General features: G+C 45.2%; 2 protein-coding genes and 1 long non-coding RNA gene across 4 annotated transcripts; all 3 read left to right on the top strand.

Annotated features, from left to right (window-relative positions):
• Nucleotides 1–31,177: 31,177 nt before the first annotated feature.
• On the top strand, nucleotides 31,178–41,000 carry LOC137421188 (protein GVQW3). The gene is made up of 2 exons (XM_068106987.2): nucleotides 31,178–31,364; nucleotides 39,166–41,000. Exons 1-2 carry the CDS (start codon nucleotides 31,305–31,307, stop codon nucleotides 39,592–39,594), a joined length of 489 nt encoding a protein of 162 aa, XP_067963088.1. The 5' UTR covers nucleotides 31,178–31,304; the 3' UTR covers nucleotides 39,595–41,000.
• Nucleotides 41,001–58,883: 17,883 nt separating this feature from the next.
• On the top strand, nucleotides 58,884–129,086 carry LOC137422268 (uncharacterized). Its single transcript, XM_078772643.1, has 8 exons — nucleotides 58,884–59,088; nucleotides 62,124–62,251; nucleotides 100,613–100,787; nucleotides 112,330–112,496; nucleotides 118,317–118,463; nucleotides 124,103–124,263; nucleotides 125,447–125,677; nucleotides 128,993–129,086. Exons 1-8 carry the CDS (start codon nucleotides 58,884–58,886, stop codon nucleotides 129,084–129,086), a joined length of 1,308 nt encoding a protein of 435 aa, XP_078628769.1.
• Nucleotides 129,087–129,098: 12 nt separating this feature from the next.
• On the top strand, nucleotides 129,099–138,261 carry LOC144890914 (uncharacterized). Of its 2 annotated transcripts, XR_013622578.1 has the most exons (4): nucleotides 129,099–129,250; nucleotides 133,804–133,929; nucleotides 137,254–137,959; nucleotides 138,113–138,261. It is a non-coding gene; the product is annotated as an uncharacterized LOC144890914 (long non-coding RNA). The 2 variants fall into 2 exon arrangements; XR_013622577.1 differs by having other exon boundaries at nucleotides 137,254–138,261.
• The last annotated feature ends 5,918 nt before the right edge of the window (nucleotides 138,262–144,179 follow it).

Raw genomic sequence — 144,179 nt, 5'->3', positions numbered from 1 at the left:
ATGTATTTCTTTGGTTTGCAGTGGAACAAAACAAATCAAGACCAAAAGTCTAACAGCGGCGCAGCCAGGCTTGTAAAATATTGTTACGTTTGTGAGGGTAGGGATACTTTAGTCCAGCTAGATTTGCATAGATAGGTGCTCCGAATGTCGTGTAGAAACCTTGATGTAATAAGTACTTGTGTGGACTGTGTGTTCAGATTAAGCTTGTATATTTGTCCCCATCGCGAGGGGGCGGGGAATGTTAACTAGCTTAGGGAATAAGGGTAAATTATCCCTTGTACGTCGTTCCCTCTGTGATTATGCCTTTGTCTCTTATGGCACCGCATTAGACACTAGTTAGACTCGCGCATTTAATGGCACTAATTAATAATAAAACTAACCGGAAACCCAGATGACGCACCTGGGATGATTACCCTGACTGGAAAGGACGCATAGGATGAAAGATCCGTGAAGACACGCCCCGTGGAGTCGCAGTTGGCCAGGGCTCTTGATAGACAGAAAAGGACGAGTAAGAAGGGACTCGCTAATTGGTGAAGGAAAGGATAAGCAAGAAGCAACTCGCCGATTGGCAAAGCACGACCAATGACGTCAGAGAGCGGGGGTGTAAAAATAGTTGGAGTGGCAGACATCTTCCTTCTCGTTTTTGGATGCCATCGCGAACGGTCGTGATTGCTCCTCTCGTCCCCCTTCTCGGTTTTGGGTCTGGTGATAACGGTTGTGCCAGCATCTTCTCCTCATTCCCCTGTTCGTCTGGCGTCTGGGCATTGAGAGCGAACATTCCCTCTTGCGCCTCTCGTACCAAAAGTGATAGTGCATGGGGAGGATCATCGCGAGCAGCCGCGTTCCGGCATCGGGCTGGTGGTCTTGAGGCGGAAGAGCCGGGGACAGAGAGCTGCGGTTTTTCCCCAAGCAAGAATGACCAGCTGTGTGACAACTCCTGTTTGTTTCGCGCAAGAGGCCCAGAGTGAAGGGACGCACCGTGAGGCCTGTTTCGCGCCAACGAGCACGTTTCGCACGCAAGGCCGCAAATGCCCCGGACGATTTTACGACCACTGATGAGACCCCACCAGCGATCAGAGTTAAGTGCACTCAATAACCACACATCTATTTTCATTTATCCTTCCCTTTCGACTGTTTTCAAGTCTGTTTGTGGGGACGTCCCAATTTAGGACATTATTTATTATCGCACGTTTTATTTTGTATTACCGGCATTCCGTTTAATAAAGCCGGCATTTTTGTACATTTTAATCTCGCCTCGGTTTGAGTTATTTACCGTAGGTTTGAGGACTGACGGAGGGATCCGTTCAGGTAAGCGCTCTTTAGCATCCTTCTCCTCCCCTGTGATGTTGGCCGGCACGGATTGGCAGAGAGAGAGAGAGAGAGAGAGAGAGCGAGAGAGAGAGAGATGACGTCACGAGTGGTTGATAAAAAGTGAAGAGAGACCGACATTTCCCTCTTGCGCTTGGACCTTCTGCTTGCCCTGGACTCTCTTCTCTTCTTGCCCTCCACCATTGCTCTCTGACCCTGGACTCTTGCATTTTGCCCTTCCTGCCTCTCGCTCACCCCTGGCCTTCAACACTCGTACTGAAAGCATCCATTGGCGTGCGAGGAGAACGGAGGCCTGATTTTGCGCGCGGGAGCGAACGAGGTGGATTGCGTCCTTCCTCCGGCCAACACCAGAGTGTGCGCTTGGAGCCTGACGATCCCTGACACAACAGCGAGTTGAGACAAGCCCACCCACACACGCACTACCCCTTTATTTTTGATATATATTCCCCTGTTTGTTTTAGACGTCTGGTGTGGGAGCGCTCCACTTTAAAACATTTATTAACCGGTGCGTTTCATTGTTCTCAGGTTCTGTTAATAAATCTATTATTTTTGTACATTTTACATCCGCCTCAGGTTGAGTTAATTTGCAGGGTGAAGACGCCTGCGCGGGGCCCGTACAGGTGAGTCGGTATTCTTCTTCCTCCTCGCGTATCATCCGCCATCAATTGAACTGAACACCTTCATTAACGCTCGTTTCCATCCGTGGCTTACTCTCGGTCTTAACTGAGAGCAGTCACAGGACAATAATATAATGTTAATGTTGTTACAATTGAATATAAATACTAATAATGTCCCCCCTCCCCAAAAGGTTTTTCCTCCTTGAACAAACGTCGTGTCAATGTTTATAAATAGCTTATCATGGGGTTTTCGTGGGAGCAACGTCCCAACGGCCTCCACCAGAGGTACAGTGCATTCAGAAAGTATTCAGACCCCTTCACTTTTTTCACATTTTGTTATGTTGCAGCCTTATGCTGAAATCGTTTAAATTCATTTTTTCCCGAATCAATCTACACTCAATACCCCATAATGACAGAGAAAACAGGATTTTAGAAAGGTTTGCAAATTTATTAAAAAGAAAAAACGGAAATATCACATTGACATAAGTATTCAGACCCTTTGCTATGATACTTGAAATTTAGCTCAGGTGTCTCCCATTTCTCTTGATCATCTTTGAGATGTTTCTACACCTTGATTGGAGTCCAACTGTGGTAAATTCAATTGATTGGACATGATTTGGACAGGCACACACCTGTCTATATAAGGTCTCACAACTGACAATGCATATCAGAGCAAAAACCAAGCCATGAGGTCGAAGGAACTGCCTGCAGAGCTCAGAGACAGGATTGTGTCGAGGCACAGATCTGGGGAACCCTACAAAAAAATCTCTGCTGCATTGAAGGTTTCCAAGAGCACAGTGGCCTCCATAATTCTTAAATGGAAGAAGTTTGGAACAACCAGGACTCTTCCTAGAGCTGTCCGCCCGGCCAAACTGAGCAATCGGGGGAGAAGAGCCTTGGTAAGAGAGGTGACCAAGAACCCGATGGTCACTCTGGCTGAGCTCGAGCGATCCTGTGTGGATATGGGAGAAACTTCCAGGAGGACAACCATCACTGCAACACTCCACCGATCTGGGCTTTATGGCAGAGTGGCCAGACGGAAGCCAAACAGTTCAATCTTGGTTTCATCAGACCACAGAATCTTGTTTCTCACAGTCTGAGAGTCCTTTAGGTGCTTTTTTGCAAACTCCAAGCGGGCTTTCATGTGTCTTTCATTGAGGAGAAGCTTCCGCTGCATTGAAGGTTTTTTCAGCATAAGGTTTTTTTCAGCATAAACGATTTCAGCATAAGGCTGCAACATAACAAAATGTGAAAAAAGTGAAGGGGTCTGAATACTTTCTGAATGCACTGTATAAATATTATAAACCACAAACACGTATGATTAGCTTTTTAAACAGTCGCTAATGCTGTTTATAACACTAAACAAAGAAATTTGGAGGAATCCCAACATCCGTGAGGTAGGTTTTACTTACAAAACTGAGCGAAGATCTACTGTACTGTATATACCCCGCAAGGGTTGGGTTAATAACGACCTTCCTGCCACTACCATGGCGTTTTTCGTGGTGGATTTTTGAAACTCGCTCCTGCTGTTTAACACGAAACTGAAAGGGAGGAACCCCGGATTGTGCTCATTTGCCAATCAGCTAGCTAGGGTTTGCCAAGCCAGCCGTTCCTTAACGGTTTTGAATGGAGTGCTTGCTCGAATGCTTAAACCACTTGGCGATCTCTCCACAAGAAACTTGTTAAATGAACACACACCCAATGTTTTTGAGACCCCTTCATCGATCTACTGTAATTTATATACACCAAGGAGGATTGACCCTTCCTGCCGCTTCCGTGAGCGGGTGTACCAGTAACGATAAAATCACATTTAGGATTATTTATAAAAGTGGTTAAAGGGCAAATCATAGTGACTGTACCACTGATGAACCATAAACATCTTCATGGAATCAAGGCCAAATAAAGAGAAAAAAGAAAAAGGTGACTTATCTTAAAGCTCTTCAGAATTTTACTCTGTAGTTTCACCTTCACCTCCCACCCACAGAACTGATGACATGTCAGCTTGGCCAGATGACGTGTCAGCTTGGCCCGACGACGTGTCAGCTTGGCCCGACGACGTGTCAGCTTGGCCCGACGACGTGTCAGCTTGGCCCGACGACGTGTCAGCTTGGCCCGACGACGTGTCAGCTTGGCCCGACGACGTGTCAGCTTGGCCCGACGACGTGTCAGCTTGGCCCGACGACGTGTCAGCTTGGCCCGACGACGTGTCAGCTTGGCCCGACGACGTGTCCGCTTGGCCCGACGACGTGTCCGCTTGGCCCGACGACGTGTCCGCTTGGCCCGACGACGTGTCCGCTTGGCCTGACGACGTGTCCGCTTGGCCTGACGACGTGTCCGCTTGGCCTGACGACGTGTCCGCTTGGCCTGACGACGTGTCCGCTTGGCCTGACGACGTGTCCGCTTTGTCTGACGACGTGCCCGCTTGGTCTGATGACGTGTCCGCTTGGTCTGATGACGTGTCCGCTTGGTCTGATGACGTGTCTGCTTGGTCTGATGACGTGTCTGCTTGGTCTGATGACGTGTCAGCTTGGTCTGGCTCAAATTATTTTCTTCCACCTTGTAGAGTTCAGGCTGTAGTTCATCAATGGTAATCCTTCGTTTCTGCCACAGCATTAGTAAAGTCATCAGTTATCAATCAACACTTTCAGCAACAAGGTGTTTGCTGCATGTTAAATCGAATAAACAGGGAAGTGCAAATGAAAAGTCAAAAGGCAAAACTTTAAATGTTTAGCCAATCAATTATCAGTTTGTGTACACCTGATTCTATCAGATATTTGAAGCTGAGCACAACCAAGACTCTTCAGTTCTTGAAGGGGCAGCATCCCTGGAAGGCAATTATGGGAAGCTGAGGGATGACAGGATACCTGGTAGCATTTTCACCAATAACCTACCTGTCTGATGATGGATATGTATCCCTGTTAACAGGATACCTGGTAGCATTTTCATCAATAAGACCTATATGTAATATGTAATAATATGTAATAATATGTGGACATATATGTAATATATGTAATAATAAGACCTATATGTAATAATAAGTGGACATATGTTGTGTGCAGGAGACGAGATGGAAGGGAAGTGGTGTGAGAATGGAGAAGGGTAGGCAGGGACAGAAATACAAGTTTGTGTGGCAAGGGTGCCTGGAGGGCGTGAATGGTGTTGGTGTCCTGTTTTCTGAGGAGTTTGTAGACAGTGTGGTGAGTGTGACTAGAGTGAATGATAGGTTGATGATGGTGAAAATGATGATTGGAAAGCTCTTGGTGAACGTCATCTCGGGATATGCTCCGCAGGTTGGTCGGAGCGATGAAGAGAAGGACAAGTTCTGGTGTGCTATAGAGAAACTGATGGAAAACGTGAAAGATGAGGAAGTTGTTGTGGTAGGAGGAGACCTAAATTGACATGTGGGAAGGAGTATGGACGGTTTTGAGAGAGTTCATGGGGGTTACGGATATGGTGTGAGAAATGGAGAAGGTGAAAGGATTTTGGAGTTTGCTGATGGAGCTGATTTGTTGATTTGTAATACTCAGTTCCAGAAAGAGGATAATAAGCTTGTTACATACACGTCAGGTGGGTCGACGACAACCGTTGACTACCTGCTGGTGCATAGGCGAGACAGGGGGCACCTCCGGGACACAAAGGTGATCCCGGGGGAGGAGGCTGTTTCACAGCACCACTTGGTTGTCTGCGACATAGGGTGAAAGGTGCGAGGAGAGCTCGGCGGGTGAAGTACCAACCGAGAATGAAGGTGTGGAGGTTGAAAGAGGTGACAGTAAGGGAGGCATTAAAAGAGAGGCTGAGTATGGTAGAGGATGATGTGGTTGAGCTTGAAAGTGGTTGGATGTCAATGAAAGATAGTCTGTTGGGAGCCGTTGGTGAGGTATGTGGATGGACAAAAGGACCACCGAGGCACTCGGAAACATGGTGGTGGGATGATGAAGTTGGAAAGAAGATTGACGAGAAGAGGAAGAAGTTCAAGGAGTGGCAGAAGGCAAAGGGTATGGGGGCAGAAAAGGCAGAGCATGAAAGTTATAAGGCAGCCAAGAAGGCTGCAAAGAAAGAGGTAGCAAAGGCACAGGATGCATGTAGGAAAATGTTCGGAGAACGCTTGGATTTGGAAGAGGGTCAGATAGCAGTATTCAGGATTGCAAAGCAGATAACGAAAGAGAGGTGTAATGTGATGGGGGTGAGTTGCTTGAAGGATGAAGTGGGACAAATCGTTGTGGACCCAGATGGAATTAAAGGAAGATGGAAAAGATATATGGAAATACTGTAGAATGCAGAGAATGAATGGGATGGCAACATAGAGAGTAACCCAGTTTTAGGACCGGCAGAGAAGATAACCGAGCAGGAAGTTGAGGAAGCGATAAAAGCAATGAAGAGTCGAAAAGCGGGAGGGCCGACGGGAGTTGTGGGAGATATGTTGAGGGCAGCGGGAAATTGGGGTGTGAAGAGAATGATAGAGATCTGCAATCTGGTGGTGAAAGAAGGCCGCATTCCAGTGGATTGGGAACTGAGTACCCTCGTCCCTCTATACAAGGGGAAAGGTGACCCTCTGGACTGTGGCTCGTACCGAGCGATAAAGTTATTGGAGCATGGAATGAAGGTATTGGAAAGGGTGTTGAAGAGGAGGATAAGGAAGAAAGTGAAGATTGACGAAATGCAGTTTGGATTTATGCCAGGAAGAGGAACGACAGACGTGCTTTTTATTGTGAGGCAGTTGCAGGAGAAGTATATGGAGAAGAGGAAGAAGTTGTTTCTTGGGTTTGTTGATGAAAGCATTCGATAGGGTTCCACGTGAAGTAGTGACATGGGCATTGAGGAAGTTAGGAGTGGAGGAATGGTTGATCAGAGTAGTGATGGCAATGTACAAAAGAGCGCGCACAGCCGTAAGGACGAAGGACGGGAACAGTGGTGAGTTTGAGGTGAAGGTGGGAGTGCATTACGGGTCGGTACTAAGTCCACTATTATTTGTAGCTGTGATGGAGGGATTGGCTCAGAACGTAAAGGAGGGTTTACCGTGGGAGTTGTTGTATGCAGATGATCTGGTGTTGATTGCAGAAAGTATGGATAGACTGAAGGAAAAGATGAACAAGTGGAAGGAATGTATGGAGACAAAAGGTCTGAAGGTGAATATCGGAAAAACGAAGGTGATGGCAAGTGGTAAAGCATGTGGTGAGGTAGAAAGAACTGGGAAGTGGCCGTGTGCTGTGTGCAGGAAGGGTGTCGGAGTGAACTCCATTCAATGTACAATGTGCGCTGAGTGGGTTCATCAAAATGTAGTGGTTTGAGAGGGTCATTAACCAGTGTGGCAGTGACATTCAAGTGTAAGGTGTGCACAGAGGGAGCTGCAGATGGAGGAAATGTTGAGTTGGATCTTGGAGATGGCGTGAAGCTGGAAGGTGTGAAAACATTTTGTTTCCTTGGAGACATGCTGAATGGAGAAGGTGGATCAGACACGGCAATGGTTGCTCGAGTGAGATGTGCATGGAAGAAGTTTCGGGAACTGAGTGGCGTGCTGACGAGAAGGGGAGTGTCATTGAACCTGAAGGGAAAGGTGTATGCTGCATGTGTGCGAAGTGTTATGATTTATGGGAGCGAGACATGAGTCATGAATGTAGAGCAGCAACGAAGGCTGGAAAGGGTGGAAATGCGAATGGTTCGGTGGATGTGCGGAGTATCGTTGAGAGAGAGGAAGACAAATGATGAATTGCGAAAGATGATGGGAATAGAGCCTGTGATTGATGCTGTGAAGAGAAACAGGTTGAGATGGTTTGGTCTTGTGTTGAGGAAGGATGAAAGTGACTGGTTGAGAAGAGTGATGGAAATGAATGTAGAAGGAAGTAGAGGACGGGGAAGACCGAGAAAGACTTGGCTAAAGATGGTGGAAGAAGAAATGCGGGCAAGGGGGTTAACAAGGAGAGATGCAGAAAATAGGGCAAATTGGAGAACATTGTCATGGGGACCGCAAGGCTAACCCCCACTCTTGCAGGGAAAATGGCCTTAAAATGCCTGTTGTTGTTGTTGTTGTATTTTCATCAATAACCTACCTGTCTGACCATGGATATGTATCCCAGTTAAGTTGAATACAACTGAAAGTGCAATCCTGGTGCAGTGTCATTTGAGTTGTTGCATGTAAGCAGATGGGGATGCAATTGGGAATGTAGATGGGGATGCAATGAAGTTTCTTCCATCTGTATCTATTTGAAGACTTCAAATAATTCAAAGTATCTTCACGAAAATGTAGTAGGCCATTGTGTGCTACATTTTAGTCAAATAATATGTCGAGAGATTAACAGTAATCAGGCAGCCTTTCCTCATTACATCATTCGGTAACTCAGGTACACATGAGGCTAAGCACAAAAAAATACAACTTTAACTATGATAATAAAATGACATTTGTTGGTTATAAATGTTCAAAATTATATATCCTGGTCAGCTCAAGCAATCTGCCTTAAATGGTAACATGCGGTAGGCACATGTAGTGGAGTAGTATACCTGAAACAGGCATTTGCATCATCCAAAACCATTGGAGGATATGCTGGCAAACCCTGCACCAGTTTAACCTCCTGGCTAAGGTAGCAGCCCCACCTGCCGGCAGGCCAGCTGAGGCCTGGATAGCCAGTCTTCGCTGAGAAACTAACCTGTCTCACTACTTGGAACACTCGCTCCACAAACTTTTCTGGAATTGCTTTGATTATGTCAACAGAATTGTCACATTTGTCAATATCTACTGCTGGTCCTTCTGAAGAATGCTGGACTGGAAGTGGCCCTCTCATGCTCATGTGTATGTGTATATGTTTGTGTACTCATGCTCATACAGTGTATGTGTGTATGTGTGTATGTTTGTGTACTCATGCTCATGTGTACATTTATATAACCTCAGGGAGAAACACCAATATTCACCAACAGGGTACTGCTATCACCATTGATCAGGAGATCGCAATAAGTCATATCATCAGATAATACTTACACCATGTCTGCAAGAACAGCATGCACATGAGGACAGGACCAAGGACATGGGTACACATACCTCCGCATAAGGACATGGGAACACAAACTTGCACACGAGTACACAAACTTGCACACGAGTACACAAACTTGCACACAAGGACATGGGGTACACAAACTTGCACATGAGGATGTGGGTATACAAACTTGCACATGAGGACGTGACCAAGGATATGGGTACACACCTGTGCATGAGAACATGGGTACACAAACTTACACACGATGACATGGGTACACAAACTTGCACATGAAGAAATGGGTACACAAACTTTCACATGAAGAAATGGGTACACAAACTTTCACATGAAGAAATGGGTACACAAACTTGCACATGAAGAAATGGGTACACAAATTTGGACATGAAGAAATGGGTACGCAAACTAGCACATGAAGAAATGGGTACGCAAACTAGCACATGAAGAAATGGGTACACAAACTTGCACATGAAGAAATAGGTACACAAACTTGCACATGAGGATGTGGGTTCACAAACTTACACAGGAGGAAGCGAGTTCACAAACTTGCACAGGAGGAAGTGGGTACACAAACTTGCACATGAGGACATGGGTACACAAACTTGCACAGGACATGGGTACACATAATTGAGCATGAGGACATGGGTACACAAACTTGCACATGAGTAGATGGGTACACAAACATGCACATGAGTAGATGGGTACACAAACTTGCACATGAGGACATGGGTACACAAACCTGCACATGAGGACATGGGTACACAAACTTGCACATGAGAACATGGGTACACAAACTTGCACATGAGGACAGGGGTACACAAACTTGCACATGAGGACATGGGTACACAAACTTGCACATGAGGACATGGGTACACCAACTTGCACACAAGGAAGTGGGTACACAAACCTGCACATGAGGAAATGTGTACACTAACTTGCACATGAAGAAATGGGGACACAAACTTCCACATGAGGACATGGGTGCACAAACTTGCACATGCAGACGTGGGTACAACATCTTGCACATGAGGACGTGGGTACACAAACTTGCACATGAGGACGTGGGTACACAATCTTGCACACAAGGACATGGGTTCACAAACTTGCATATGAGGACATGGGTACACAAACTTGAGCATGAGAACATGGGTACACAAAATTGAGCATGAGAACATGGGTACACAAACTTGCACATGAGGACATCGGTACACAAACTTGCACATGAGAACATGGGTACACAAACTTGCACATGAGGACATCGGTACACCAACTTGCACATGAGGACGTGGGTTCACAAACTTGCACATGAGGACGTGGGTTCACAAACTTGCACATGAGGACGTGGGTTCACAAACTTGCACATGAGGACGTGGGTACACAAACTTGCACATGCGGCCATGGGTACACAAACTTGCACACGCAGACATGGGTTCACATACTTGAGCATGAGGACATGGGTACACAAACATGCACACGAGAACATGGGTACACAAACTTGCACATGAGGACATCGGTACACAAACTTGCACATGAGGACATGGGTACACAAACTTGCACATGAGGACATGGGTACACAAACTTGCACACTTGCACATGAGTACACAAACTTGCACATGAGGACATCGGTACACAAACTTGCACATGAGGACATCGGTACACGAACTTGCACATGAGAACATGGGTACACAAACTTGCACATGAGGACATCGGTACACAAACTTGCACATGAGGACATGAGGACATGGGTACACAAACTTGCACATGAGAACGTGGGTACACAAACTTTCACATGAGGACATGGGTACACAAACTTGCACACAAGGAAGTGGGTACACAAACTTGCACACAAGGACATGGGTACACAAACTTGAGTATGAGGACATGGGTACACAAACTTGCAAAAAAGGAGGTGGGGACACAAACTTGCACATGAGGACATGGGTACACAGAATTGCACATGAAAGCATGTGACCAAGAATATGGGTACACAGAATTGCACATGAAGGCATGTGACCAAGGATGTGGGTACACAGAATTGCACATGAGGACATGGTCACATGAGCTTGCCAACTAGGAAGACACACAAATAGGGAAGGTGCACATACCTGGATTGGACACTCCAAGTGCTGGTGTTTGGCATTGAGTTTCTCTTCATTTTTGGAGGTGCTCTCGACGTTGCTCCTCAAACTCCTTGAAGAGTTTATTTCACATCACCACTCCGTATGAAAGCAAAGAGTGTTCCAGCTCGCGTATTTCATGTTTTAACTCCAACACTGCTCTGCGTATCGCCACCCACAAAGAAAATATTGTTATCCAGTTTAAGGTCAGAAAGTGTTTTCTCTAATGAACAAGTCATCTTCTATCTATAATTCCATTAATCTCTGTGTGTATGTGTGTATGTGTGTTTGTATGTGTGTATGTGTGTATGTTTGTCTGTGACCGCTGTTTCTCGACAACTACCGGTCCGATATACTTGAAACTTGCCAGGTATATTGCTGGGGACCCGAGGATGTGCCTTTTCAAGGTTTGAAATTAATCGGACAAGTAGTTACCGAGCTGTGGCGATTTCTTTACCAAACACCACAAGCCGTTCGCTTTGGACCAAACCATTTCATGTAAATAGAGGGGGGGGTTCTGTGGTCGTTGCGAATGGACCAAACCATTCATGTAAATAGAGGGGGGGGTTCTGTGGTCGTTACTGCCACGTGGTTTCAAAGTTTTTTTTTGTTGTTGTTGTTTGCACGCATGTTTTTTTGCACCCACGTACGGGCACGCCCTAGGATGTTTACACACACACACCCCTACACAAATTTTTTTTTTTTTTTTTTTTTGGCAAGGAACGGGCACCCACGTACGGGCACGTCCTAGCTTATATATAGTACGGGCATGCCCTAGTATCTATAATTCCACTAATCTCTGTGTGTATGTTTGTATGTATGTTTGTATGTATGTTTGTCTGTGACCGCTGTTTCTCGACAACTACCGGTCCGATATACTTGAAACTTGCCAGGTATATTGCTGGGGACCCGAGGATGTGCCTTTTCAAGGTTTGAAATTAATCGGACAAGTAGTTACCGAGCTATGGCGATTTAGCCGTTCGCCGTTCGCTTTGGCGTTGCGAATGGGCCAAACCATTTCATGTAAATAGAGGGGGGGGGTTCTGTGGTCGTTGCGAATGGACCAAACCATTTCATGTAAATAGAGGGGGGGGATTGTCACCGTACTCGCAAGCCGTTCGCCGTTCGCTTTGGCGTTGCGAATGGACCAAACCATTTCATGTAAATAGAGGGGGGGGGGATATAATTTTAGATATATATATAGTACGGGCATATATATAGTACGGGCATGCCCTAGTAATTTAAATTTCAGAAAACTCCATCTTTAACGGATGGATCATTTGGATCAATGACAACATTGAATGCTCGAGAGTTTATGAAACACATCACCCCCGCATTGTCTTGAGAAAGAAGGTCATTGGCGGGGTCTACGAGCGGCTAACTTGATTGGTCGAGATGACGTAAAATGCCGTTTGACCCGGCCGAAGCGCCCCCTGGCGATCGGCGGCGTCCGGGGTGCAGGGATGCCAGGTGGGATGCCCCTGGCTGCCCCTGGGATGGGTGCAGGACCGGGGGGCGGCGTGGCGGCGGGGCTGGGCGGTGCCGGGGGTCCGCCCGCAGGGGGGCGGCCCCGACGTGGGGGTCGGGCCACTGGCGGTGGATGGTCCACGTCGAGGTGGGCCGGCTTGAGGCGGTCTACCGAAACGCGGTCAGGAGTACCGCCGATGTCCAGGGTGAAGTGCTTCGCCCCAGTCTCCAGCACGCGGAAAGGCCCGTCGTACGGGGGCCGCAGTGGTGTCCGGTGGGCATCGTGGCGGACGAAGACGTACTCCGCCGTGCGAAGCTCCGGGGCGATGTGCGTCGGTGGGTGCCCGTGGCATGCCGTTGGGACCGGGGCGAACCTCTGGGCGGTCTCTTGCAGAGCGGAGCGCTGCTGTGCCGCGGACCATGGTGCCGTGGAGTCGGGGAGGAACTCGCCCGGCACCCGCAGCGGTTGCCCGAAGACCAACTCCGCCGCGGATGCGCGCAGGTCCTCCTTGGGCGCCGTCCGGAGGCCCAGCAGGACCCAGGGGAGCCTGTCGACCCTGCCGCCGTCGCGGAGGGTGGCCCGGAGCGCGGCCTTCAATGAGCGGTGAAATCGCTCACACAGGCCGTTAGCCTGGGGGTGGTAGGCCGTGGCTCGGTGCAGCCGGACCCCGAGCCCCTGCGCGACCGCCCCCCAGAGCTCCGAGGTGAACTGGGGGCCGCGGTCGGACGAGATGTCTGAGGGGGCGCCGAACCGGGCGACCCAGGTGGCGATGAAAGCCTGCGCAACATCGGCCGCCGTTGTCGACGCCAAGGGCACGGCCTCCGGCCACCGGGTGGTGCGGTCCACCATGGTGAGGACGTAGGTGAAACCCCGCGAGGGGGGCAGAGGTCCCACCAGGTCCACGTGGACGTGGTCAAACCGGCGTTCCGGCACCGTGACCGGGGCCAACGGGGCCTGGGTGTGCCGGTGCATCTTGGCGCGCTGGCACGTGAGGCACGTCCTGGCCCAGCCGCGGATGGCCTTCCGGAGGCCATGCCAGACGAACTTGTCGGCGATCAGCCTTTGGGAGGCCCTCGCGCCCGGGTGGGACAGGCCGTGGATGGCGTCAAACACCTGGCGCTGCCAGCCCGCGGGCACGATGGGGCGAGGACGCCCGAGGGAGACGTCGCACAAGAGGGCCGCGCCCGCGCTGTCGAACGCCACCTCGGTGACGCGGAGGCCCGTGACGGCGGTCCGCAAGGCCTGGACGTCGGGGTCAGCGGCCTGGTCCGCTGCCATCCGGGCATAGTCGATGCCGAGGTGGACTGCGTGGGCGACGGCCCGGGAAAGGCAATCCGCCACCGGGTTGTCCTTCCCCGCGATGTGCTGGATGTCCGTCGTGTACTCGGACACGGCCGAGAGGTGACGCTGCTGCCGGGCCGACCACGGCTCGGTGACCTTGCCCATCGCGAAGATCAGCGGCTTGTGGTCGACGAAGGCAGTGAACGCACGGCCCTCGAGCAGATGGCGGAAGTGCCTGACCGCCAAGTGAAGCCCGAGCAACTCGCGGTCGAAGGTACTGTAACGGCGTTCGGGCGGGCGAAGCTGCCGGCTAAAGAACGCCAGCGGTTGCCAAGCTCCACGCACCCATTGCTCGTGCACCGCGCCCACCGCGTAGTCCGAGGCATCGGTGGTGAGGGCGATCGGTGCATCGAGCGCCGGGTGCGCGAGCATGGTGGCGTTAGCCAAGGCGAGCTTCGCGCCCGTGAACGCCGTGTCCATCTGCTCGGTCCAGGTAACGTCGCCTTTGCCCGGCTTACCTCGGAGAGCTTCGTGCAGGGGGCGCAGGAACTGGGCGATACGGGGCAGGAACCGATGGTAAAAGTTCACCATGCCCAGGAACTCCTGCAGCCCTCTGATCGTGCGGGGGCGCGGAAACCCCTTCACCGCCTCCACCTTGGCCGGCAGGGGGACGGCTCCGTGCCTGGTGACACGGTGCCCCAGAAAATCGATTATGGTGGCACCGAACCGGCACTTTGCGGGGTTCACAATCAGGCCATGCTGGCCCAGGCGTTCGAAGAGCGTGCGGAGGTGGCGTAGGTGCTCTTCGCGGGACGCGCTGGTGACGAGGATATCGTCCAGGTAGACGTAGACAAAATCCAAGTCACGCAGGACGCTGTCCATCAGTCGCTGGAACGCCTGAGCCGCATTCTTCAGACCGAAGGGCATGCGCAGGAACTCGAAGAGTCCGAATGGCGTGATGACCGCCGTCTTCGGGACGTCCTCCGGCCTGACGGGGACCTGATGGTAGCCGCGTATGAGGTCCACCTTCGAGAAGAAGGACATGCCCACCAAACGGGCGGGAAAGTCCTGAATGTGGGGGACGGGGTAGCGGTCGGGAGTCGTGGCGTCATTGAGACGGCGATAGTCCCCGCACGGTCGCCATCCCCCGCCGGGCTTCGGCACGATGTGCAGCGGCGACGCCAAAGCGCTCTCTGAGAGCCGAACGATGCCGAGTCGCTCCAGGGTAGCGAACTCCGCTTTTGCCACCGCCAGCTTCGTCGGCTCGAGGCGGCGTGCCCGGGCGTAGACCGGTGGCCCGACGGTGGGGATGTGATGGGCCACCCCGTGCTTGACGGCCCCCGCCGAGAAGGTGGGCCGCGTGAGGGCCGGGAAGCCGGCGAGGAGGCGGGTGAATGCGTCCGCTGCCGGAAGCGTACAGACCAACGTGGCCGGAACCGAACCGTTCGGCAAGCCGCTTGGCAAGCCGCTCGTTGAGCTGGGCAACGCACAAGCGAGCGAGCTGAACGTCTCGGCCTGGACAAGACGTCTGCGCTTGACGTCGACCAGGAGCCCATTAGTGCACAGGAAGTCCGCGCCAAGCAGTGCCATGGGCACGTCGGCGGTGTCGAACGTCCATCAGAAAACTTGCCCTCCGAACCGCAGAGAGAGGCAGCGTTTTCCGTACGTACGGATGGGCGTCCCGTTCTCGGCAAGCAGCGCGGGGCCCCCACCCGCGGCGTGCTTGTCTGACGTGCCGGCGGGAACGACACTCACCTGCGCTCCCGTGTCGCACAGGTAACGGCGCCCGGAGAAGGTGTCCGTTATGAACAGCAGGCTGCTCGAACGGCCGGCACTCATCGCCACTATTGAGCGCCGGCCCAGGCGTTTCCCGACCTGTTGAAGGAGCATGGCGGATGACACTGCCGAGCTTCGTGGCCGAACTTGGCGTGGAACGAGCACCAGGTGGTGGAGCTGGAGGAGCGCGGCTGGCTCCGCCAGGCCGGTGGAGTTGGCGGTTTTCCCCGCGGTGGCGGTTTTCGCCGCGGCGGTGGGCGGGGCGTGGCGGCGGTCACGAGGTGCGTATCAGCATGCTGCGTATGCTGTATAAGCTGATGCTGTGGATCAGCAGCATCAGCAGCAGCATCAGCAGCATCAGCCACGAGGGCCGTGACGGCCACGCCGACTCTCGCCCGCGTGTCCGAAGCGGCGAAGTACTTGTCCGCCTCGGCTGCCAATGCTCGGGGTTCCGTTAGCCCGGTCCCGGCCAACGCGAGGCGAACCTGCGCTGGAAGTTGGCGACGGAAAAGCGTCCGGAATAGAGAACCGGGGGCTTCGTCGCCCAACAGTGACAGCATATGGTCCATTCGGACCGACGGGCGCGTGTCACCGAGCTCGGGGAGATCCAGGAGGCGGTCGGCCCATGCGTCGTCCGTGAGGCCGAACGTGGCTAGGAGTAGCCGCTTGAGTGCCTCGTACTTGTGGCCGTCCGGTGGGTGGCGAAGGACGGACACAACTCGAGCGGCCGTGCCGGGCCCGAGGGAGGCGACGACGTGGCAATAGCGCGTGTCATCGCCGGTGAGGCGCCGAAGCTGAAATTAGGCTTCGGCCTGGACGAACCAGACTTCGGCCTGAGCCTCCCAAAATTCGGGAAGTTTGATGAAGTTGGCCATGGCAATGGCGTCGCGTGTGGAAGGATCGCTCCGGCAGATCCAACGTCAAGGGGGTCACCAGTAAAGCGCGGCGTTACGCGCGCTGCTTGCGAGCAAGGAGGAAGCGGACAAGCGGTAACTTATAAGCGTCTTTATTTCAGGAGCTCACTGTAACACTGGCGCGCTCCGGGCTGCGCGCCCGGTGTATATCATGAGGCCACGCCTACCTCTCGGGCGTGGCCACCGCCCACTTGGTGCGCGGAATGATGTCACCACGCCAGTGGGCTTTTGTGTCCGCCACACCATAATATTTTGTCGAAGTCCTGCCAAACGAGTGGTTTTGAAAGTGTTCGAGTTCGTGTTCTACAGTGTTCAAGTTATATAATTCATTCGAAATAAAATGAAGATTTCAAAAGTCAAAGAAAAACAATTCCGGAACTTTACCGCCGTTGATGCAGCGTCTTTTACACCACCTTATTTAACACGTTACGTTAATTATTCGTGCTTGGTGTTTGTGTCCTTTATGACGTTCTTAAAACCAGTAAGTTTCCTGTTTGGAATGATTTTCAATTTTGTTTGATTGCCACACAGGTACACAGAGAAATTTTTTTTATCTCCCTCCGCTGCGCATGCGCGATCGGTACAAATTCAACACTGGAACTCGCCTCTCAACGAAGGAAACCGTGGGATTTTTTTTAACATCCACCAACTAATGATAGCAGACGGTGAGACGGCACATCCGGAAATATATGATTACAGCAGCACACCTGAATGCACACGCACAGGACCACAACTTACCTGTCACAGAAACTACCCCGAAGTCGGTTTACATCTCAAACGAATGACTTTATATTCCAATTTCTTTTTTCCTTCAGGCATCTCCAGTGAATCTACACATATTGAAACACTTCTCTGATCGATTGGTGTATCCAGTAGCACAGCAAGCATCCTGCCATTTTAAAAAGGACGATGAGCCATCACGTGCTCATTCATTCAATGAGCTGGCGATGGATACAAAATGGTGCCCATGACCCACGTGACCAGAAATTTCCGGGATACGTCATGTCGCAGGGGCTCTAACCCGACCAGCCCCATCCTCGGATAACATAATCATGTCCCGACGCTTTGGCCGAATTCCCTTCTCGAGTCGGGCGTTCCTGTGCGGTATTGGATTGGGACACAACACCTGCAGTCGACAGAAGCATTGACATATGGATATGGTGTATTCATGATGGTTGGAATCTCTGTTTTTGTCCTTGATTGTCAATCCCGAGTGATTGACTCGGAGTTATGTTACCCTCGAGTGTATTCAGGTCCACTGGTACATCCATCCTGTCCATTGTTATTTATCAGGCAACACTTCTTTTTGTATTTAATCTTTTTTTAACTATACATGGATGAGAGAGAGTGTGTGTGTGTGTGCGTGTGTGTTTTTGTGACGTTTTTATGGAGATGTACTGGAGTTTTCTGGTATGTGATACACTAAAATGATAGTTATGATCTTCTGAGTTGATTAGTTTAATTAACTACAAATAAACTGGAAGAATTCTCGTGTTTTAAACGCCCGCCATGTTAAGGTGTATCGCGCAGCTTAATAGGTCCTTCCACGGTGTGGTATAAGAAGGACTCCAACGTTAGCCCATCCAGTACACCGGAAGTCTGTTTCTTTTTCTGGGTCCCTCAGGACCACCAACAACAACAACAACCATGTAGTTGCTTCTGAATTGCAGGCCCTTCAAACATACATTACATCTTTCCCCTCAAGATGGAAAAGTGCAGTGACCAAGTTATTGTTACACGAGTAAATAGTAGGCTACAGATGCAAACCACTACAATGAAGCGCGGTGCTACGCGCGCTTGCTTGTACAACAAGAAGGAAGCGGACAACGCGGTGAGTTTAAGAGTCTTTATTAAACGAGCTCAACTGTAGCACTGGCGCGCTCCGGGCTGCGCGCCCGGTGTATATCCCGCGGCCACGCCTACCCCTCGGGCGTGGCCGCCGCCCACTTGGTGCGTGGAATGATGCCCTCACACCAGTGAGCTTTCGTGTCCGCCACACGTGCCCCCCCAGAATTCCCACGCACCTGGAGGGCCAGTTTGCGGGGCAAACGGATACCCCGGCCGAAGCGCCCTCTGGCGACAGGCGGCGTCCGGGGTGCAGGGATGCCAGCTGAGATGCCTCTGGCTGCACCCGGGATGGGTGCAGAACCGGGGGGTGGCGTGCCGGCAGGCCTGGGCGGTGCCGGGGGTCCGCCCGCAGGGGGGCGGCCCCGACGCGGGGGCCGAGCCACCGGCGGTGGGTGGTCCACGTCGAGGTGGGCCGGTTTGAGGCGATCCACCGAGACGCGGTCGGGAGTGCCACCGATGTCCAAGTTGAAGTGTTTCACCCCGGTCTCCAGCACGCGGAAAGGCCCGTCGTACGGGGGCCGCAGTGGTGTCCGGTGGGCGTCGTGCCGGACGAAGACGTACTCTGCGGTGCGAAGCTCCGGGGCGATGTGTGTAGGCGGGTGCCCATGGTGCGCCGTCGGCACCGGGGCGAACCTCCGGGCTGTCTCCTGCAGCGCGGAGCGCTCCTGCGCCGCGGACCATGGTGCCGTGGGGTCGGGGAGGAACTCGCCCGGCACCCGCAGCGGTTGTCCAAAGACCAACTCCGCCGCGGATGCGCGCAGGTCGTCCTTGGGCGCCGTCCGGAGGCCCAGCAGGACCCAGGGGAGCCTGTCGACCCAGCCGCCGTCGCGGAGGGTGGCCCGGAGCGCGGCCTTCAACGAGCGGTGGAACCGCACGCACAGGCCGTTGGCCTGGGGGTGGTAGGCCGTGGTTCGGTGCAGCTGGACCCCGAGCCCCTGCGTGACCGCCCCCCAGAGCTCCGAGGTGAACTGGGGGCCGCGGTCGGACGATATGTCCGAGGGGGCGCCGAACCGGGCGACCCAGGTTAGGGTGCATCAAACGCCCCTATGTCAAGAAAACAATCTGTCCCCAATTTTATTTTGTTCCAGTCATAAAATAAAGTTCCTATGCAAAATTTGGTAAGGTTTTGATATCATCTTCTGGGTCCACCTCAGCAAATTAGATTTTGAGTCGGTAGTATCAGAGTCAGAAATTTGACACGCAGCTGTTTTGAGGCCCATAAATAAAAATGAAAGGATTGACCGATTGCTACATACAATAGCTCTTTGGAAAGGTATTATTGTGCCCTGTAGCAATATATCATCATCATAGGGATAGGGATATAATTCACTTATACACAAATAGTCAAAATCATGATTTTATTGGTATAATCATATGTATTATAGATACCAGAATGATATAATTTTTATTACAGTAGAATCATATATACACAATCTTAGCATTTATCATCTTAATACGAGTACATCTGACTATGGATGAACATGAAAATAGAAACAAAACAAAGATACTGTAGTTTTCATGTATATTTCTGACAGTTTAGTCTTGAGCTGCTCGCTTTCGAAGATTCGGTTCTCCTTGCGGTTGTGCTCAACAACTTGTAGCACATTTTGGTAGTGGTCTTCACTTCTGGCTGCTGAAAGGAAGTCAGAGCTAAGCTTAACTCCCCTTTCTGCAGAGTCATTCACCACATTCAAGGCTTCAACATTAGTCCATGATGTCTGGTAGGCTGCAGAGTTCGTCCATTCTTGAACATCGGTAACTAGAAATGCCCAGTCAAGCTTCAGATGATGAAATAGGTACCATGAATCTGGTCCAACAAAATCAGCCAGAGTGGTCTTCTCAGTCAAGTCATCAGGAAATCTGGGCTTTCCAAACCCAGTACCAAACCGTCCTTGTGGGTTGGTTACTGGAAAATCTGGCTGAACCTCCAGAAGTCTGTCTGCCAGAGCACGGCGATGGTCATGAGGAACAACTGAGCTGAAGAGGGCAAGTGGAACCATCTCTTCTGTGAGGTACCAGAGATGTCGTTTGAAGGCTTTCAGGGCACTTCTTGAGATTCCAGCATTGACAGCTTCATACTGTTTCAGTTTGGAGATGAGCTGCAGGTCATTCCATGGAGCATCGGTGACAGAGGTACATGTCATCCACCAGGAGCTGTATACTAGAGTGACAAATGTGACAAATTCTCTGATCTTTGGCACTTGTTTTTCTGTGGTAATTGTACCTGCTGGAAGATCAGCGATTTGTTTTTCGAAGAGACATAATTTGATTGAGTAGAGGAGCTTCGCCATCCATCTGGCTTTATGCAGTGCACCAGGACGCTTGAAGGTTATTTGATGTTCAGCTACTTCACCATCAAGGAATACAGTACACAGATCAACAAATTCCAAATAATCATCACGTCTTAGAGATTGCTCGGTGTGACAAAGTCTGAGAACATTATTTTGCCAGTCACTTGTCAAACTTGTTGCTGCTTCATTTAGTTGAGATGGATCAAATCGTGAAAGTGGTTCATTGAATGTGTGTGGAAACATTTCAAAGTTCTTGCGAAACCTTGAGAAGAGGAAGATATCTGGTGACTTAGATGCTTCAACTTTAAGATCAGTAAAAATGTGCGTAAGAATGACTTCACCAATGTGGTGTCTGCAGCCTGACCACAGAAGAGCTTTGTTAAGCCGTTGTTGAATTGTTACACAAGCTGCACTGATGTGGCCGGTGTTAGATGCAGTTGTGTCAAATGTCAAGTTGACAACATTCTCTTGGCAGTTCCATGATTCAAGTAGGTTATTAGTCAGCTGAGCAATTATATCTCCAGATTTACGGTCTGTTCCAGGCTTGTAGGATGGAACACCCAGCAGCTTCATATCAGTTTGAGAACCCAAAAGCACAGCCAGGCGTTCTTCAAAAGTGTTTTGGTTAGTTAAGCATGGAAGCAGCTTTGAGTCCCAGTGCAACGTAGCAAGCTTCGGAGGTATCCATTTGTCCTTACAGGTAGTAGCAATATGCTGTCCAATTTTGCGTCTTGATTTATCTGCTGTAGCATATGATGTTGACACCTTCGCTACATCCCCTCCTGTTTCTTCAATAAGAGCTTCTGTGAAAGCAGCCTGTTGGGTTGGTGTCATCTTCATCCTTGTTGCCAGTGAAACAAGACTGGGCCTCTTCAGGATGTCATGTGGAATGAAAACTGATGTGCCAGGTCTAACTAAACGATGATGACTTCTTGAGGTTGTTGGTGTGCTTGTTGAAGGTCCAAGAGTTACTTCTTCATCACTGTCACTAATATTATACACAGTGGTTGTAGTATTTATGTTGAACTCCAGCTCCATACTTGCTCGCCTCTCTGATTCTTTTTCCTCGCGGTTCACTTTACACTGCATCTTATCTGCCAACAGTTTATCTTGGCAGCCAAATGTTGCACAGCGATCTGTCTTCATAGATTCCAGGAATGCTAAGTCTTCAGGATTCTTGATGTGAGAACTAGCATCATTGGGCCACAAGGGAAATGTCTCCATAAATTTCATCTCCATTTGATTCACCTTTGTGATGCTTGCTGGAGTTGTTCTTCGGTTGATAGGGATTGATCTAAGCTTGGAATTATCATCTGCGAGTTTGATAATTTTCTCAATAGCCTTGCGTTCAGAGATGATAGGAATATTAGCCTTGCCATAAAATGGTGTCACTTTCTGCAGTACAAGCTTTGCTGATTCCCACCGAGAGCGTCGTTCAAGTTTGCCATCTTCCGTGTGCCACATGAAACAACGTAGTACTTCTAAACAAGTTGGAAGTCTGGTGCCATTGATCTGGGAATCTTGTTCAGTTATGGCACTTCCAAGACCAAACACCTTGGTGGACTCTCTTGTTGCAACAGATGCTTTCTTTACTGCGCCATCCATTGTTTTATCTGAAAGAAAAAGGTAGTATTAGGAACAATAATGTCATTTCATAATTATGTACAACAAATAAATCAATTATCCAATTTTATTAGAGTATAGCCTAATAATTGTTTTAATCATCTTGTCTAGTTAAAAGATCTCTGTAAAGACAAGATGACTACAACATTCAGGATATTCTTTAATTTATATATTATATTTTTAAAATACTCCATTTAGCTTTATATCCATATTTTGAAAAAAATCATTATTTTGACTATTTGTATATAAATGAATTGTATCCCTATCCCTATGATGATGATATATTGCTACAGAGCACAATAATACCTTTACAAAGAGTTATTATATGTAGCAATCAGTCAATCCTTTCATTTTTATTTATGGGCCTCAAAACAGCTGCGTGTCAAATTTCCAACTCTGATATGAGTCTGATCCTGATATGATCAGATCTGATATGATCATAGACTGATCATATCCTGATATTATCAGTCTATGAGATCTGATATGATCCAACTCAAAATATGAAATGGTGAGGTGGACCCAGAAGATGATGTCCAAACCTTACCAAATTTTGCATAGCAACTTTATTTTATGATTGGAACAAAATAAAATTTGGGACAGATCAATCCAACATCTTTTTAAAAATAGTTGGGCGTTTGATGCACCCTAACCCAGGTGGCGATGAACACCTGTGCGACGTCCGCCGCCAAAGGCACGGCCTCCGGCCACCGGGTGGTGCGGTCCACCATTGTCAGGACATGGGTGAAACCCCGCGAGGGGGGCAGAGGTCCCACCAGGTCCACGTGGACGTGGTCGAACCTTCGTTCCGGCACTGTGAACGGGGCCAATGGGGCCTGGGTGTGCCGGTGCACCTTCGCGCGCTGGCACGCGAGGCATGTCCTGGTCCAGCCGCGGACGGCCTTCCGGAGGCCATGCCAGACAAACTTGTCGGCGACCAACCTCTGGGAGGCCTTCGTGCCCAGGTGGGACAGGCCGTGGATGTCGTCAAACACCTGGCGCTGCCAGCCCGCGGGCACGATGGGGCGAGGCCACCCGAGGGAGACGTCGCACAAGAGGGCCGCGCCGTCGAACGGCACCTCGGTGACGCGGAGGCCCGTGACGGCGGTCCGCAAGGCCTGGACGCCGGGGTCGGCGGTCTGGTCTGCCGCCATCCGGACATAGTCGATGCCAAGGTGGACTGCGTGGGCGACGGACCGGGAAAGGCAATCCGCCACCGGGTTGTCCTTCCCCGCGACGTGCCGGATGTCCGTCGTGTACTCGGACACGGCCGAGAGGTGACGCTGCTGCCGGGCCGACCACGGCTCGGCGACCTTGCCTATCGCGAAGACCAGTGGCTTGTGGTCGACGAAGGCCGTGAACGCACAGCCCTCGAGCAGATGGCGGAAGTGCCTGACCGCCAGGTGAAGCCCGAGCAACTCGCGGTCGAAGGTACTATAGCGGCGTTTGGGCGGGCGAAGCTGCCGGCTGAAGAACGCCATCGGTTGCCAAGCACCACGCACCCATTGCTCGTGCACCGAGCCCACCGCGTATTCCGAGGCATCGGTGGTGAGGGCGATCGGTGCATCGGGCGCCGGGTGCGCGAGCATGGTGGCGTCAGCCAAGGCGAGCTTCGCGCCTGCGAACGCCGCGTCCATCTGCTCAGTCCAGGTAACGTCACCTTTGCCCGGCTTCCCTCAGAGGGCCTCGTGCAAGGGGCGCAGGAGCTGGGCGATGCGGGGCAGGAACCGATGGTAAAAGTTTACCATGCCCAGGAACTCCTGGAGCCCCTTGATCGTGCGGGGGCGCGGAAACCCCTTCACCGCCTCCACCTTGGCCGGTAGGGGGACGGCCCCGTGCCTGGTGACGCGGTGCCCCAAAAAATCGATGTCGGCGACGCCGAACCGGCACTTGGCGGGGTTCACGATGAGGCCATGCTGGCCCAGACGTTCGAAGAGCGTGCGGAGATGGTGAAGGTGCTCTTCGTGGGACGCGCTGGCGACAAGGATGTCGTCCAGGTATACGTACACAAAATCCAAGTCGCGCAAGACGCTGTCCATGAGTCGCTGGAACGCCTGAGCCGCATTCTTCAAACCGAAGGGCATCCGAAGAAATTCGAACAGTCCGAACGGCGTGATGACCGCCGTCTTCGGGATGTCCTCCGGCCTGACGGGGACCTGATGGTAGCCGCGTATGAGGTCCACCTTCGAAAAGAAGGACATTCCTGCCAACTGGGCGGAGAAGTCCTGGATGTGGGGGACGGGGTAGCAGTCGGGGGTGGTGGCGTCGTTGAGGCGCCGGAAGTCCCCGCACGGTCGCCATCCCCCGCCGGGCTTTGGCACGATGTGAAGCGGCGACGCCCAAGCACTCTCGGAGCGCCGCACGATGCCGAGCCGCTCCAGCGTAGCGAACTCCGCTTTAGCCACCGCGAGCTTCGTCGGCTCGAGGCGGCGTGCCCGGGCATAGACCGGTGGCCCGGCGGTGGGGATGTGGTGTTCCACCCCATGCTTGACGGCCCCCGCCAAGAAGGTGGGCCGCGTAAGGGCCGGGAAGCTGGCGAGGAGGCGGGTGAAGTCGTCCGCTGCCGGAAGCGTACAAACTAACCTCGCCGCGACCAGAACCGCTCAGCAAGCCGCTTGGGGAGCCGCTCGGTGAGCCGCTCAGTGAGCCGCTCAACGAGCTGCTCAGCGCGCAAGCAAGCGAGCTGAACGTTTCAGCCTGGACGAGACGTCTGTTCTTCACATCTACCAACAACCCGTGTGCACAGAGGAAGTCCGCACCGAGTAGTGCCATGGGGACACTAGCGGTTACGAACGTCCACTCGAAGCGTTGCCTTCCGAACCGCAGGGAGAGGCAGCGCTTCCCGAATGTGCGTATGGGTGTTCCGTTCGCGGCAAGCAATGCAGGGCCCCGGCCCGCAGTGTGCTTGTCGGACGTAGAGGCAGGGATAACGCTCACCTGTGCCCCCGTATCGCATAGGAAACGGCGCCTGGACAAGGTGTCCATTATAAAAAGAAGGCTGCCGGAATGGCCGACGCTCAGGGCCGCTACCGAGCGCCGGCTTTGTAGTTTCCCGACTTGCCGAAGGAGCACGGCGGGCGTCAAGTCCTCGCCTTGTGGCCAAACCTGGCGTGGAAATGGCACCAGGGTTGCGGCGAAGGCGGAGGCCATGGTTTTCGCGGTGGTGGTGGGCGTGGCGTGGCGGCGGCCACGCGGCATGCGTCAGACTCGGGATCCCCGAGGTGTGGTGCATTAGCATCAGGGTCAGCCTCGGGATGCGCGGCGGCCGCGCCAAAACTCGCCTGCCGTCCAAAGCCGCGAAGAACCTATCGGCCTCGGCAACGAGAGCCCGGGGTTCCGTCGTCACAGAACCGGCCAACGCGAGGCGGACTCGTGCCGGCAGCTGGCGTCGAAATAACGCCCGGAAAAGAGCGTTCGGGGTTTAGTCGCCCATCAATGACAGCATATGGTCCATGCGGACCGACGGTCACGTGTCACCGAGCTCGGGGAGGTCCAGGAGGCGGTCGGCCCGTGCGTCCACCGTGAGGCCGAACGTGGCGAGGAGGAGACGCTTGATCGCCTCGTACCTGCCGTCGGCCGGTGGGTTCCTCAGGACCGACAGGACGCGGGCGGCCGTGCCGGGCCCGAGGGAAGCGACCACGTGGCAGTACATGGTCTCGTCCACCGTGATGCCTCGAAGTCGGAACTGGGCTTCTGCCTGCAGGAACCAGACTTCGGCTTGCGTCTCCCAGAACTCGGGGAGTTTCATTTGGACCGCGTTGTTTGCCATTGCGATGGCATATTCGGGTGGTCAGCGACGGCTGACCAGAACGTCGGAGGGTCACCAATGAAGCGCGGTGCTACGCGCGCTTGCTTGTACAACAAGAAGGAAGTGGACAACGCGGTGAGTTTAAGAGTCTTTATTAAACGAGCTCAACTGTAGCACTGGCGCGCTCCGGGCTGCGCGCCCGGTGTATATCCCGCGGCCACGCCTACCCCGTGGGCGTGGCCACCACCCACTTGGTGCGTGGAATTATGCCCTCACGCCAGTGAGCTTTCGTGTCTGCCACAACAGGAAGATAAGTAGTAGCATGCTAATCCTCGCAAAGTCCAACTTAATCCCAAACCATAAACAACAGATCAAACTCGTAAATGCACATTACATTGCAACAAATCAAATCCAACTCAGTGTTAGCAAACATCCATTATTATTGGTAAGGACAATATTTACAGTTCACTACAAATCGAGTCTGTCTGGTCGACGACTGATACGGCCACTTCATGTCTGAGTTACGCACGGGATCACTAAGCGAGATGTAGACACTGGCTGGGTGCTCTGCCTGCTGGGACTCTGCTCATCCAGATCTACAGAAGGTGCAGTATCACAAGCTGTGGACTTAAAGTCTGACAAACAGCTTGAGCCATCATGGACCGCGTTGGTAGAGTTATCAACGAAAGACCGATCGAGGGCAGCACACTCATTGGCTACATTGGTGCTTTTACGTAAATGTCGACGGTTACGGCAATAAGCATCACCCGTTTCTCTGGACCGAACAATGTACGAGCATGGCTCGGAATGCCGATTCACAATCACACCTGGTATCCACCGTTTGGAACCCGTAGGAGGCTCCATTAAAACTTCATCATCAGGATGTAATGGTGGAAGATCTTTGAGCATGTGACGATCATGGTAGAACTTCTGTTTCACTTTTTTCATGTCGACGTGTCTTTTCACAGCATCACGGTCGGTCGTAGGCCACAGGCACCAGAAGACCTCGGGCAATGGGATGGGTATTCCTCAGATGCCTTCCCATCAGCAGTTGAGCCGGCGATAGGTGAATGCCTTCCAATGGTGTTGTCGGATAAATCCAGCCAGGCCTGCTGCTTTGCTTTCGCCAGTCGTTTAACAGTTTGTACAACCCTCTCGACTTCTCCATTTGAACGTGGATATCTTGGACGAGACGTTCAAAGAATGATTTTGTGATCTTTGCAGAATTTTCTCACAAGTTGCGAGTTGAACATAGTCCCATTATCACTCCGTGGAGTCTCCAGTAGACCATGTCGACTGAACTGTGCTTTCAGTCACTCAATAGTTGTACTACAGTGTAAATCCTTCACTTCATCCACCTCAATGAATCTGGAGTAATAGTCAACCGATATCAGGTATATCTTAGCATCAAACTGGAACAGATCTCTCCCAATTTCACTCCAAGGTAGATCTGGTGTAGGAGTCGGTTTCAGGGGCTCAGCAGGCAGGCAATTTTGATAGTCTGCACACTTAGAACAGTTTTGAACAGTTTGCTCTATGTCCGCATTCATGGAGGGCCAGTATCGAACCTCCCTAGCTCGTTGCTTACACCTGACTATTCCGAGATGTGATTCGTGAATCCGGCTCAACATGCGGGGTCTCAGAGTAGGTGGGACGACAATTCGCATGCCTTTGTATAGGATGCCATCCGTAACTGAAAGTTCACTCCGGGAATCCCAGTATGGTCGAAGACACCTTGCCTGGTGTCTGGCCAACCGACAATAATCATGCACTGTAACTGAGTGATTTCTGACTGGGTAGCTTTTTGAAGATCCGCATACCTCTCGTCAGAGATAGATAGAAAGTCCCCCCCCTTTGGAATCTCCCGCGATGAAGCTGAGTTGTTAGGGTTAGGATTAGGCCCATCAAAAGGAGGGCCTTTCACTCACTCACTCACCGCAGGCAGGTTGGTGGTCTTTCTGTCTTCTACCGACTCCTCTCTGGCCTAGTCCCCCCAGCCCTGTCTGTGCAGTCCCCCAATTACTCCTACAGGTCGCACAAGATTTGCCTGCATCCCTCTTATGGTGAATGCCAAAATCTAGACTATCTGCTCACCTTCACTCTTTCATTCCTCTTTTCTCCCTCCTCTGGAACAAACTCCCTCACTCTATTCAATCCCACTCATCCCTCCAGGTCTTTAAAACAGCTGTTCACCACCATCTCTTATCTTCCCCCAACCAAAACCTTGATCTTTTCTACCCCTGTTAATTCACCCCAGATCCACTTTTTTGAAATACCGACTTCTTTCCTGGAAGTCTTAGAAGTGTCCATTTTTTTTTTTTTTTGCCTCTCCCACCCTCCACCCCCACCCCCCCTTCCCATGCCTCCTCCCCCCAAGCCCTCTCCCTCCCACAGATCTCCCGATGTCCCTACTCTCAAATGTTGTAATTGTGTGCTTCCCCTTCTCTCCCCATCTTGTCTCCCGCTCCCTTTATTTCGTCTTATGTGTCCATTTGTTTTTTTGTCATTAATGTTAGCTCTCACACGAGCCTCGATCTTGTATCCAAAAAAAAAAAAAAAGTCCAAACATTGAAATATGTTCCAAGTTGTCCAGTTCTGAACAATATCTGGCAGGTAGGCTCTAGAGAGGGTGTCTAGAAGCTGCATATCCTCCCCTCTTCTGTACCGTATGTTGAGATCACACCATTGCAATCGTAGTAGCATGCTCTGTAGTCTCATCGGAGCGGATAGCAATGGCTTCCTGGCGATCATATCCAGAGGCTTATGGTCATTGCAGACGGTGACCGTTTTCCCAAATGCATAACAGTGAAACTTCTTGCAGGCATGGACGATGGATAGCACCTCCTTCTATATTTGTGCAAAGAGAAGGATTATATCGTTCAAGACTTTATTCAAGACGATATAGAAGATTTGAAAAAGTAAGGGGAAAAAAACCATTCAACCCAGGTGGGATTTGAACCTACACTCCTCAGCTTCGGAGTCTGATGCTTTATCCATTAGATGACTAGGCCATTTGGACATCACATCAGATCTGTGTAATAATATTTTGAAGAGTTATAAAGTGTGCATATATATATATATATATATATATATACAAAGGTGGGCGGTCCGCTTCGAAAGTCCGCTTATCCGCTTATCCGCTGCAGCGGACTAACGTTTTCGAAGCGGATAAGCGAATCGGAACAACCCCCGGAAACCGAAGCGGATAAGCGTAAGCGGACTACCGAAAAATTAAAGCGCATCGCGATTCGCCAAATCAGCTGTTAGCCTGAGCCGTTACTCTAGAATTGTGAATATTTATTTAAGTGAATAATCTATCTATAATTCCAGTAATCTCTGTGTGTATGTGTGTGTGTCTGTGTGTGTGTGTTTGTCTGTGACCGCTGTTTCTCGACAACCACGGGTCCGATCTAATTGAAACTTGCCAGGTATATTGCTGGGGACCCGAGGATGTGCCTTTTCAAGGTTTGAAATTAATCGGACAAGTGGTTCCCAAGGTATGGTCACCGTACTCGCAAGCCGTTCGCTTTGGCTTTGCGAATGGACCAAACCATTTCATGTAAATAGAGGGGGGGGTTCTGTGGTCGTTACTGCCACGTGGTTTCAAAGTTTTTTTTTGTTGTTGTTGTTTGCACGCATGTTTTTTTGCACGCACGTACGGGCAAGCACGTACGGGCAAGCACGTACGTGCGGGCACGCCCTAGTAAGTGAAAACTGAATATTTTATTGGACGCTAGAGCGGCAATACGTCAAGATGGAGAGATTTCTGACTCTCCAGCCCAGCGGCAGTGCCAGGGACAGGCACACGAGCGACGCAAACCAGCAGTCCCAGCACAGCGACATCCACAACCCGGCGGTCAACATGATGGGGGACGTGGAGGACAGTCACGAGATCTGCGCCCTGACCCCTCAGCTCGCGCGCAGCAGAGTAGAGTAGAGTCGAGTGGAAAACTTTATTTCAATAAATTTTGAATAAATTTTATTTAAATAAAAATGTATATTTTTGATCTTAAAAGCTTTGTTTGTCTTTGTAGTAGTTAGAAATGGCTATTTAGGCTTAAAAAGCATTAAATTCCCTTTAGAAACGTCAAAAATCGCTTTAAAAACGTCGAAGCGCTTTTAAAAAATCGAAGCGGATAAGCGGTAAGCGGACTAAGATTTTCGGCCGCTGAAGCGGATAAGCGAATCGGACTACACGGGCTGGCGGAGCGGATAAGCGGTAAGCGGACTTAAAATTTTCCGAATCGCGCCCACCTATGTATATATATATATATATATATATATATATATATATATATATAATTTTAAAGCAAAACTATAGCACTTAGGTGGAATTTGTTTTGAAAGACATTAACTAGACCTATTGGCCGATGTATATTCCAAGTTTCAGCTAGTTTCAATGTATAGTCCTTGAGATATGAGCACCAACACATTTTGAACGGACGGACAGACGCCAACGTGATTTCGAGTTTTCTAAATAAAACTCAAGAATGCATCAACAGACGTTGCTGAAATTTGGAACATATTACCTCAACGTACAAAGCATTTACTTCTGAAATTTGCAGCAGATTTCGTCCAGTAGGAGCTGAGAAACGTATTTTCAGTCCCCATGTTCATGTAAAAGCTGCAAACAGAGAAACGATCCCTTTAATATAAAGGGAGGGGATTTGTTCCTCCCTTTGATTTGGTCAAATGGACTAACGGACCATTTGCACTGGTGACTGATTTTAAAAGAGAAAAGTTGGTATTTTGTGGTATTGGAAAAATCTACCTCTGATTTGAAGTAAAAGCTTACCGGGGGGCTTGCAGTACCCATGATGCAGTGGGCGGGCGCCATATTGGTTGGCAGGCTAAACAAGCGAGAAAAGGTGAACAAGACCAATTAATTAGTGTAACCTTCCATTGTCGTAAGTCTGAATAAACATTCTCAAGATTTTAGAACTACTGACGCTATCGTTTCCAGGCAAGTAAATACAACCAACATGGCGGCGCGCACGGAATTATGGGATAACTCTGATAACCTATTCTCACGTTTGTAAACTATCCATATTTTAACAATTCCTGAAACCAATGTGTAAAGTATGATTTCTCATATCTGTTTTTTGTCGGACCATAGACATCATATAATATAAAGTGAAAATAAATATATTTTTTAGGAAAACATAATATCGCGAGATGTGCTCTCACGGCGGCCATCTTTGTCGTCCTCTTCGGCAGCGTGGTCCTTTGAGACATCCTCTTCCTCAAAGCGGTTTATGTTTTCATGCTGAAATTTGTCGTTGTGCATTCCATTTCTTGTGAACACGGATGTCATGGCACCATGCGACAAGGCGGACGGGAAAGTGAACATCTTGTCTTTGCGACGTGGCAGGGTAAGGTTAATTTGAAAAAACACACGCACATTATTTGGGGGTTTTAGGGACTGAGCTTCATCCGCCTCGTAACAAAAACGTATGGCTGGTGGGATGTCCGGCATGTGTGCGGGTGAATAATTGTACATTCATTTGGGGACATAACGAGCGGGCGTAGTGACAGAGGGAGGGAGTGGGGGTGCTTTCCCCACCTTTTGATGAAGCTGCTTTTTGGGGTGGAGGGGCTTACCCCACCTTTTGATGAAGCTGATTTTTGGGATGGAGGGGGCTTTCTCCACCTTTTGATGAAGCTGATTATTGGGGTGGAGGGGGCTTTCCCCACCTTTTGATAAAGGTGATTATTGGGGTGGAGGGGGCTTTCTCCACCTTTTGATGAAGCTGATTATTGGGGTGGAGGGGGCTTTCCCCACCTTTTGATGAAGGTGATTATTGGGGTGGAGGGGGCTTACCTCACCTTTTGATGAAGGTGATTATTGGGGTGGAGGGGGCTTTTCCCACCTTTTGATGAAGGTGATTTTGCGGTGGAGGGGGCTTTTCCCACCTTTTGATGAAGGTGATGATTGGGGTTGAGGGAGTTTTCCCCACCCTTTGATGAACGTGATTTTGGGGTGGAGGTGGTTTCCCCACATTTGGATGAAGGTGATTATTAGAATGAAGGGGGCTTTCCTCACCTTTTGATGGTGATTATTGGGGTGGAGGGGGCTTTTCCCACCTTTTGATGGTGATTATTGGGGTTGAGGGGGCTTTTCCCACGTTTTGATGAAGGTGATTATTGGGGTGGAGGGGGCTTTTCCCACGTTTTGATGAAGGTGATTATTGGGGTGAAGGGGGCTTTTCCCACCTTTTGATGGTGATTATTGGGGTGGAGGGGGCTTTTCCCACGTTTTGATGAAGGTTATTATTGGGGTGGAGGGGGCTTTCCCCACCTTTTGATGAATGTGATTATTGGGGTTTAGGGGGCTTTCCCCACCTTTTGATGAATGTGATTATTGGGGTGGAGGGGGCTTTTCCCACGTTTTGATGAAGGTGATTATTGGGGTGGAGGGGGGCTTTTCCCACCTTTTGATGAAGGTGATTATTGGGGTGGAGGGGGCTTACCCCACCTTTTGATGAAGGTGATTATTGGGGTGGAGGGGTCTTTCCCCACCTTTTGATGAAGGTGATTATTGAGGTGGAGGGAGTTTTCCCACCTTTTGATGGTGATTATTGGGGTGGAGGGGGCATTCCCCACCTTTTGATGAAGGTGATTATTGGGGTGGAGGGAGATTTCCCCACGTTTTGATGAAGGTGATTATTGGGGTGGAGGGGGCTTACCCCTCCTTTTGATGAAGGTGATTATTGGGGTGGAGGGGGATTTCCCCACCTTTTGATGAAGGTGATTATTGGGGTGGAGGGGGCTTTCTCCACCTTTTGATGAAGCCGATTATTGGGGTGGAGGGGGCTTACCCCACCTTTTGATGAAGCTGATTATTGGGATGGAGGGGGCTTTCTCCACCTTTTGATGAAGCTGATTTTTGGGGTGGAGGGGGCTTTCCCCACCTTTTGATGAAGGTGATTATTGCGGTGGAGGGGGCTTTTCCCACCTTTTGATGAAGGTGATGATTGGGGTTGAGGGAGTTTTCCCCACCCTTTGATGAACGTGATTTTTGTGGTGGAGGTGGTTTCCCCACATTTTGATGAAGGTGATTATTGGGGTGGAGGGGGCTTTCCTCACCTTTTGATGGTGATTATTTGGGTGGAGGGGGCTTTCCCCACCTTTTGATGGTGATTATTGGGGTTGAGGGGGCTTTTCCCACGTTTTGATGAAGGTGATTATTGGGGTGGAGGGGGCTTTTCCCACGTTTTGATGAAGGTGATTATTGGGGTGGAGGGGGCTTTTCCCACCTTTTGATGGTGATTATTGGGGTGGAGGGGGCTTTTCCCACGTTTTGATGAAGGTTATTATTGGGGTGGAGGGGGATTTCCCCACCTTTTGATGAAGGTGATTATTGGGGTTTAGGGGGCTTTCCCCACCTTTTGATGAATGTGATTATTGGGGTGGAGGGGGATTTCCCCACATTTTGATGAAGGTGATTATTGGAATGAAGGGGCTTTCCCCACCTTTTGATGAATGTGATTATTGGGGTGGAGGGGGATTTCCCCACCTTTTGATGAAGCTGATTTTTGGGATGAATGGGGCTTTCCACACCTTTTGATGAAGCTGATTATTGGGGTGGAGGGGGCTTTCTCCACCTTTTGATGAATGTGATTATTGGGGTGGAGGGGGCTTTCCCCACCTTTTGATAAAGGTGATTATTGAGGTGGAGGGGGTTTTCCCACCTTTTGATGGTGATTATTGGGGTGGAGGGGGCTTTCCCCACCTTTTGATGAAGGTGATTATTGGGGTGGAGGGTGATTTCCCCACCTTTTGATGAAGGTGATTATTGGGGTGGAGGGGGCTTACCCCACCTTTTGATGAAGGTGATTATTGGGGTGGAGGGGGCTTACCCCTCCTTTTGATGAAGGTGATTATTGGGGTGGAGGGGGATTTCCCCACCTTTTGATGAAGGTGATTATTGGGGATGGAGGGGGCTTTCCCCACCTTTTGATGAAGCTGATTATTGGAGTGGAGGGGGCTTTCCCCAACCTTGGATGAAGGTGATTATTGGGGTGGTTGAGGATTTCCCCACCTTTTGATGAAGGTGATTATTGGGGTGGATGAGGATTTCCCCACCTTTTCACGAAGGTGATTATTGGGGTGGATGAGGATTTTCCCACCTGATGAAGGTGATTATTGGGGTGGATGAGGATTTTCCCATCTTTTGATGAAGGTGATTATTGGGGTGGATGAAGATTTCCCCACCTTTTGATGAAGGTGATTATTGGGGTGGAGGGGGATTTCACCACCTTTTGATGAAGGTGATTATGATTATTGGGGTGGATGAGGATTTCCCCACCTTTTGATGAAGGTGATTATTGGGGTGGATTGGATGAGGATTTCCCCACCTTTTCATGAAGGTGATTATTGGGGTGGAGGGGGAATTCCCTACCCTTTAATGAATGCAATTATTGGGGTGGAGGGGGAATTCTCCCCCCTTTAATGAATGCAATTATTTGGATGGAGGGGGAATTCCCTACCCTTTAATGAAGGCAATTATTGGGATGGAGGGGGGAGTTCTCTCCCCTGTAATGAATGCAATTATTGGGGTGGAGGGGGAATTCTCTACCCTTTGATGAAGGCAATTATTGGGGTGGAGGGGGAATTCTCTACCCTTTAACGAATGCAATTATTGGGGTGGAGGGGGAATTCTCTCCCCTTTAATGAATGCAATTATTGGGGTGGAGGGGGAATTCTCTACTCTTTAATGAATGCAATTATTGGGGTGGAGGGGGAATTCTCTTCCCTTTAATGAATGCAATTATTGGGGTGGAGGGGGAATTCTCTACCCTTTAATGAAGGCAATTATTGGGATGGAGGGGGAATTCTCTCCCTTTTAATGAATGCAATTATTGGGGTGGAGGGGGAATTCTCTCCCCTTTAATGAATGCAATTATTGGGGTGGAGGGGGAATTCTCGACCCTTTAATGAAGGCAATTATTGGGATGGAGGGGGAATTCTCTCCCCTTTAATGAATGCAATTATTGGGGTGGAGGGGGAATTCTCTCCCCTTTAATGAATGCAATTATTGGGGTGGAGGGGGAATTCTCAACCCTTTAATGAAGGCAATTATTGGGATGGAGGGGGAATTCTCTCTCCTTTAATGAAGGCAATTATTGGGGTGGAGGGGGAATTCTCTCTCCTTTAATGAATGCAATTATTGGGGTGGAGGGGGAATTCTCTTCCCTTTAATGAAGGCAATTATTGGAGTGGAGGGGGAATTCTCTTCCCTTTAATGAAGGAAATTATTGGCATGGAGAGGGAATTCTCTACCCTTTAATGAAGGCAATTATTGGGGTGGAGGGGGAATTCTCTACCCTTTAATGAAAGCAATTATTGGGGTGGTGTGTGAATTCTCTACCCTTTAATGAATGCAATTATTGGGGTGGAGGGGGAATTCTCTTCCCTTTAATGAATGCAATTATTGGGGTGGAGGGGGAATTCTCTACCCTTTAATGAATGCAGTTATTGGGGTGGAGGGGGAATTCTCTTCCCTTTAATGAAGCAATTATTGGGGTGGAGGGGGAATTCTCTACCCTTTAATGAATGCAGTTATTGGGGTGGAGGGGGAATTCTCTTCCCTTTAATGAAGGCAATTATTGGGGTGGAGGGGGAATTCTCTACCCTTTAATGAATGCAATTATTGGGGTGGAGGGGGAATTCTCTTCCCTTTAATGAAGGCAATTATTGGGGTGGAGGGGGGATTCTCTTCCCTTTAATGAAGGCAATTATTGGGGTGGAGGGGGAATTCTCTACCCTTTAATGAATGCAATTATTGGGGCGGAGGGGGAATTCGCTTCCCTTTAATGAATGGAATTATTGGGGTAGAGGGGGAATTCTCTTCCCTTTAATGAAGGCAATTATTGGGGTGGAGGGGGAATTCTCTACCCTTTAATGAATGCAATTATTGGGGTGGAGGGGGAATTCTCTTCCCTTTAATGAAGGCAATTATTGGGGTGGAGGGGGGATTCTCTTCCCTTTAATGAAGGCAATTATTGGGGTGGAGGGGGGATTCACTTCCCTTTAATGAAGGCAATTATTGGGGTGGAGGGGGAATTCTCTTCCCTTTAATGAATGCAATTATTGGGGTGGAGGGGGAATTCTCTCCCCTTTAATGAAGGCAATTATTAGGGTGGAGGGGGAATTCTCTTCCCTTTAATGAAGGCAATTATTGGGGTGGAGGGGGAATTCTCTTCCCTTTAATGAAGGCAATTATTGGGGTGGAGGGGGAATTCTCTTCCCTTTAATGAAGGCAATTATTGGGGTGGAGGGGGAATTCTCTACCCTTTAATGAAGGCAATTATTGGGTTGGAGGGGGAATTCTCTTCCCTTTAATGAAGGCAATTATTGGGGTGGAGGGGGAATTCTCTTCCCTTTAATGAAGGCAATTATTGGGGTGGAGGGGGAATTCTCTTCCCTTTAATGAAGGCAATTATTGGGGTGGAGGGGGAATTCTCTACCCTTTAATGAAGGCAATTATTGGGGTGGAGGGGGAATTCTCTTCCCTTTAATGAATGCAATTATTGGGGTGGAGGGGGAATTCTCTCCCCTTTAATGAAGGCAATTATTGGGGTGGAGGGGGGAATTCTCTACCCTTTAATGAAGGCAATTATTGGGGTGGAGGGGGGAATTCTCTACCCTTTAATGAATGCAATTATTGGGGTGGAGGGGGAATTCTCTCCCCTTTAATGAAGGCAATTATTGGGGTGGAGGGGGAATTCTCTCCCCTTTAATGAAGGCAATTATTGGGGTGGAGGGGGGAATTCTCTACCCTTTAATGAAGGCAATTATTGGGGTGGAGGGGGAATTCTCTACCCTTTAATGAATGCAATTATTGGGGTGGAGGGGGAATTCTCTTCCCTTTAATGAAGGCAATTATTGGGGTGGAGGGGAATTCTCTACCCTTTAATGAATGCAATTATTGGGGTGGAGGGGGAATTCTCTACCCTTAGTTAATGAAGGCAATTATTGGGGTGGAGGGGGAATTAATGCAATTATTGGGGTGGAGGGGGAATTCTCTACCCTTTAATGAATGCAATTATTGGGGTGGAGGGGGAATTCTCTTCCCTTTAATGAAGCAATTATTGGGGTGGAGGGGGAATTCTCTACCCTAAGTTAATGAAGGCAATTATTGGGGTGGAGGGGGAATTAATGCAATTATTGGGGTGGAAGGGGAATTCTCTCTCCTTTAATGAATGCAATTATTGGGGTGGAGGGGGAATTCTCTACCCTTTAATGAATGCAATTATTGGGGTGGAGGGGGAATTCTCTACCCTTTAATGAATGCAATTATTGGGGTGGAGGGGGAATTCTCTACCCTTTAATGAAGGCAATTATTGGGGTGGAGGTGGTGACGATGATTTATGCTTTCAAAAAGCATTTGGAAAGTTGCCTGTATGTGGATTTCCCTCTTCCACACATTTCCACTTGAATTTGTTTTGGACAACACTAAAGTTATTTTATTGTGAATTATCTCTGCCACCGAAGGAGCATGGAGGTTTATGTTTTCACACCTGTTTCTTTGTGAGCAGGATATCTCCAAAAGTTATGGATGGATTCGGATGAAACTTGGTGCACAGGTGGTGGGGAAGAGAAGTGGTGGGGATGGGGGAGGAAGGAGGATATGGTTGGAGGAGCAGGAGGATCGGGGAGGGGCAAGACGGGAGATAGGAGGGAAGGGGAGACAGGGAGGATGGGGAATAGGTGAAGGGAGGGCCCTCCTTGCGCCATTCACTCACTTCACATCCTCCTTACACCGTCGTTGAGTCACTCAGAACAACGAACGACCTTCTTTATAATGTTAACACATCACACCACTCGTATACCACTCGCTCACATGATTCACTCCACACTTTTCCTTGATCGCTCCCTCATATCATACCGTTTTAGTAAAAATCGAACAGATTACCATGTCCTCACCATGTCCACACAGCTATTATTTTTTCGCAAAAAGAGAAAACATTTTATTCACTCAATTTGAAACATTTTTGGAACGGTTAGGATCAGAGGCTGGGAGCAAATCCTACTTTCAACACACACACGCAGACGCACACAGAGACACGAACACACACACACACACACACACACACACACACACACACACACACACACACACACACACACACGCAGACACAGACACAGACACAGACACAGACACAGACACAGACACAGACACAGACACACACGCACAGACACACACGCACAGACACACACACACAGAGACACACACACACACAGAGACACACACACACACACAGAGACACACACACACACAGAGACACACACACACACAGAGACACACACACACACAGAGACACACACACACACACACACAGACACACACACACACACAGAGACACGCACACAGAGACACGCACACAGAGACACGCACACAGAGACACGCACACAGAGACACGCACACAGAGACACGCACACAGAGACACGCACACAGAGACACGCACACAGAGACACGCACACAGAGACACGCACACAGAGACACGCACAGAGACACGCACACAGAGACACGCACACAGAGACACGCACACAGAGACACGCACACAGAGACACGCACACAGAGACACACGGACACACACACACGCACGCGCACGGAGATGCGCGCGCACCGCAGAGGCGCGCACGCAGACACACACGCAGACACGTGCGCACGCAGACACGCACGCACGCACGCGCGCACACAGACGCACGCGCGCACACAGACGCACGCGCGCACACAGACGCACGCGCGCACACAGACGCACGCGCGCACACAGACGCACGCGCGTACACAGACGCACGCGCACACACACAGACGCACACGCACACACACAGACGTGCGCACATGCACACACACAGACAGACACGCATGCACTCACACACTAACCCTTTTATTATCATAGATAATCATTTTTACAGTCCGTCTCTCACCTCCTTCTCACCTCCCTCTCCCCTAAATTTACATTAACATTGCCACTTAACATTGCATGCTGTGATTATGCCACAAGTTTTGCAGAGCACATTCATTTCATTTCATTATTTTATTTCTGCATTATCCAATGGCTGACTTTGTTTATAAGCAAACCCTGTGCTTTAATTTGTTTGGCTTTTCCACGTCATTGTTCACCACGTGTTAATGGGTAATAACTTTCACCGGTGTATGTGTCCCAGGTGCAATGTGCGATGAATCTGGAGCATCTGGAGTACCGAGCAGTCATCAAGTTTTTGGTTAAGGAAGGCGTCACTGCGAAAGCGATATTTGAACGCATGATGGCGGTGTATGGCGGCACCGGCCCTGCGTTCAGCACGGTCAAGAAATGGACGTCCGAATTCAAGCACGGTCGTCACTCGATTGAAGATGAACCCCGGTGTGGCCGACCGTCACACATCGTCACTCCTGAAGCTATTGCCAAGGTTGAAGCGTTGCTCATGAAAGACAAGCATGTGAATGTCCGAGAAGTTGCTTTGCGGTGCGGAATGTCTTATGGAAGCGCGTACTCCATCATACGAGATGAATTGGCATTGACTAAAGTGTCTGATCGATGGGTTCCTCAAGATATAGATGACGATGACTACGATTCGATTCACGAGATCTTTTGACCAATCATTTTCTGGCGAGATTGATTGTAATGTTTTGCACAACTTGACAGGGTGGAGTGTAAACTGTTCAAAGCCTTTGTTTACCTTTTCTGCACAAATTTGGTAATATGTCTGTGTGGACTGAAATGTCCAACAAATATGGTCATATGGCTGTGTGGACTGAAATGTCCAACAAATCTGGTAATATGTCTGTGTGGACTGAAATGTCCAACAAATATGGTAATATGGCTGTGTGGACTGAAATGTCCAACAAATCTGGTAATATGTTTGTGTGGACTGAAATGTCCAACAAATATGGTAATATGGCTGTGTGGACTGAAATGTCCAACAAATTTGGTAATATGTCTGTGTGGACTGAAATGTCCAACCTGAATCTCGACATGTACTGTGATCTGATGCTTAACTTCCCGCAGGTAATGTCATGTTGAAGCATCGTTAAATAATCCCCAGTAATGATGCCAGCTCAATGCTGATCTATCTTATGGAGGTTCTTGCAGGCAGCTTGAGGTGATAATCACGTGACAGCATGTTGTAGTTTTTCCTCCAATGACCAATGGTATTTCCAATGGCATTGCCCCTATTTTTTTCTGATTTGGCCATGCTCCATGAGGTTGGTTGTGGGTCTATACAGCCCGTGGCTGCTTGTCCGTCATTTTTCTGTGGGCACAGGTGTGCCGCTGATGCAATACCTCCGATTGCCAGTCAGCTGGTACTCATTTTGCCGACCTCAGAAGGATGACGGGTTCAGTCCACGCACCTGGTGTTGATTCAACGGCATGACAGGGGCTCTAACTCAGGACCCTAATATCTCAAGCTAGCTACCTTAACCGTTAAATCGACACCTGTGTTTTACATGAGGTTGATTTGAGCTGAGGATTCCCATTGTATCAAGTTGGCCGTCCTGCTCGATTTATTGAACAATGTCCGACAGCCAATTAAGCTGTGCCAGGACTTCATTAAGCTTTAAAAAAAAAAAACTTCTTTTTTTTTTTTACACCAAAAGAGTAGTGCAGTTATTTACATAGTGAGACACAGAAACTTTGTAGCTGTAGAAATGTTTTATTTTGTATTTATTTTCCATAAGCGACGCAGTGTTGTATCAATCCTCATGAAGACCGGAAAATTTAAACTGCAGTCGAGCATGATCTTGAGTTTAGGTGTTGAAGATGATGTCCCTAAAACTGTGTCTCTCGGAGCAAATGTACAGGCCTGTGACCACTTTTGTAAACTGCAAAACACCACAGGTTTTTGACGATGAAGGAAGTTTTTAGTGAAGCACCTGGGCCTTTTTTTAGAGCCCCGTAAGCTGCTGTTCTGCTTGTTAACAAAACCACTTGGTGCAATGCTTGCCTCATCACAAATACTCTTCCACAATGTACTTGTTATCATATAAATATTTTCAAGTATTTGTTTGTACGTTGGTTGTCCTTTCATGGCCGAACCGTAGCACCTGGAGGACCCAGATTTGGGTGTAGGTACTTCTGAATCCGGGCAACCTTTTGTCTTTAAGCTAACATACGCACACCCACACACACCTCTGACAATGCCGTACTTCTGAATCCAGGCAACCTTTTGTCTTTGAGCGAACATACTCACACCCACACACACACCTCTGACAATGCCATACTTCTGAATCCAGGCAACCTTTTGTCTTTAAGCTAACATACGCACACCCACACACACCTCTGACAATGCCGTACTTCTGAATCTGGGCAACCGTTTGTCTTTAAGCTAACAAACGCACACCCACACACACACCTCGGACAATGCCATACTTCTGAATCCGGGCAACCGTTTGTCTTTAAGCTAACATACGCACACCCACACACACCTCTGACAATGCCATACTTCTGAATCCAGGCAACCGTTTGTCTTTTAGCTAACAAACGCACACCCACACACACCTCTGACAATGCCATACTTCTGAATCCGGGCAACCTTTTGTCTTTAAGCTGACATACGCACACCCACACACACCTCTGACAATGCCATACACTCTACACTGCCATACAATTCTGTCAGTATGTTTGTTGTAGGTCTAAAAATCAGAGAAAAAGAATGGCTGAGCCAATCTCTAAACTTTGTGAGCATGCTGTGGCTACCAATGGTCACGTCACATGTACAGACAAAAAAAAGCCCCCCCATTCCTACCCCTCCCCCTCTCCCCACCCCTCCGCAGGAAATTCTCCATATGTTCATATGTGTCTATCCAACATCGTAAAAATTTTTTAAAACCACTGGGCCAATCTCCACCAAATTTTGCATACTTGCTGTGGGTAAACGGTCAGGACATGAGGCAACCCACCCCCACAAAGCAATTATCTGTATGTATTTGTCTTTACATCTGGAAATCAAGAAACTGACCTCAAACAAGGAAATGAGGCCATTTGGGCCATCATTGCCATGGTACATTATTGGGGTAATTTTTGCTGCAGCTTTAAACATCAATCTTCTTGATGGTTTACTAAAGTCTAAATAACCTGACGTTGAACAGGTGACCCAGATTGGGTAAGGTACGTAGCGCTGCACGGGGAAAAACTATATAGGGGTTCCAGCACATGGTTTGCAATGAAAAGGTTGAAATCTTGTAAATATCCTCAAGTGTTTGCATGTTCATCTTTCACAGCTGAACCGTAGTATCTATAGGGTGTCGGTATTTCAATTTTTGGGTGTTGGTATGCCAGCATCTGTGCAAGGTTTTAGGCTACCACACGTTGGCCTTGACGTCCGTTTTAAGGCCTCTATAAAGTGTATATTGAGATTTGAGGTCAGGCAGTGCTGCCGCAGGTCAAAGGTCACCACCATGAGGCCAATAACTTCATGGCTTTTCAATGCCCAACATGTCCCGAAACCACCGCCCACCCAGCTGCGCAGCGCCAGGAACCCTCCCCCAGACGGCACTGGCTAGCCCTTGTCGTCCTTCATTCTGAAGCTTTTATGAGTAAAACTCAAGGTCCATTATGACTATTTTCTTACGTATTCCCTGTTCATGCAAAGTATGGATGAGAGTCAGAATACAGACCTACCGACGTTCCTCTACCATGACTGTGCATATTGTTGATTACTGCTGGTATTCAGAGTGTGTGGCCTACCACGTGATGCTGTGTCCTGATACCATACATGTACCCCCAGTTTTTGCACACAAAATCTGGGCTTGTGGTGGAACTAGGGTGGTGACAAGGTACAAAAGTGGCGCAATTGACAGTGTAGGTACACTTGGACAAGGGAGGGCGACAAATGAACAGGAAAAGATGTGAGGAAATGGTAACCTGCAAGTACAAAGGTTTTGTTAGTTTGGTTTCATGTTGGTAGAAATGATCGTGGATAGCTTCGGGGTCTTGGATGGCATGAGATGGTAGTGCACCTTTTTGAAGTGGAGGGAAGAGGGATTTCACAGTCAATTGAAGGTGGTTCCACAGACTGCAGAAACAAGGAACAAAAGTGGAGATGGGCTGTCAGCCAGGATGGTAGGTGTTTGATCAGGAGCGGGTTACTGGAAGAATGAATACATCTTGGAGTAAATGGGAAGGGTCAAATATATCAGAGGGAACTAGACCAGAGAGGCAGAACTGCTTGCAGTGACATCAATAGGCCCTGTGCATTGGCCTCATTGGGGGAGATGCCAATAAATGATGGAAACTTTAGTTTCCACAGAATGTAATTGTGATAGATTTCAATCACGAACTCTTCAAAGATAATGAGCTTATTGTAATCAATCCTCCACATCATCTACAAAAGAATAACATATTTAGAATGCGTTCATAGAATATGCCCTATGTAAAGCAAGCCATATGAAAGATGCGTCATTTTAACTTACCAGCTCAAATTCAGTCACAAGTCGAATGTAATCCCCTCGCTCTCAGGCCAACCTTCTTATAGACACATCTTACCGCTAGAGAGGGAACTACAACAGATCTTCACCTTCATTTCATCACATTCTCCCTCAAATTAGATTTCCAGCAAGCTCGCATTGGGAATAATACAAAACTATATTGAGTATAAAAAGCACCAAGAATCAAACGTTCACCAAGGATAAAGCAACCTACAATCCCAAACGAGCCGGCTTTCGACTCTCTCGGCCGGCATGGGTGCGATAACCGCCAGAATCGGTTTCAGAATCAGCAACGTTGGGCAATACCCAACTATGGGGATCTACTCCCAGCCCGGGCACCGGCGGTTCTGCACGAATCTGGATGCCATTGGGCAGCGTCGGACCCGAGGAAGAATAATCCGCAGCCGGTCCCAATGCGGACGGCTCAAGGGCTGTAAACTCATCCGACCCCGCCACATTGCCGTCACTCATGCCGGGACATGGACCCTCTCCACAAGGAGCTATATGTCGCACCAAAATGGTAGCCATGCGTCCGTTAGGCATCCGAACGTGGGCATAATTCCGGGTTAGCCTCCAACACGTGTACCCGATGGACTAACGGTTCATACTTATGTCAGACCATCCGTTTCAAGAAAGCCGGCCCGGGCTCGGATAGCCAGCCTGGCAAAGATTGACCACTAGCGCTGCATCTTTGATAACAAAACATTCGATTGTGCGGAGTTTCATTTGTAGCAGTGCTCAACAAAGTACGGATGACGTGTAATGCTTCGGGTAAAACCTTGAATTTCGGATGAGTCTGATGAGGTACTCCTACACAATCTCACATGTACTGGAGAAAAGCCTGACGACGGCCGACACGCTGGCGTGTGCACCAGTGAAAGACAGTGGAGCAAATCTGTCACAGAGCTTATGGAGGACACCGACATCTATATCGACACCGTCATGAAAAACTTACCTGCAAGTCCTATCTGACAGGTTTGAGAGAGCATCTTAAGGCAGACAGCGTGTACTCAACGGTGATGACACTGTGCATGGAAGGATGGCCTGATCGTAGCAGACTGGACGGGGTTCCTTCTGACCTGAGATAGCGGTGTTAACAGTGCACAATGGACTTCTGCTAAAAGGAACAAGATTAGCAATTCCCTCTGCAATGAGGACCAGTGTCCTCAAAAAGCTGCACGAGAGACATCAGGGAGTCGTCAAGTGCAGGGAACGTTCGTGCTGGACAAGCAGTGTGCCTGACAGAGCTGAGTTGTCAGCAAAATGAACTAGTTCTGAATTGCAGAAAATGCATTTAAGAAAGAAGAAATTACGTAGAGCCTTTAATGCTGACCCAGCTACCTGATAGACCTTGGCAGAGATTAGGGGCAGACATGTTTACACTGAACAACAGCACCTACTTACTTGTAGTAGATTATTTCTTACGATATGTGGAGATAGCGCAACTCGCTCCCACAATGTCTGCAGACGTAGTGGTCCATCTGAAGTCAATCTTCGCCCGACATGGCACTCCAGAAACGCTCTTTACAGATAACGGTTGCAGTTTTCAGGGAGAGACTTTCCAGCCTTTGCAGTGGACTATGGGTATATCCATGTGACCAGCAGTCCCAAGCACCCTCAGGGTAATGGGGAGGCTGAGCGACCTGTTCAGACAGCAAAAAAATCTCCTGAAGAAAGTGGCTGACCCATATAGAGCATTGATCGCATACAGAGCAACCCCCTCAGAACGGGTACAGCCCAACACAACTGTTGTTGGTTTATAGGCTACGCACCACTGTTCCCATCTTTCCAGCAATGTTGGATCCAGTTGTTCCAGACAAAAGATCAGTGGATCTCAAAGAAGTGGGTGAATGCTAAGTGCTTCGACAAGGGACACTGGGTAAGAAACCTGGGAGGAAAGTGTGGATCACAGACGCAAAAGTTCAAGGGACTGTGATGTCTGCACATTAGACTACTCGTGCGTACCTGATTGACGTGGCATATGGGACAGTCAGGAGGAACCTGCATAACCTGGTGCCCATGCAGGTGACGGAGAGTGACACTGAAGGATCCAGAGCGTCGGACCAGCCATTTGAGGCTGCACCAGCTTCACTGACACTGACTTCACCAGCAACTGCTCCTTCAAGTAAATGGGTCACACCTGCCATGATCAGAACAAGGTCTGGGAGAGAAATACTGAAGCCTCAGAGACTCCATCTGTGGGAGACTTGATCTGTGAGAGACTTCATTGCTGAGAGATTTTGATCTGTGAGAGATTTTGATCTGTGAGAGACTTGATCTGTGAGAGACTTGATCTGTGAGAGACCTGTTCTGTGAGAGACTTGATCTGTGAGAGACTTGAAATGTGAGAAACTTGATCTGTGAGAGACTTGATCTGTGAGAGACTTGATCTGTGACAGACTTGATCTGTGAGAGACTTGATCTGTGAGAGACTTGATCTGTGACAGACTTGAAATGTGAGAGACTTGATCTGTGAGACACTTCATCTGTGAGACACTTCATCTGTGAGAGACTTCATCTGTGAGAGACTTCGATCTGTGAGAGACCTGTTCTGTGAGAGACTTGATCTGTGAGAGACTTGATCTGTGAGACCTGATCTGTGAGAGACTTAAAATGTGAGAGACTTGATCTGTGACAGATTTGATCTGTGAGAGACTTGATCTGTGAGAGACTTGATCTGTGAGAGACTTGATCTGTGAGAGACTTGAAATGTGAGAGACTTGATCTGTGAGACACTTCATCTGTGAGACACTTCATCTGTGAGACACTTCATCTGTGAGAGACTTCATCTGTGAGAGACTTCATCTGTGAGAGACTTGAAATGTGAGACACTTGAAATGTGAGACACTTGAAATGTGAGACACTTGAAATGTGAGACACTTGAAATGTGAGACACTTGAAATGTGAGACACTTGAAATGTGAGACACTTGAAATGTGAGACACTTGAAATGTGAGAGACTTGAAATGTGAGACACTTTATCTGAGAGACTTGATCTGTGAGTGACTGATACTGAAAGTTTCTCAGTATTATAAATGCACAGAGCTATAATGCAAAGCCTGGGTTTTCCACCCTTTGCATTCAAAGAAAGGGAGATGTGTTCTTTTTTTTTTTTCTTTCTTTTTTTCTTTTTTTTGTATGCTGAATCGAGGCTCGTGAAAGAGCTAACATTTACTTCACAAACAAATCAAACAGACAAATAAAATATATAAAAAGAGGGAGTGGAAGACAAGATGGGGAGAGAAGGGGAAGCACACAAACACAACATTTGAGAGCAGGGAGATGTGTGGGAGGGAGAGGGCTTGGGGGGAGGAGGCGTGGGAAGGGGGGGGGGGGGGTGGGAGATGTATAAAACACAAGGACACCAAGGACTTCCAGGACAGAAGTTGGTATTTCAAAAAAGTGGATTTGGGGTGAAATTAGCGGGGGTAGAAAAGATCAAGGTTTTGGATGGGGGAAGATAAGAGATGGTGGTGAACAGCTGTTTTAAAGACCTGGAGGGTGGAGTGGGATTGAAGAGAGTGAGGGAGCTTGTTCCTGAGGCGGGAGAAAAGAGGAATGAAGGAGTGAAGGTGAGCAGAGAGTCTTGATTTTGGCAGTTTAACCATAAGAGGGTTGCAGGCAGATCTTGTGCGACCTGTAGGAATATTTGTGGGACAGAGCCCAGAGAGAGCTGGGGGAGCAAGGCCAGAGAGGAGTCGGTAGAAGACGGAAAGACCACCAACCTGCCTGTGGTGAGTGAGTGAGAGGCCCTTGGAGTTTTTTTTTTTTTTTTTTTTTTTTTTTTTTTTTTGTATACAATATCGAGGCTCGTGAAAGAGCGAACATTAATCACACAGAAAGACAAACCGACACATAAAACATATAACATAGGGAGCGGTAGACAAGATGGGGAGAGAGGGGGAAGGACACAAACACAACATTTGAGAGCAGGGACCGAGAGACATGTAGACATCGAGAGATCTGAGAGAGGGCGAGGGCTTTGGGGGGAGGGGGGGGCGTGGGAAGGGGGCAGTGGGAGAGGTATAAAACATATGGACACTGCCAGGACTTCCAGGAAAGAAGTTGGAATTTCAAACAAGGTGGATCTGGGGTGAATTAGCGGGGGTAGAAAAGATCAAGGTTTTGGATGGGGGAAGATAAGAGATGGTGGTGAACAGCTGTTTTAAAGACCTGGAGGGAGGAGTGGGATTGAAGGGAGTGAGGGAGTTTGTTCCAGAGGCGGGAGAAAAGAGGAATGAAAGAGTGAAGGTGAGCGGAGAGCCGAGATTTCGGCAGTTTAACCATCAGAGGGTTGCTGGCAGATCTTGTGCGACCTGTAGGAATATTTGGGGGACAGAGCACAGAGAGAGCTGGGGGTGCAAGGCCGGAGAGGAGTCGGTAGAAGACAGAAAGACCACCTACCTGCCTGCGGTGAGTGAGTGAAAGGCCCTCAGAGATAGCTTCATCGCGGGAGATTCCAATAATTCTGAAAGCTTTGGTTTCAACAGCGTGAAGCCGAGCTAGGTGTGAGGCAGGAGCACCGGCCCATAGGGGAGAACAGTATTCCATTGAGCTGCGGATGAAAGCCTTGTATGTGGTGAGGAGCTCAGGTGTGCCGAGGAAGGACTTCGCACGACGGAGGATGCCCAGTCGGCGACTGGCTTTGGAGGCCAGCTTGGAAATGTGGTTTTCCCAAGAAAGATCATGGCAGATAGTGAGACCCAAAATCTTGAGCGACAGAACTTCTTGGAGAGGATTGTTGAGAAAGTAGATGGGAGGGTTGTCCAGTCGATCTTTTCGGAGAGAAATTTTCGGAGAATTTTCTAATGCAAATATACAATGTATAAGGCAAGCATACTTGATGCATGGATACACGTCACGGGATGTGATGTAACACGGGGGGAGGAGTCCGGCTGGCGGAGCCGGGGGTGAAGGATGTGCTGTTGTGAGCTCGCGGGCACGGCCTTATTATCTGATACCCAAGTAGTGACTGATTTGCTTTATACTTTAATAAACAGTTGAAGTTTTGCTGTTGTGGAATCCTTGAAAGTTCCCAACGCGACACAGATCGCTGCAGCATTCAGTCCTGAAAATAATAAAAACATAACCAGATGTACATACATGGAGCAGAAACATGCGTACTGTTTATGTGCATAAATAATATCCTGGTTACATACCTGGGATCATTCCGATTGCTCTGGGCCATTCACAGGGACCACTGATCTAAATATAACTACTGGACCACTGGTTTGCTGAAAACACTGGTCACCATATTGGTACTCACCACAACATGAAAAAATCCCTATAAAATAAAAAACTGAGTTTGTTTGAAAACCTACTATTCTTTGATTTTTTTTCCCCCTTGTTTAGGATAGAACTTTTTTTTCGGTAGGGTGTTCCAATATGGTGTCCATGTGGCCTCATCAGCAAACACTCATCGCCCGGTAGTTCCTCCATATTGTCGAGCTCAGTGATGGATACCCAGGCCTGAGGCCTGCCTCCTGAGCGGCTTTAAAAAATGGCAGCGCATGATTATAATTGTGAGTGGAGTTAGGCCAATGGGTGTACGGCAGTCCTTTGATGGGCCGCCCACCGATTTAATAATACTTACGTTCATACATAGAGCGTCCAAACAGTTCAAAATCGCCAATTACGTATGATTCTTAACATGAAGTGGCATGACAAAGACACCAACTCAGAGGTGGTGAAAATGGTCAACATGCCAAATGCAGAAGAAGCCCTCATAATCACAGCTCAACTGTGCTGGATGGGCCATGTAGTCAGAATGGAAGATGGTTGGCTCCTAAAGATACCTCTGTGCAGAGAACTAGCACGTGGTAAACTAGCACATGGACAGAAACTCCGATTCAAAGATGTTTTGAAGAGTCACCGGCTTTGCTTATGTCAAATATCCCAATCGCTGATTGGGAGCAGGAAGCCCTAAATCACAAATCCTGGCGAGCCTTACTCTCTGCCATCCCAAAAATTGTGGACACCACGACAGAGAAAGAACCCAGGAGAGTTTGAGAAGGCAGTTTACGCTCCGGAACCTTGATGTACCCCTTATGCAGGAGGAAATTTGTAAAGGGCTGGTCTCGTTACTCATTCTCGCTTCAAACACAGGTCAAATGACCCCCAGTCTTCGTCGACCGCTCGACGGACAGCCGATGATGATGATGACATATGTCCATTAATTTATTATGCAATATTGAAATACACCGTTGACTTTTAACTCTAGACTGCCAAGACCCCTTCGACCTTTGAAGACCCTTTAACATCGCTGTGATCCCAAAGACTCCTAAAGACCCACAGGAGTATGGGCTATTGCTCTGGAGATCATAATTGACATACTCGGGAGGTTAATACATTCCCTAGATATGGGTCGCGCCGTTTAAGCAGTCAGATGTGACCGAGCGAAGTTATCAATCCAAATGCTGACACAACTTTAGACCCCCACTCACCGATACACAGTATGCAAATGTATGCCAATCCAGTAATGCAATGCAAATTCAAAATGAATGCAAATCTTCTCCTCAGGATAAACCAAAACACAGGATATACAGCCAAGCAATAAAAAAAAACCATAGGAAAATCCCGCAGACATGTGGGGGTAAAGAATAGGTAATTAAATAAAGACAGACCAGGCGCCAAGATATATATGGGCAAGACAATCAAATGCCCCAACAGATATCCCTATCTAATCCTAAGAGTAGGGGGGAGGGGTGGGGGTAAAGCAAGATAATAAAATAATATTTGCCATAGCATCAAGAAAAATAATAAGGAAACAGAGGAGGGGGGGGGGGGAGGAATTCAAGCCTGTTTCAGATGACTTCCAATGCCCAGTCTCAGTCGCAGGCCCCAAAGATGGTGCCTCACCACCTTTCTCACTCACTCTCACTCTCACTCAAACTCCACAAACCAATGGATCAGCGCAATTCTTTTCCACACCTGTCCCCTTCCACGCAGACGGTGCCTCAAACTGGCAGCGTTGTGGAGGGAGGGGGGGGGGGCGGGGGTTCAAATCGCTGAACTCTTCCACAAGCCTTCACAGGCTGAGTGACTCGCTGCAAAACCCAGCGCATTTCGTCCTTCCTTCTCGCCTCACTCTGTATCTCTGACGAGGCTGCCTTTCTCATTCTTGAGCCTGCTTTCCTGCTGTCGCTTCTTCCTTTTCTCTTCATTTCCTTCGCAGGCCACACACTCAGTTCTCACCTATGAAATTATGTCGAGGCCTCGAAGGGGTGAAGAAGGTAGGTAAGGAAGGTCTTTTAACAGAAGAATGAAAATAAAATTGCAAGAAAATAAATGAAAAGGAACTATTCTGGTTCCACAGCTGACTCGGCATTCCACCTGAGATACACCTTAATGGCCACAGCTGCCCATCATTAATAAGCAATCAGTTAAAAGTGTACCTTCATTATTGAACAATATTATTGAACACAATAAACCCCATTGAGCATAACACCATCAATACATCTCCAACTCAGTTAAGATGGCGTCTCCTCCCACAATTCCACTTCCTCTTACATCCTCATGTCCCTTCCCAGCAATCCCTCAACATCCAGCAATTCACTAACAACAACATAATCGGAAATCATATCGCACAGAAGAAATAACAACACTGGGATGCTACAAGGAGGTGAAGACCAAGGAAAGTTTGGTCCAATGGGTCTCCTAGTATTGGTAAAGCTTCAATGATCACAAAAAAATGCATTCACATGAATGACTGGTGAGATTGCAAGATTGAACTAGAACGACACTCAGTGGAGAGCATATGTCCGCCTGGTTGGCCATATCACTCAATGGTGAAGAATCACTTTAAAATGCTACCAGTTGGATCTGGATATTCACCAAAATTGAATCGATTCTTCCTGGTCACACACCCAACCTGTCCAGCAAGTTTCGTCCAATTCCATCCATAACTTTTTGAGATATCTTGCTATGTATCGTGTTTGGCCTTATCTCTCAATGGTGAAGAATCACTTAAATAATTATCATATCCGAATCCATATTCAGATCTTCACCAAAATTGAATCGATTCTTCCTTGTCACACACACAACCGGTGCACCAAGTTTCGTCCAAATCCGTCCACAACATTTTGAGATGTCCTGCTGTGTATCGTTTTGGCCCCGTCTCCCAATGGTGAAGAATCACTAAAAAAAATTTTTATAGTAGCCGGATCCGAATCCGGATCTCCACCAAAATCTAATCATTTCGTCCTTGTCACATATGCTACATCTCTGACAAATTTCATCTGAATCCGTCCACAACCTTCTGAGATATTTTGTTCACAAACAGACAGACTGGGGTTCAATCAGAACCTCCATCTACCTTTGATGGTGGAGGTAACAAGAAACCATTAACCATAAACTTATTAGAATATCTCAAAGAAACGCAAAGGAAGAGTTTTTAAAAGACTCTTCCCATGTCCTTTTTATGAAGACTGCATGGGATATCTTCTGGGTGCTGCACTGTGGTGACCACCACTGGCATGTCGTGTCGTGTTTAAGGAACCCCTTTTCATGATTCTATGGTCGTGTTTGGTATCTTTTTGCTGTTATTTTCATTTAATTTTTGAAAGTATTTAAATTGAAAATGATTAAATTTTCATTTAAAAACTGAAAGAGTTTCATGTTGATAATCGCATTTAAATTTTTTTTTTTTTAATTAAATTTACCAAATTCAATTCACATGTTTTAATAACACGAGTGTGGGAAAGATGGGATGCAATGCCCCCCCCCCCACCCAACCCCCACTCTCACCCATTTCTTTGAATTGTATTGAACTGATCTCTCTTTGTCTTTGAATTGCCAGTGGAAGGAAAATTTCCATGTTTTTTACGTGGACCACAATAAAGAATATGAATGAATATGAAGATAAGGTGTTCTCGGAACTCTTGAATTTCTATTGTGACGTCACAGAGGAGACAAAATAAGCATTTAAAGCGTGTTATGTCTGCACACTGTGACATGTTACGTCAGTGCTGTGAATTAATGTTTACTTTACGACGATGATGTTTTACGGCACCCACCATGTTGGGCTGGGGTTGACCGACGTTAGGTTATTGATTAAAGGAGTCTGTTGGAAACTCATCGATGCGGTCGTGTCCCTTCTTCAACACAACAAAACGTGTGGATGATTTGTGGAAGAAAAGGATGTTTGTGAAATTATTTTTGGTTCTTTTTCGGTAAACATCTTCGTATTTTTGTCGTGTACGGAGCCCTTTTAATAACGTGTGGAATTTGAATCGGACAAAGATCAATAAATGTTTGCGAATCAAAATCAATAGTAATGAGAAAATGTAAGCAGGTAAAATCCCATTCTCGTCTCCAATTATGTCCACAGACTCAGTAATCAGCACAAAGTACAAAAAAAACCATAGGGGCAATACACCTGGCGCTCACCTGGTAGAAGAAACAATATACTGCACTGACTAAAGGTATTTTAAACCAATTTCAATGGTTTATAGAAGACAGGACAGCATGTGGAATCATACTAACATAATCATAAGACTTTAAATAAACAAACATAAAAATACCTATTTTGGGGGGCCACCCCCCCCAGGAGACCCCTCACTGCCCGATGTTTTTTTTAATGCAGTGAACAAACATTGGCACACCACAGGTGGTGAAGGTTGTGGTGACGTTTCATCGAAATAGTTTGTGTAGTTTCAGAGAAAAAAATCAAATTCCTATTTTTGGGGGTCAAACCTGGATGCACCTGGTCCCCCGGTAAACCCCTTTAGACCCCGATTTTTTTAATGCCGTGAACAAACTTTAGTCACAACACAACAAATATAATTTGTACCAAATTTGAGCACAATCGCATCAGCAGTTTCTGAGAAGTTTCAAGTGTTTACGGACTGACTGATGGATGGACTGACTGACTGATGGATGGACTGGCAGACTGACTGACTGACTGATGGATGGACTGGTGGACTGACTGATGGATGGACTGGCAGACTGACTGACTGACTGATGGATGGACTGGTGGACTGACTGACTGATGGATGGACTGGTGGACTGACTGACTGACTGATAGATGGACTGGTGGACTGACTGACTGATGGATGGACTGGTGGACTGACTGATGGATGGACTGGCAGACTGACTGACTGACTGATGGATGGACTGGTGGACTGACTGACTGACTGATAGATGGACTGGTGGACTGACTGACTGATGGATGGACTGGCGGACTGACTGACTGATGGATGGACTGGTGGACTGACTGATGGATTGACTGGCGGACTGACTGACTGACTGATGGGTGGACTGACTGACTGATGGGTGGACTGACTGACTGACGGATGGACTGATGGACAGACTGACTGATGGATGGACTGACTGATGAATGGACTGACTGATGGATGGACTGACTGACGGATGGACTGACTGACTGACTGACTGACTGATGGATGGACTGACAGACAGACGGACTGACTGATGGATGGACTGGTGGACTGACTGACTGACGGACGGACTGACTGATTGACTGATAGATGGACTGACTGATAGATGGACTGACTGATAGATGGACTGACTGATAGATGGATGGACTGAGTGATGGATGGACTGACGGACTGACTTTCTGACGGATGGACTGACAGATGGACGGACTGATTGACAGACTGTCTGATGCATGGACTGACTGACAGAATGACGGATGGACTGACTGATTTACGGACGACGCATCATCGCATCAGCTCCCCTAACTTAGTTCCAGGTGAGCTAACAAGTGCGTTCATTCGCGCCATGCTCGGCTCTCCACTGCTGCGCTTGCGCTCCGCATCCAACACGTCATCAACATCCAACACGTCATCAACTTCGGTGCAAAGCAGATCACGTGGTAGTAAATAACAGACACGGCAAAAACGATCTGTTGGTTAATACCGGGGGAAGTTCTCTTCTTTTTTTTTTTTTTTTTTTTTTTTGTATACAAGATCGAGGCTCGTGAAAGAGCAAACATTAATCACACAAAAAGACAAACCGACACACAAAACACAAAAAACAAGGGGAGCGGCAGACAAGATGGGGAGAGAGGGGGGAGGACACAAAAGAGAGGGGGAAGAAGGGGAAGGACACAAACACAACATTTGAGAGCAGGGACATCGGGAGGACTTGGGGGGAGGTGGGAGAGGATTAAAACATATGAACACTGCAAGGACTCTGCGGTGAATTACCGGGGGTAGAAAAGATCAAGGTTTTCGATGGGGGAAGATAAGAGATGGTGGTGAACAGCTGTCTTAAAGACCTGGAGGGAGGAGTGGGATTGAAGGGAGTGGGGGAGTTTGTTCCAGAGGCAGGAGAAAAGGGGAATGAAAGAGTGAAGGTGAGCAGAGAGCCTAGACTTTGGCAGTTTAACCATAAGAGGGTTGCAGGCAGATCTTGTGCGACCTGAAGGAATATTGGGGGGACAGAGCACAGAGAGAGCTGGGGGAGCAAGGCCGGAGAGGAGTCGGTAGAAGACAGAAAGACCACCAACCTGCCTGCGGTGATTGAGTGAAAGGCCCTCGGCGTTGACTACATCGCAGGAGATTCCAATGATTCTGAAAGCTTTGGCCTCAACAGCGTGAAGCCGAGCAAGGTGTGAGGCAGGAGCACCAGCCCAGAGGGGGGAACAGTATTCCATTGAGCTGCGGATGAAAGCCTTGTATGTGGTGAGGAGCTCAGGTGTGCCAAGGAAGGACTTCGCACGACGGAGGATGCCCAGTCGGCGACTGGCTTTGGAGGCCAGCTTGGAAATGTGGTTTTCCCAAGAAAGATCATGGTAGATAGTGAGACCCAAAAGCTTGAGCGACAGAACTTCTTGGAGAGGATTGTTGAGAAAGTAGATGGGAGGGTTGTCCAGTCGGTCCTTTCGGAGAGACATTGTAAGAGTGTGAGATTTGTCAGGATTAAAAGACATGTTCCACTTGTTTGACCAGTCTGTGATTTTGTCCAGGTCTGCAGAGAGTGAGGAGGCTGCAGACTGCCGATCTGAGGGATGAGGAATGGAGCGACAGAGAGTAGAGTCATCAACAAAGAGATAGAGAGGATTTTCAAGAGAGTCAGAGAGATCATTGATGAAGACCAGAAAAAGCACAGGGCCCAGAACACTACCTTGGGGAACTCCAGCCTGAACAGGAAGAGGAGATGAGAGAAACCCATTCAGGGCCACACGTTGACTACGACCAGAGAGGAAGTCCGCCAGCCATGCGTGGAGATTTCCATGGATACCAAAGGAGGAGAGTTTGGAGAGCAGAGCAGGGTGCCAGACCGTATCGAAGGCACGTGAAATGTCAAGGGAGACAGCTCTAATTTCCTGTTTGGTGTTGAGGACCTCCATCCATTGTTGAGAAAGCAGAAGCAGCATGTCCAGAGTAGAGTGACCAGGTCTGAAACCAAATTGATGATCAGAGATCAAGCCATTGGAGAAGAGGAAAGATTTAATATCTGAAGCAATGATGGATTCCATGACTTTGCTGATAATTGGGAGAAGGCTGATTGGTCTGTAGTTGCTGGGATCTGTTTTTGCACCTTTTTTGTGCAAAGCGGTGATGTTGGCTGATTTCCAAGCAGATGGCAGATGACCTTGAGCAAAAGAGAGGGTGAAGAGAACAGAAAGAGGGAGTGAAAGAGCAGAAGAACATGATTTTAGGACCCGTGGGCTGATGCCGTCAGGACCAGTTGCAGAATCAGAGTCGAGGGTTGACAGAAACTTTTCCACCTTGTCAGGAGGAAAGGACACAGAGTCCAGGAGCAGCTGGGTACGACTGGGTACGGTGGGTACAGAGAGGGATGGGTTTGGGACACAAGATTTAGAGGCAAACACAGAGTTGAGGCATTCAGCTTTTTCACGTGCGGAGTCAGCCGTTGAGCCGTTTGAGGTGAGGGAGGGGATGGAGGGGGAACAAACACCAGAAACAGATTTGACCAGACGCCACCAGGATTTGGAAGAGGGAGACAGATAAGAGAGTTCGGTCTTGAGAATGGTGAGATATTGTTTCCTGGCTCTCCTGAGGGTGGACACACACTTGTTTCGGGCTTTGTGAAAGGAAATGAGATTTCCTTCCGTTGGATTTGCTTTCCAGGAGACGAAAGCAAGTTGTTTCAGGGCAACAGCCTCACCACAAGATTCCGTGTACCATGGACGGGAGGAAGGGTATGACAACTGAAGACGAGATGGGATAAATCTGTGCATGAGAGAGAGCAATTTACTTTGAAAGAATTCCCAGGATGAGTTGATGTCAGAGGCGGTAGAGATGGGAGACCAGTCCAGATGATTGATGGCTGCTTGAAGACCGTGCCAGTTGGCCTGAGTGAAATGCCAGACTCGTCGACGCTGAGGAGGCTCTCTGAGAATGGTCAGAGAGATGTCCACTTTGACAAGCACATGATCAGATGAGCCGATTGGAGCAGAAGAAGAGCAGCAGACATTTTCAGGGAAGTTTGTCATAACCAAATCCAGAAGAGAAGATGCTCCGTTGACTGAGATCCGGGTCGGGAAATTGACAGATTGTGTCAGTCCCAGTGAGTCGCAGAAGTCCTTTGCTGAAGAGCCATGGCTGGTGAGAGAGGTACCCACACCCAGCCAACTGGCATGGTGACAATTGAAATCACCACATATGAGGAAGAGAGAGTTGGGATGGGTAGATAGAAGTTGGTCCATATTATCAGACAGTGAGATGTAGATGGAGTCATCGCTGATTGGTGGACGGTACAACATACATATGAACAAAAGGTGGGAGCGAAGGGGAAGCCGTAGCCAAAGGTATTCTTGGGGGTGAGGTGGAGAGAGGGCAGTGGAGGGCGAGTGAGGAAGAGAGTTTTTTATAAAGATAGCAACCCCACCTCCAGGACGAGGCTCAGGTCTATCATACCGGAGGAGGGAGTAACCTGGGAGAGATACCAAGGCATCAGAGACATCATGAAGGAGGAAAGTTTCTGTTAAGCAGATCACATCTGGTTTGTCAGAAGCAACCTGTATGGAGAGGTCAGTCAAGTTTGAGCGAAGGCCCCGGATGTTTGAGGTCCATACCGTTAATGAAGAAGAAGGGGGAGCATCGGGTCCAGAACAGGGGGGGGGAGGGGTATGGTAAGATGTGGAAGAGGAGGAAGAGGTAGGGAGAGCTGTTGAAGGTGTGTCAGAGATTTCAGAATAGCTTGGAGAAAGGGAAGAATGGGGCAGACAAAAGGTTTGATGGAGATTGGGTGAGGCACAGTGAGGTGTTATTTGAGGAGGGGGAAGAGCAAGGCAGGAGGTTTGGGGAGATGAAGGTGAAAGTTGGAAGGAGGAAGAAGCAGGGAGGATGCTTTGAGGAGGAGGGGTGAGAGGGGAGTCTAGGAGGGGAGGGGTGTGGGGGGAGTTTAGGAGGGAGGGGAGGGAAGGGGCAAGGGGGGAGATTTGAAAGGGATGGGTGATGGGGAGGATTTGGAGGGGAGGGGTGAGATTGGATTTTGAAAAGTGTACGATTCATGGGAAACGAACATTTTTTGCAAAATGAGTTTGAGACCTTCGAGTCAAAAATACGTTTGAGGACACTGGAGGAGGGATGGAGTTCTGGATAGTTTATGGAATGTAGAAAGGAGGAACTGTAAGAGATGGTATTATATATATTTTTTGGAATGAATAGATTTGGTGAGCAAGACGAAAGCATCCTTTTGTAGGAAAAGAAGAAAAGGGTGTTATAATATATGAGAGAAAATAGTTGTTCAGGGGAGAGATTATACATTTCTAACCGCGTGATCGCGAACGAAGAACGAACGAACAGAAAGAACAACAAATAAACGACTAAGACCTGGGAAGGAAGTTTTTTTTTTTTTTTTTTTTTTTGAGTACAGATAATAATAATATGTTTGCATTTGTATGTACTAGGGCATGCCCGTACTATATATATATCTAAAATTATATCCCCCCCCCCCTCTATTTACATGAAATGGTTTGGTCCATTCGCAAAGCCAAAGCGAACGGCTTGCGAGTACGGTAGAACCCCCCCCCCCTCTATTTACATGAAATGGTTTGGTCCATTCGCAAAGCCAAAGCGAACGGCGAACGGCTAAATCGCCATAGCTCGGTAGCTCGCTGCTCTCTGATTGGTCGAATCGTTTTTTGGACATAGCTCGGTAACTACTTGTCCGATTAATATGAAACCTTGAAAAGGCACATCCTCGGGTCCCCAGCAATATACCTGGCAAGTTTCAAGTATATCGGACCGGTAGTTGTCGAGAAACAGCGGTCGCATACACACAGAGATTACTGGAATTATAGATAGATGCTCTTATGTATGTATACAATAATATGTATGCTCTTAAATAATAATATGCATTTGATTAAAATAACTTATTTGGAGAAGTTTGTTTGTTGTTAAATATTGATTGTGACATAAGTTTGTTTATTCCGGTTTTCCGTTGTCACCATGACAACAGAACGGTATACCTTCTGAAGGTGTTTCTGTGCGTCGAGCGCCTCAGTGTGATTTTGGAGCTGAAGCACAATGAGCGATTTCAGTGATCGACAGTTGGCGTCGTCCGAGGTGATGCAGGTGAGCAGTCTCGAGGCGTCTGAAGCCGATATCCAGAAGTGGTTGAAGGATATTCCAACCGAGGAGTTCAACAAGATCGGGATGAAAATGGGTTCGTCCCACAGACTCGGACGGATGAAGAGACCCTCGGAAGGAGGGACAACGGAGCATGTACATGGTACGAAAGGGCGGCCGCGAGGGGGGGGGTGGGGGAGGCCTGGGTGCGCACCCCGTGGCTCGAACCTAATACTAACAGTAATAGCAGCCATAATTTATTTTATGCTTCATATAATGATTGTTTGTGACGATAAAACACGGGAAAGATTTATTTTGTGTCTCCCTCCAAGGTACTTACCCTAGCTTGAGAACCATTCACCGGAATACCATGGGGAGCGACAATGGTCATGTGGAGTAGTATAGTAGTTGATACCCTCCCTCGTGAAATAAACCAATGTGGGAACAATTTACATCATGATAATCACGGAGATGATGAAACCGGGAATGTTTGCCAAACCACATCCGGATGGAAAGGGTTAATAAACGAATCTGTATCTGTACTAGTACCGACTGCAAAGCCGCAATGAGCCGGCGCGGCCAAAGCCTCTTGCCATTATTTTACCCATCACTATGGCATCAGTAGGTTAGGTAGTTGGGAGTAGGTACCGTACCTCGTTCAAAATGACCATTTGCATTCTGGATGAGATTAAAATATATAAAATTTACTTCTTGATTAATTCGGTGAATTCCGTCTCAACTTCGGATATTTCCGGCCGTGAAAAACGATCCCCGACGGACGCGAGATTTCTAAAAAATAAATTATTCGTCAATTGTAGAATATTTGACGCTGTTTTCAGCCTCCGAAACGGTAATAAGCTTTTTAAAAATATTTTTGAAATGCTCGAATCTCATTGGTTCCGGTGTTTGGTGACGATTTCCGTTGAAGATAACCAGGCCCGTGCAGGCCGAGGTTGGTCTTCAAGTATTTTAATTATAAATTAGAGGTGCATAAGATTGTGAATCAAACAAAGACGGGTGAAAGAAACTCCTATTGAACGTTTTTCAATTTGTGATGCATACTTCCGGATCCGCAAGATGGCGGCCTCCATTGAGCTTCGGAATTCTCAAGCCAAGGGATACAGCATAATCTGGTTTTCCACATAATACGTACGCGTTTATTGACAACACCGGCTTCGCCGGCTAAAAGGTGTGTGTGTGTGTGTGTGTGTGCGTGTGTGTGCGCGTGTATGTGTCCTGTCTGTCTGTGTGTTGTGAGTGTGTGTGTGTGATATATTAAATATAAATTTCCCTTATTGGGTGCAGGTCGGGGAGTGTTTTAGGCATATACAAAAAAAAGAAAAAACCAAATTTATTTCTTCAAAATACCAACAGGTAGAACATCACTGGGCAACGCCGGGTACTCCTGCTAGAACAGGAAGAAATGAATAACACCTCAATTTCCCTTAACCATGGCATGTGTTTGTTGTGACGAAGATGCAGAAACCTCGGTAGTTACAGGTTGCAAAAATAGGGCCCGAGACCTAATATTGCCCTCGGGGCCCATTCTTCCCTGGGTACGACACTTTGAGCTTGATTTGCGGAGTGTCAGTCTTGGCATGGCCTAGTCAATGTATTGTAAATATAGAGATGTCCAGTGAGGGGTTTCCTGCCTCTCCTGAGGGTGGACACACACTTGTTTCGGGCTTTGTGAAAGGAACTGAGATTTCCTTCCGTTGGATTTGCTTTCCAGGAGGCGAAGGCAAGTTGTTTCTGGGCAACTGCCTCACCACAAGATTCCGTGTACCATGGACGGGACGAAGGGTAAGACAACTGAAGACGAGATGGGATAAATCTGTGCATGAGAGAGAGCAGTTTGCTTTGGAAGAATTCCCAGGATGAGTTGATGTCAGAGGTGGTAGAGATGGGAGACCAATCCAGACGATTGATGGCTGCTTGCAGACCGTGCCAGTCGGCCTGAGTGAAATGCCAGACTCGTCCACGCTGAGGAGGCTCTCTGAGAATGGCCAGAGAGATGTCCACTTTAACAAGCACATGATCAGAAGAACCGATTGGAGCAGAAGAAGAGCAGCAGACATTTGCAGGGAAGTTTGTCATTACCAAGTCCAGAAGAGAAGATACTCCATCGACTGAGAGCCGGGTCGGGAAATTGACACATTGTGTCAGTCCCAATGAGTCACAGAAGTCCTTTGCTGAGGTGCCATGCCTGGTGAGAGAGGCACCCACACCCAGCCAGCTGGCATGATGACAGTTGAAGTTGCCATATATGAGGAAGAGAGAGAGTTGGGATGAGTAGTATTTTTGACTCAAAGGTCACAAGAAACTCATTTTGCAATAAATGTTCATTTCCCATTAATCGTGCAACATTTTCTAGAATCCAAACTCACCCCTCCCCTCCAAATCTTCCCCATCACCCATCCCTTTCAAATCCCCCCCCCCTTGCCCCTTCCCTCCTAAACTCCCCTCTAACCCCTACCCTCATAAACTCCCCCCTCGCCCCTCCCCTTCAAATCTCCCCCCTTGCCCCTTCCCTCCTAAACTCCCCCTGCACCCCTCCCCTCCTAAGCTCCCCCCTCACCCCTCCCCTCCAAATCTCCCCACCCTCATTTTTTCCATTTCCCCCCTCTCACCCCTCCTCCTCAAACCGTCCTCCCCGCTTCTTCCCCCTTCCAACTCTCAAAAGGGGGAAAGTCCCCGTTTTGTTTGTCGACAATGTCCCGTTTTAATCCCATTCGTTTAAACCTAAAACATGGTGTGTGCTTCACGTTCCTTCCGTGGAGTGATGCACCGGGTACACGGAGTGGGAAATTTTACCCACGAACAACAGGAATTTGAACAACAGGAATCAATTTGATTTTGCTGAAGATCCACATCCGGATCCGGCTCGTAGAATGTTTCAAGTGATTCTTCACCATTGAGTGATCGGGCTAAAACCGATATTTAGCAGCATGTCTCAAAAAGTTATGGACGGATTTGGACGAAACTTGGTGGACGGTTGGATGTCTGACAAGGACGAATTGATTCTATCCAAATCTTTCCCATGAAACATTGTCCCGACATTCGCGGCATTTTGCAGGAACGTATCCACTGTGAATGTGGGGGCTTACTGTTCGTATCACTGTTGATCTATGTTAATCCACTAGCTCAGACTAAAGGCCATGAATTATTCTATTTTTATTGATTGTTGTTTTTTTGCAGTTCCTGTTTATATAACAGCCCAAAGGGATGGCGATGTTGGGGAGTTTGGATTTATTACGGAAACTCGCCGTAGAATGAACCAGTTGATATATGACAAACTGGACATGAGGTTGCAGCACAAGATGCAGGTATGGTGGATTGTTGTGGTTCATGAGCCACATATTGGATAAAGAAAATCGATCTCACGAGTTAACTAACCGTTAACAAACCCTAACCGTAGGTCGACTGAATAATGAATGAATGATCGTTTTAAAGCCATTTTCCCCGCTAGAGCAGGGGTTAGCCTTGCGAGGGGGCCCCATGCCAATCATGGTTCCCTATTTGAGGTAATGTTTTTATGGGCAGATGCCCTTCCTGACGCCAACCCTTGGTCACGCTCTTACTATGCGCAGGGATACAGTGTACCTATTCTTAAACCAGGGTACACACCTGGATCATTCATCCCAGCAAGCTGGTACTCAATTTGCCGACCTCAGAAGGATGACAGGCTGAGTCAACCTTCCTGGCGTTAATTCAGCGATCGACCGGGATTCGAACCCAGGATCCTAGGATCCCAAGCCGGCACCCTAACCACTAAGCCAACACCAGGCTTAACCAACAAACTTTATGTTCGTCTTCATGAACGCTCCTCCGGAGAAAGTTGCAAGGGTGTATATATATATTGTTGCGGATATGAGATTGGCCTCCATCCATATCCGCTTGTAAATATTCCCCTATTTCCCCAATAATTCCCAACTATCCCCAATCCCCCATTCCCTAGTCCCATTTTCTGTAAACAACACTCTGTAGACCCGACCTCCCCCTTTTTCCCCCATTAAATGTCGCATCCAGGTCCACCGCATCTCACGTAGACAACTATAGGACATCTTGCTAGTTATTCTTAGTCTATGTCAGTTAAGGACTCGTTTCCATTAATTCCGACTCTTCGTTGCACCAGAATGTGATTGTATGGCACCGTTAGAAAGTTTAGGACCTCCCAATACCTCCCCGCAGCTCTTCCTCATGGTACAACAACAACAACAACAACAGCGGCGGCGGCGCGGGGAGTGTGCGTCCTCACTCCGGCTTGGTTAGCCGCCATTGAACATGTGCTCCGACGGGGTTACCACACAGGGGCTCGCTGTCAGCTCCTCGTCAAGGGCGGAGCCCGGTAACCCCCCCGCGCCCAATAGAAGCGGCGGACCGATTCCATCTGGGGCGGAGCTAACGAGCCGAGGGCGTGTCACTCCCCGCTGGACATGCGCAGGAAGAGGGAGGTGACGTGAGATGCGCCCACACCACGGAGAGAGAAGACGCCACCTCCAAGCGCTGAATACCTCCCCGCATCTCTGGACCGGACCGCGTTTGATTCTGCCCCTGAGCCAAGGTGCACCTTGTGCTATCGACTGCCTGCCCTTCCTTGCCATCAATCCCTGTGTAAGTCAGTCTTGTCCCGTTTGTCTGTGGTCTGTCGGGGATAAGATAAGACTGTGTCTAAGTGCCCATCTTTCTGTGCTTTACCTCTTACCGTGTAATCTACCCGTTTCTGCATCACCAATATTATATCCTCCTCCGGAGGTCTTGAGAACTGTACCCCTTGTGTCGTTGCATTTATCCCAGCCGTTGTGTCCTTTCCTTCATTGATTTAGCATAGCGTGACTTGGTCAACGTCGAGTGGAATCGGGCGGGATAGGGTTCTAATCGGGGAGTAACTGTGCGGACGCGGTAATACCAAACCGCTCGGTAAACTAACATCTAAAACCGCGTCTGTAACAATTGGTTGTCAGGAGTTGGATTCGGACCTGGGACTAAATTTGTTAGGCCCAAATTTTGGAACACCAATTGTACTATTAGAGTAACAATTGGTGTCGAGGAGTGAGATCGGACCCGAAGCGCGCTTTACGCGCTCGAAATTATTAACGGCGAAATTTGATTTTGTTTTACAAAAAAATAAAAACCCGAATTTTGAAAGTCGCGCTATGGCGGATCAAGACGGCTGGGTTCCGGTAGAGGAGAGTGAGGCAGGGTCGATCCAGGACCAAATTGAGGGACATGAGGAGAGCGAAGCAGTGAGGGTGGCAGGGTCGCAAAATCGCGTCCTCGCGCACGAGGTTACGGGCGCGCAAAATGGCGCCTCGCACATGGCCACGGCGACCACGCCCGCGACCGTAGTAGCGCCGCTGGTAGATTTGGACCTTTTTTTAATACAAATGAAGGCCCTTATGGCCCAGAATAGTGAGCAAATGAGGGCTGATAGTGAGCGATTGGGTGAGCGATTGGATGGCCAAATGGGGGTAATGGGGAACCGGATGGATGCTCAGGGTGAGCGATTGGAGGGCCAAATGGGGTCCAATAGCGAGAAATTGAGGGAGGAAATGGGGTCCAATAGCGAGAAATTGAGGGAGGACATGGGGGCCCAGATCGGAGGGTTAGGGAGTAGAATAGAGGGATTAGACAATAGATTAGGGGAAATACAGGAGGGGTTAATGGGGGTAGAAAACAGAATGGCCGTTCAGGAGAATCAAATGGAAGGGATGAAAAAGGGGTTAGAGGGGTTAGAAAACAGTATGGAAGGCAAATTGAGGGACATGAGGGACCAAGCGGAAAGGGAAGTTAAACAAATGGGGCAGCAGATAGAGGGGGTCAGAATGGGGGTAGAAACTAAATTGGATGCTCACAGGGAGGAAATGGAGCAGATGAGGGTGGCATCTGGGCAGGAGATGCAAGTGATGGGAGAAGAGATCAGAAGAGGTGTGAGTGAGGAGGTCGGAGGAGTGCGCGAGGAGGTGAGGCACTGTAAGGAGCGCATGGAGAAGGAGGTGAGAAAGGGGACTGTAAAATTGCAAGGTGGCATAGAGGACCTGACGCAGGAGGTGGAACAGCTGACGGAGGGACAAAAAGGACTAACGGAGCAGGTTCAAAGGAACACTGCGGTACTAGGAGGGTTAAAAGCGACACAGAAAGAACTAAAAGACGACTTGATAGCGACGAAGAGGGAATGTCAGATGGTACGTGAGGGACTGACAACGAGGTTGGACGAGGTGACAGAGGTAATGGAGACGAAGGACCGGCAGGTGAGGACGCACATAGAAGCGGTCAAGGTAGCTTTGGAGGACGAGCTTGAGGAGACGTACCGGGAAATAAAAGAGGTGGAGCAGAAATTAGAAGAAGTGGAAGAAGGGGTGAGCGAAATTAAGAAGCGACGGAGAGAGGATAAGAAAGAGATAAAGGAGGAAGTAAAAGAATTGGTCCAAAGTCTGTGTTCGGATCGTGATGATGTGCTCATTAACCGGATGAGGGATTCGCAGGTGATGGAGGAGAAGCGAAGAGGAAGAGGAAGAGGACCCGGTGTAAGTGGTGACCAATATGGTCGTGCGTATGATGCGCCAGGTGATTTAAGAAGCTTGGGGGTCGAGATGGACCCGGGTGTTCGTGAGAGGCCGTTGGTGAAGTGTGCGACAGGTCTGGTGTGCGAAAAAGGAGGTGTGCGAGAAAGTCCGACTCTGGGGTGTGTGAGGAAAAAGTGCGTGCCAAGGAGTGAGGGTGCTGTCGAGAGTGAGTCGGTCGTAGCGCTTGTGCGAGGGAGCACATGGAAGCGCGTAGTGAGGAGTGTTACGGAGGGTGTAAAGGGAGAATGCACGCCTGTGGTGAGTGTTACAGAGGATGTAACGGGAGAGGGTGTGCGAGAAAGATGTGTGATGGACAGGCGCATGGGGAAAGAGTGCGCTGTCAAAAGTAAGGAAGAATGCACGCCTGTGGTGAGTGTTACAGAGGGTGTGACGGGAGAGTGTGCGCAAGAGTGTGCGCGAGAAAGGTGTGTAACGGACAGGTGCATGAGGAAAGAGTGCGCTGTCGAGAGTAAGGGTGAGTGCGCGACCGAGAGTGGAGGTGAGGGTAGTGAGAGTGACATGGAGCGTGAGTTGGTTGTGACAGGTGAGAAAGGAAGCACACCTGGAATGGTAGAGTGTGTGTGGGAATGCACGCTGGAATTGGTAGTGAGGCACGTGGTTGGGTGTGCGAGTGAGGGCACACCTGTGATTGTCACAGAGGAGGTGACCGAGGAAGGGGCGCGAAGAGGTGTGTTGGTGAGGTGTGCGAGCGACGAATGTGTGCCAAGGTGTTCGGTGGTCAGGTGTGTGACCAAGTCGGTGAGCGGAATGAGTGTACCTGGGTGTGTAAGGAAAGGTACGAGGAGCATGGGAACAGCAGGAGGTATGAGCAAGAAAGGGGTAGCGTATGCTTGTAAGCATGCAGGTGAAGCATCGACGGTAACCGGGTTAGAGGTTAGAGCGACTTATAGCCGAATCGGGCCCTCGGTGCGCGTCGGGCAGCTTCGCGTGCCGCGAGGACCAGCGGGGATCTGAACCACGGCGGTTTCGAAAGAACCGCCGTACGCGATCCACGCTGTGCCTCGCTTGGAACGGCCGCGTCCGGGCTCCACTAGGCGGAGCGGGCAGCCCGATAGGAAGGGTCGTCATGGCGACCACTTTCTATTGAGACGTGCCGGCAGGTCGAGATCGGGACATTGGATGGCTCCACGCCGAGGTGGTGCGTGGGATCTCGGCCCGGGTAAGCCCCCGTCCCTGCACCGAGTGCCGGACGCGTCCAGCCGCTGGCACAACACAACCCGCATTCATGGCTTGGCTGTACGAAGCCGAGCTTTAGAAGTTAATTGGCGCACCGAGAGGCATTAGTGAGTAGACTGTGTGATGAGGTTAGTGTTTTGGACCCAAAATTAGAGAAAAACAAAATTTGATGATTGGCAAAGGATTGGCAGTAATGATTGGCAGATGATGAGTAGTGATTGGCAAATTTTTGATTTGTTGAAATTTGATGTGCAAAATTGGTAGTGGGAGATGCCCTATGTGGTGGGATGGCAACTCTGTCATCCCTCACAAACAGTGGGGGGCAAAGGAGCACTAGGTTTATGGGGTTGATGGCAGTGAAAACTAGCCCGGGTGGGTTAGGATATCGTGTGTAGGGCCCTAGAAGATGACAGTAGGTAACGTTAAGATTAGTTAGTGACTGATACCTGTAGTGGGGACGCAGGTAGTTTAGTGTGGATGATAATGACGTGGGAGCGCAATAGTTTAAAGGGACGACTGGGAAGCGCAAGTTTCAGAGGGGAGTAGGTAGATGAGATGATGCTGTGTGAGAACTGGACAGGTGTGTGGAGCAGTGCATGAGGAGTGAGTGTTGTGGATCAGCGCGAATGCGCTTAGGGGAGAGAAGGGTGCAGGCGGCACCAAGTGTGAGAGCACAGGTGTGCAAGTACAGGTGTGTGGAATACATGGAGTAAGTGGTATGGAGTGGTGTGCATGGTGCGAAGGTGTGGATGGGGGAAGAGTGGACCCCTTTCACGAGTACCCGGGGCGGGTAGTGTAAGTGTTAGGTAGAGGGTATAGGTAAATTGTGGTTGGATATTGGCATTTGTGGTGCGGATGCAGAATGGTATGTGGATGGGTGCATTAGTGTTCTGGAAATGGCTGGGCGTGTAGCCTGTTAGTGTGTGTAGTTGGTTTGGGCACTCCACCACTGTGAGGATGTCGGCCAGGTGAGGCCGCAGGTGGGCTCTGGGAGCCGGTAGTTCTGGATGGGGCCCGAGGATCCAGAGGACGGACCCGGGTAGCCCAGTGCCAGAGGGCACCAAGGGGTGACAGAGCCAGGAGAGGGCCTTCCCCAGTTAGTTAGGTTAGGGTGAGGAGCAGGTAAGCTCGGGTGGCAACTACAGTGGTGGAGGTGTGCAGGTGGGTAGACCTGCTGGGAGAGCTACACGTCACAGCCCAGAAATTGTGCGAGAGCACCGAGTGTTGAATCGGGGGAGTGAGACCCCAAATTGAGAAGCACCACAGTTTGGTCAATGGGAATTGGTTTTTAGAACCCATAGTGTAAGTTGGCCAATGGATTGGCAGGGAAAGACCCCGGGTAATGTAAAGTTGTTAAAGTCATTTAGGAAATAGTTAGGATTGATGAACCTGTCGCACCATACGCAGCCACTTACCTGAGGTGATGATGATGACTCCACACCTGTGTTTGCTTTGTTCTGTGTTGCAGGAAATGAGAATTGCTGTTGGATTTGTGAGACGCATCACGACGTGGATAAGACATTGGGGTGATTCCATCTCTCCCTCCTTAGGAGGGACTGATGATGAGTTGGAGATGGCAAATTTTGATGTTGAGTTGGAGATGGCAAATTTTGATGAGAGTTGGAAATGGCAAATTTGATTGGTTAGGAGGGAGAGAAGACGAATTTGGTTTATGGGAGGAACGGGGAAGACAGTAGGGACGTTTGTTGATTTGTAAAGTAGATGTTTATGGGTAGTGTTGTGTTTTGTGGATACAGTAAGGGGTAAGGGAGGGGCAATGTAGGTTACCTGGTGGGGGGGGGGCGTACGGTAGGAACATACCTGTCTCACCTGGTTCCCATGTGCCCCCAGTGTGCATCACCTTGTATTGCGTGCACTTTTGCGCCCTTACCACCTTACTCAGTTGTCTTCTTCTTTTGTCTCCTACCTCCGAGGATCTGGCTTTGGGGCAGAGAGAGAGGAGAGAGAGGTGCTGGCTCCGCAGTTGTGGGCCTGTACTTTCGCTGCTTGCTGCCTGGATCGATACACCATATGGACCGCAATTTTTGTGGCCGCCCACCATGGACCGCAGTTCTTTTGCGGCCAAGCACCACCCGTTGATTGACCTCTGGGTCAACGTGGCACCTATGCCATACAGGTGAACCACTTATAGTTGGCCCCCCTGACGGCCACAATTTAGAAATGGACGCGGTTGGCGCCTTTCTTTATTTTTGAAGGAAGCCAGAACACCAAGTGGGCTCCAAGGCAAGACCAGCGGCAGAACATCGGCCGGCTGCGACACCACCGGTGACTATGAACATTTTATTGGTGCACCGGATGGTGCTGACTGTGTGATGGGGTGGTGCTTTTGGTGCTTGGATGGGGTGCTCTGAACATTATTAAAGGCCGTAAGGCCACAGAGCACTCGTGGGTTGGTGTATCGATGCTGGCATGCGTGCTCTCTCTATGCATAACATCTGCATGTGTTCCTCCAAAAACAGGTCCTGGATCGTAGTGTAAATATCAGTGTAGTCTTGTATAAATGATGCTCCCTACCGGCTGTATGTTTAGTTTGAGGATTCTTTCCGCAATTCGGTTATCCTGTGGGTGTGTTTCTGTGAGGAGAAGGGTGCAATGTCGCAGGGGGACATATTTACTCATTTGTGAACATCTGTAAAACTGTCGCACTCAGGGTAGAGTTAATAGTAGAGGGAACTACATCTGAGTGCCACACTAAAGTAAGTAAAAATTTATCGGGTCGGGACGCCCCGAGGTAGAGAAGGGTGCAATGTTGCGGATATGAGATTGGCCTCCATCCATATCCGCTTGTAAATATTCCCCTATTTCCCCAATACTTCCCAACTATCCCCAATCCCCCATTCCCTAGTCCCATTTTCTGTAAACAACACTCTGTAGACCCGACCTCCCCCTTTTTCCCCCATTAAATGTCGCATCCAGGTCCACCGCATCTCACGTAGACAACTATAGGACATCTTGCTAGTTATTCTTAGTCTATGTCAGTTAAGGACTCGTTTCCATTAATTCTGACTCTTCGTTGCACCAGAATGTGATTGTATGGCACCGTTAGAAAGTTTAGGACCTCCCAATACCTCCCCGCAGCTCTTCCTCATGGTACAACAACAACAACAACAGCGGCGGCGGCGCGGGGAGTGTGCGTCCTCACTCCGGCTTGGTTAGCCGCCATTGAACATGTGCTCCGACGGGGTTACCACGCAGGGGCTCGCTGTCAGCTCCTCGTCAAGGGCGGAGCCCGGTAACCCCCCCGTGCCCAATAGAAGCGGCGGACCGATTCCATCTGGGGCGGAGCTAACGAGCCGAGGGCGTGTCACTCCCCGCTGGACATGCGCAGGAAGAGGGAGGTGACGTGAGATGCGCCCACACCACGGAGAGAGAAGACGCCACCTCCAAGCGCTGAATACCTCCCCGCATCTCTGGACCGGACCGCGTTTGATTCTGCCCCTGAGCCAAGGTGCACCTTGTGCTATCGACTGCCTGCCCTTCCTTGCCATCAATCCCTGTGTAAGTCAGTCTTGTCCCGTTTGTCTGTGGTCTGTCGGGGATAAGATAAGACTGTGTCTAAGTGCCCATCTTTCTGTGCTTTACCTCTTACCGTGTAATCTACCCGTTTCTGCATCACCAATATTATATCCTCCTCCGGAGGTCTTGAGAACTGTACCCCTTGTGTCGTTGCATTTATCCCAGCCGTTGTGTCCTTTCCTTCATTGATTTAGCATAGCGCGACTTGGTCAACGTCGAGTGGAATCGGGCGGGATAGGGTTCTAATCGGGGAGTAACTGTGCGGACGCGGTAATACCAAACCGCTCGGTAAACTAACATCTAAAACCGCGTCTGTAACAATTGGTTGTCAGGAGTTGGATTCGGACCTGGGACTAAATTTGTTAGGCCCAAATTTTGGAACACCAATTGTACTATTAGAGTAACAATTGGTGTCGAGGAGTGAGATCGGACCCGAAGCGCGCTTCACGCGCTCGAAATTATTAACGGCGAAATTTGATTTTGTTTTACAAAAAAATAAAAACCCGAATTTTGAAAGTCGCGCTATGGCGGATCAAGACGGCTGGGTTCCGGTAGAGGAGAGTGAGGCAGGGTCGATCCAGGACCAAATTGAGGGACATGAGGAGAGCGAAGCAGTGAGGGTGGCAGGGTCGCAAAATCGCGTCCTTGCGCACGAGGTTACGGGCGCGCAAAATGGCGCCTCGCACATGGCCACGGCGACCACGCCCGCGACCGTAGTAGCGCCGCTGGTAGATTTGGACCTTTTTTAAATACAAATGAAGGCCCTTATGGCCCAGAATAGTGAGCAAATGAGGGCTGATAGTGAGCGATTGGGTGAGCGATTGGAGGGCCAAATGGGGGTAATGGGGAACCGGATGGATGCTCAGGGTGAGCGATTGGAGGGCCAAATGGGGTCCAATAGCGAGAAATTGAGGGAGGACATGGAGTCCAATAGCGAGAAATTGAGGGAGGACATGGGGGCCCAGATCGGAGGGTTAGGGAGTAGAATAGAGGGATTAGACAATAGATTAGGGGAAATACAGGAGGGGTTAATGGGGGTAGAAAACAGAATGGCCGTTCAGGAGAATCAAATGGAAGGGATGAAAAAGGGGTTAGAGGGGTTAGAAAACAGTATGGAAGGCAAATTGAGGGACATGAGGGACCAAGCGGAAAGGGAAGTTAAACAAATGGGGCAGCAGATAGAGGGGGTCAGAATGGGGGTAGAAACTAAATTGGATGCTCACAGGGAGGAAATGGAGCAGATGAGGGTGGCATCTGGGCAGGAGATGCAAGTGATGGGAGAAGAGATCAGAAGAGGTGTGAGTGAGGAGGTCGGAGGAGTGCGCGAGGAGGTGAGGCACTGTAAGGAGCGCATGGAGAAGGAGGTGAGAAAGGGGACTGTAAAATTGCAAGGTGGCATAGAGGACCTGACGCAGGAGGTGGAACAGCTGACGGAGGGACAAAAAGGACTAACGGAGCAGGTTCAAAGGAACACTGCGGTACTAGGAGGGTTAAAAGCGACACAGAAAGAACTAAAAGACGACTTGATAGCGACGAAGAGGGAATGTCAGATGGTACGTGAGGGACTGACAACGAGGTTGGACGAGGTGACAGAGGTAATGGAGACGAAGGACCGGCAGGTGAGGACGCACATAGAGACGGTCACGGTAGCCTTAGAGGACGAACTTGAGGAGACGCACCGAGAAATAAAAGAGGTTAAACAAAAATTAAAGTAAATATATTAAAGCAAAAAATTTTAAGTTAAAATAAAATTGTCATAATATCAAGATCATCACATGTGGCCCTATGCGGTCAAAGGAAATGCGGGAGGGGGCGGGGGGGGTCATGGGAGGGATAAAAATGGGGGGGGGGAGTGTGGTCTGACATCAAAAATGTAGTGGTCTGAAAGGGGCATTAACCAGTGTGGCAGCTACATTCAAATGTAAGGTGTGCACAGAGGGAGCTGCAGATGGAGGAAATGTTGAGTTGGATCTTGGAGACAGTGTGAAGCTGGAAGGTGTGAAAACATTTTGTTACCTCAGAGACATGCTGAATGGAGAAGGTGGATCAGACTCGGCAACGGTTGCTAGAGTGAGATGTGCATGGAAGAAGTTTCGGGAACTGAGTGGCGTGCTGATGATGAGGGGAGTGTCGTTGAAGCTGAAGGGAAAGGTGTATGCTGCATGTGTGAGAAGTGTTATGATTTATGGGAGCAAGACATGGGTAATGAACGTAGAGCAGCAACGAAGGTTGGAAAGGGTGGAAATGCGAATGGTTCAATGGATGTGCGGCGTATCGTTGAGAGAGAGGAAGACAAATGATGAATTGCGAAAAATGATGGGAATAGAGCCTGTGATTGATGTTGTGAAGAGGAACAGGTTGAGATGGTTTGGTCATGTGTTGAGGAAGGATGAAAGTGACTGGTTGAGAAGAGTGATGGAAATGAATGTAGAAGGAAGTAGAGGACGGGGAAGACCGAGAAAGACTTGGCCAAAGATGGTGGAAGAAGAAATGTGGGCAATGGACAAAGAAGCAGAGGAATTTGTTTATGACAAGGCATCCTACATGTATGGTGGACACTTGAAAGAGGAACACCAGTACGGCACACAAGTTCAGCTAGAAATATATGTTCACAATGTGCAGGCCTGTGAGTTTGTTGTGTATGTGATGAAAGACTCTCTTCTGCATCAGACTTATGCATCCTTGGTGTCTTGGTGTCTTGGATGCTTCTGCATCCTTGGTGTCCTTGTGTTTTATACTTCTCCCACCCCTCCCCCCCCCCCCCTTCCCACGCCTCCTCCCCCCAAGCCCTCTCCCTCCCACACATCTCCCTGCTCTCAAATGTTGTGTGCTCTCAAGTGTTTGTGTGCTTCCCCTTCTCTTCCCATCTTGTCTTCCGCTCCCTCTTTTTATATATTTTGTTTGTCTGGTTGATTTGTTTGTGAAGTAAATGTCAGCTCTTTCACGAGCCTCGATTCAGTATACAAAAAAAAAAAAAAAGAAAAAAAAAAAGGGGGTTAACAAGGAGAGATGCAGAAAATAGGGCAAGATAGGGAAGATTGTCATGTTGACCGCAAGGCTAACCCCCACTCTAGCAGGGAAAATGGCCTTAAAATGCATGTTGTTGTTGTTGTTGTTGCAGCTCCCTCTGTGCACACCTTACATTTGAATGTAGCTGCCACACTGGTTAATGACCCTCTCAGACCACTACATTTTTGATGAACCCACTCAGCGCACATTGTACATTGAATGGAGTTCACTCCGACACCCTTCCTGCACACAGCACATGGCCACTTCCCAGTTCTTTCCACCTCACCACATGCTTTACCACTTGCCATCACCTTCGTCTTTCCTATATTCACCTTCAGACCTTTTGTCTCCATACATTCCTTCCACTTGTTCATCTTTTCCTTCAGTCCATCCATACTTTCCGCAATCAACACCAGATCATCTGCATACAACAACTCCCACGGTAAACCCTCCCTTACATTCTGAGCCAGCACCTCCATCACAGCTACAAATAGTAGTGGACTTAGTACCGACCCCTGATGCACTCCCACCTTCACCTCAAACTCACCACTGTTCCCGTCCTTCGTCCTTACAGCTGTGTGCGCTCTTTTGTACATTGCCATCACTACTCTGATCAACCATTCCTCCACTCCTAACTTCCTCAATGCCCATGTCAATACTTCGCGTGGAACCCTATCGAATGCTTTCACCAGATCAACAAACCCAAGAAACAACTTCTTCCTCTTCTCCATGTACTTCTCCTGCAACTTCCTCACAAAAAAGAGCGCGTTTGTCGTTCCTCTTCCTGGCATAAATCCAAACTGCATTTCGTCGATCTTCACTTTCTTCCATATCCTCCCCTCCAACACCCTTTCTAATACCTTCATTCCATTCTCCAATAATTTTATCGCTCGGTACGTGCCACACTCCAGAGGGTCACCTTTCCCCTTGTACAGAGGGACGAGGGTACTCAGTTCCCAAACCACTGGAATGCGACCTTCTTTCACCACCAGATTACAGATCTCTGTCATTCTCTTCACACCCCAACTTCCTGCTGCCTTCAACATATCTCCCACAACTCCCGTCGGCCCTCCCGCTTTTCTACCCTTCATTGCTTTTTTCGCCTTTTTTTTTTTTTTTTTTTTTTTTTGTATACAAGATCGAGGCTCGTGAAAGAGCGAACATTAATCACACAGAAAGACAAACAGACACACAAAACAAATAACATCGGGAGCGGTAGACAAGATGGGGAGAGAGGGGGAAGGACACAAACACAACATTTGAGAGCAGGGACCGAGAGACATGGAGACATCGAGAGAACTGTGGGAGGGAGAGGGCTTTGGGGGGGAGGCATGGGAAGGGGGGGGGGGGGGTGGGAGAGGTATAAAACATATGGACACTGCCAAGACTTCCAGGAAAGAAGTTGGAATTTCAAACAAGGTGGATCTGGGGTGAATTAGTGGGGGTAGAAAAGATCAAGGTTTTGGATGGGGGAAGATAAGAGATGGTGGTGAACAGCTGTTTTGAAGACCTGGAGGGAGGAGTGTGATTGAAGTGAGTGTGGGAGTTTGTTCCAGAGGCGGGAGAAAAGAGGAATGAAAGAGTGAAGGTGAGCAGAGAGCCGAGATTTCGGCAGTTTAACCATCAGAGGGTGGCTGGCAGATCTTGTGCGACCTGTAGGAATATTTGGGGGACAGAGCACAGAGAGAGCTGGGGGAGCAAGGCCGGAGAGGAGTCGGTAGAAGACAGAAAGACCACCTACCTGCCTGCGGTGAGTGAGTGAAAGGCCCTCAGAGATAGCTTCATCGCGGGAGATTCCAATGATTCTGAAAGCTTTGGATTCAACAGCGTGAAGCCGAGCCAGGTGTGAGGCAGGAGCACCAGCCCATAAGGGAGAACAGTATTCCATTGAGCTGCGGATGAAAGCCTTGTATGTGGTGAGGAGCTCAGGTGTGCCTAGGAAGGACTTCGCATGACGGAGGATGCCCAGTCGGCGACTGGCTTTGGAGGCCAGCTTGGAAATGTGGTTTTCCCAAGAAAGATCATGGCAAATGGTGAGACCCAAAAGCTTGAGCGACAGAACTTCTTGGAGAGGATTGTTGAGAAAGTAGATGTGAGGGTTGTCCAGTCGATCTTTTCGGAGAGACATAGTAAGAGTGTGAGATTTGTCAGGATTGAAAGACATGTTCCACATGTTTGACCAGTCTGTGATTTTGTCCAGGTCTTCAGAGAGTGAGGAGGCTGCTTTTTTCGCTTCCTCAACTTCCTTCTCAGTTATCTTTTCTGCCGGTCCTAAAACTGGGTTACTCTCTATGTTGCCATCCCATTCATTCTCTGTATTCAACAGCATTTCCATATATCTTTTCCATATTCCTTTAATTCCATCTGGGTCGACAACGATTTGACCCACTTCATCCTTCAAGCAACTCACCCCCATCACATCACACCTCTCTTTCGCTGTCTGCTTTGCAATCTTGAATACCGCTCTCTGACCTTCTTCTGAATCCAAGCGCTCTCCGAACATTTTCTGACATGCCTCCTGCGCCTTTGCTACCTCTTTCTTTGCAGCCTTCTTGGCTGCCTTATAACTTTCATGCTCTGCTTTTTCTGCTCCCGTAGCCTTCGCCTTCTGCCACTCCTTGAACTTCTTCCTCTTCTCGTCAATCCTCTTTCCAACTTCATCATCCCACCACCATGTTTCCGAGTGCCTCGGTGGTCCTTTTGTCCATCCACATACCTCACCAACGGCGCCCAACAGACTATCTTTCATTGACATCCAACCACGTTCAAGCTCAACCACATCATACTCTACTACGAGAGCGGTGTGATACGGTTTAATTGGCTGTCCAGCTTTTCCCACCCCATTTTGCATATACCCCGCTCACTTTGCATATAAGGGGATGTTGAGATGATTTTATCACTCTTGAGGAAGATTAACGGAGGCGTGTGGCTTCCTTCACATGTTGTTAATCGAAACGTTGAGTCATTGTTTGTTCAATTAAAGGTTGGAGATCTTACCATGGAGTCATATATATATATATATATATATATATATATATATATATATATATATATATATATATATATATGTTTTCTATATATGTTTTAGGTCAAAAAAATCCGATATATGTTTTAGGTCAAAAGGTCAACATAGGCCAAAGGTCAACCACTATTTTCAAATTTCTAAAATCCTCAATTTTCATCCGATTGACCTGAAATTTGAATAGTATTTTCATATCAGCTAACTGAATTCAACCACCAACTATTTTTTTGATCAACATAGGTCACAATGTCAACATAGGCCAAAGGTCAACCACTTTTATTGTTTTTTCTAAAATCCTTAATTTTCATCCCATTGACTTGAAATTTGAAAAGGATTTTCATATCAGCTTTGTAAAACCAACCAACAACTATTTTTGAGGTCAACATAGGCCAAATTTATGAAATTGTCAATTTTCATCTGACTAACTTAAGCTTTGAAGACGATTTGCATATCAGGTCACATAATTCAACCACCAATTATTTGGGAGGTCAAAAGGATACTCCAATGAGTGCCCTTCTACTTTATTTCCTTTTGCCAAGTGTCGCTCGATGAGTGATTTTTCTGTCTGTGTCTGTCTGTCTGTCTGTCTGTTGTCAGTCGCCTACAGGTCACAATTTTCAACATATCTTTACGAAACTTCACCAAATGGTAGAGTTGGTGACAAGCAAGAAGCCTATTGTTTTTGGGGTCAAAAGGTCAATAGGTCAACATTGGCCAAAGGACACCAACTTTGTCAAATTTCTAAAATCCTCAATTTTCCTCCGATTGACTTGAAATTTGAAGAGGATTTGCATATCTGGTCACTGATTTCAATCACCAACTATTTTTGAGGTCAACATAGGCCAAAAGGTCAACATAAGCCAAAAGGTCAACAGTAGGTGATAAATGTTGCTTCTGGGACACCTCTGTTTAACATGGGAAATCCCTATCTAATGTCATTTACCCCCCTGTCTTTTTCAAAAATCATAAACACCTCTATTTCTCCCTCTATGAACCTATAATCCTTCTCGCCTTATGAACCTATAATCCTTCTCGCCTTATGAACCTATGATTTTCTTCCTTTATGAACCTATGATCCTTCTCGCCTTATGAACCTATGATTTTCTTCCTTTATGAACCTATGATCCTTCTCGCCTTATGAACCTATGATTTTCTTCCTTTATGCACCTATAATCCTTCTAGCCTTATGAACCTATGATCATTCTCACTTACATGTAATTTTTACCCTATTCCCCCCACTAGCCCCTTAATGTAGTTCCTTAGACCACTCTACTAATGAGCCTATAAATATATTATCTCTTTCTAACTTTTTAAAGAGTTCCATTCTCCTATAGAACTCATCCCCATCAAGTATATTTATAAAGTACTAGGGCATGCCCGTACTATATATATATCTAAAATTATATCCCCCCCCTCTATTTACATGAAATGGTTTGGTCCATTCGCAAAGCCAAAGCGAACGACTTGCGAGTACGGTGACAATCCCCCCCCTCTATTTACATGAAATGGTTTGGTCCAAAGCGAACGGCTTGCGAGTACGGTGACAATCCCCCCCCCCTCTATTTACATGAAATGGTTTGGTCCAAAGCGAACGGCTTGCGGAGTTTGGTAAAGAAATCGCCATAGCTCGGTAACTACTTGTCCGATTAATATGAAACCTTGAAAAGGCACATCCTCGGGTCCCCAGCAATATACCTGGCAAGTTTCAAGTATATCGGACCGGTAGTTGTCGAGAAACAGCGGTCACAAACAAACACACAGACACACAGACACACAGACATTCACACAGAGATTACTGGAATTATAGATAGATACAGGTTCCTTAACCTTTTGTTGTGAAAGTATAAAGTGGTATGTTTCACAGAGGGTTCTTGTTTGACCTCCTCCTCTCCCACATACCATTTTAAAATTATAATATTTATTATCCGATTGATAACCATTAAAGTTCTCACTCCACTCTAATATATTTTTCTTCCCGCCCTCCATTACCCCACTTAACAAATGAATACGTTTATCCGTCTTGAGAACCTTCTGACCAGTGATTCTCTCAACCTCTTGAATCTGAAATTTTTCACATTCGTTATGTTTTCCATTTATATACCAAGGTTGATTACACCTCCACTCTATAGTCTGGTTGATACTTGGTTCTATCATTTATATAATAGTAAAAAAGGCGGCGGTAGCCCGTTAAAATCCCTAACCCCCCTTTTTAACTTATCACTTATATATATATATCTTATCACTTATATATATATCTTATCACTTATATATATCTTATCACTTATATATGTTATCACTTATATATCTTATCACTTATATCTTATCACTTATATATCTTATCACTTATATACTTATATAACCATAAGGGAGACTATCAATTCCATTTTCTAAAATAAACCTCTTATCATCAAAAGCCCCCAATGCTTTCTTATTCACCTCTTCTGAATATAATTGATGTTTATAACTTCTTATTCCATTAATCTTTCTAAACTCTTCTTTCTTTGTTGTTAAACAGTTATAATAATCCTTAAAGTTTATTGTTTCTTTAATGACATTTTTCTTTACACCTTTTAACTTCTTATCAGTCTTTTCAACGTTATTCACAATGTATTTATAAGCATAAGCCTTCGACCTCAATCCCACAAATTCACTCATAACATTTCCTCCCAATTCATCCTTGAACTTTCCAATCACCTTTTTATTTTTAGAAGAGAACAACTCACTCTCTGGACTGTAATTACTTGTATCATAGATATTAATGTCCTTTTTCATGTCTGAATAAACATCATCAGTATTAATTTTCAAAATAAAACTATCAGTATCCATATACAACAATGACACATTATCCTTATACTTTGATTTTAGATTAATATAAAAGTAATCATACATTAATGACTTTGACAAGTCAAGAATTGATGTTCCAATGTAAATAGGTTTGTCCATTTCAATACTCTCTTTAACCAAATGGATCGCACAAAAGTTCTCAGTAAAGACCTCAGCTCTAGTAAAACTCGGTCTATTAGTTAATTTTGATGCTTGTTCCCAAGATGTTGCTAGTCTGATATTTTGTCTTTTCCTCACATTCTCCATGGTCTTACCAAAGACCGCATTATTCATCAATTTATAAAAGTCTTTCTCAAAATCTGTTTTTGACTCTGTTCTTCTTTGTGTATTAAAATCAATGTACCCCTTTAACCAATGACTTTGATTGAACTTTAGAACCCTGTGGATCTTCTCTACTCTTAGACCTTTTGATAAATATTGTCGCAAATTTCTTTGGTGTAGTACATAATTTTTATTGTTATATAATGTAGTAAGTAATTTTTCTGTTGATTCACCTATATCAAACGATCGTTGATAATCACTCAACCATTCTTTCTTTGGACTTTCTTTCTCACAAGCAAATGGAAGATCTTTATGTTTGATATGAAGTTCTTCAGGATATTTTAAATCGACCTCAAAATAATAACCAACCTTTGAATCATCCAATTCTTTTTGTGTAGAGATACATACATCTTGTAAAACCTTTGTGTAGTCTTTTTCCTTTACCCATCTTAGTTTCCCATAAGGAAGAGCTTGAGACATTGCCCAGCCATACAAGTTGTTTGCGTCATAGTACATCAAGTAAGAACTCTCTTCCGTTGAATCATAATTTGGAAGATATTTGTTATTTGCTTTTGCGTATCTGCTCGAGCATACTTGTGAAATTCCACCTCTTTTTGCCTTTTCAATCATCAAAAGCATATCGACATCGGTTATCAAATCCAAATCTTGTTTTGTCATTTTCAACATCGCGCTCCAAGCCAATCCAGGTGCTGTGTAGTAGTGAGCAGGATCCAATCCATATCCAGTGCGACAAACAGATCTAAAGGCTTCAAATACATCAGCCAATAAAAGCACATCAGTTTTGAGATACAAATCGTGATACTCGCCAAGATTCTTGATGTTATATTTTTCCCAAACATTTTGTGCGTGTACATAATCTTTATCAGATATATGACTGTTGTTTAATTTGTTATCGAAATTTTCTTTTAAAGGAAGTTGTGTTTCATTGAATCTCTCAAATGAGTCCATATAGTCATAGGGGTAAATTCCCTTTTGTGTTAGAAAATCTTTATCTGAAAAATACTCTGAAAGACATGGAAACTCTTTTAGATTTTGAACCAAGTTAGCCAATGGACTTGCCATGAATTTAAATGTATCAAGAAATCTGATATGAGTAATAGGAGATGTGTGAATTGTTTTTGTGAATGAAATGTATTTCTGATCCGTATTAGGAATTGCTGAAATGTGTCCAGATGTCTTTGAAAGTTCATTAATAAATAGATGCGTATAATAATGAGCGTTGTTATGAAGAAAGACAGGAATGAAAGAGGGGAGTTGATAATTAATATTACAACTTTGATGAGCTGGACCTCTATATTTACCAGTGAGATGACAATGATCTCTAACCTTTAGACCTTCACCAATTTTTTCCTCACAAATATGACAAACATTGTTTTTTCTAAATTCCCTTTTCTGTTCACTCGTCAAGGACATTGGTTTATTAGTTTCTCTCATTATCTTGGTTAATCGGACACAGTCTTTTTTGAGTCGTTTCACAAACTCCTCTGGGGTATTTGAGCCTCTATACTCCTCTAACTTGTTATATTTATCACCAACGGATGATTTGATATAATAACAAAAACCGCAAGGAGTATGTTTTTGATATTTATTTGTGTATGATTCTTTTGGATCTGGAGAAGCAGTATCTATTTTTTCTAGAATACTTTCAAAATCAGCATATATAACAAATGGATGTTTGATCTTTTTCTTTTCATCTTTGAATGTGATATTTGAGCCTTCTTTAGGCATATTGATTACCGTTGATTTATGTTCACCACAATAATTTGAATGTTTATCTAATCTTTCTTGTGTATGGAAGAAGTTAAGACAACGCAAACAAATATATATTTTATTTGTTCTTTTACATACTTGTGGTTTTATTAATTTAGCAATATCTTTAATGTATGTATAATGTGAATTTTCCTCTGAATTAAAATATAGAAGATTAATATGAGTTTGTTTACAATTGTCAGAAAGCTTTAAAACCTGAATGCTGTTTGTTTCTGTTAGACCATAAACATTAACTGATAAATTATTTATCTTTTCAAATTTAGGAATATCATTTAAAGCCATCGGAAACTTTAGATCTTTCGTATTTAATGTATTCTCATATTTTTTATAATGAGATACTCTTTCATCATGAAAATGTGGAGGATGTAAGTGTGCTAGAATAGACCAGAGAAAACATTTATTGTCTTTATTTTTGATATTGATAACTGCTTTTCTATTTTTGATAACACTGGGTAAATCAATGTAGGAAGAAGCTTTTAGAGGATCTGATTTAAGAATATGAATGTCTATGTAAATCATTTTTCCTATATTGAATCCACTTCCTTGATTGAATTATCCACATCTTGCTCTTGTTTAATAAGTTCATCATAGACTCCTGATGTTTTAAAATCTTGATATGAAGATATAAAGTGTGGCTCAGTTCTCATGTATGGTGTATCTATAACTCCTTCGTCCTTTGTCATTTCTAATTTTACTCCCATATAAAATTTAAGTGGTTTCATTTCTTTTAGTGTTTTTTCAATCAACGTTTGAACAGCAGGTTTAACTATTTCTACAGCATCAACTATAGACTCTGGTTCAGGAGGTTTGAAGTTAAAGACTCTTATTTTAATATGTCCTTTGAATGCGCCATCAGAGTTTTTAGTTGTGATAAAATTTGATAAATGTAGAATTGTTTTAAGATGTATTTCGAAGCCTTTCTTGAGGATATTTTTATTACATGCAGAACAGTGTTTTGTTTCCTTCTGAATAGGAGATAGTAGGTGAAGTAGATTAAATGTGTGTTTGTTAGTTTTAAGGTGTCTTTTGTATTGTTTATATTCTTGTTCACAAACATCGCAATACGTTGCTTTGATCATATTTATTTATATAGTAAAATTATACTTAAAACAAAGTGCCTTTTTTAGAGGCTTTTTAAAAGATGAAACTGTGCTTAAAGTAAAACGTTTACCTTTGAGCTTTTCAACTCGTTTTATGTATCTAACTTTACTTAAAGTAAAACACCTTTGAGCTTTTCAACTCGTTTTATGTATATAACTTTACTTAAAGTAAAACACCTTTGAGCTTTTCAACTCGTTTTATGTATATAACTTTACTTAAAGTAAAACACCTTTGAGCTTTTCAACTCGTTTTATGTATATAACTTTAAGTAAAGCGTCTATGTATTAGCCAGAAAGTTTAGATACTCTAGTTCATCAATTTCAATTTCACTATCTGAGTCATCAATAAAGCTACTCTCATAACTATCATTTGAACACAAACTATTAGTATCATAACTATCTTCAGATCCTAGACTCTCAGTATAATAACTCTCAGAGTATTGACTGTTAATATCACTCATTTACATACCATTAAACTTCCATCAATATCTATATATTTTCTTTCATTAGAACTAATAACCACAATATTTTTTACATTAAATGTTATTTTCAAATAATCTCTAATAATCAGAGTACGGAATGATAGTTCACCACTAATATTCATATTATTAATTTCACCCACATCTTTGGGTCTATTAAAGAATATACAAATGTTTCCTCTAGAATCGTTGATGGTCTTATCATTCATTTTCAAAGCTTCTTTATCAATGACCTTTTCAAGCTTTGAGTAAATTGTTAGTAGTAGTGGAGAAACTTTTGTCAAATTTACTTTAATAGAGTTATTAATTAACATAGCTTGTCCCGTAAATTTAATAAAAGGACACATGTTATTCTCCATTATGGGTTTAATCCAAAAATTTCCATATTTATCTTTGTTCAATTTAACATCTTTGACATATTTTTCTATATCTTCCACCGAAGTAGAGATTGATTGAAATTTGTCTTTTGTGTTTTGAAACATTGTATTTATTAGCTAATAAATTTGCGTTTAGTTTAAGTAAAGTTATATACATAAAACGAGTTGAAAAGCTCAAAGGTGTTTTACTTTAAGCACAGTTTCATCTATCTATAATTCCAGTAATCTCTGTGTGTATGTTTGTATGTTTGTATGTTTGTATGTTTGTATGTATGTATGTATGTATGTTTGTCTGTGACCGCTGTTTCTCGACAACTACCGGTCCGATATACTTTAAACTTGCCAGGTATATTGCTGGGGACCCGAGGATGTGCCTTTTCAAGGTTTGAAATTAATCGGACAAGTAGTTACCGAGCTATGTCCAAAAAACGATTCAACCAATCAGAGAGCAGCGAGCTATCACGTGTGCCGAACGTGGCGAACAGACTCTGCCTCGGACGGCACATTTGAGAGCGTATTCATTTATTTCACGTTGGAAAACTATGTTGCCGTTAAACTATGTTTTAAAACTAATTAAAACTAATTTGCGATTCATCGTAACTGCGATTTGCGACCTTCCGGACAGTGAAGACTTCACTTCCGGCAGCCAATCACAGAACGCTTTGTTGCGTAGGCGTGGCCGATGTGAGAGCGAGCCGAGCCCAGCGCGTGCGCCATTACGGTTCGTAATTCGATTTCTTCCGGAGAAAATAATAATTTCTCGATTTCTTATGCGCATTATTTCTCCCAATTCAGTCAGAGCGAAGGGCGGAAGCGAAGAGCATTGTTTTTTTTGTTTACGGGCGTACGGGCGGGGTAGAGCGTACGGGTAGCGTTTTTTTTTTTTTTTGGCAAGGAACGGGCACCCACGTACGGGCATGCCCTAGTCTATCTATAATTCCAGTAATCTCTGTGTGTATGTATGTATGTATGTATGTATGTATGTATGTCTGTGACCGCTGTTTCTCGACAACCACGAGTCCGATATACTTGAAACTTGCCAGGTATATTGCTGGGGACCCGAGGATGTGCCTTTTCAAGGTTTCATATTAATCGGACAAGTAGTTACCGAGCTATGTCCAAAAAACGATTCAACCAATCAGAGAGCAGCGAGCTATCACGTGTGCCGAACGTGCCGAACAGACTCTGCCTCGGACGGCACATTTGAGAGCGTATTCATTTATTTCACGTTGGCAAACTATGTTGGCGTTAAACTATGTTTTAAAACTAATTAAAACTAATTTGCGATTCTTTCGCTTTCCTGCGCGTTTGTGCACGCTATGGCGATTTCTTTACCAAACTCCGCAAGCCGTTCGCTTTGGACCAAACCATTTCATGTAAATAGAGGGGGGGGATTGTCACCGTACTCGCAAGCCGTTCGCTTTGGACCAAACCATTTCATGTAAATAGAGGGGGGGGGATTGTCACCGTACTCGCAAGCCGTTCGCTTTGGACCAAACCATTTCATGTAAATAGAGGGGGGGGATATAATTTTAGATATATATATATAGTACGGGCATGCCCTAGTCTTTTAAAAAGCCTCTAAAAAAGGCACTTTGTTTTAAGTATAATTTTACTTTATAAATATGATAAATTCTGAAGGATATTTAGAATTTCCAGACTCTCCATATGATAAATTAGAGAATTGTCCGGCTTGTGGTAGAGTGGGGCTTAATACAGAATCAGAAGCATATAAACAATGTATTTTCCGTGATTATCTTCTAATTAATGATAATAAAAAATATAGAAAAATATATAACTCTTTTAAATTAGAACCAAAAATGAATTACTTTACAAGATTAATAAGAGAGATGAATGTTAAGTATTATGGTGATAATACACCATTTCTTACAAGGGAAGAGACTATTTGTATTGAGGAAATGTATAAGGGTTTAATGATATTTATTATTCAAAATAATTTTAATGGAAATGTTAATACAAGATACTATATAAACAAAATAATGGATTATTTTGAAATTAAACCTGAACTCAGGATAAAATATAGAGTTTCTCAAAAAACTCAAAAAAAGTTAGATGACTTGTTTTCCAAATATATAAATGAATGATTTTTTACCCGTTTGGGATAATAAGATAAAATTTAATAACCATAAAAATCTTCCAAATTCATTGAGATGTCTAATAGTCGGTTCAAGCGGATGTGGAAAAACCTGTTTACTTTTAAAGATGCTCCTTAGTCCTAATTTTTTAGATTATGATAATTTAATAATTTTTACAAAGTCAAGTTTTCAACCTGAGTATCAACTACTCTCACAGGGTTTTAATGCGGGTCTTAAAAAGGAAGACATTATCGGTTTATTTAAACTTCAAAACAAACTAAATGATTATAATATTGATGATATAATACAATTATTTTGTGATACACAGAAATCAAAATCAAAACCAAAACCCATAACTTGTATTCTCAGTGATAATACGGATGATATACCTTCACCTCAAGATTTAGATAAATCAAAAAAGAACCTCGTTATCTTTGATGATTGTGTTAATGAGAGAAACCAAACAGTAATGGATAGCTACTATACAAGAGGGAGACATTCTTCTTGTAATTGTATTTATCTTAGTCAGTCATATTTTCAACTCCCTCGGCGCTCAATAAGAAACAATGCTAATACTTTTATTTTATTTAAGTTAAATTCAATAGATACAAATAATTTTTGGAGAGATAATTGTTCTACATTACGTAGTAAGAAGGAATTTGAAAATAATATGAAACACACGATTGGAAAATATAAATATATTGTTGTGAAACAAGATGAGATACTGAATGATATTTTTCAATAAATAAATACAGAAAATGAATACCGAAGAAAGAGTAAGAATGTTTAAAGAACATCAAGAGTTGGTTTCAAAAGTTGTAAAGCAACAGGAAGACATAAAGAAGAAAAGGAGACAGAAACTAACTGGTGAAGAAGCCTTTGAAAGAAAACAAGAGAAATTTTTTAAACCACTTTTAAAAACTCAACAAACGATTTCACCTACAGTTCCCATGGTAGAATTTACTCCAAAAAAATTTCAAATGCTCATAGATTTTAGTCAAATGACAGAGCAAGAACTTGGAGAATTAGAATATGATGATGAAGGATTATTTCGGCATCTTGAGAAGGTAAATAAACTTTCCAATTCTATTGTAGAAGCTCTTCAAAACAATGAATATTTGAAGGGTTCAAAAACCAGAGCAGGTCTCATTCCAACAGAAGAACCAGCACAGTTCCATCTTGTGAAAGAAAAGTTATTGATATTTAATGATAAATTGGTGTTCTTAAGTTCTGACCAACCAAATGTTGAATTAACCCCAAGATTAATGTTTCTTCTAACAAAAGATGGACATTCTAATTCACCTTATTTTGATGAACCGCTTGATATGGAAAGAGAGGAAGATAGAGAGTATATTGAGTTGCTAAACGCACTTGATTATGGAGTTTCTGTTGCTGGTAAAAGTAAGAAGAATGAGAAGGAGAAACATATTATTGATGCTTTAAGTAAGCTTGGTTCGGGTGTTAGTTTTCTTCCAAATGACCCATCACAATTAGTTAATAGGTTATTATTGTTGTTAGGTAGTAAGAAGGCTGGAAACAACAATTGTTTTAATGAAGCATCCGCCATTTTAGATCAGTTGATGAATATGAAAATAATTAATAAATGTCAATACAAAGATATTTTATTAGATATTAAATAAGATGAGAAGCACAATTCTTAGTTTTAATTTCACAACGAGTGATTACACAGCTTCATTCCCTTACCCACTACAACTTGACCCCAAAAAAGAATATGAGGCTTCTTTGTTGTCAATGGAGACTTACAATACCCTTTTTAATATCACAGAGAAAAACAACAAGTTTAGTTATAATCCAGGAAGTGGATATAAAACTATAACCGTTTCACCCAGTGCTTACGAGATTTCTCAAATATCTTCAGAAGTCTCTCGCCTTATGAAAGAAAAAGGTGATGAACCAAAAAATATTGTAATAGATATTCAAAAACACACTTCAAAATCAACTATTAAACTTAAAAATAATTATAAAGTTGATTTCACGATTGAAAATTCGTTCAGAGAGCTATTGGGGTTCTCTTCTAAAAAGATTGAAACTAACGGGACGTCTTACAGTGATAATGTCATTCAAATATCCTCCGGTATAAATTCAGTATTAATTCATTGTGATTTGATTGATGGTGCTTATAACGATGGAATAAGAACAAATACAATATTTTCATTCAGCACATACTCAACCCCGATTGGTTATAAATTTAATATGGAACCAAAAAATCTTGTCTGTTTACCTGTGTCAGGAAAAACCATATACAGAGTAAATTTTAGGATAACCGACCAAGATAATCGTATGATATCCTTTAATGATGAAATTATATCCATCAGAATTCACCTACGTGAAGTTTTTCAATAAATAAATAATGGTTATTGTGAGAAAACACGAGTTGGGAAAATGTAAAATAATTACAGGGGATGGGATGTTCCTTTCACCATACTATAAGGGTGAAGGTATGTTTCTTGGGAGAGGATACTATAAACCAAAGAGACAATGGGGTGTGGGACATCAATTTAGAAATAAAGGAGATGGGATAATTGATACTCTAATGGGTATTGGTTCAACCATCCTTAAACATAAAGACCTAATTGGTTCAACTGCTTCAGCCGTGGGCTCAGTTGCGGGTGCTATAAAGAGTATAAAAGATGCTCAAAAGGAGTCTCATAAATTACAAGCAATCAAAGAAATTAAAAAAGGTAAAACTCAACTATCTTCACAAGAACGACAAAAAATCATTAAAATACTTGGGTCAGGGTTTCAACGATTTTAATGCTATATAAATACAAGTATGGAAGCGATTGATAGTATCTATGATTTGGATGATACGATTATCATTTCAAACTCTACTAAAAAGGAAGACTATTTTAAGGTAAATGCTATAACAGGAACAGACTGGAATTCAAACGGAACAAAAAGTTTTGAAATAAATAATCAACAAACTTACTTGAATATAGCTGATAGTTTCTTGCTGTGTAAATTTAAATTCACTAAGGCTGCGAATAATACTAATGCTACACTCGTAAATGATTTCTTCTGGAAAATGTTTGATAGTGTCCGCCTGTATATTGGAACACAAGAGGTTGAAGCGGTTGATTATGTCTCTGCTATATCTGAAATGATGAAATTTACACTATATTCGTTTAGTGATAGAATGGGTAAGGGAGCTGTTGAAGGTTTTATTCCTGATATGTCAACGGGAACAAATGCTGACCCTGGTTATAGTCAAAGGAAGTCAATGTATAATGATGATACAAAAGCAGAGAATAGTTTTACGGTAGCAGTACCTCTGAAAGGTATATTTGGATTTTGTGATTATGATAAAGTTTTGTATGGTCTTAAAATTAGATTTCAACTACAAAGGAATGATAATGTAAATAGGTTGCTTTTTGGGGCTGAAAATGCTTTTGGCGACAATAATAAATTTGTTATTAATGATTTGTGTTGGTATATTAGTGAATATACTCCTAATCTTAAAACGGAAGAGATGTTAAATAGAAGACTCAACTCAAAGAAACCGCTAAATGTATCATACCTTAAAAGAAGATGTCAACACGTTAAACTGGAACACACTACCTACACTTGGAATTTGGGTGTTCTTGAAGGAAAGCCACGATACCTATGGCTCATTTTTAAGAAACCAGATGGAGAGGAGGGTACTGATAAGAATAATGCGCTGAGTGATAATGCTAAGGTGAAACAACTTCGGGTTTCTCTTGATGGAACATTTTATCCGCGAGATAGATTGGAAATTGATTGGGAAAAAAATGATTATGCGGAAGCCTACAAGTCTTACCAAAAGGTGTGTGAAGGCAACGGTAATAATGAACCTATTTTGGATATGGTTGCGTTTCAAAAACTTTATACAATCTACGCAATTGACCTGAGTTCTCAAAAGGAAACTATAAAGTCTAATAGAGTGGATACTTCTCTATACATTGAAAGAGGAGAGAATGAAGAAGTTGATGCTTATTGTTTGCTTTTGGAGGAAACAGAATTACAGATTAATACAGATAATGGTGTTATGATTAATATCACATAGGTTTTTTCTCATAAATAAATGGTAGGGGTATATGTTAATCAAATCAATCTTGATAAATTAACATCTTGTATTCAAAATCAAAAGCCTTGTATTATTAATGTTAATACATTTCAAAGAAAAGGAGCAGTAAGAATTGATGTTTTACTCACAAGAGAGCAGGTGAAAACACTAAATGATGCTGGATCACTTAAAATTAAAATGACAAAACCTATGTTAAAGAAATATTCAATAGACGAGTCAAGAGGAGGATTTCTCCCATTTCTAATTCCTTTATTTGCTGGTTTAAGTGCGGCGGGAGCATTGACTGGTGGTATTTCTAGTCTGGGATCCGAGGCCTGGAAATGTGTAAAAAAGTGATTTTGAAGTGACACCCCTGCTATAAAATGTTTGACCCCTAGATCATGTCTGTGGGGGTGTTAGCCACCAGAAAAGTGACTTTAGCAAGGTAGGTTGGATTGCGCGAATTCTGTAAGGACGTTTTTTAACTTGGGGCGTCAACTGTAAAAAAGCAAGAAATTTAGGGGTAGGGGAAATTCAATTGACCATATATCCCATAATACAGGGGTGAGTGCAACAAATTACCACTCATTCTTTTTGTTATAAATTTGGCTTTTATATGAAACATGATTCAACGTGATTGGACCATCCATGAGGTCAGCAGAGGTCAAAAGGTCACGGAAAGTGGGTTAAGCTGAAAATTTAGCTCCTTTATCAAATAAATCACATATGTATATGTCACAATATGTTCTTTGCATCCCTCGACTGTTTCTGGCCTATATTGATCGTAATAGTGATGGTTTACTATGGTGGTTGATGCTTTTCATCTTTTGTGTGGTGCTAGGGATTATTATGCTACATTTGTTTCAGCAACTTGCTTCACTCTTGCTGATCTTTATGATTACCATAGATCTTCAGCCTTAAACTTCCATTCAGAGACACAAGATGGTGGTAGTTTTGATGCTACAACAAATATAATTTATCAGTACACATTTGAGGGAGAAGGAAGTGGGGAGGTAGTGGGGGCAGTGCCCCTTAAGAAAACGAGGAAACTGACTATCAGTGAACCAGACAAATTCGTTCCAGTAAGTAGTAAACTGACACTGAAGGACAGAAGACAGGCTAGGTCATTACGTGATATTGAACTTCCTCATGATGACAAGGGGGAAGCCTGCTTTCTAGCTGACAAGAACATCGTTTGGTTCCTACTGAGGATGTATCCAACACAGTTGACGACGGGTGAAAACGACAAGGACACTGGTAGCCTGACATGGAGCAGCTTCTTTGAATACAGTTCTGGGCAACATACAGATAAAACAACGATTGGTTATGGACCATTGCTTCCACAAAACCCAACCAACGCAGATGTAGTCCAGACCTCATTGGACTACTTTGTCTCCTTGAGTCTTAAGATGGGTCAGGCTAAGACGGTGGTGACTTGTGGCCAGGCGATATATGACATAGTAAAGGGGTTGTTTAGGAAGGAATCGGAAAAGTACAAAGATGTTATTGTTCGACTTGGAGGATTCCATATTGCCCAGAACTTCTTGGGATCTATTGGATTTTTCATTATGGAGAGTGGCATAGAGGACATTCTGGTTTCTAGTGATATCTGTGGTCGAGGTACAGCCAATAAAGTCATGGCAGGAAAAGATTATTATAAGATGGTCCATTATCATTCATGGTTGTGAGGCATTGTTCATGCTGAAGTGGGAGGCATTTGAGAAATGGCTGTTGTTCGAGAAGAATGAGGAGACACTTTCTTTGCTTTCGTCTCTGCTTGAAAGTCTTAGAAATGCCTTTGACAGGAAAGAGAAGGACGAATTTGCTGCACTCATGAAGGAAGTCATGAAATGCCTAGAGTCACTGGAGTCACTCTGGGGAGATTTTGAGAAGGGATTAGGAGTGACAGCCCATCTTTGGAGCATGTACATAGACATGGTGCTTATCCTAAGGCGTTACATCCATGCTGAGAGAGCTGGGCTGTGGCAACAGCACTTACAAGAGGGACAGAATATGCTACCCTATACCATTGCTTCCGGCCATAGTAAGTACATGTCCTGCCTTCCGATCTATCTCAGTGAGATGCAAAAGCTTCCAGAAACAGCGCCAGAAGTGCACGAGGAGTTTGCAGCTGGCAAATTCACAGTTCACCAGACTGCAGGAGACTTTAATGGTGTGTGGACAGACCTTGCCCTTGAACAGACCTACAATAGGGAAGGCAAAACAAGCCTCTTTAAGGGTATAACACAGTCTGAATCAGCACGAGAAAAGTACATCAAGGCTCTACCGTTCATGACCTCTGTCTCTGAAAGTGCAAAACAGATGGCACACATGGCCTCGCCGCCATCTGACCACCACGAGAAGCTGAGGAAAGACGACATGAAAGCCGTGTTGCAGATCAAACGGACCGTGGAAGAGAAGATGCAAAACCCATTCAATCCTTCACTTGCGACAGATAAACTAATGAACATATCCACAGGTCAGATTCTTGCAGCAACTACCCTGGTAGATGTCAAATGTCTAGGCTTGGACGCAATGGATGCTGCCACGACGACGAATGCAGACAAGATTGTCCAACCGAAGATAGAAACATTCGCCACGCATCTGAAGAAAAGTAAGAAAAAGATGGACACTGTGAAAGAAGTCATCAGAGAGGAGAGTGCAGTGACAAGGGCACTTTGTTTCGCACAGGACCTGAGTGATGAGGCACGGACTGACGCATTTAGTTACGAATGGCTTGAGTACCCTCCCTCGTTGTTTGAGCCAGAGAAGAATGGATTTTCCATGCGGAAAGGTTGCAAATTCAACTATCTATCCACTCTACAGGCAGAGGTTGCCAAGTCATGGGAACCGTTAAAAGAGTTGCCTCCTTCTGCATCTGATGCAGTTTATGTAGTCGATGCAATGGCATTCATCCAGCGGTTCAACACACTTGGTTCGAGTACATTTGACCAACTTCAGGAAAGGTACAGGAACAAACTCTTGAACATGAAACCCAGACATTGCACTGAAGTGCATTTCGTGGGCGATTAATATGATTTTGGGTTAAAGAGTCTAAAAGGGGATGAACGCCAGAGACGGGAGTCAAATACTAACTTGCCAGAGTTTGTTCCAGCGGACATCATGAAAATCCCTGATTGGAACACATTCCTGTCAAACCCTTGTAACAAGACCAATCTGCTGTCGTATCTTGCTTCACGTTGGTCCCAGGAGTCATCCTGGCCTGATGGCTTCTGCCTGGTCCTTGGGGTCAACGCCCAGGCAACTCGTGTGACGCAGACGGAACATACCAATGTTGATGAGCTGTACTGTCCTAACCACGAGGAGGCGGACACCAGAATCTTTGCTCACATTGCTAGCTGTGACAACAGCGTAGTTGTCATTCAGGCTACAGATACAGATATCATCGTCTTGTCAATGTATCATTTCCCTCGGTTGACAAACGTTGTTGAGTTATGGGTGGAAAAGGATGATCTGTTCCTCCCCATTCATGACTTGGTGAATGAGTTGGCCAAAGCAGTTGGAAAGGACGTATTGGCACTCACAGACACAATGCTCATCTCCTACATTCTGTCAGGTTGTGATTCGGTGAGCTATCCTTTCAAACGGGGTAAGAAGAGAGCAGTGAAAGTCGCACTCCAGCATGTTCACAAACAGCCAGCGTTGTCCAATTTCATCCGACATGAATCCGGACCTTCTGCACATGATCAGGTGATAACTGAAGCACGAAGCTTCTTTTGTGATCTCTATGGCAAGCCAGGGTATTCATCCCTGGATAAGCTCCGCGCCCACTTGTTTGCATCTAGCAAACTAGATCTGCGCTCCCTTCCTCCAACAGAAGATGCTTTTCACTTCCACGTTCTCAGGAGCCTTTGTCAGATCAGCTTATACAAGCAAGCTTCACTCAGCAATCCAGTGCTTCTTCCACCTGAAGAGTATGGCAGGAGTGTGGATGGTGACAGGTTAATTCCTGTCATGAAGAGCAAGCCATCAAAGCCTTCTGCTGCGAAGTTGAAGTACTGCAAATGTAAGAAGAAACCGAACTGCCTGAGGAATTGCCCTTGTGCGAAAGCTGGAGTACCATGCATCATTGCATGTGCCTGCAATGGCGACAGAGAAAAATGTGGACGGCTTCTGACTGATGACGGTGATGATGATGAGTAAATAGAGGTAATGACACTTTTCCAGACAGTATGTGGTATGACTTGTCGTTTTAAAACATGTTGAAGAGTACCGTGCAAATAGATAGTGTGAATGCCCGATTTTGGTGATTTTTTAAAAGTGATGCAAATCTAAAGTGACATACATGCCAGTAAGTTAAGTTCAGTCGGGGCATTTCTTTCCCAAAAACATTTGAGGGGTACAAACAACATATTTTGGGTGTAAAAGTTTGGCTATATTGAGCTTCAAGTAGGAAAAATGTGATTTTATTTACTAAAGGAGCTAAACTTTTAGCTTAACCCACTTTCCGTGACCTTTTGATCTCTGCTGACCTCATGGACGGTCCAATCACGTTGAATCATGTTTCATATAAAAGCCAACTTTATAACAAAAAGAATGAGTGGTAATTTGTTGCACTCACCCCTGTATTATGGGATATATATGGTCAATTGAATTTCCCCTACCCCTAAATTTCTTGCTTTTTTACAGTTGACGCCCCAAGTTAAAAAATGTCCCTACAGAATTCGCGCAATCCAAACTACCTTGCTAAGGTCACTTTTCTGGTGGCTAACACCCCCACAGACATGATCTAGCTGTCAAACATTTTATAGCAGGGGTGTCACTTCAAAATCAAATTTTGAGGTCTCGGATCCCAGACTATTCAGCAGCGATAAAAACTGCTAACGAAAGGAAGGCACAACTAAAAGCTCAAAAAGAATTGGAAAGACATAACAAGGAGTTGGAGAAACAAATTAGTGGAAGTGGTGTAATTGTAGATTTTGCTCAAAAACTTGAAAGTCTACCTGATAAAGCTAGATTGTTAGTTGGAGATATGCTTTCCTCTATCGCTCAAGCGGGTGTTAAACTAACTAAAAGGGGTAATGGGTTATATCTTTCTCATAAATAAATGGATAAATGGTTTAAACAATTTGGAAAGAATACAACGTCAAATATAGAACTTACTAAATATTGTAAAAAACTAAAAATTGATAATGTGGTTATTTGTATGAGAGATGAATTTAAAAAGTTGTCCAAGAATACAATGAATATTATTATGAATTTAGACACACAGAATGGTTGTCATTGGGTTTGTATTCATAATAGTCAGGATAAATATTATTTTGATAGTTATGGTATGCCACCGCCTGTTGAAGTAATACAATTCTTACAGAATGGTGTTTATCAAACATTTCAAGTTCAAGAAATTAATTCTAAATGTTGTGGTCAATTATGTTTATATGTATTATTTCAACTCAACAATAATGAAAATTTTTATGATATCATTTTTAATCTAATATAAATGACTTATGTTGGAAAAGATGGTTCTATCTTTGGAAAATCCTCTCAGGATATTGATTTATCAAATTATTATACAAAGGCACAGGCTGAACGACAAAAAAATAGTATAAGTAAAAATATTAATATGAAGAATACTTATAAATTAATCAATTATCCAAACCCGACAGATGCGAATGACTTAATTAGATTTAGTGATTTATCACAATATATATATTTAAAGAAAACAGCACGTTTTGTTAAACAAGTAAAATTTACAACCACAACACCCGGTTATACTGACCATACACCTTTCCTCATTCAATTTAACTATCTGCTTACAATTGAATTTTATAAAGAAGGACATATAGTTAATATGCGAATCAATAAATGGGGGTATGATATGCCTGATTTAGGGTATAATTGGTATTTTTCAATAAACTTAGAAGACCTACATGATTTGAATCAGTCTCGTAAAGAAGAATATTATCTGCTTGGTGAGGATAAGGATTTATGTGGAAGTACAATTAGTAAACAACAAATACATGGTTTTAAGAAAAGAAAAATATATGATAGTATAGCGATGGTTAACATGACAAAGAAGGAAGGTAATGAGATAAGGATAGAAAGCCGAGGAATACAAACCGATTTGGTAGTGGGAAGATGGGGTGGTATTACCTGTTATAATATTAATCTCACATATATTTCTGATACATAAATGGCAGGAAAAAGACTACAAGAGAATTGTAATTTTTGTATTCAGGGATACCTACAAGAAAAGGGTGCTCGGTATTACATACCTTATGATTTGGAGCATATACATGGAAATTTTGTCATTAAAAAGTGGTCTTATACTGATATTGCTAAACCCACAAATAGAGACTTGTTTAAAATATTAAATAAAAATGAACTTCTCAAAGTTATGAAATATAAAACTCTTTTAGAAATCGTCATCAAAACTTATTGGTATCCTATTATGAGAAAAATAATTATAGATACAAGAATATCTCAAAATCCAGATGAGTATATGTATAATATTCTTTGGGGCTCAAGCTCAAGGGTAGCAAGGGATGAGGAAGGAGTTGAAGAAGAGAAGGAGGAAGGAGTTGAAGAAGAGAAGGAGGAAAGAGAGAAGGAGGAGAAGGAGGAAAGGGAGAAGGAGGAGAGGGAGAAAAAGGAGAAGGAGGAGAAGGATGAAAGGGAGAAAAAGGAGAAGGAGGAGAGGGAGGAAAGGGAGAAAAAGGAGGAGGAGGAGAGGGAGGAAAGAGAGAGGGGGAAAAATATATAAATATGACCATTCCTGAGATTAATGAAAGATTGAAGTTATTACGACAAATAAATCAATCTCAACGCACCGAAGAGGAAAATAAAGAACTAATGACTCTTATGAAGATATTGGTTTTTAAATTTGCTATAATAAATTCAGAGAGCAGATATACAACATATAGTTGATGATGTTGGTGTTATTGACTTTAGTTAGTTTTATTTGTAAATAAATGGAGGAGAGAGTGAAGGCATTCCTAAGGATTCTTTATGCTTTAAAAATCAAGATAGAAATGTATATGTTGAAAACCCAAAAGGCTTTGGCACTATGTAGGACTTTTTCTCATAAATAAATATGAGTTATTGTCTCAAATGTAAAAAGAAAACTAAATCTAAAAATATCTCCTTTGTTAAAGCTAAAAATAATAGAGTTTATCAAAAAGGAATATGTCAAGTGTGTGGCTCTAAAAAGTGCCAATTCGTCTCTCCTAAAAGTGGAGGAGACATACAAAAGTTTTTGTCAGGAAGTAAATTTACAACAACTGGAATTCCAGGGGAACTACATCTACCTGGATATGCTTTCTGTGGTCCTGGAACAAACCTGGATAAAAGATTAGATGAGGCTGACAATCCTAAACCTTGGTCTAAACCTACAAATAGGGTTGACGAAGTGTGTATGAAGCATGATATTGCTTATGGGAAAACCACTACGCTGACTGAAAAACATAAAGCCGACAGAGAAATGTTGTATAATTTGTCTTTGATACAAAATCCAACGTTGAGAGAGAAGGTTGATAGGTTTATTGTGAGAAATTTGATAAATGCTAAATTGAAACTTGGCCTTGGTTATTCACCCTCAAAAAACTATTAGGCTCTAATGATGTCATCAAGACTGAGGAGCTTTTGGCTGATGAATTACATAAACCTATAATCACAAAGTTTAAAAGAAGGAAGGTTTATTCCAAAGACACTGACTACATATGGTCCGCTGATTTAATTGAATTGAATAATGACAGGGGATACAGGTATGCTTTAACCGTTATTGATTTGAGGAGTAGATTTGCCTGGGTTGTTCCTTTAAAAAATAAAAAGGGTGATACTTTAATGTTATCCTTTAAGCTAATATTTGATAGGGATAAAAGAAAACCAAAGAAACTGTGGACCGATGAGGGAACAGAGTTCTATAACAAAATATTTATGAAATTTCTTAAGGGGGAGGGTATTAAATTATACAGCACCTTTAATGAAGGAAAAGCAGTTGTTATTGAGCGTTTTAATCGTACTTTGAAAGAGAGGCTATATAAAAAATTCACACAACTCGGTTCTCAAAAATGGGTGTATTTAATTCAGGGTATTGTAGATAATTACAATAATACCGTTCATTCATCAACAAAATCAAAACCATCAGAATCATTTACAAAATTAGAATATGAAAAGGAGATTAATTTGAGAAAACCGAAGTTCAAAGTTGGTGATATTGTAAGAATATACAAATGGAAAAGCCATTTTGAGAAAGGTTATACAAAAAAATGGACTAATGAATTATTTAAAATCGTTGATGTAATGGATACAGTCCCTTGGACCTACAAATTATATGATTTAAATGGAGAAGAAATCTTAGGGTCATTTTATTCACAGGAATTACAAAAAACAAAGCTGATAACCCTTGAAAATAATAAATAAATAAAAAAATGTAATGGGGATACGTTTTTAAATCTGTGAACCCCAAACACAGAATCCCACAACTTTTTAGTTGGGGCTTAACTTTTGTGTGTATCATGGGGATACGTTTTTAAATCTGTGAACCCCAAACACAGAATCCCACAACTTTTTAGTTGGGGCTTAACTTTTGTGTGTGTGTGAGTGGGTCATAATAATGTACAAACCCTAACCCAACCCCCACATTAAAACACCAAATTTGTTAGTCAAAACAACTGAATCCATTACATCAACCATTAAAAAAAGTTCTTAACTCCATCTCTTTGTATGACCTTCCAATTCTATTTATCTTTTCCCAACTTTTTTAAAACAATTCAATGATAATATAAGATAAATGAGTCTGTGAGGTTTGACATTCATTCAAAAATTCACCTCACATCCAGAACCCTAACCCAACCCAATCCCTAACCCATCCCCATCCCTTACCCAACCCATCCCTAACCCTCACATTCAAAATCCCAACCCTAACCCAACCCATCCCTAACCCATTAACCCAACCCCATCCCTAACCCTCACATTCAAAATCCCAACCCTAACCCTAGCATAATCTTTTTTTCCTTTTCTTTTTTTTAATACGTATTTCAATATTTTTTAAAAATGTTTTTTAATACGTATTTCAATATATATATTTTTCCTCTTCCTCCAATTCTGTCTTTCAAGGCTTTCAAGTTGGAAAAAGTAGAAATGGGAAGAAAGTATTTTCCAGCATCTTCTTCCCCGAACTTTCTTGATATTGCTGAAATACATGTGAAAAAAAGAAATATATTACTTATCTAATATTGAATGAAATAACATATACTTTAATTGATTATTAATCAACTGAACTTACCTTAAATCAAACGTCATTAAAGAAAGAACATTGTTCATTGCTTTAAAATCCAAAGAGCCTCCAAGGTAAAACTCTTTCGTTGGATTATCAAGGTAAAACTCGTTCTCTTGGTCATGGTTGCTCAAAAGGTCTTTAAACAAATCGATCATTTCACCCCAGGTTGTGGCAAAAGTGGTATTTTCATTTTGAATCTCAGATACAATTTCCTGTGAGAGAAAATAACAACGTATTAATTAATTATTTTTTACATTTAATACACAATTATTATATGTATATTAAAATAAAATATTACCTTCATTGATGAGAAATTTGAATCGAGTTTATCAAGGTGAAGGTTTAGCTCCACACAGGTAGAGTCTCCAAAACGAAACCAGTTTTCAAAGTCTCCAAGGTAAAACTCTTTTCCTAATTTTATGAAATTTAGTGAGTCTCCAAGGTAGGCTCCACAGTTAGAACCATCTAGGCAGACCTCATAATTTGTTTTTCCCAAATTTAGTGAGTCTCCAAGGTATAACTCTTTGGCTGGGTCATCAAGGTAGAACTCGTTCTGTGGGTCTTGGTTGTTCAAAAGGTCTTCAAACAAATCAATCATCATTTCACCCCAGGTTGTGGCAAAAGTGGTATTTTCATTTTGTATCTCAGATACAATTTCCTGTGAGAGAAAATAACAACGTATTAATTTAATACAATATTATTATTTATATAAATCAAGCTCTATGAATATTAAAAGAAACTTTGCTGACTCTTACACGAGTCCTATCTAAAAAAAATAAAAAAATAAAAAAAATAAAATAATAATAATAATAATAATAATAATAAATAAACTTACCTCCATTGATAAGACGTTCGAGTCCAGTTCATCAATCTGAAGGTTGAGCTCCACACAGGTAGTAGGACTCCAAGGAATGTCAAAGTTATCCAACTCCTTTTCAGCATAGTAGTCCATTCTCAAGTGAAGCTGAAAGTGTGTTTGAAAAGGCCTGTGTGGTTAGTGCCTTTTATAAGAAAGACTGGGTGTGTCATTTCCTGTGGAAATTCCCTTGGGCAAGTGTGGGCAAGTCTGGGCATGTCTTAACTGGAAATGATGTAATGTCTCAACAGAAAATGATGTAATGTTTCAACAGAAAATGATGTAATGTCTCAACAGAAAATGATGTAATGTTTCAACAGAAAATGATGTAATGTTTCAACAGAAAATGATGTAATGTTTCAACAGAAAATGATGTAATGTTTCAACAGAAAATGATGTAATGTTTCAACAGAAAATGATGTAATGTTTCAACAGAAAATGATGTAATGTCTTAACTAAAAATAATGTAATGCTGGAGAGTTTATAAAGTGGGTGGGCTTTCGTAAAAAGTTGGCGGGGCCTACCAAAAAGCGGGCGGGGCTTAACAAAAAGTGGGCGGGGCTTAACAAAAAAGTGGGCGGAGCTTAGCAAAAAGTAGCGCGGAGCTTAGCAAAAAGTGTGTGGCACAGGACCCGAACATAATCAATGATCAATGAACAACAATGATCATTGATAGTAAGAGTAAAAGGCCCATAAGACCAAGGGGGTCAGGAATAGAGGTGTTAAGGGGAAATGAAGAAAAGTGATGGTGAGAGGGAAATTTACATGGAAGTGAGAATGATCATAGGTTCATAAGGCTAGAAGGATCATAGGTTCATAAAGGAAGAAAATCATAGGTTCATAAGGCGAGAAGGATCATAGGTTCATAAAGGAAGAAAATCATAGGTTCATAAGGCGAGAAGGATTATAGGTTCATAAGGCGAGAAGGATTATAGGTTCATAGAGGGAGAAATAGAGGTGTTTATGATTTTTGAAAAAGACAGGGGGGTAAATGACATTAGATAGGGATTTCCCATGTTAAACGGAGGTGTCCCAGAAGCAACATTTATCACCTACTATCACCTAAAGGCAAAATTTCTAAAATCCTCAATTTTCATCATATTAACTTGAAATTTTAAGAGGACTTGCATACCAACCCACTGAATTCAACCACCAATTAATTTTTGAGGTCATCATTGGCCAACAACTTATTTTAGGTATTTCGTAAGTATCGTGCTATGTATGACATATTTCTTGTTTCGTTGTTTTTGATACGTGCTGGTGCAGGTTTCGGATCTAAACCTGGAAATCATGCATTTAAAAGAACAACAAAGAGTGGGGAAGCATTTGTGTCAAAAAGTGAAGTACACGTCAATCTTTCAAGACAAGAATTTGAATGCAGCGGAAACTCAGAAAGTCGAGTGTTGTGGACAACACTTGAAGAGGGAGTACAAGCTGCAAGGTGGGGTTACATTTGGATGGATGTGTTGTTAGAATGGTGTGGAAAATAACATTTTCAAAACACTTTAATTTTGTTCTTCCTCTGTCCTGACCTATGTATGTCCTGATATGTCATATAGAAGAAGGCATTTGGCCCATCATGCCTGTTCTGTATCCACATCACATTAATATTATGTTCTTTTTAATTTTCTTCTCTGTACAATCCCTGTTTACTATTAATTACCTCCGCCACCGAAGGTGGATGGAGGTTATGTTTTCACCCCTGTCTGTTTTTGTCTGCCTGTGGACAAGATATCTCAAAAAGTTGTGGACGGATTCGGACGAAATTTGGCAGAGAGGTTGTGTATGAGACAAGGACGAATTGATTAGATTTTGGTGACGAACCAGATCCGGATCCAGCTAGTAGAATTTTTAAAGTGATTCTTCACCATCGTGTGATGGGGCCAAAAACGATATGCAGCACTGCAGCAGGATATCTCAAAAAGTTGTGGACGGATTTGAACAAAACTTGGTGGACAGGATGGGTGTGTGACAAGGACAAATTGTTTCAATTTTGGTGAAGATCCGAATCTGGATCCGGATACGAGAATTTTTTAATTTTCAGATGATTCTTCACCATTGAGTGATCGTGCCAAAAACGATACACAGCGTGATATTTCAAAACGTTGTGGATGGATTAGGACAAAACTTGGTGGATTAGTTGGATAAGTGACAAGAACAAGTTGATTTGATTTTGGTTCAGGTCCGAATCTAGATCCAGCCTATCGGAAAACATTAACTGTTCAGCCGGGTGGAGGTATGCCCTCGCCCGAGTGCTGTTCTAGTTTTATACCTGTTTCTCTTCAGCTGTGGTTACAAACAGGCACAACAACAGGCATTTTAAGGCCATTTTCCCTGCTAGAGCGGGGGTTAGCCTTGCGGTCCCCATGACAATCTTCTCCATTTTGTCCTATTTTCTGCATCTCCACTTGTTAACCCCCTTGCCCGCATTTTTTTTTTTTGTATACTGAATCGAGGCTCGTGAAAGAGATAACATTTATTTCACAAACAAATCAACCAGACAAACAAAATATATAAAAAGAGGGAGCGGAAGACAAGATGGGGAGAGAAGGGGAAGCACACAAACATAACATTTGAGAGCAGGGAGATGTGTGGGAGGGAGAGGGATTGGGGGGAGGAGGCGTGGGAAGGGGGGTGGGGGGGGGGTGGGAGAAGTATAAAACACAAGGACACCAAGGACTTCCAGGACAGAAGTTGGTATTTCAAAAAAGTGGATTTGGGGTGAAATTAGCGGGGGTAGAAAAGATCAAGGTTTTGGATGTGGGAAGATAAGAGATGGTGGTGAACAGCTGTTTTAAAGACCTGGAGGGTGGAGTGGGATTCAAGAGAGTGAGGGAGTTTGTTCCAGAGGCGGGAGAATAGAGGAATGAAGGAGTGAAGGTGAGCAGAGAGTCTTGATTTTGGCAGTTTAACCATAAGAACGTTGCAGGCAGATCTTGTGCGACCTGGAGGAATATTTGGGGGACAGAGCCCAGAGAGAGCTGGGGGGGGGGGGGCAAGGCCAGAGAGGAGTCGGTAGAAGACGGAAAGACCACCAACCTGCCTGTGGTGAGTGAGTGAAAGGCCCTTGGAGTTAGCTTCATCGCGGGAGATTCCAATGATTCTGAACGCTTTGGTTTCAACAGCGTGAAGACGAGCTAGGTGTGAGGCAGGAGCACCAGCCCAGAAGGGAGAGCAGTATTCCATTGAGCTGCGGATGAAAGCCTTGTATGTGGTGAGGAGCTCAGGTGTGCCAAGGAAGGACTTCGCAAGACAGAGGATGCCCAGTCGGCGACTGGCTTTGGAGGCCAGATTTGAAATGTGGTTTTCCCAGGAAAGATCATGGCAGTTAGTGAGACCCAAAAGCTTGAGTGACAGAACTTCTTGGAGAGGATTATTCAGAAAGTGGATGGGAGGGTTGTCCAGTCGGTCTTTTCGGAGAGACATCGTAAGGGTGTGAGATTTGTCAGGATTGAAAGACATGTTCCACTTGTTTGCCCAGTCTGTGATTTTGTCCAGGTCTGCAGAGAGTGAGGAGGCTGCAGATTGCTGATCTGAGGGATGAGGAATGGAGCAACAGAGAGTAGAGTCATCAGCAAAGAGATAGAGAGGATTTTCAAGAGAGTCAGAGAGATCATTGATGAAGACCAGAAAAAGCACAGGGCCCAGAACACTGCCTTGGGGAACTCCAGCCTGAACAGGAAGAGGAGATGAGAGAAACCCATGCAGGGCCACACGTCCACTACGACTAGAGAGGAAGTCTGCCAGCCATGCGTGGAGATTTCCATGGATACCAAAGGAGGAGGGTTTGGTGAGCAGAGCGGGGTGCCAGACCGTATCGAAGGCACATGATATGTCAAGGGAGACAGCTCTAATTTCCTGTTTGGCATTGAGGACCTCCATCCATTGTTGAGAAAGAAGAAGCAGCATGTCCAGAGTAGAGTGACCAGGTCTGAAACCAAATTGATGATCAGAGATCAAGCCATTGGAGAAGAGGAAAGATTTCATATCTGAAGCAATGATGGATTCCATGACTTTGCTGATAATTGGGAGAAGGCTGATTGGTCTGTAGTTGCTAGGATCTGTTTTTGCACCTTTTTTGTGCAAAGCGGTGATGTTGGCTGATTTCCAAGCAGATGGCAGGTGACCTCGAGCAAAAGAGAGGGTGAAGAGAACAGAGAGAGGGAGTGAAAGAGCGGAAGAACAGGATTTTAGGACCCATGGGCTGATGCCGTCAGGTCCAGTTGCAGAATCAGAGTCGAGGGTTGACAGAAACTTTTCCACCTTGTCAGGAGGAAAGGACACAGAGTCCAGGAGCAGCTGGGTACGACTGGGTACGGTGGGTGCAGAGAGGGATGGGTTTGGGACACAAGATTCAGAGGCAAACACAGAGTTGAGGCATTCAGCTTTTTCACGTGCGGAGTCAGCCGTGTAGCCGTTTGAGGTGAGGGAGAGGATGGAGGGGGAACAAACACCAGAAACAGATTTGACCAGACGCCACCAGGATTTGGAAGAGGGAGACAGATCAGAGAGTTCGGTCTTGAGAACGGAGAGATATTGTTTCCTGGCTCACCTGAGGGTGGACACACACTTGTTTCGGGCTTTGTGAAAGGAAATGAGATTTCCTTCTGTTGGATTTGCTTTCCAGGAGACGAAGGCAAGTTGTTTCTGGGCAACAGCCTCACCACAAGATTCCGTTTACCATGGACGGGAGGAAGGGTATGACAACTGAAGACGAGATGGGATAAATCTGTGCATGAGAGAGAGCAATTTACTTTGGAAGAATTCCCAGGATGAGTTGATGTCAGAGGCGGTAGAGATGGAAGACATTCTTCCACCATCTTTAGCCAAGTCTTTCTCAGGCTTCCCCATCCTCTACTTCCTTATACATTCATTTCCATCACTCTTCTCAACCAGTCACTTTCATCCTTCCTCAACAAATGACCAAACCATCTCAAACTGTTTCTCTTCACAGCATCCATCACAGGCTCTATTCCCATCATCTTTCGCAATTCATCATTTGTCTTCCTCTCTCTCAACGATACTCCACACATCCACCGAACCATTTGCATTTCAACCCTTTCCAGCCTTCGTTGCTGCTATACGTTCATTACCCATGTGTCACTCCCATAAATCACAACACTTCTCACACATGCAGCATACACCTTTCCCTTCAGCTTCAACGACACTCCCCTCCTCGTCAGCACGCCACTCAGTTCCCGAAACGTCTTCCATGCACATCTCACTCGAGCAACCATTGCTGAGTCTGATCCACCTTCTCCATTCAGCATGTCTCCTAGGTAGCAAAATGTTTTCACACCTTCCAGCTTCACGCTGTCTCCAAGATCCAACTCAACATTTCCTCCATCTGCAGCTCCACCTGTGCACACCTTACACTTGAATGTAGCTGCCACACTGGTTAAAGACCCTCTCAAACCACTACATTTTTGATGAACCCAATCAGCGCACATTGTACATTGAATGGAATTCACTCCAACACCCTTCCTGCACACAGCACACGGCCACTTCCCAGTTCTTTCCACCTCACCACATGCGTTACCACTTGACATCACCTTCGTCTTTCCGATATTCACCTTCAGACCTTTTGCCTCCATACATTCCTTCCACTTGTTCACCTTCTACTTCAGTCCATCCATACTTTTTGCAATCAATACCAGATCATCTGCATACAACAACTCCCACGATAAACCCTCCTTTACGTTCTGAGCCAGCACCTCCATCACAGCTACAAATAGTAGTGGACTTAATACCGACCCCTGATGCACAACCACCTTCACCTCAAACTCACCACTGTTCCCGTCCTTCATCCTTACAGCTGTGCGCGCTCTTTTGTACATTGCCATCACTACTCTGACCAACCATTCCTCCACTCCTAACTTCCTCAATGCCCATGTCAATACTTCGCGTGGAACCCTATCGAATGCTTTCTCCAGATCAACAAACCCAAGAGACAACTTCTTCCTCTTCTCCATGTACTTCTCCTGCAACTGCCTGACAATAAAAAGCGCGTCTGTCATTCCTCTTCCTGGCATAAATCCAAACTGCATTTCGTTGAGCTTCACTTTCTTCCTTATCCTCCTCTCCAACACCCTTTCCAATACGTTCATTCCATGCTCCAATAACTTTATCGCTTAGTATGAGTCACAGTCCAGAGGGTCACCTTTCCCCTTGTATCGAGCGACGAGGGTACTCAGTTCTCAAACCACTGGAATGCAGCCATCTTTCACCACCAGATTACAGATCTTTTTCATTCTCTTCACACCCCAACTTCCTGCTGCCTTCAACATATCTCCCACAACTCCCGTCGGCCCTCCCGCTTTTCTACTCTGCATTGCTTTTATCGCTTCCTCAACTTCCTTCTCAGTTATCTTCTCTGCTGGTCCTAAACCTGGGTTACTCTCTATGTTCTCATCCCAATCATTCTCTGCATTCAACAGTATTTCCATATATCTCTTCCTTCTTCCTTTAATTCCATCTGGGTCCACAAAGATTTGTCCCACTTCATCCTTCAAGCAACTCACCCCCATCACATCACACCTCTCTTTCACTATCTGCTTTGCAATCCTGAATACCGCTCTCTGACCCTCTTCCGAATCCAAGCGTTCTCCGAACATTTTCCTACATGCCTCCTGCGCCTTTGCTACCTCTTTCTTTGCAGCCTTCCTGGCTGCCTTATACCTTTCATGCTCTGCTTTTTCTGCCCCCATACCCTTCGCCTTCTGCCACTCCTTGAACTTCTTCCTCTTCTCGTCAATCTTCTTTCCAACTTCATCATCCCACCACCATGTTTCCGAGTGCCTCGGTGGTCCTTTTGTCCATCCACATACCTCACCAACGGCTCCCAACAGACTAGCTTTCATTGACATCCAACCACTTTCAAGCTCAACCACATCATTCTCCACCATACTCAGTCTCTTTTTTAATGCCTCCCTCACTGCCACCTTTTTCAATCTCCACACCTTCATTCTCTGCAAGTTATTTTCTCCAGAGGTAAATTTTCGATGGATTTGACGTGGATAACATAGCTGAGATTGTGACGTGTCTTGAGCCCGATCCGTAAAATTCAAAACGGTCAAATGCATTTTCATGTTGCTCAGTGTAAAAAGGTAATCACGCGAAAATTTCCACTTCTCTGAGACTTGTTTACGAAGGTTACTCGAACATTGCGAAATGTATGCACATTGTGCGAGTACTACTTTTGTACAAATTGTCATACATCAATATTGGGCAGATGTGAAAATCTAAAATGGTTTTTATTCCTGTGCTGACGAAACGACAAACGTTTTGGGTTGTTCGTGCGTCCATCCATCCATGCATCCGTGCGTCCATCCATCCATGCATCCGTGCGTCCGTCCATCCGTGCGTCCGTCCATCCGTGCGTCCCTCCATGCGTGCGTCCGTCCATCCATGCATCCATCCATCCATCCGTCCGTCCATCCGAGCGTCCGTCCATCCATGCGTCCCTCCATCCATGCATCCATCCATCCATCCGTCCGTCCATCCGAGCGTCCGTCCATCCATGCGTCCCTCCATCCATGCGTCCATCCATCCATGCGTCCGTCCATCCATGCATCCCTCCATCCGTGCGTCCATCCATCCATGCGTCCCTCCATCCATGCGTCCGTCCATCCGTGCGTCCGTCCATCTGTGTGCCCGTCCATCCATCCATGCATCCCTCCATCCATCCTTGCGTCCGTCCATCCGTGCGTCCGTCCATCCGTGCGTCCGTCCATCCGTGCGTCCCTCCATCCGAGCGTCCATCCATCCGTGCGTGCGTCCATCCGTGCGTCCATCCATCCGTGCATCCGTCCATCCATGCATCCATCCGTGCGTCCATCCATCCGTGCGTCCGTCCAACCGTCCATCCGTGCGTCCGTCCATCCGTGCGTCCGTCCATCCATCCGTGCGTCCGTCCATCCGTGCGTCCGTCCATCCATCCGTGCGTCCGTCCATCTGTGCGTCCCTCCATCCGTGCGTCCCTCCATCCGAGCGTCCGTCCATCCGTGCATGCGTCCATCCATGCGTCCGTCCATCCGAGCGTCCATCCATCCGTGCATCCATCCATCCGTCCATCCATGCGTCCGTCCATCCATGCGTCCATACATCCAAGCGGCCATCCATCCACGCGCCCGTCCATCCGCGCGTCCGTCCATCCGCACGTTCGTCCATCCATCCATGTGTCCCTCCATCCGAGCGTCCATCCATCCGTGCGTCCGTCCATCCATGCGTCCATCCATCCATGCGTGCCTCCATCCGAGCGTCCATCCATCCGTGCGTGCATCCGTCCATCCGTGCGTCCGTCCATCCATCCGTGCGTCTATCCATCCGTGCGTCCATCCATCCATCCGTGCGTCCATCCATCCGTGCGTCCGTCCATCCGTGCGTCCGTCCATCTGTGCGTCCGTCCATGATTGGTTTTCGTTACCGTGATAACTAGAGAACAGCGAAAGGGATCGAAGTCAAACTTGGTGCAGGTACAGTCACGTGAAAAAGTAAGTACACCCCATGTAAAGTTTTGACTTTTTCAACATATTTCAACATACAGCTATTTGATCTTCATTTCAACAATATTGATAGATAAAGGTGATATAATATAACAAATATCATGAAACATTTACATTTTGTAGTCCATTGTATAATTTAAATAAACATAAATGCAAATTTTGCATGTGGAAAAGACAAAGCCGCTTTTCTACATTCCCTAAACTCTCCTGCACTCCATCCTCCCTCCAGTGTCCTTAAACATATTTTTGACTCAAAGGTCACGAGAAACTCATTTTGCAATAAATGTTCGTTTCCCATTAATCGTACACTTTCTAAAATCCAATCTGACCCCTCCCCTCCAAATCTTCCCCATCACCCATCCCTTTCAAATCTTCCCCCTTGCCCCTCCCCTCCAAATCCTCCCCATCACCCATCCCTTTCAAATCTCCCCCCTTGCCCCTTCCCTCCTAAACTCCCCCCACACCCCTCCCCTCCAAGACTCTCCCTCGCCCCTCCCCTCCTAGACTCCCCCCTCACCCCTCCCCTCCAATTCTCCCCCGTATCCCATCCCTTTCAAATCCCTCCCCTTGTCCCTTCCCTCCTAAACTCCCCCCTAACCCCTCCCCTCATAAACTCCCCACTCGCCCCTCCCCTTCACATCTCCCCACCCTCATTTCTTCTCCATTTCCCCTCCTCTCACCCCTCCTCCTCAAAGGGTCCTCCCCGCTTCTTCCCTCTTCCAACTCTCACTTCCATCTCCCCCAACCTTCTGCGTCGCTCTTCCCCCTCCTCAAATAACACCTCATTGTGCCTCACCCAATCACCATCAGACCTTTTGTCCACCCCATCCTTCCCTTTCTCCGAGCTATTATGAAATCTCTGACACACCTTCAACAGCTCTCCCTACCTCTTCCACCTCTTCTACATCTTACCCTACCCCTCCTCCCCCCTGTTTTGTATCCGATGCCCCCCTTCCTCTTCATTAACGGTATGGACCTCAAACATCCGGGGCCTTCGTTCAAACTTAACTGATCTCTCCATACAGGTTGCTTCTGACAAACCAGACGTGATCTGCTGAACAGAAACTTTCCTCCTTCATGATGTCTCTGATTCCTTAGTATCTCTCCCGTGTTACTCCCTCCTCCGGTATGATAGACCTGAGCCTCGTCCTGGAGGTGGGGTTACTATCTTTATCAAAAACTCTCTTCCTCACTCGCCCTGCACTGCACTCTCTCCACCTCACCCCCAGGAATACCTCTGGCTACGGCTTCCCCTTCGCTCCCACCTTTTGTTCATATGTGTGTTGTACCGTCCACCAAACAGTGATGACTCCATCTACATCTCGCCGTCTGATAATATGGACCAACTTCTATCTACTCATCCCAACTCTATCTTCCTCATATGTGGTGATTTCAATTGTCACCATGCCAGTTGGCTGGGTGTGGGTACCTCTCTCACCAGCCATGGCTCCTCAGCAAAGGACTTCTGCGACTCACTGGGACTTATACAATCTGTCAATTTCCCGACCCGGATCTCAGTCAACGGAGCATCTTCTCTTCTGGACTTGGTTATGACTAACTTCCCTGAAAATGTCTGCTGCTCTTCCTCTGCTCCAATCAGCTCATCTGATCATGTGCTTGTTAAAGTGGACATCTCTCTGACCATTCTCAGGGAGCCTGCTCGGCGTCGGCGAGTCTGGCATTTCACTCAGGCCAACTGACACGGTCTTCAAGCAGCCATCAATCATCTGGACTGGTCTCCCATCTCTACCACCTCTGACATCAACTCATCCTGGGAATTCTTCCAAAGTAAATTGCTCTCTCTCATGCACAGATTTATCCCATCTCGTCTTCAGTTGTCATACCCTTCCTCCCGTCCATGGTACATGGAATCTTGTGGTGAGGCTGTTGCCCAGAAACAACTTGCCTTCGTCTCCTGGAAAGCAAATCCAACGGAAGGAAATCTCATTTCCTTTCACAAAGCCCAAAACAGTGTGTGTCCATCCTCAGGAGAGCCAGGAAACAATATCTCTCCGTTCTCAAGACCGAACTCTCTTATCTTTCTCCCTCTTCCAAATCCTGGTGGCGTCTGGTCAAATCTGTTTCTGGTGTTTGTTCCCCCTCCATCCCCTCCCTTACCTCAAATGGCTACACAGCTGACTCCGCACGTGAAAAAGCTGAATGCCTCAACTCTGTGTTTGCCTCTAAATCTTGTGTCCCAAACCCATCCCTCTCTGTACCCACCGTACCCAGTCGTACCCAGCTGCTCCTGGACTCCGTGCCCTTTCCTCCTGACAAGGTGGAAAAGTTTCTGTCAACCCTCGACTCTGATTCTGCAACTGGACCTGACAGCATCAGCCCACGGGTCCTAAATTCCTGTTCTTCCGCTGTTTCACTCCCTCTCTCTGTTCTCTTCACCCTCTCTTTTGCTCAAGGTCAACTGTCATCTGCTTGGAAATCAGCCAACATCACTGCTTTACACAAAAAGGTGCAAAAACAGATCCTAGCAACTACAGACAAATCAGCCTTCTCCCAATTATGAGCAAAATCATGGAATCCATCATTGCTTTGGATATGAAATCTTTCCTCTTCTCCAATGGCTTGATCTCTGATCATCAATTTGGTTTCAGACCAGGTCACTCAACTCTGGACATGCTGCTTCTGCTGTCTCAACAATGGATGGAGGTCCTCAATACCAAACAGGAAATTAGAGCTGTCTCCCTCGACATATCACGTGCCTTCGATGCGGTCTGGCACCCCGCTCTGCTCACCAAACTCTCCTCCTTTGGTATCCATGGAAATCTCCACGCATTGCTGGCGGACTTCCTCTCTAGTCGTAGTCAACGTGTGGCCCTGAATGGGTTTCTCTCATCTCCTCTTCCTGTTCAGGCTGGAGTTCCCCAAGGCAGTGTTCTGGGCCCTGTGCTTTTTCTGGTCTTCATCAATGATCTCTCTGACTCTCTTGAAAATCCTCTCTATCTCTTTGCTGATGACTCCACTCTCTGCCGCTCCATTCCTCATCCCTCAGATCGGCAGTCTGCAGCCTCCTCACTCTCTGCAGACCTGGACCAAATCACAGACTGAGCAAACAAGTGGAACATGTTGTCTTTCAATCCTGACAAATCTCACACTCTTAGATGTCTCTCCAAAAAGACCGACTGGACAATCCTCCCATCTACTTTCTGAATAATCCTCTCCAAGAAGTTCTGTCACTCAAGCTTGAGGGTCTCACTATCTGCCATGATCTTTCCTGGGAAAACCACATTTCCAAGCTGGCCTCCAAAGCCAGTCGCCGACTGGGAATCCTCCGTCGTGCGAAGTCCTTCCTTGGCACACCTGAGCTCCTCACAACATACAAGGCTTTCATCTTCAGCTCAATGGAGTACTGCTCTCCCCTCTGGGCTGGTGCTCCTGCCTCACACCTAGCTCGTCTTCACGCTGTTGAAACCAAAGCGTTCAGAATCATTGGAATCTCCAGCGATGACGCTATCTCCGAGGGCCTTTCACTTACTCACCGCAGGCAGGTTGGTGGTCTTTCCGTCTTCTACCGACTCCTCTCCGGCCTTGCTCCCCCAGCTCTCTCTGGGCTCTGTCCCCCAAATATTCCTACAGGTCGCACAAGATCTGCCTGCAACCCTCTTATGGTTAAACTGCCAAAATCAAGTCTCTCTGCTCACCTTCATTCCTTCATTCCTCTTTTCTCCCGCCTCTGGAACAAACTCCCTCACTCTCTTCAATCCCACTCCTCCCTCAAGGGCTTTGAAACGGCTGTTCACCACCATCTCTTATCTTCCCCAATCCAAAACCTTGATCTTTTCTACCCCTGCTAATTTCACCCCAAATCCACTTTTTTGAGGTGCCGACTTCTTTCCTGGAAGTCCTTGGTGTCCTTGCGTTTTATACCTATCCTGCCTCCCCCCAGGCCCTCTCCCTCCCTCACATCTCCCGATGTCCCTGCTCTCAAATGTTGTGTTTGTGTGCTCCCTCCCCTTCTCTCCCCATCTTGTCGACCGCTCCCCTTTTTATATACTTTGTTTGCTTGTTTGTTTGATTTGTTTGTTTGATAAATGTTAGCTCTTTCACGAGCCTCGACTCTGTATACAAAAAACAAACAAACAAACAAAAAAAACCTGTAGATTATGATGAAAAGATGAACCGATTAGATTTTAGCATCAAAGGTCAGAGATCATGTCATGTAAAAATGTGATGCTTAAGGACACCTGGATAGATTTAAATCAAACTTGTACAAGTATACATGTTGATGTAATAATGTAGGTGGAGGCATATCGGTCTGCATCGCGACATCGAAGAGTGCCGTTTTCGTTGTTCCTGTAATTTACAGATCAATCGTATTCGCATAATTGATCTGTTTGGTCCATGGGTTCAAACAAATCACAAAATATATAACTTACATTGTGGTTTGTCTATTCGTTTAATAATCAAGAAAAACTCTTGGTTTGAACATCATCCTAATATTTGTTTTTTTTTGGTGTTATGCAGTGGGGTGCTCTGATTCAAAGGAAAAGTTGCATGAGGGGTTAATGGCAGCGATGCGAAATGAGCTTTTTGAAGAGTTTGAACAAAAGCATCGAGCCATCATTGAGAGCGCTTCAAAGAAGGAGGAGCAGCTGGTTCAGGAAATCCAACACCTGAAAGAAACGATCCTTGTATGTGCAGAATTCATGTTTGCACATCATCCATGTTTGCACATCATCCATGTTTGCACATCATCCATGTTTGCACATCATCCATGTTTGCACATCATCCATGTTTGCACATCACCCATGTTTGCACATCACCCATGTTTGCACATCATCCATATTTGCACATTATTCATGTTTGCACATCACCCATATTTGCACATCATCGATGTTTGCACGTGTATATTTGCACATTGTGTATATACTGTATATGTAAATGTATACATGTATATATCATCCTTCAAGGTGTATCTTCTATGTTTACGCATTGTCCAGGTATTGTAAGTCTTCCGTGTTTTCATCATTATCTCTATGCCATCCAGTAATACACTTTGTGCATTTCTTTGCATAAATGTGGTTGTAGTTCATGCATGTACTTCACGTTCATTATTTCTGGTGGAAATCAACTACAAAGGTGGACTTCATGTTTGCACATCATCCATGTTTGCACATCATCCATATTTGCACATCATCCATGTTTGCACATCATCCATGTTTGCACATCATCCATGTTTGCACATCACCCATGTTTGCACATCATCCATGTTTGCACATCACCCATGTTTGCACGTCATCCATGTTTGCACATCATCCATGTTTGCACATCATCCATGTTTGCACATCACCCATGTTTGCACATCATCCATGTTTGCACATCACCCATGTTTGCACATCATCCATGTTTGCACATCATCCATGTTTGCACATCATCCATGTTTGCACATCATCCATGTTTGCACATCATCCATATTTGCACATCATCCATGTTTGCACATCATCCATGTTTGCACATCACCCATGTTTGCACATCATCCATGTTTGCACATCACCCATGTTTGCACATCATCCATGTTTGCACATCATCCATGTTTGCACATCATCCATGTTTGCACATCACCCATGTTTGCACATCATCCATGTTTGCACATCACCCATGTTTGCACATCATCCATGTTTGCACATCATCCATGTTTGCACATCATCCATATTTGCACATCATCCATGTTTGCACATCATCCATATTTGCACATTATTCATGTTTGCACATCATCCATGTTTGCACACCATCCATGTTTGCACATCATCCATGTTTGCACACCATCCATGTTTGCACATCATCCATGTTTGCACATCATCCATGTTTGCACATCATCCATGTTTGCACATCATCCATATTTGCACATTATTCATGTTTGCACATCAACCATGTTTGCACATCATCCATGTTTGCACACCATCCATGTTTGCACATCATCCATGTTTGCACATCATCCATGTTTGCACATCATCCATATTTGCACATTATTCATGTTTGCACATCACCCATGTTTGCACATCATCCATGTTTGCACACCATCCATGTTTGCACATCATCCATGTTTGCACATCATCCATGTTTGCACATCATCCATATTTGCACATTATTCATGTTTGCACATCACCCATGTTTGCACATCACCCATGTTTGCACATCATCCATATTTGCACATCACCCATGTTTGCACATCATCCATGTTTGCACACCATCCATGTTTGCACATCATCCATGTTTGCACATCATCCATGTTTGCACATCATCCATATTTGCACATTATTCATGTTTGCACATCATCCATGTTTGCACATCATCCATGTTTGCACATCACCCATGTTTGCACATCACCCATGTTTGCACATCATCCATATTTGCACATTATTCATGTTTGCACATCACCCATGTTTGCACATCATCCATGTTTGCACATCACCCATGTTTGCACATCATCCATATTTGCACATAATTCATGTTTGCACATTATCCACGTTTGCACATCACCCATGTTTGCACATCATCCATATTTGCACATAATTCATGTTTGCACATCATCCATATTTGCACATCATCCATATTTGCACATCATCCATGTTTGCACATCATCCATGTTTGCACATCATCCATATTTGCACATAATTCATGTTTGCACATCATCCATATTTGCACATCATCCATGTTTGCACATCATCCATACTTGCACATCATCCATATTTGCACATCATCCATATTTGCACATAATTCATGTTTGCACATCATCCATATTTGCACATAATTCATGTTTGCACATCACCCATGTTTGCACATCATCCATATTTGCACATCATCCATATTTGCACATAATTCATGTTTGCACATCATCCATATTTGCACATCATCCATGTTTGCACATCACCCATGTTTGCACATCATTCATGTTTGCACATCATCCATATTTGCACATAATTCATGTTTGCACATCATCCATGTTTGCACATCACCCATGTTTGCACATCATCCATATTTGCACATAATTCATGGTTGCACATCATTCATGTTTGCACATCATCCATGTTTGCACATCATCCATATTTGCACATAATTCATGTTTGCACATCATCCATATTTGCACATCATCCATGTTTGCACATCATCCATATTTGCACATCATCCATATTTGCACATCATCCATGCTTGCACATCATCCATGTTTCCACAACATCCATATTTGCACACAATTCATGTTTGCACATCATCCATATTTGCACATCATCCATATTTGCACATCATCGATGTTTGCACATCATCCATGTTTGCACGTGTATATTTGCACATTGTGTATATACTGTATATGTAAATGTATATATGTATATATCATCCTTCAAGGTGTATCTTCTATGTCTACGCATTGTCCAGGTATTGTAAGTCTTCCGTGTTTTCATCATTATCTCTATGCCATCCAGTAATACACTTTGTGCATTTCTTTGCATAAATGTGGTTGTAGTTCATGCATGTACTTCACGTTCATTATTTCTGGTGGAAATCAACTACAAAGGTGGACTTCATGTTTGTACATCGTCTGTGTCCATTTGTTTGCACATCTTCCACGCGTGTCCATGTTTTTGTACAGAAAGTCGAGGCTTGTGGAAGAGCGATAACATGCAGAACAAAACAGATGAAAAAGAACAAAGTAGAAATGTGGGAACACACCAACTGTATGGTAGAGGGGCACAACAGAAGGGCACTTGAAGGAAAAATAGGTGAGGGGAATAATGACAGTAACGGATGTGGGGGAAGGGGTGAAGAAGCTGAATAAAAAAAGCTCAACCACAGCAAGAAGAGGAAGGAAAAGCAATGTAACACCTAGAATGGCACTCGGAGAGCACATGGTCTCTCTTCGTGCGTTCATTCTGAACAAAAATACCCTTGTTAACAGAACATGCTTCTATTATGGCTCATACACCCGTATCATATCCATGTACCCTATTATGTCACATAGTTTCTTGGCATGGGTTATGAACGTCATAAATTTAATTCTTCCCTCATATCGGGTCAGAGATCAGATACAGTCACGTGAAAAAGTAAGTGCACCCCATGTAAAGTTTTGACTTTTTCAACATATTTCAATAAACAGGTATTTGATCTTCATTTCAACAATATTGATAGATAAAGGTGATATAATATAACGAATATCATGAAACATTTACATTTTGTACTCCATTGTATAATTTAAATAAACATAAATGCAAATTCTGCATGTGGAGAAAGTAAGTACACCCCTACATTTATCACAACTTCAAATACCTAAAATTAGAATCAGGTGCACCAGCTCAGGTGCAAATGATTACAACATCATTAGAGAGTATCTTGGAGGAACCTGTCTTATTTAAACCTCAGACATTTAGCTTGGTTTGCTCTTTGTTGTTGAAGTGTGTGGCGTCACCATGCCTAGATCAAAAGAGCTCTCTGAGGCCTTCAGAAAGAAGGTTATAGATGCCGACGAGTCTGGGAAGGGATTTAAAAAGATCTCCAAATAATTTGAAATCAATCATTCGACTGTCCGGAAGATCATCTACAAGTGGAGAAGATTCCAAACAACTGCCAACTTGTTCAGGCCAGGCCGCCCCAGCAAGTTCAGCCCAAGAGCAGACCGCAAGATGCTGAAAGAAGTCTCTAAGAACCCCAGAATGTCATCGCGGGACCGACAGGTAGCTCTTGCCACTGTTGATGTCAAAGTGCACGAGTCTACCATTATAAAGAGGCTGCACAAATTTGATCTACATGGGAGGTGTGCCAGGAGGAAACCTTTGCTGTCCAGAAAGAACATCAGGGCAAGACTAAAGTTTGCCAATGAACACCTCGGCAAAGACCAGCACTTCTGGAACAATGTGCTCTGGACAGATGAGTCAAAGGTAGAGCTATTTGGCCACAGTACCAGAAGACATGTTTGGCGAATACCAAAGACAGCATTTGACCACAAGAACCTCATACCAACTGTAAAGCATGGTGGTGGGAATATTATGGTTTGGGGCAGCTTTGCTGCATCAGGGTCTGGGCAGCTCACCATCATAGAATCCACTATGAATTCTTCATTGTACCAGAGGGTGCTTGAGGATAATGTGAGGCCATCTGTCGGAAAGTTGAAGCTCAACCAAAGGTGGACCTTGCAACATGACAATGACCCTAAACATACCAGTAAATCCACCAAGGAATGGCTGAAAAGAAAGAAATGGAGGGTTCTGGAATGGCCAAGTCAAAGTCCGGATCTAAATCCCATCGAGATGTTGTGGGGGGATTTGAAACGAGCTGTTCATGCAAGAAACCCCTCAAACATCACACAGCTGAAAGAATTCTGCATGGAGGAGTGGGCAAAAATTTCTCCCAGTCGATGTCAGAGACTGGTGGACAGTTATAAGAAACACCTACTTGAGGTTGTTTCTGCCAAAGGGGGAAATACCACCTGTTAGAGCCAGGGGTGTACTTACTTTTTCCACATGCGAAATTTGCATTTATGTTTATTTAAATTATACAATGGACTACAAAATGTAAAAATTTCATGATATTTGTTATATTAATTCACCTTTATCTATCAATATTGTTGAAATTAAGATCAAATAGCTGTATGTTGAAATATTTTGAAAAAGTCAAAACTTTACATGGGGTGCACTTACTTTTTCACGTGACTGTATTTGAAATTTCAGATTTTTCGGATACATTTTTCAATTCAACCAATTATGGCTGCAATACCACTTCACCGATTACATCATTGTTATGACCCGATATACCCCATGGGGAGTTCATGACATATGCCAAGTTTAATTATATTTGTTGAGTGGTTTCAGAGAAAATGATGTCCAATTTTTTCCCCTTCATCCAATATGGGTGCCATATCATATGACCGATGAGGTGAGATGAAAAATGACTTGAGGAGAAGGTGAACCATAAAATCATCCAAAAAGGTGCATTGTTTATTGTGCGCATCATGGATGTTTTCACATCATTCAGATTGGCGCATTATCCCTGAATTTTCATCATTGAAGTCTGCCTGCCATCCATTGAAGCACATAATTTATGTATTGTGTATGTACCTATGTCAATCCATGAATGTGCCCATCTATGTTTGCATATCATCCATGCAGGTGTATTATTTGTGCCTCGTCCATGTGTGTGCATCCTTCAGGTACATCTACGTATGTTTGTGTTTTTTTGCAAATCATTTGTCTATGCACATTGTTCAAGTGCAGTTGTCTACGTATGAATGTACATCATGATTATCCATGCATACTGATCCCTTTACGCACATCTCCATACATGTTTGGCCCATGTACGTAGCTACGTATGTTGTGAAAGTATGCAGATATCATATGCGCGAATTCTGTATCCGTCATACACATCTTCTTCGACACATGAATTGTTGATTGGATGTGAGGTGCAGCTAACTCCATGTTCCTGAAGCTGTAGATGGATAACTGATGAATTGATTACTACCTTGGCAGCAACAAGAGAACACCAATGATGATGTCCAACATAAACTCTTCAAGATGGAAGAAAATAACTTCATCCTGGCCGAATTGATAACTCGTCAGGCCGATAACTTGCTGAATTTATCAAAAGAGCAAAGTGAGGCTCTGAAGATGTTCGAGGTAAATCACCTTTTTGTTTGCTTTACTTGGAATTGGTGAACCTGTTTGTTGTGGTTCATCAGGGATGGGGGGATTAGGGGGTGGGCTAATTGCGGGTTACTCTGTTTAATGCACCTAGTCTATCAGGTGGCTTGATTCCCAGGTCAAATCCAATATGATGTGTTGACATGTTCGTGTAATTCAATGAAAACTACACCGATCTCTTCGAATATCTCCGTCCTTCATGTAAGATGTGCAAGATCTCTGGCACCCTGAACAAATTACAAATTACTGTCAGTCCAATGCCAGGCCTTGGCCAGCCTGTTTCTGAAAGACTATCTTGATGTTTATTTTATAATTGTTGACGATTTTATTTTGATTTTTGGAAGATTTTAGTGACTCCAAACGAATTTTGGGCCTCATGCACCTGACACACTCATCTCACAAAAACTCGGCAAAATCCATCCCGTTTAGTTATTAGATGGGAGAACTTCACGGAAGGCTGCACATTACTGGCATTTAGAAATGTGTTACTTCAGTGCACGACAAACACAGGCGTGAACAGCCAGTTAGTGAACGGCCGTCAATGTAGGACATCCTGTGGGATACGGGGATGATATCGTGTGGTGAATCCCTGTCAACACTGCCATATTGGTTGTTTTGCATTGGTTGGTACATGGTGGTTTCAAACCAGAAAAGTATGCTGGTGGGTCTGGCAGGGGGACAATTTCCGTTTTCCAAGATTGTTCCAAGTTATTTTTAATGGTTGGACGAGACACAGCTGCAACTGGACCAGACGGCATCAGCCCACAGGTCCCAAAATCCTGCACTGCTACTCCATCACACCCACTCTCTGTTCTCTTCACCCTCTCTTTTGCTCAAGGTCATCTGCCATTTGCTTGGAAATCAGCCAACATTACCACTTTACACAAAAAGGTGCAAAAACAGATCCTTGCAACTACAGACCAATCAGCCTGCTCCCAATCAGCAAGGTTTTAGGAGTCGCGGAAGGCGAGAGAACGAGGCCATTCGTAGGGTTCGAAGATGGTTTATTGTAACAGCAAGATCCAGCACACTAAACTCGAACGGAAGTCGGCACGCTTATATAAAGCCAAAAGCCCTCTTCGGAGGGCGTGGCTCCGGCAACCGCGCGTGCGTCACGTCCGCACAACCACAAGTCCAACAGGCTCGTGCACGTGTATTATGCCCAAATAAGGTAATCACATAAGGTAACCGCCACATGCGGTTACCTGCACATAAGGTAACCGCCACATACGTACCCCCAGAATGCACTCCACGGGCCTATGCATAGGCCGAGGCGACCGGGGGGCTGGGCAAGTCCTCGGGGGAGGCTGCCGAGGTTCCTCGCGGGCCTCCCGAGGTTGCAGGTCGCGGGTGCAGTGCCGAGAAGGCTCGAGCGGTGCACGCGAAAAGCGGGTGAGCCAACCGAGGGGCTGGTCAAGGCCTCGGGGGAGGCTGCCGAGGTTCCTCACGGGCCTCCCGAGGATGCAGGGTCGGAGAAGTAGTTGCGGTTGTAGTTGTAGTTGCGCGAGGGTGACGAAGCGGCCGTGCCGCTAACGTCAGCGTGCGCGAAGGTGACGAAGCAGTCGCTCCGCCAACGTCAGTGCGCGCGAAGGTGACGAAACAGCCGTTCCGCCAACGTCAGTGCGCGCGAAGGTGACGAAACAGCCGTTCCGCCAACGTCAGTGCGCGCGAAGGTGACGAAGCAGCCGTGCCTTCGGAGGGTCTTGGGATAGGTTCGCCCTCCGGTCGTAGAGGAGGAGCCGAGCGCGGTGCGCGAACCTCATAGTCATGGCCGTCGTCGTTACCGAAACTCCGGCATTTCGAAACCGCGTTCGAAACTGCGCCCGAAGCCGTGCGGGAGAAGCCGGCATCACCAGCTTAGGTGGCTTCCCTGGCTAGGGCGTGCTTGCCGTGTTCGTTCGCAGCCCCCGAATCCGTTCAGGGGCAGTCGGAGGTCACCAGTTTAAGAGTCGCGGAAGGCGAGAGAACGAGGCCATTCATAGGGTTCGAAGATGGTTTATTGTAACAGCAAGATCCAGCACACTAAACTCGAACTCGAACGGAAGTCGGCACGCTTATATGAAGCCAAAAGCCCTCTTCGGAGGGCGTGGCTCCGGCAACCGCGCGTGCGTCACGTCCGCACAACCACAAGTCCAACAGGCCCATGCACGTGTATTATGCCCAAATAAGGTAATCACATAAGGTAACCGCCACATGCGGTTACCTGCACATAAGGTAACCGCCACAAGGTCATGGAATCCATCATCGCTTCTGATTTTTTTATCCTTCCTCTTGATCTCTGATCATCAATTTGGTTTCAGACCTGGTCACTCTACTCTGGACATGCTGCTTCTGCTGTCTCAACAATGGATGGAGGTCGTCAATGCCAAACAGGAAATCAGAACCGTCTCCCACGGCATATCACGTGCCTTCAAAATGGTCTGACACCCTGCCATGCTCACCAAACTCTCCTCTAATGGTATACATGGAAATCTCCACGCATGGCTGGTGGACTTCCTCTCTAGTCGTAGTCAACGTGTGGCCCTGAATGGGTTTCTCTCATCTCCTCTTCCTGTTCAGGCTGGAGTTCCCCAAGGCAGTGTTCTGGGCCCTGTGCTTTTTCTGTTCTTCATCAATGATCTCCGACTCTCTGGAATATCCTCTCTATCTCTTTGATGATGACTCTACTCTCTGCCGCTCCATTCCTCATCCCTCAGATCGGCAGGTAGCAGCCTCTTCACTCTCTGCAGACCTGGACAAAATCACAGACTGCTCAAACAAGTGGAACATGTCTTTCAATCCTGACAAATCTCACTCTCACTCTGTATATTTTCCGCTCTGTCACTGAAGCTTTTGGGTCTCAATATCTGCCAAGATCTTTCATGGAAAAAACACATTTCCAAGTTGGCCTCCAAAGCCAGTTGCCGACTGGGCATCCTCCGTCATGCGAAGTCCTTTGTCACCACATACAAAGCTCTCATCGGCAGCTTAATGGAGTGCTGCTCTTCCCTCTGGGCTGGTGCACCTGCCTCATGCCTAGTTTGGCTTGATGCTGTAGAACCCAAAGCTTTTAGAATCATTGGTATCTCCCATGATGAAGCTGATTCTGAGGGCCTTTCACTCTCTCATGAGAGGCAGGTTGGTTTGAGGGCCTTTCACTTCTACCGACTCCTCTCCGGCCTTGCACTCCCTGCTCTGTCTGTGCTCTGTCCCACAAATATTCCTGCAGGACGCAGAAGATCTGCCAGCGATCCTCTTCTGGTGAAACTGCTAAAATCAAGACTCTCTGCTCACCTTCACTCTTTCATTTATCTTTTTTCCTACCTCTGGAACAAATTCCCTCACTCTCTTCAATCCCACTCCTCCCTCCAGATCTTCAAAGCAGTTGTTCACCACCATCTCTTATCTTCCCCCATCCAAAACCTTCATCTTTTCTCTCACCGTACACCTCTTGACCCCAATACACCCCAAACCCACTTCTTTCAATATCCGACTTCATTCCTGAAATTCCTAGTCCTGTCAATGTGTTTTATACCGTGTACCCCTTCTCCCTCCCCTCACTCCCCTGCCCAAGCCCTCTCCCTTCCACAGATCTCCCGATGTCCCTGTCCTCCACTGTTGTGCTTGTGTGCTTCCTCCTCTCTCACCCTCTTGTCTCACACTCCCCCTTATTTTATGTTTTGTGTCCATTTATGTTTTTTCTGTTTAATGTGCTAATGTGTTTAATGTGCGAGCTCTTACACGAGCCTCGATCTTGCCTCCAAAAAAACAAACAAGAAAACATAACGCCCATACACTTTCGGTGGCGGAGGTAATAAAGTAACCGAAATTCCAGATTTTTATCAATTGTTAATTTTCACTTTCTTCCTCAAAAGTATTCATTTTGAAGAAGGTCGGTAGTTTCTCGGTTTTGGTTTTTGTTTTTCTTTCCCTTTTGCTTTCTGCTAATGACCTTCCAACCATAACTCAGGCACTGAAACCATGAGGTGGGTTTCAGATCAATTGAAAATTTAACGTTGTCTTTTATTTCCTTAATTTCATTTAAATGATATGCTCAATTGTTTACATATTCTCTACTTTGGTTTTAATCCTCACTGGCTTATAAATTAAATATATATTCATATTCCTCAATGCTGTTTTACAGCTGTGGGTAGTACCTGATGTGGGTCGTACCTGATACAACAACAACAGGCATTTTAAAAGGCCATTTTCCCTGCTAGAGCGGGGGTTAGCCTTGCGGTCCCCATGACAATCTTCTCCATTTTGCCCTATTTTCTGCATCTCCCCTTGTTAACCCCCTTGCCCGCATTTCTTCTTCGACCATCTTTAGCCAAGTCTTTCTCGGTCTTCCCCGTCCTCTACTTCCTTCCACTTTCATTTCCATCACTCTTCTCAACCAGTCACTTTCATCCTTCCTCAACACATGACCAAACCATCTCAACCTGTTTCTCTTCACAGCATCCATCACAGGCTCTATTCCCATCATCTTTCGCAATTCATCATTTGTCTTCCTCTCTCTCAACGATACGCTGCACATCCATCGAACCATTCGCATTTCCACCCTTTCCAACCTTCGATGCTGCTCTACGTTCATTACCCATGTCTCGCTCCCATAAATCATAACACTTCTCACACATGCAGCATACACCTTTCCCTTCAGCTTCAACGACGCTCCCCTGCTCGTCAGCACGCCACTCAGATCCCGAAACTTCTTCTATCTCACTTGAATGTAGCTGCCACACTGGTTAATGACCCTCTCAGACCACTACATTTTTGATGAACCCACTCAGCGCACATTGTACATTGAATGGAGTTCACTCCGACACCCTTCCTACACACAGCACAGGGCCACTTCCCAGTTCTTTCCACCTCACCACATGCTTTACCACTTGCCATCACCTTCGTCTTTCCAATATTCACCTTCAGACCTTTTGTCTCCATACATTCCTTCCAGTTGTTCATCTTCTCCTTCAGTCCATCCATACTCTCCGCAATCAACACCAGATAATCTGCATACAACAATTCCCACGGCAAACCGCCCATTACGGTCTGAGCCAGCACCTCCATCACAGCTCTAAATAGTAGTGGACTTAGTACCGACCCCTGATGCACTCCCACCTTCACCTCAAACTCACCACTGTTCCCGTCCTTCGTCCTTACAGCTGTGCGCGCTCTCTCGTACATTGCCATCACCACTCTCAACCATTCATCTCCTCCTAACTTCCTCAATGCCCATGTCACTACTTCGCGTGGAACCCTATCGAATGCTTTCTCCAGATCAACAAACCCAAGAAACAACTTCTTCCTCTTCTCCATGTACTTCTTCTGCAACTTTCTTCCAATAAAAAAAGCGTCTGTCGTTCCTCTTCCTGTCATAAATCCAAACTGCATTTCGCCGATCTTCACTTTCTATCTTATCCTCCTCTCCAACACCCTTTGCAATACCTTCAATCCATGCTCCAATAACTTTATCGCTCTGTGGGTAGTACCTGATTAGGAATCCTTTTTGTGTTTCTTATTATTGGTAGAACAATAGTTTCTGTGTTACTGCTTTAGCTGGGAGGAAAATGTGCAAAACAAACGTACTTTACGGGTTTGAGTATGGGGATGACCCTGACGGTGTGTGCTGATGGCAGGTTGGCCTCCAAAATATTGATGCAGAGTTGAGGGTTGAAAGATCATCACGCATCATCGCAGAGGAGCGAAATAAATCTCTGATTGAGGAGCACGCGCCGGCACAAGGTGCATTGGCAGAGGAGAAGGCAAGAAGTGACCAACTTGCACAGTCTCTGGAAAGGTACGTATGCATAACAAAGCCCATTTGAACACTTCTCAGCATCTCATGTGGTTTGTCGTGTAAATTGTGTTTGTTAAGCCTCCACCTATGCTAATATCTGATGAAGGTTCGTTTCTGTAATTGTTGCCCCCGATTTTTTTTATGGTACGTCAGAGTTTACTCGACCTCTAGGAGTAATAAAGCAGCAGTTTGAATTTTTTTTCATCCTGCACTCACTCCCAACACTCACAATTTCTGAACTGTATCAAGTTTCGAGCTATATCCTGGAGCCACCAGCTGGGACATTTGGAATGAAATTTTGCATCTGTAATCGGAATTGCAATGATGTGTGGTTGACATTTGTTTTTGGCTTGGACCTATTTTTAACGTCATGACCTAATTAATGTCATTTTCACCATAATTCGATGAAAGTTTATCCGATTAGAACGAACTTGCCCTCTACAGGTTAAAGGTCAAGGTCTTAGACCTCCAGGAGGACCAAACCAAATTTTGAAGGTCATGACCCAATTATAGCTATTTTAACACTTTCACCAAAAGTCCACACAGGTTTGTCCGATCAGAGTGAAACTGCCCTCCCTATATGGCGTACAGTATGGCACATTTATACTTAATTTACATCATACCCCTTCAAGTCAAAGGTCGAGGTCAAATGGCGGCCTGAAAAAAAAGAACGCTTTTATTTTGTCATCGCTCAATTTTGCCAATGCAGAATCTCAAAGACCGCTTAGCCTTCCAAGATACTCTTGCATCATAATAGTGTACCTGCAATAAAGTTGTGACACCTGATATTTGATTCGTGTCCTTGACCTACGTTTTTCAGTTTGTGACCTAATCCACAAAAAACACCTTTTTTGTCATAACTTGAATAATCTTCCTACGGTTTTCATGATGTTGAGTTTTCTGGATGTATTGTAGATCAGCATACTTTTTAAAATTACGTTATAGCCATACATTTTCAACATCATGGTCATATGGTGGTCCAGAAATATGGCCATCATTGGATCACGGGCCAAAGATAATTTGCAGGCGATCACCAAGGGTCAGTGTTCCTCGGTCCGGGGGAGGCTTACCCTTGGCCAGCGCTTTGTCATCACAGATATCTAGTTTTGCTTGTTCAGTTATCTTTGTGTATCTTGTGATGTACATTGTTCCCTGACGTGGAGAGGTGTGCTTTGTCTTGCAGTGTGCAGCAACAGATGGATAAGTCGGAGAAGCATCTCCAGGAGCAGCTCGCAGCAGCTCAACACAGATTTAATGGTTTGGAAGCAGAACTCCACTCTTTAAAAGAAGAGTTGGGTGCAAATGAGGCACGTGAGAAAAATTGTTACTTTTTACTTTCTTCCTCCAAAGTATTCATTTTGAAGAAGGTCAGTAGTTTCTTGGTTTTGGTTCTTCTTAGCTCACCTGGAACAAAGTTCAGGAGAGCTTATGCAATGGCGCGTTGTCTGTCCGTCAGTCTGTCCATCCGTAAACACTTGAAACTTCTTCTCCGAAACCGCTGATGGGATTGCGACCAAATTTGACACAAATTATATTTGTTGTGTTGCGACTCAAGTTTGTTTACGGCATTAAAAACAAATCGGGGTTTAAGGTGGTTCACCAGGGTCAAAGTGGATCCAGGTTTTACCCCCCCATAATAGGAACTTGCTTTTTCCTCTGAAACTACATGCACTATTTCGATGAAACTTCACCACAACCGTAATCACCCATGATGTACCAATGTTTGTTCAAGGCATTAGAAAAATTACGGTCCGAGGAGGAATATGGGGTTGGGGGAGGGGAGGTTGCCCCCCAAAATAGGTATTTTTTTTCCTTTGTTTGTTAAAGTCTTTAAATTCTAAAGTCTGTTAAAGTCTAAAGTTTGTTAAAGTCAGTCAACAGAGCATCTTCTCTTCTGGACTTGGTTATGACTAACCTCCCTGAAAATGTCTGCTGCTCTTCTTCTGCTCCAATCGGCTCATCTGATCATGTGCTTGTTAAAGTGGACATCTCTCTGACCATTCTCAGAGAGCCTCCTCAGCGTCGACGAGTCTGGCATTTCACTCAGGCCAACTGGCACGGTCTTCAAGCAGTCATCAATCATCTGGACTGGTCTCCCATCTCTACCGCCTCTGACATCAACTCATCCTGGGAATTATTCCAAAGTAAATTGCTCTCTCCCGTGCACAGATTTATCCCATCTTGTCTTCAGTTGTCATACCCTTCCTCCCGTCCATGGTACATGGAATCTTGTGGTGAGGCTGTTGCCCAGAAACAACTTGCTTTCATCTCCTGGAAAGCAAATCCAACGGAATGAAATCTCATTTCCTTTCACAAAGCCCGAAACAAGTGTGTGTCCACCCTCAGGAGAGCCAGGAAACAATATCTCTCCGTTCTCAAGACGGAACTCTCTTATCTGTCTCCCGCTTCCAAATCCTGGTGGCGTCTGGTCAAATCTGTTTCTGGTGTTTGTTCCCCCTCCATCCCCTCCCTCACCTCAAACGGCTCCACGGCTGACTCCGCACGTGAAAAAGCTGAATGGCTCAACTCTGTGTTTGCCTCTAAATCTTGTGTCCCAAACCCATCCCTCTCTGTACCCACCGCACCCAGTCGTACCCAGCTGATCCTGGACTCTGTGTCCTTTCCTCCTGACAAGGTGGAAAAGTTTCTGTCAACCCTCGACTCTGATTCTGCAACTGGACCTGACGGCATCAGCCCACGGGTCCTAAAATCCTGTTCTTCCGCTCTTTCACTTCCTCTCTCTGTTCTCTTCACCCTCTCTTTTGCTCAAGGTCATCTGCCATCTGCTTGGAAATCAGCCAACATCACCGCTTTGCACAAAAAAAGGTGCAAAAACAGATCCTAGCAACTACAGACCAATCAGCCTTCTCCCAATTATCAGCAAAGTCATGGAATCCATCATTGCTTCAGATATGAAATCTTTCCTCTTCAATGGCTTGATCTCTGATCAACAATTTGGTTTCCGACCTGGTCACTCTACTCTGGACATGCTGCTTCTGCTTTCTCAACAATGGATGGAGGTCGTCATTGCCAAACAGGAAATTAGAGCTGTCTCCCTTGACATATCACGTGCTTTCGATACGGTCTGGCACCCCGATCTGCCCACCGAACCCTCCTCCTTTGGTATCCATGGAAATCTCCACGCATGGCTGGCGGACTTCCTCTCTAGTCGTAGTCAACGTGTGGCCCTGAATGGGTTTCTCTCATCTCCTCTTCCTGTTCAGGCTGGAGTTCCCCAAGGCAGTGTTCTGGGCCTTGTGCTTTTTCTGGTCTTCATCAATGATCTCTCTGACTTTCTTGAAAATCCTCTCTATCTCTTTGCTGATGACTCTACTCTCTGTCACTCCATTCCTCATCCCTCAGATCGGCAGTCTGCAGCCTCCTCACTCTCTGCAGACCTGGACAAAATCACAGACTGGGCAAACAAGTGGAACATGTCTTTCAATCCTGACAAATCTCACACTCTTACGATGTCTCTCCGAATAGACCGACTGGACAACCCTCCCATCCACTTTCTGAATAATCCTCTCCAAGAAGTTCTGTCACTCAAGCTTTTGGGTCTCACTAACTGCCATGATCTTTCCTGGGAAAACCACATTTCAAGTCTGGCCTCCAAAGCCAGTCGCCGACTGGGCATCCTCCGTCGTGCGAAGTCCTTCCTTGGCACACCTGAGCTCCTCACCACATACAAGGCTTTCATCCGCAGCTCAATGGAATACTGCTCTCCCCTCTGGGCTGGTGCTCCTGCCTCACACCTAGCTCGTCTTCACGCTGTTGAAACCAAAGCGTTCAGAATCATTGGAATCTCCCGCGATGAAGCTAACTCCAAGGGCCTTTCACTCACTGACCACAGGCAGGTTGGTGGTCTTTCCGTCTTCTACCGACTCCTCTCTGGCCTTGCGCCCCCCCCCCCCCCCCCAGCTCTCTCTAGGCTCTGTCCCCCCAATATTCCTTCAAGTCGCACAAGATCTGCCTGCAACCCTCTTGTGGTTAAACTGCCAAAACCTAAGCTCTCTGCTCACCTCCACTCTTTCATTCCCCTTTTCTCCCACCTCTGGAACAAACTCCCCCAGTCCCTTCAATCCCACTCCTCCCTCCAGGTCTTTAAATCAGCTGTTAACCCCCATCTCTTATCTTCCCCCATCAAAAACCTTGATCTTTTCTACCCCCGCTAATTCACCCCAGATACACTTTTTTTGATATTCCAACTTCTTTCCTTTAAGTCCTTGCAGTGTTCATATGTTTTATACGTCTCCCACCTCCCCCCAAGCCCTCCCCCCCCCCCCCCCACATTTCTCCCGATGTCCCTGCTCTCAAAGATTGTGTTTGTGTCCTTCCCCCTCTCTCCCCATCTTGTCTACCGCTCCCCTTATTTTTGTGTTTTATGTGTCGGTTTGACTTTTTGTGTGATTAATGTTAGCTCTTTCACGAGCCTCGAACGTGTATCCAAAAAAAAAAAAATACTCAGGCAGTGTTATATGAGTTGAATTTCATTTTTATTGCAAATTGAACATTATCTTTTATTTCCTTGATTTCATTTAAATTATTTGCTCAATTATTTACATATTCTCTAAAGTCTTTCAGCCTTACTGGCTTATAAATTAAATATATATTCATATTCCTTAATGATGTTTTAGAATCAAAGAAGGAAGAGTCGTTGGTTGCACAGCTGAGGGTTGTACCTGATGAGGAATTCTTTTTCTATTCCTTATTGTTTGTCGAACAATAGTTTCTGTGTTACTGCTGTGGCTGGGAGGAAAATGTGCAAAACAAACGTACTTTACCTGTTTGAGTATGGGGATGACCCTGATCGTGTGTGCTGACGGCAGGTTGGCCTCCAAAATAGTGATGCAGAGTTGAGGATTGAAAGGTCATCACGCATCATCGCAGAGGAGCGAAATATATCCCTGATTGAGGAGCACACGCTGGCAGAAGGTGCATTGGCGGAGAAGGCACAAAGTGACCAACTTTCACAGTCTATGGGAAGGTACGTACACATAACAAGGCCCATTTTAACTCTTCTCAGCATCTCATGTGGTTTGTGGTGGAAATTGTGTTTGTTGAGCCTCCCCCTTATGCTAATATCTGATGAAGGTTCGTTTCTGTAATTATTTCCCCCAACTTTTTTGTCGTGCTGCAGAGTTTCCGAGACCCCGAGGAGTGCTGAAGCAGCACTTTGAATATTTTTGTCCCCGTCGCACGGCGGAGCGAAAGGGGGACTATGGTTTTCCCGTCGGTCCGTCCGTCCGTGCGTGCGGGCGTGCGTGTGTGCGTGCATGCATGCGTGTGTGCGGGCGTGCGTGCGTGCGTAAGTGAAGGACCGCATTCGAATTTGGTGTGTGGGTGCAACCCACGTCAAAATCCAAGATGGCCGCAGCCATGTATGTCTGATGCCATGTATGTCTGAACATTGTGAGCTGAATATCTTGAAAAATATGCGAAGTACCAACTTCTAATCTGGTGTGTGGGTGTATCTAGGCATAAGGAAGAACGCTATTGAAAATTGGGTCGCCACGCCAAAATCCAAGATGGCTGCCGCCATGTATGTCTGAAGCTTGTGAGCGAAATATCTTGAAAAATAAGCGAAGTACCAATTTCTAATCTCGTGTGTGGGTGTATCTCGGCACAAGGAAGAACGCTATTGAAAATTGGGTCGCCACGTCAAAATCCAAGATGGCCGCCACCATATATATGTCTGAACCTTGTGAGTGAAATATCTTGAAAAATAAGCGAAGTACCAACTTCTAATCTGGTGTGTGGGTGTATCTATGCATAAGGGAGAACGCTATTGAAAATTGGGTCGCCACGTCAAAATCCAAGATGGCCGCCTTGCGTCTTCCACTTTGTCAACTCGCATCACTTCACCGACGGGGGACCTAGGCGTAACGCTTGTTCCATCCTGCACTCACTCCCAACACTCACAATTTCTGAACTGTATCAATTTTCGAGCTATATCTTGGAGCCATCAGCTTGGACATTTGGAATGAAATTTTGCATAAATAATCGGAATTGAAATGATGTGGTTGACATTTGATTTTGGCTTGGACCTATTTTTAAGGTCATGACATAAGTATTGACTTTTTTTGTTTTCACCATAACTCGACTAAACTTTATCTGATTGGAATGAAATTGCCCTCACTAGATAGCCTAGTGCAAGATGTATTTACGCTTGTTTTACATCATACCCACATGGGTTAAAGGTCAAGGTCTAACACCCCTTGGAATATTGTTGCGGATATGAGGACTGTATTTTTTTTGATTGTGTGTATTATTATTAGTGTTCATTCTGCGCCTCCTGCCTCCGGAGCTGTGTAAAGGTCAAAGGGCATCCCATAATTAGTCCATAAAGCATCCACAGTACAGCCAATCAAAGAATACCCCTGTTCAATAGTTATATCTTATTATGTGTTTTAGGGTAAGGCTGTGTCTCCCATTAATTGAAATACTCCATTGCACCAGTGAAAGAGATAGATTCCCTTCATTCCCACTCCCAAAACTTCCATCCCCCCTTTTCGTCAATTGCCATTCGCATTGCCAACCAACAATTGCCGCCATTGGCCACGAGGCAGGGTTGGGGAAGAAAGGCGGGTCCCCACCTCGTCATAGAGGGGAGGAGTGAGTCAGCCCCACTCAACCAACCACGAACAAGGGGTTGGACTTGGAGAGGGTGTGGAGAGAAACATCGAGGAGGTTCGCGAAGGTTGAGGGGCGGGGCCTATATAACCCGCAGCTAGGGCGTTTCCAAAAGAGATGAGCTTTGACAGAGAGACGAGAGGGAGTCCAAGCGGTTGAGTCCAAGAGAGGCGCTTTGAGTTGAGTCCGAGAGAAGTCCAGAGTTGAGCTGCAGCTCGAGCCACCGAAACTGCATTTACTGCAGCTTGAGCCACCGAAACTGCACTTACTGCAGCTGGAGCCACCGAAACTGCAGCCACAGCAGCGTGAGGCCTGGACGGCAGTTTGGAGCAGGGCCGCGAAGGAGCGGCGGCTGCCCAACGAGTCGATCGGGACCAGTTGCAGGACCAGTTGGACCTCCCTATCCCGCCAGCCATCCATCTCCCGCCAGTCCTATCATCATTCCCCGCGTGAGTCTGTCCTTGTTTGTTCTGTCCCTGGGTTAATTAAGACTGTAGGTAAGCTAGCGTTGCACTGTGTATCTAATATCTTCTGTAAATAAACGTGACTGCTTTCTTCCTGCTTATATGTGTAAATAATAAATCCAATTACTCTTCTGTACGTCTTCTTCCTCTTTGTATTCGGTCGCTTTAGAGTTTTCCATATTGAGCAGCCGCGGTGCGATACGGCCAACGTTTGGGTGGAATCGGGTTCTAGTCGGGGAATAACTGTTCGGTCGCGGTAATACCACCGCTCGGTAAAATAACATCCTTTAACCGCGTCCGTAACAATATTAAACCACCATTTAGGTTTTTCTCCTTTTTAGCTCACCTGGAACGAAGTTCAGGGGAGCTTACGCAACGGTGCATCTTCCTCCCTTCTGTCTGTCTGTCCGAAAACACTTGCAGCCTCTTCTCCGAAACCGCTGATGGGATTGTGACAAAATTTGGCACAAATGATATTTGTTGTGTTGTGATTAAAGTTTGTTCACAGCATTAAAAATATCGGTGTCTAATATGTCGACCGGGGGTCAAAGTGGATCCAGGTTGGATCCACCTAAAATAGGAATTTGCTTTTTCCTCTGAAACTAGAAAAACTATTTCGATGAAACTTCACCACAACCTTAATCACCCGTGATGTACCAATGTTTGTTGAAGAATAAATGAATGAATGATCGTTTTTAAGGCCATTTTCCCCGCTAAAGCGGGGGTTAGCCTTGCGGTCCCCATGACAATCATGGTTCCCTGTTTTGAGGCAATGTTTTTATGGCAGGATGCCCTTCCTGATGCCAACCCTCGGTCACGCTCTTACGATGCGCAGGGATACGGTGTACCTATTCTAAATTGGGGTACACACCGTGATCATTTCATCCCAGCAAGCTGGTACTCAATTTGCCAACCTCGGAAGGATGACAGGCTGAGTCAACCCCCCTGGCGTTAATTCAGCGATCGACCGGGATTCGAACCCAGGATCCTCGGATCCCAAGCCGGCACCCTAACCGCTAAGCCAACACCAGGGATTACAAAAGGCATTACAAAGGCGTTGAAGGCATTACAGAAATTGGGGTCTGGGCAGGCGTTAAAAAAATCCCAACCCTAACCCTAACAACTCGGTGGAGGGGGGTGTGGGAGGGGTGGTTGTGGTTGCTTTTCAAAATAGGTATTTTCTTTGTTTGTTTGTTTAAAGTCTGATGATTATGTTAGTATGATTCTACATGCTGCCCTGTCTTCTAGAAACCATTAAAATTACTTTAAAATATCTTTAGTAAGTGCAGTATACAGTGTACTCTACCAGGTGAGCGCCAGGGGTATTGCCCCTATGTCTTATTTCTGCCAATGTCCGAGGACTTTCAGAATAAAATTTTGCATCAATAATGTTAATAGAAAGTGTGCGGGATTGAGATAAGTTTTTTTGACTGTGACCCAAGTTTTAAGGTCATGGCCCAATTAAAGTCATTTTAAAACATTTTTCACCATAATTCCACAAACGTTTATCTGATTGGAACAAAACTGCCCTCCCTAGATAGCTTCGAGCAAAGTGCATGTAAGCTTAATTTACATTATACCCCTACAGGTTAAAGGTCAAGGTCTTCGACCTCTAAGAGTACTAAACCACCATTTAGGTTTTTCTCCCTTTTTTTCTGCCAATGTCCAAGCTGCATCTCAGATCCATCTGGGATTTTCGGAATTAAATTTTGCATCGATAATGGGAATACAAAGTTTGCAGGGTTGACATAATTATTGACCTTGACCACATTTTGAAGGTCAAGACCTAATTATAGTTATTTTAACATTTTCACCAAAAGTCCACGAAGGTTTGTCCGATCAGAGTGAAATTGCCCTCCCTATATAGCGTACAGTATGGCACATTTACACTTAATTTACATCATACCCCGTTAAGTTACAGGTCGAGGTCAAATGGCGGACTGAAAAAAAAAATGTTTTTTTTTTGTCATCGCTCAATTTTGCCAATGCAGAATCTCAAAGACCGCTTGGCCTTCCAAGATGTTCTTGCATCATAATTGTGTACCTGCTCTGAAGTTGTGACACCTGATATTTGATTCGGGTCCTTGACCTACATTTTTCGGTTTGTGACCGAATCCACAAAAAACACCTTTTTTGATCATAACTTGAATAATTTTTTCCGGCTTTCATGATGTGGAGTTTTCTGGATGGATTGTAGATCGGAATACATTTAAAATTTACGTTATAGCCTTAAATTTTTAATATCATGGTCATATGGTGGTCCAAAAATATGGCCATCATTGGATCAAGGGGCCAAAGGGTCAGTCTCCCTCGGTCTGGGGGAGGCTTTCCCTTGGAGATCACTTTGTGATTGCAAATATCTAGTTTTGCTTGTTAATTTACCATTGTGTGTCTCGTGATGTGCATTGTTCCCTGACGTGGAGATGTGTGCTGTATCTTGCAGTGTGCAGCAACAGATGGACAGTTTGGACAAGCAGCTTGAAAGCTGGAAGTTTTATAAAAGCAGCTTCCAGCAGGTCAACTTATAGTTGCTCAGTTGGCAGCTCAACTTCACTCTTTAAAGGAAGAGGTGGGTGCTATTGAGGCTTCACTGAAACTGGTAATGGCAACAATGCTTCACATCATGAAACACACCGTCACTATAATCATATAATTTGTTAAGCCTCACTCTCTAGGATAGGGGAAGGCCTGTTGCTGTTGTAGGGTTTGTTTCGACAATTAGTGCCCCCAATTTTTAATGATACCACAGAGTTTCTTAGACCTGTAGGAGTACTTACCCACCACTTAGAAAATTATTTTTCCTCTTCTTCTTGCACTCCCAACAATTTCTGAACTGTATCAATTTCCACTGTTTCTCGGAGCCGGCTGGGACTTTCGGAATGAATTTTGCATCAATAATTGGAAAGTATGCGGGGTTTAGATAAATTTTGACCTTGACTTAATTTGAAGGTCATGACTTAATTATAGACAATGTTACATTTATCACCATAACTTAACCAAGGTTTGGGTGATCGTAACGGCATTGCCCTATATAGATGGCCTCGGGCAAGCCACATTTATGGTTCATTTACATCATACCCCTCCAGGTTAAAGGTCAAGGTATTAGACAGATAGGAACTTACTAAACCACCAATTAGGTTTTTCTCCCTTTTTTCTGCCAATGTCCGAGCTGTATCTCAGATCAGGCTGGGACTTTCCGAATAAAAATTTGCGTCAATAAGAGGAATAAAAAGTACTGTGTAGTGCGTGTCTATCCCATGTCGTGCCGTATTTCTTCCGGAGTAATATAATTGATTTATTAATTTAATACAAATTCCTGATATACCCTCAATTGACCGAACAACAAAACCTACCAATCTGGAGTGAACATGTGAGTAGGGACGCAAAGGAGCTTCTAACACTATTGGCGGCCGGTCCCAAAAACTTGCAATAGTTCAACTCGCTTTGCTCGTCTCACTATCACTCGTCTTTAGTCCCAATCCCAAATAGCATGTCAGTCTCCTTTACGTCCCTACTCCACTGCGTGGGGCTGGCTTTGCCCTTTCGAGTAGATTAAAAATATATTTCTATTTATAAGGGATTAACGTATTAATTAATTTATTTTAAGAAACTCACTCATAGAACCCATAAAGATTTGATCATGGCCTATCTCTCTAATAAGATACATCTTTTTGGAACATTCATCTCCATCAAGAATATTTATAAATAAAACATTTTCATCTCCTTCTTGTTCAAGAGATTTTTAAAAGTGGGAAATCCATGTCGTATTATGGATTGCATAAAGGCTCCTTCGTTCACTGCTGTTATGTCTGTGTGCGTGGCATATATATCGAAGCCTCAGGAAATATTGCCATAAAAGCCAGCCGTTCCTTATCAAATGGTGTTTGTAAGCCATGGCAATACAGTCGCAAGTGGTGTAATTGATTTTTTTTTTTTATTATCACAGTGGACATTGTTTTTGAAAATATAATTACAAATGGTAATGACAATGTCAAAGTGATAAAATGTTAAGACAATGTTAAGGTGATAAAATAAATGAGGCATTCTTCAACCATTTTGTTGGAATGCTTGCTTGAGTGCTTGAGCCACTTGGCTTCCATGGTGACACCACACCTCAGTAGTCTGTGGGGACATCCCAGGAGTTAGGAAGGCGACATAAGTTAGAGGATTAGAATTGATAAAGCAATTGGACAAGCACTACGGCACAATGGCCGAAAGCTCTAAACCGTCTCGCCTGGGTTTGTATCCCGACTAAGAGCCCAGCAATGCATTGCGACTTACTCGTACCTGACTGCAAAGCCGCAATGAGCCGGCAAAGCCAAAGCCTCTTGCCACTATTTTACCCATCACTATGGCATCAGTAGGTTAGGTAGTTGGCACCGTACCTGGTAAGACTTGGTAAAAGAGAAAAGCAGACAGTCCTCCCCAATACCTACATACAATAAATGTCACAAGAAGCTTAAGGAAGTAACTATACGATGTGCTAGCTTAGGGCCTATTTTAAGAATTTTAACTGGGCTTAACATACGTTTTCACAGTATGTGTGTAGTCTTCTAACTTCAGTCGCTGTCAGGACTGGTTCTCTCTGGGCACTGCGGCTTCCTCCACCAGAAGAATTTAGCTTGCAGTAAGATCAGTGCCGACAGATCGGACGATAGCGCCGTTTCAACGGCAATGTGTGACTGTCGTTAATCAAACCGTGTCGATGGCGCTGATTGGCTGACCTAAGCTGATCGCTAATTGGTCAGCTCACAAAATTTCGCAAATTCAGACCTACAATGACACCATTTGCATTCTGGATGAGATTAAAATTGATAAAATTTACTTCTTGATTAATTCGGTGAATTCCGTCTCAACTTCGGATATTTCCGGCCGTGAAAAACTATCCCGAACAGCCGCCAGATTTCTAAAAAATAATTCTTCGTCAATTTTAGAATATTTGACGCCGTTTTCACCCTCTGAAACGCGTAATAAGCTTTTTTGAAATATTTTTTCAAATGCTCGAATCTCATTGGTTCCGGTGTTTGGTGACGATTTTCGTTGAAGATAACGAGGTTGGTCTTAAAGTATTTTAATTACAAATTAGGGGTGCATTGGATTGTGAATCAAACAAAGACGGGTGAAACAAACTCCTATTGAACTTTTTCGCAATTTTTTTATGCATACTTCCGCATCCGGAAGATGGCGGCCTCCATTGAGTGATTTGGTTTTTGAAATATTTTTTCAAATGCTCGAATCTCATTGGTTCCGGTGTTTGGTGACGATTTTCGTTGAAGATAACCAGGCCCGTGCGGGCCGAGGTTGGTCTTAAAGTATTTTAATTACAAATTAGAGGTACTTACGATTGTGAATCAAACAAAGACGGGTGAAACAAACTCCTATTGAACTTTTTTCAATTTGTTATGCATACTTCCGCATCCGCAAGATGGCGGCCTCCATTGAACGATTTGGTGCGTCAAAGCTTCGAAATTCTCAAGGGATCCAGCAAAATCTGGCTTTTCAACATAATACGTACGCGTTCATTGACAACACCGGCTTCGCCTGCTATCAATAATGGACGAGGGATGAGGTGAACAAACAGACGGATTGAGGGGATTGAAGTACGAACTGAATGTAGATTGAAGGAATGATTGCTGGAATGGACAGAATGGGGATTGTTGGAACAAACCAAACGGGAATTTAAAGAAAGAGAGAGTTGGAAATGGGGAGCCACCCCACCTCGACTATGTAGATTACCTAACCTCCCGGACACCCTTAGACAATGGTTAAAGGTCTAACTTTGCATTAACTAAGAAATAACTATCTCGGGATTCCTGTAGCATACATGGATGCGCTACTCCTCGGGTACATTTTCCAAAACCACAACACAATAATTTTACTTGTTTCTACACAGGTTTAAAACAAGAACCGAGCATACCACATAATTCTTTGTCAGAAGCAACAGTGTGAGCAACGTCTGCACAATCAAGGACTACATTTGCTTAATCGGAAGAACAGCCTGGGGCATTTTCAGGAATATGGACGACGTCAAGAAAAAGCTCTCTCTCAGGCCTTGCAGGTGGAGGAACTTGAACACCTTTATGTAGAACATAATAGGGTTACTTTTATTGCTTAATTTTTCAAAAGATGCTCTTAAGCACTTGATCTGTTGTGGTCTGAAAGGATAATAACCATGACGATACCTGAGCCATATCGACCTGTGTTCGTATTGATGAGTGACGTAGGTTATTGGCCTTAATGATGTTTTAGAATCAAAGAAGGAAGAGTCGTTGGTTGCACAGCTGTGGGTTGTACCTGATGAGGAATTCTTTTTCTATTCCTTATTGTTTGTCGAACAATAGTTTCTGTGTTATTGCTGTGGCTGGGAGGAAAATGTGCAAAACAAACGTACTTTACCGGTTTGAGTATGGGGATGACCCTAACGGTGTGTGCTGATGGCAAGTTGGAGTCAATATTCTTGATGCAGAGTTGAGGGTTGAAAGATCATCACGCATCATCGCAGAGGAGCGAAATATATCCCTGATTGAGGAGCACGCGCTGGCACAAGGTGCATTGGCGGAGAAGGCACGAAGTGACCAACTTGCACAGTCTATGGGAAGGTACGTAAACATAACAAGGCCCATTTTAACTCTTCTCAGCATCTCATGTGGTTTGTGGTGTAAATTGTGTTTGTTAAGCCTCCCCCTTATGCTAATATCTGATGAAGGTTCGTTTCTGTAATTATTTACCCCAACTTTTTTATGGTGCTACAGAGTTTCCGAGACCCCGAGGTGTGCTAAAGCAGCAGTTTGAATTTTTTTCCATCCTGCACTCACTCCCAACACTCACAATTTCTGAACTGTATCAAGTTTCGAGCTATATCCATCCTGGAGCCATCAGCTTGGACATTTGGAATGAAATTTTGCATCAATAATCGGAATTGAAATAATGTGGTTGACATTTGATTTTGGCTTGGACCTATTTTTGAGGTCATGACATAAGTATTGACTTTTTTTTTTCTTCACCATAACTCGACTAAAGTTTATCCGATTGGAAAGAAATTGCCCTCACAAGATAGCCCAGTGCAAGGTGTATTTACGCTTGTTTTACATCATACCCTTATGGGTTAAAGGTCAAGGTTTAACACCCCTTGGAATATTAAACCACCATTTAGGTTTTTCTCCTTTTTAGCTCACCTGGAACGAAGTTCAGGGGAGCCTACGCAACGGTGCGTCTTCCGTTCTTCTGTCTGTCTGTCCGTAAACACTTGCAGCCTCTTCTCCGAAAGCGCTAATGGGATTGTGACAAAATTTGGCACAAATGATATTTGTTGTGTTGTGACTAAAGTTTGTTCACAGCATTAAAAATATCGGTGTCTAAGATGTCTCCCGGGGGTCAAAGTGGATCCAGGTTGGATCCCCCTAAAATAGGAATTTGCTTTTTCCTCTGAAACGAGAAACACTATTTCGATGAAACTTCACCACAACCTTAATCACCCGTGATGTACCAATGTTTGTTGAAGAATGAATGAATGAATGATCGTTTTTAAGGCCATTTTCCCCGCTAAAGCGGGGGTTAGCCTTGCGGTCCCCATGACAATCATGGTTCCCTGTTTTGAGGCAATGTTTTTATGGCCAGATGCCCTTCCTGACGCCAACCCTTGGTCATGCTCTTACGATGTGCAGAGATACGGTGCACCTATTCTATATTGGGGTACACACCATGATCATTTCATCCCAGCAAGCTGGTACTCAATTTGCCAACCTCGGAAAGATGACAGGCTGATTCAACCCCCCTGGCGTTAATTCAGCGATCGACCGGGATTCGAACCCAGGATCCTCGGATCCCAAGCCGGCACCCTAACCGCTAAGCCAACACCAGGGATTACAAAAGGCATTACAAAGGCGTTGAAGGCATTACAGAAATTGGGGTCTGGGCAGGCGTTAAAAAAATCCCAACCCCAACCCTAACAACTCGGTGGAGGGGGGTGTGGGAGGGGTGGTTGTGGTTGCTTTTCAAAATAGGTATTTTCTTTGTTTGTTTGTTTGAAGTCTTATGATTATGTTAGTATGATTCTACATGCTGCCCTGTCTTCTAGAAACCATTAAAATTACTTTAAAATATCTTTAGTCAGTGCAGTATACAGTGTACTCTACCAGGTGAGCGTCAGGGGTATTGCCCCTATGTTTTATTTCTGCCAATGTCCGAGGACTTTCAGAATGAAATTTTGCATCAATAATGTTAATAGAAAGTGTGCGGGATTGAGGTAATTTTTTTTGACTGTGACCCAAGTTTTAAGGTCATGGCCCAATTAAAGTCATTTTAAAACATTTTTCACCATAATTCCATGAAAGTTTATCTGATTGGAACAAAACTGCCCTCTCCAGATAGCTTCGAGCAAAGTCCATGTAAGCCTAATTTACATTATACCCCTACAGGTTAAAGGTCAAGGTCTTCGACCTCTAAGAGTACGAAACCACCATTTAGGTTTTCTCTCTTTTTTCTGCCAATGTCCAAGCTGCATCTCAGATCCATCTGGGATTGTCGGAATTCAATTTTGCATCAATAATGGGAATACAAAGTTTGCAGGGTTGACATAATTTTTGACCTTGACCAAATTTTCAAGATCAAGACCCAATTATAGTTATTTTAACATTTTCACAAAAAGTCCACTCATGTTTGTCTGATCAGAGTGAAATTGCCCTCCCTATATAGCGTACAGTATGGCACATTTACACTTAATTTACATCATACCCCTTTAAGTTAGAGGTCGAGGTTAAATGGCGGTCTGAAAAAAAAGAATGTTTTTTTTTTTCATCGCTCAATTTTGCCAATGCAGAATCTCAAAGACCGCTTGGCCTTCCAAGATGTTCCTGGATCATAATAGTGTACCTGCTCTGAAGTTGTGACACCTGATATTTGATTTGTGTCCTTGACCTACATTTTTCGGTTTGTGACCTAATCCACAAAAAACACCTTTTTTGATCATAACTTGAATATTTCTTTCCGGTTTTCATGATGTGGAGTTTTCTGGATGGATTGTAGATCGGAATACATTGAAAATTTACGTTATAGCCATGAATTTTTAATATCATGGTCATATGGTGGTCCAAAAATATGGCCATCATTGGATCAAGGGGCCAAAGGGTCAGTCTCCCTCGGTCTGGGGGAGGCTTTCCCTTGGAGATCACTTTGTGATTGCAAATATCTAGTTTTGCTTGTTAATTTACCATTGTGTCTTGTGATGTGCATTGTTCCCTGACGTGGAGATGTGTGCTGTATCTTGCAGTGTGCAGCAACAGATGGACAGTTTGGACAAGCAGCTTGAAAGCTGGAAGTTTTATAAAAGCAGCTTCCAGCAGGTCAACTTATAGTTGCTCAGTTGGCAGCTCAACTTCACTCTTTAAAGGAAGAGGTGGGTGCTATTGAGGCTTCACTGAAACTGGTAATGGCAACAATGCTTCACATCATGAAACACACCGTCACTATAATCATATAATTTGTTAAGCCTCACTCTCTAGGATAGGGGAAGGCCTGTTGCTGTTGTAGGGTTTGTTTCGACAATTAGTGCCCCCAATTTTTAATGATACCACAGAGTTTCTTAGACCTGTAGGAGTACTTACCCACCACTTAGAAAATTATTTTTCCTCTTCTTCTTGCACTCCCAACAATTTCTGAACTGTATCAATTTCCGCTGTTTCTCGGAGCCGGCTGGGACTTTCGGAATGAATTTTGCATCAATAATTGGAAAGTATGTGGGGTTTAGATAAATTTTGACCTTGACTTAATTTGAAGGTCATGACCTAATTATAGACAAATTAACATTTATCACCATAACTAAACCAAGGTTTGGGTGATCGCAACGGCAGTGCCCTATAGAGATGGCTTCGGGCAAGCCACATTTATGGTTCATTTACATCATACCCCTCCAGGTTAAAGGTCAAGGTATTAGACAGAAAAGAACTTACTAAACCACCAATTAGGTTTTTCTCCCTTTTTTCTGCCAATGTCCGAGCTGTATCTCAGATCAGGCTGTGACTTTCCGAATAAAAATTTGCGTCAATAAGAGGAATAAAAAGTACTGTGCAGTGCGTGTCTATCCCATGTCGTGCCGTATTTCTTCCGGAGTAATATAATTGATTTATTAATTTAATACAAATTCCTGATATACCCTCAATTGACCGAACAACAAAACCTACCAATCTGGAGTAAACATGTGAGTAGGGACGCAAAGGAGCTTTTAACACTATTGGGGGCTGGTCCCAAAAACTCGCAAAATATCAACTGGCTTTGCTCGTCTCACTATCACTCGTCTTTAGTCCCAATCCCAAATAGCATGTCAGAGTCTCCTTTACGTCCCTACTCCACTGCGTGGGGCTGGCTTTGCCCTTTCGAGTAGTTTTTTTTTTAAAGTCTATTTATAAGGGATTAAAGTATTAATTAATTAATTTTAAGAAACTCACTCAAAGAACCCATAAATATTTGATCATGGCTTATCTCTCTAATAAGATCAATCTTTTTGGAACATTCATCTCCATCAAGAATATTTATAAATAAAACATATTCATCTCCTTCTTGTTCAAGAGATTTTTAAAAGCGGGAAATCCATGTTGTATGATGGATTGCATAAAGGCTCCTTCGTTCACTGCTGTTATGTCTGGCTGCATGGCATATACAGTCACGTGAAAACGTATGTAAACCCCATGTAAAGTTTTGACTTTTTCAACATATTTCAACATACAGCTATTTGATCTTCATTTCAACAATATTGATAGATAAAGGTGATATAATATAACAAATATCATGAAACATTTACATTTTGTAGTCCATTGTATAATTTAAATAAACATAAATGCAAATTTCGCATGTGGAAAAAGTAAGTGCACTCTTGGCTGTAATAGGTGGTATTGCCCCCTTTGGCAGAAACAAGCTCAAGTCGGCGTTGCTTATAACTGTCTACCAGTCTCTGACATCGACTGGGAGAAATTTTTGCCCACTCCTCCATGCGGAATTCTTTCAGCTGTGCGATGTTTGAGGGGTTTCTTGCATGCACAGCTCGTTTCAAATCCCCTCACAACACTCGATGGGATTTAGATCTGGGCTTTGACTTGGCCATTTGAGAACCCTCCATTTCTTTCTTTTCAGCCATTCCTTGGTGGATTTACTGGTATGTGTCGGGTCATTGTCATGTTGCAAGGTCCACCTTCAGTTGAGCTTCAACTTTCCGACAGATGGCCTCACATTATCCTCAAGCACCCTCTGGTACAATGAAGAATTCATAGTGGATTCTATGATGGTGAGCTGCCCAGGCCCTGATGCAGCAAAGCTGCCCCAAACCATAATATTGCCACCACCATGCTTTACAGTTGGTATCGGGTTCTTGTGGTCAAATGCTGTCTTTGGTTTTCACCAAACATGTCTTCTGGTACTGTGGCCAAATAGCTCTACCTTTGACTCATCTGTCCAGAGCACATTGTTCCAGAAGAGCTGGTCTTTGCCTTGGTGTTCATTGGCAAACTTTAGTCTTGCCCTGATGTTCTTTTTGGACAGCAAAGGTTTCCTCCTGGCACACCTCGCATGTAGATCAAATTTGTGCAACCTCTTTCTAATGGTAGACTCGTGCACTTTGACATCAACAGTGGCAAGAGCTTCCTGTAGGTCCCGTGATGACATTCTGGGGTTCTTAGAGACTTCTTTCAGCATCTTGTGGTCTGCTGTCGGGCTGAACTTGCTGGGGCGGCCTGGCCTGAACAAGTTAGCAGTTGTTTGGAATCTTCTCCACCTGTAGATGATCTTCCGGACAGTCGAATGATTGATTTCAAATTGTTTGGAGATCTTTTTAAATCCCTTCCCAGACTCGTAGGCATCTATAACCTTCTTTCTGATGGCCTCAGAGAGCTCTTTTGATCTCGGCATGGTGACGCCGCACACTTCAACAACAAAGAGCAAACCAAACTCTATGTCTGAGGTTTAAATAAGACAGGTTCCTCCAAGATCCTCTCTGACCATGTTCTAATCATTTGCACCTGAGCTGGTGCACCTGATTCTAATTTTAGGTATTTGAAGTAGTGATAAATGCAGGGGTGTACTTACTTTTTCCACATGTGAAATTTGCATTTATGTTTATTTAAATTATACAATGGACTACAAAATGTAAATGTTTCATGATATTTTTAAAATATCATAATCACCTTTATCTGTCAATATTGTTGAAATGAAGATCAAATAGCTGTATGTTGAATTATGTTGAAAAAGTCAAAACTTTACATGGGGTGTACTTACTTTTTTACGTGTCTGCATGTCGAGCCTCAGGAAATATTGCTATAAAAGCCAGCCGTTCCTTATCAAACGGTGTTTGTAAGCCATGGCAATACAGTTGCAAGTGGTGTAATTAATTTTTTTAATCACAGTGGACATTGTTTTTGAAAATAAAATTACAAATGGTAAGGACATTGTCAAAGTGATAAAATGTTAAGACAATGTTAAGGTGATAAAATAAATGAGGCATTCTTCAACCATTTTGTTGGAATGCCTGCTTGAGTGCTTAAGCCACTTGGCTTCCATGGTGTTACCGCACCTCAGTGGTATGTGGGGACATCCCAGGAGTTAGGAAGGCGAAATAAATTGGAGGATTAGAATTGATAAAGCAATTGGACAAGCACTACGGCACAATGGCCGAAAGCTCTAAACCGTCTAGCCTGGGTTTGTATCCCGACTGAGAGCCCAGCAATGCATTGCGATTTACCAATAATGGACGAGGGATGAGGTGAACAAACAGACGGACTGAGTGGATTGAAGTACGGACTGAATGTAGATTGAAGGAATGATTGCTAGAATGGA

The sequence above is a fragment of the Myxine glutinosa genome, chromosome 2 (assembly GCF_964187855.1).
Source record: "Myxine glutinosa chromosome 2, kmMyxGlut1.1, whole genome shotgun sequence".
NCBI classification, from domain to species: Eukaryota; Metazoa; Chordata; class Myxini; order Myxiniformes; family Myxinidae; genus Myxine; species Myxine glutinosa.
Note: the sequence above shows the minus strand (reverse complement) of the source record. Positions and strands in the feature narration are given on the sequence as shown.

Bases quoted from the DNA above. Each gene is read 5' to 3' on its own strand.
- LOC137421188 (XM_068106987.2), top strand. From the start codon at position 31,305: ATGGCACCATGCGACAAGGCGGACGGGAAAGTGAACATCTTGTCTTTG. The intron at 31,365-39,165 runs GTAAGGTTAATT...TATGTGTCCCAG, and splicing joins TGTCTTTGCGACGTGGCAGG to GTGCAATGTGCGATGAATCT.
- LOC137422268 (XM_078772643.1), top strand. From the start codon at position 58,884: ATGAGCGATTTCAGTGATCGACAGTTGGCGTCGTCCGAGGTGATGCAG. The intron at 112,497-118,316 runs GTATGTGCAGAA...CTACCTTGGCAG, and splicing joins ACCTGAAAGAAACGATCCTT to CAACAAGAGAACACCAATGA. The intron at 118,464-124,102 runs GTAAATCACCTT...TGCTGATGGCAG, and splicing joins AGGCTCTGAAGATGTTCGAG to GTTGGCCTCCAAAATATTGA.